The sequence below is a fragment of the Mixophyes fleayi genome, chromosome 2, assembly GCF_038048845.1.
Source record: "Mixophyes fleayi isolate aMixFle1 chromosome 2, aMixFle1.hap1, whole genome shotgun sequence".
Classification (NCBI taxonomy): Eukaryota; Metazoa; Chordata; class Amphibia; order Anura; family Limnodynastidae; genus Mixophyes; species Mixophyes fleayi.
Window position 1 is genome coordinate 216037078 of NC_134403.1, and position 144179 is coordinate 216181256.

At 41.0% G+C, this 144179-nt stretch overlaps 1 protein-coding gene across 3 annotated transcripts; it reads right to left on the reverse strand.

Annotated features, from left to right (window-relative positions):
* Positions 1 to 30945: 30945 nt before the first annotated feature.
* MAP7D1 (MAP7 domain containing 1) lies at positions 30946 to 103076 on the reverse strand. Of its 3 annotated transcripts, none has more exons than XM_075195454.1 (18): positions 102302 to 103076; positions 67258 to 67683; positions 64099 to 64167; positions 61465 to 61628; positions 56340 to 56454; positions 55973 to 56083; positions 54677 to 54799; positions 54456 to 54583; positions 54165 to 54298; positions 53786 to 54084; positions 52378 to 52597; positions 50847 to 51039; positions 46266 to 46370; positions 44689 to 44733; positions 44429 to 44492; positions 44180 to 44279; positions 42419 to 42633; positions 30946 to 32499 (listed from the first exon to the last, which is right to left on the reverse strand). In XM_075195454.1, the coding sequence occupies exons 1-18, from the start codon at positions 102345 to 102347 to the stop codon at positions 32360 to 32362; spliced, it is 2697 nt and encodes an 898-aa protein (XP_075051555.1). In that variant the 5' UTR covers positions 102348 to 103076; the 3' UTR covers positions 30946 to 32359. The 3 variants fall into 3 exon arrangements, with proteins under 3 accessions (XP_075051555.1, XP_075051553.1, XP_075051556.1); XM_075195452.1 differs by having other exon boundaries at positions 53786 to 54087; positions 102302 to 103074; XM_075195455.1 differs by lacking the exon at positions 30946 to 32499 and adding an exon at positions 37209 to 37764 and having other exon boundaries at positions 53786 to 54087; positions 102302 to 103067.
* Positions 103077 to 144179: the final 41103 nt, after the last annotated feature.

Below are 144179 nucleotides of genomic sequence, written 5' to 3' on the forward strand. Positions count from 1 at the left end.
AAAGATGACCGACTACCAGCAGCAACAGCAGCAGTGGCAGTAGTAGGCGTACCGCTGCAGGATTCCTCGGATGAATCCCGTATTGAAGAGGACTCAGTCTGGCTGGTGACATGGCCTGCAGGACTAAATCTGATGGAGATCGTGGAGGAAGTTGACGAGGAGGGTGTTGGTGGTGTGAATCCAACAGGACCAAGGGATTTAGGTGTCCCTGGACTGATGACGGTCCTAGCCCAAGTTCCTGAACTAACCACTGAACTATGAAGGTTATTCAGGTGACGTATAAGGGAGGATGTCCCTAGGTGGCCAAGATCCTTACCCCTGCTTATTTGAGCTTTACATAAGCTACATATGGGCATACATTTGTTGTCAGGATTTGGATAAAAATAACTCCAGACAGAAGAGGTGCATTTTTTGGTCTTCTGACCAGGCATGACGATGGGCTTTTTCATCCCATGGACAACAACTGTTTCCCCCCCTGGTGTCTCATTTACAATAACCACATCAGCATCCTCGTCATCAAGTTCCTCCACAGCGCCAGCTACATCAATAGCCTCCTCCCGGTGTACAACATTGACACCTTGATTATCCAAATCTGGATCTACACTGTGGGTGATCCTTCCAGCATATGCAGAGGGTGTGCTGCAAATGGTGGATGGAGTCACCTCTTTCCGTACAGTGATGGGAAGGTTAGGCTTATCAACCACCAACACCCTTGGACTCGCCTTGGGGATTTGTGATGTCATCTGTTTAGAAGACAGAGTTGTTTGCTGTTTTGTTGTTGTTGCTGACAGCATAACTCTCTTCAATTTTTTGAGAGGGGGAGGAGGAGGGCTTAGATCCTTGGGTGAAGCTGAACCACTAGTCCTGAACACGGGCCAGGGCCACTCCGTGTCGTAAATGGCATATTGGCAAGTTTTCGTTTCTCCTCAGATGTTTTTAATTTTCTTTTTTTGGAAATTTTAGTCAACTTTGGGTTTTTGGATTTTACATGCCCCGTACTAGGAGATTGGGCATCGGCCTTGGCAGACGATGTTGATGGTATTTCATCGTCTGTGTCATGACTGGTGGCAGCAGCTTCAGCATTAGGAGGAAGTGGTTCTTGATCTTTCCCTACTTTATCCTCCAAATTTTGGTACTCCATTATATGCAGCACAAGAGAGCGTACCCCTAAACTACACACACTGGGCAAAGCCTTTACAAATTATCTGCGGCACAGGAGAGTACCACTGGACTGTAGTTATACAGCAGTACCTATTTTTAGTGACAGCTGCAAGAGTGAACGTAATGTGAATTTGAATTGAAATAGTACTACCTAATTTTTGTGACAGCTGCAAGAGTGACTTTGAATTGAAATAGTACTACCTATTTTTTTCAACCTAATTTTTTTTTTTTTTCGTATAATTTTTTTATAATTTTTTTATTTTTTTTATATTTCTTTTTTTATAACTTTTGAATACATTTTTTATAACTTTGGAATAATTTAGAAATAACAATGCCCTTAGCAGAACAGAGCACAGGACACAGCACCACTGGAATCAGCAGGACACAGCACTGCACAAAGCACCACTGGACTCAGCAGGACAGAGCACAGGACACAGCACCACTGGACTGGACTGAGCAGAACACAGCACAGCACAGCACAACACGAGAAATTACAGGACAGAGGACCACCTAACACACCCTCCCTCTTCCCTGATCAATGCCCGAGTGAAGATGGCGGCGGCAAGCGGGGAATTTAAAGGATCCGGGTATCGCGAGATCCGACAGCGGGATTATGAGTCAGAGCCTCGTTTTAAGTTTCGGAATCGGCGGGAATACCCGAACATCGCTCGGATCTGACTCGGAATCACACTGTTCGGGTGGGCTAGGATTCCAGACATCCGAGCCCGCTCATCCTTACTTACCTCCGTGACACTGTCCCTGTCACATGCAGCCCTAGCCTGCTAACAGGACCACTGCCTTCTAAAAGATGAGCACTCTCATCTCTGAAATAATAAATTGATAATGATGATCAGGAGGAGCTTGTCAGTTACCATGGTGGAAGATAACAGACTGAAACATCATCATTTCCTTGACCTTTGTCCAGCAATATATTGTGGAGATGGCTTATCAGCTCCAGAAAAGGTACTTAAAATAGAGCTGTAAGATGTCATCAAAATATTTGGGCAGAGTGACATTTGGACACTGATTGAGACCTGAAAGATGAGCCAAAGAGGCTCAGTACAGTCCTCAGATGTCCGTGAAAAGAAGATGAGAGTAGTGGCATACGTCTCAGTACTTGGCTGTAATCCATGACGGTTTGTTACCAGTGGGAGCATGGAGACAGATACTAAAATAAGATGTACAGAAATGCTTTTTGAAGAGGGTGTCAGACAGGTGATGATGAAAGTATTACTTTGAGACTTAATGGAAATATCTCTCATCACCTTTTACTATACAAATATCAAATGATGTAGAATGTAAGCAGACTATTTGTAATTTGTCCCTATTTGTTCTACTATGGGCAACAATTTCTTATAAAACAAATGTGTAAAATTGTTGGGTATATTATACAGCTGTTGATAATAAAGGCTACTAGTAATAAGGATTTGTCTCTGTAATTATGTCTTAAAAATTATCAACTCACATTTTTTCTTACACTCTTTCAGGATAGCCTATTTACTTACTTGTATCCTCTTCCTTGTGCTATTTTCCTTTTCCTTGTGCTATTTTTACTAATTCTCACCCCAGTCCTTTTCACCACTTAATAACTTACAGCCCTCACAGTGGGTAAGGCACTTGCCAAGAGAGCCCCAGATCAATAATATACACAATCTGTGATATAGTTTACTCTTATACAAACATTATACATAGAGTAATATACACAAGTGTAAGATACGTGCAACCCAAAATACAGTTGCAAGCTGGACGCATAGACAGAGCGACACATTTTGCCCAGGTAGCATTTTTATGTGGTGCAAAGGGACATGCAACAACTCTATATGAAACCATATCTATCTGAGCAGTCAGTCTCGGGGGCAGACATATTGGCGTTCTCATTAAGGGGCTCATGTAGACCTGCATGCAAGTGTTTCTTTTATTTTGCACAAAAATTTTGTACATTTTCGTATTTGCTCATGTGCACCAAAATGTTTAAGCATAAGTGTCCATGCAAAATTAGGATCATCTTACACTTACAATTCTTAGAGAGGTGGGCAGAGTGAGGGAAGAGCAATGCAAGCATAGGCCAAACTTAGTCTGTCTGATGATCTTCTGCCTGATACTTTGTGTACCAGATCCGGGCCTGTTCACATTTTCGCTTCGACTACTGTGTTCCTATTTGCGCAGCACCTCCAAGGTACTTCTATCTTATTTTTTACCCTGTTGTTATATTCTAAGGCAGTCAAGGGGACCGCAACCTGCGAGTTCTCAGGGGCAAAGCCCATCCTGCCTTGCACCTTTCCTTGGTGAAAACCGGGGAATTCATTAGACTCCGCGCCCCTGGTCTGCTAGTGCCAATTGGGATTGACACGGGTTTCTTTAAAATTGTAGCACGCATAGACACAAAGATAACAACATTGGGCTTCTTGTTGGTACTGTTATTGGTGCATTATATTAGTGACAATGCAAACACTCAATATAAGAATTAGATAATTTGTTAAGGTTAGACCCACCATATAGCCACAAAGGGAACACGATTGGGCTTTTTGTGACTACTGACATCGGTGCATTTTATTACTCATATTGCAGTGACAATATACTATATTTTTATTATCAAACATATCTTTCCTAAACTTTTTTTGTCTAACTTTGTTACAAATTTATATGTGCAAAAAGGGAACATAGTTTTCCTGGACTGCAACAGGTACTATATTTATTAGCTGTGTCTTACAACATGTTTATTGCACGTGAACCATTCTTTGACAGTTCAGCTCGTTTACTTTTTAAATATTCTTTATCAATTTAACAGGCAGTGACTTAATTGTGCAAAAGCCTTAATCCAATCAGCCTTCTCAGCACTGATGTAATCCTAAACACACGAGAAACAGACAGTGGGATGTCATAATAACCAATATAAATAGTTTAAAAAGCCTGAGATGCATTGGAACATCTTAGTCTGACAATGTTCCTATTACAACCTCTGTTCCCAATCCTGACACATACAAATACCTTGCTGCCAATAATTTGCTTTTAAAATAATGTTCATTTATATTGCAAAGCACTTAAGCATTTATAATTATCATTTAATATTTTCCCTCTTCTTCACAACATGCTTAGATCCAGTAAAATGATTTCACTCCATGGTCTATTTTTCTTTGTATTAGAAAACAGCATATTTTGTGATGCTTTACAAACATGCATATTTAACAGACTGTCAATTTTAAGACTTGCATTGCTCTTTGTCTCAAAATGTGCTTATTCTAATTTCAAGAGACAGCACTTACCCTCTGCAACCTTTGAAGGTCCAGCCTTGTGACCGGCTAGGAATTCTGTCCTTCCTCCACATCTATGGAAATTAAACTTTATCAAAGTTACTGTTCACAACTGTGACCTTACTACATTTTGACAGATGTGTCAAAAGGAACTAAGATACTTTTTATTTAAATAAAAGAAATATAGGAAAGAACATGAATCCACAACCTATCCAAATAAAGAATAGCACATAAAAGAGAGAAATGAAACTTATAACAGAGGCAACAGAACGCAAAATCACTTTGGTGCAAAAATGGACTGTCACAGAAATCTGAGCTTAGGACCGCTGGGCCTGACTAGTTTGACACTACTTTACCCAGAGATGTAGAGTCTAATAAGGCAAAACAGTATGGAATTTGCAGTCTCTGCCCCCGCAGGTTGCGGCCTTCTGGGAGAGTGCTAGACAAAGCCTGTTTATGAGAATCTGAGTGAAGACACCACTGGAACAGCGGTGTAGGATGATGGGGGATGATAATATGCAGCCAAAAGATACCACTGTAACAGCGAACTGAGCACTAGGAGGTGATAGTCTGCGGAGTGATGCCCTCCAAATGTGGGGATCAGCTTTCCAACAGCTGCATACGTATCTTCCTGCCAAAAAGCTGGTTCAAACTGGTCTATTTGCATTGCACAAACAATACAATTCTGATCATTAATTCCCTATCATCCATAACTTGCATACGCAAGGTACGATCTCTTGGCCGATAGGAACGAATCTCTAAGGATAAATAGGGGATTAGAATGACACCAAATAATGAAATGTTCCCAGTTAACATTATTATATTTAACTATAAACTCTAATAAATTTGTTATAAACGAGTGTGTTGGAACTATTTTAAGGTGAACTATTTACAAGTGAATGTGTGAGTGTACATGTGTGTAGAAGTGTTCGCATGTGTTGAGGTTAAATACACCCTTCCACACCGTAGCACGCTATTGGCATATTTTCAGACAAAGACAACTAGATTGATGGATATTAATTTGAAAAGACTACATCCAATTATTTGACTTTGACAGCTGGCTTTAAATTTCCCCTGCAAAGTTACCGACTTGCAAAAAGCACAGGTTAATACATTTACCCCTTGCAATGAATACTATAAGGGAGAGAGTATTTTTAACCTGTGATGAGAGAATACTGACTTAACTGATTCATACAGTATGAGTTTCTCAAAGCACTTCTTGTGAACTGTTACCAGGGGCGCACGGAGGATTGTCGGAGGATTGTCGGGGGGGTGGGGGGGGGGTTTCCCCCGACCCAAAAAAAAAAAAAACAACCCGAGAGAGCTGCTGCGCTGTCGTCAGCTCTCTCCTATACAGCAGCCGCGGCGCTGTCTAAGAAGCGTCCGCGGCGGTGCTGTATACACTACAGCACCGCCGCGGACGCTTCTTTGACAGCGCCGCAGCTGCTGTATAGGACAGTGGCCACTTAGTTAGCGCAGGGGGGGGGTTTCTAGAGACTCAGAAACCCCCCCTGCGTGCACCACTGGTTACACATTTTTAATACATTTATTTAGTGACTTTTTTAATGGTACCCTAATGGAAGATCAGATTGAACTGTTGTGAAGTTTTTCCTTGTAAAGACTGTTAATTGTGACTTAAACAAACGAAGCGAACATTTGGGTAGGGTACAAATAATTGGGCATATCAAGAATACCGAATAATTGTCATGGTTTGATTGTCATGATAGGTATATATTGAGAGTGCTATATGTTTTGTGTAGAAATATTTAGACTTTGCAATATTTTACATCCTGTACTCCCCAAATGACCACTCACTTTATACTTTGAACTTTGTATTGTGCCTGACCTCTGACCGATTGAACTTAGACAGCATTTAGGGTGGCACACTTTCCTTATACTGAGGTTCATTGGCAGTAGTTCAAGGTACTTCATACTTAACCACTCCTCTTTCTACCGTCTCATGCCATATTCGTGAGTAAAGAATTGAAATACATTTATCATGATGTTCTTAATGCCTACTGTACATAAAATGCATTTTTACAGTTGCTCTTAATTGCAAATTTATGTTCTATGTTCTAGCATGCATACACGACCGTCATCACTATCAGTCGGCACTTAAAACCTGCCCTATAGCTGGTGCAAGTGATATGGTAACCACATCGCATACGTCAGTAATGCCCAGATGTTGAATCGGACAGATGTGCATGTGCTCAAGCTTGGCATGCCTTTACTGTACATTGCCTACGTGCATATGCCTCTTCCCTTCCCCATTCTATCCTTGTAATCACAGGCTCCTTTGCTTTCAAAGACGAATTGCATGAAATGCGTTCACTGGCATATAGTCTGTTTCTTTGTATGCACAGAGCAATTTCATGCAAAATTGGTCAAGTATCGGGATTTACTTTCCTTAATGAATCAGGCCGCTTGGGTGTAGACTTCCACATCTGCTGTACCTGAACATTAGTGACAATACTGCAAGAATGATCAGTTCTAGTGCTGCTCCACACTGCCACAATACTGGCAGAACACTGGAATTACAACTTGCACAGTAGTTTGTATTATTCCTGGGTATGGTGGATGCACATAAGCAATCAGGATAGAAAGTACACGAGCTGCTGAGTGAAAGGGAGTCAACCACACTCCTCTATGAAACAGTAAAAGAAATGGTGCACAAAGTGCTCAAGTGCAGGAGGAAAAAGAAATGCGAATGATAAGGGTCTAGTATGGCAGATAAGTGGATATGAGCAATTAGCATGTACAATGCAACGTGTTGTATCGGAAGATGAAAGGACAAATGATATAAACAGGGTATAGTGCTAATGTCCAATGGTTGTAGGCTCAATCGGTAATAAATTCGGGACTGACAGCAAATTGGATGTCTGTATATGTAATGTCAACCCATTCAGCACCCATCTTCTCCTTGAAAAAGTACCCTGCTGGGCAAAACGCGTCGTAGATAATTACAAGATTACCACAAACACTGCATTGTTGTGACACCGCTGTCATTCATTCTTCGGAATGTAAGTGCGATTCTGTTCATTATTTAGTTCTACTTTCCTCTGAGTTCACCAGCTGTGCATGCGCGGTCTTCACTACGGCGCTACACCAAGGAAGATTACATCCCCCTCAACAGAGTTTCACAGCCAGGAACACCTACTAAACAACGCTTCGGAGACGGTACTCAACGAGGTCATCCCAGCACAGTTTACATCGTCAAAGATTAAGCATCAGGCGCCATCCATACCGCCTTCAGGTACTTGCACACCCACGGCACGCAGCAAGATCATCTGGTTATTGCATAGGCAATCTCAGGAACATTACATATATAGACATCCAATTTGCTGTCAGTCCCGAATTCATTACCGATTGAGCCTACAACCATTTGACATTAGCACTATACTCTGTTTATATCATTTGTCCTTTCATCTTCCGATATAACACGTTGCATCGTATATGCTAATTGCTCATATCCACTTATCTGCCATACTAGACCCTAATCACCTGCGTTTCTTTTTCCTCCTGCACTTGAGGGCTTTGTGCACCATTTCTTTAACTACACAGTACTTTGTGGCTCACTGTACTACTCAGTAATCTCTATTGCCAAAAGTAGTACTGGTTGAACACAGGTACTGCATTCTTTCTGTTCCACCTTTCATCAGTATCCTATTGGCGCATCATCCATCCTAATTATTGTACTACCTAGAGTGGTAAGCACAGGTCAGTCTATTATCTTTGCTTGTACCCTATTGTGCCAACCTTTCTCTGTTAAGTTACCACTACTCGAGAGTACCGTGAACATTTCAGTTTCCATGGGAACAGGGGTTGCTATAGGTGGAGCTCTCGTCAACACTGGGTTCTGGTAACTTGACAAATAAGTTGATTTGTGACAAAGACTCAAAAGATTGAAGAAAGGAGTTTGTTAACAGGAATAAGAACACATTTCTAGGATACCTAGCTAAACATCTATTATCCAACAAGACATTGTTACTAAGCTTGGACTTAAAATTGTCCTCAATCCCAAAAGAATATCTGAGGCTAGTAGAGAGGACATTTCTACTGAGATCAAAAAGATGTTAGACATAATTGAAGAATCTCATAGCAACTGGACAAATTTCATATTCCTGTTTCCGAAACCAGACCGGAGTTTATGTTTCTTTAATGATTTCTGCACACTTACCTGGCACCTGACTTCTTTAGATTTGACAATAGGGTACTGGTAAGTGCTGCTAATAGACAGGGCAAAAGGAGATATGGTCTTCACTGCTGGTTGGTTTGCAGGTGACGGCCCTTTGCCTTTCCTGCACCTTGAGCTTGTCATGATATATGTAAGTGTATATAGCATGAAATGTACATTAGATTATGCTCTAAACATGAACACCTGATGTGTTTATGTGCAAAATTATTATGCTATTTAACAGGGGGCTAAAACAGGAATGTCAAATTGTCAGCTGTAACACTGATGTAAAATGATGAGACCATGAGGCAGCAGTTGAAGTGTATGAGTGATTAGTCTCAAGTGACTAGCATAGGATGACAGATTAATCAAACAGATTGTACTGTACATATGTAATATGGAATATCATCTAATGTTTTGCTCTCTGTGTGGTGCTAAACATGAATTTAGAAATTCTAGAATCAGTGTTTATGTTACTGAATGTATGTGTTATATATAGACTGAAGCAGCAGGTGTAAAATTATTATATTGTAAGATATAGATAAGTTAAATTACAATAGATAAAATAAAGGCACATCAACAGATTAAGACTAGAAAGCTTATCTAGTAAGCCAATTATATTTTAATGAAATTTCATTAAATAATTTTATAATTATTTCTTAACAAACTAATGTACTTATTAAAGGTATACAGAAACACTACTATCTCCACTTACAGTTTGCATTTATTGATTTATTATATATATATTTTTTTCATTCTGCAAAATAGCACTCTCATTAGCTTATAACGTTATCTTATCCTCCCCACAAGCTTAAAAAAGCAAATAAATTTGCTTTTAGATTTTAATTTACAGTATAACAAAGCGTGTTATATTTTAGTAATTCAAGTTTTATAGACTTTCTTCTCTACATAAGATTTTTTAGACCTTAATGGTCAATTTTGCTGCAAGATGCCCCTGCCTAACATGCTTCATTAATGTGCTTATATAATTAGATTGTCTAATTAGCATTTCATGTGCTGGGGATTTCAAAATTGCTGGCCTTGACAGATGGGGCAACATGGGGTTGGATACATACAGAGGGGTGCATATGATCCACTTTTAAATAGAGAGATAAGGATTTCCAGATACTGTTATATACACACTATACTAGAGAGAATATACAATATAATTAAACTAGGTAGGGATTTTTATTGGTTTTACCGATTGGTTCTATTAAATCTATCTTACAGAAAAGTCCACAGAGGAAATTTGCTTGAAAGAATGAATATATTTATACATTTGATCCGTTAATGAATGCATTTTCTATATTATTGCATTGGGTTATAAAAGCCCTATCCCCTGTCTTTCAATGTTAAACCCATATATATCCAAGTCTCAGAAAAACATCAATAAGCCAGGTCATTAATCAGAGTCAAGTAGTATTCACGATAACACTCAGGAGCTTAAAGCAGTGAAGTTGATACTCTGGCATGGAATGACAGGCAGAGCAGGTTCAAATACTGTTTTGGAATTTCCACCTCAGCGAACTTGCATCAGCTCTACTTGCCACACTGTGAATTGAAAGATAAATACTGAGCCCTGTATCTCAAGGCAGGATTCCTGACAAAAAGCAAGAGACCGACAAAAAATTCTAAGAGTTTACAGATGAACTTTCACTAAATTAGTCTTTGGTATGCATATATTTTTGGCACTTGGAAATACATATATTTTTTTTGTTTAATTAAAATATTACATTAGTAGGTGTTCTTTCCTCTCCATTTGTGCTACACATTGATTAGTTAAAAAAAAAAATCCAGAAGCTAGAGACATTATAGATGCAGAACGGATTAGGTAATATAGATAAAAAATAAAAAAAATATAAATATATAAATATAATTATATAAAATATAAATTAATATCTGATGGGCTTAGGCTGCTGTAATCAGGGATTGCCTACACATCCCAGCAAAAAAGCATAAACTCCAAACAGAAACAAAAACAGTGCTTTAAAAGCTCTTCATATAGCAATATATATAAAAAAACAGAATCTCAACTCTAGGTTGTAGACTTGACCTTTTTCGAAGCACTTTCGCTCTGGCGATCTTCTACCAAAGGTCTCATTTCCTTACTATACTGGGAACTCGAAGTCCCTAATTCGGACGACCGAGGTTCTCGTCAGAGGGCTTGGGAGAGAGACCTGGGGGAAACACTAGACAATGAAGACTGGGAGGAAATTAGAACTAACACAGCTTCCAGTTCAATTTGTGTTAAATTGAAAGAAAATGCTTATAAGCTTCTTTATCATTGGTATTTGGTTCCAACTAAACTACAAAAAATCTTCCCAAATTCATCTAGCACATGTTGGAGAGGTTGTGGTGCAGAAGGGTCCTTCCTCCATATCTGGTGGCAGTGTCCCAGACTTGCCCCATTTTGGACGAAACTTAGGGACTTTGCCTCATAGCTACTGCAACTTGACATCCTGTTTTCTCCCAGGTTTTTCCTTCTCTCTCTCTCTCGGGATTCCATCGGCCACCAAACATCAAATGAAAATGTTTCGCCACGCAATCTCTGCTGCCCTATGCCAAATTGCTACGAACTGGAAGCAGCCCAATGCTCCAACTCTACAGACAATTATTAGGGGTGTGCACCGGCCACTTTTGGGGTTTTGGGTTTTGGGTTCTGATTAGCTTGAGGTTTTGGGTTCTGATTTGTTTTGCCAAAACACCCCACGAAAGGTCTTGGTTCTGATTTTGGGTTCTGATTTTTTTTTAAAAAAGCATAAAAAGTGCTAAAATCCATTTTTTTTTCCCCACTCCTACACTATTATTAACCTCAATAATATTAATTTCCACTCATTTCCAGTCTATTCTGAACACCTCACACCTCACAATATTGTTTTTAGTCCATAAGGTTGCACCGAGGTAGCTGGATGTCTAAGCTAAGCGACACAAGTGGGCGGCACAAACACGTGGCCCATCTAGGAGTGGCACTGCAGTGGCAGACAGGATGGCAGTTTGCAAGAGTTTGCTAGAGGTGCAAGATGGAATTGTCCTTGGGATGATGTTGTTGAATTAGGACATTCGCACTTTAACAAACCAATCAGGAACAGTGAACGTAGTTTAATCTCTGGTACTAATATTTCTGGACCGCAGGAACAGTGAACATAGTTTAATCTCTGGTACTAATATTTCTGGACTGCAGGACTATCTCTGATCGAGATCGTGGAGGAAGTTGACGAGGAGGGTGTTGGTGGTGTGTATCCAACAGGACCAAGGGATTTAGGTGTCCCTGGACTGCTGACGGTCCTAGCCACAGGTCCTGAACTAAACACAGAATTATGAAGGTTCTTCAGGTGACGTATAAGGGAGGTTGTCCCTAGGTGGCCAAGATCCTTACCCCTGCTTATTTGAGCTTTACATAAGGTACATATGGCCATACATTTGTTGTCCGGATTGGGATAGAAATAACTCCAGACCGAAGAGGTGCATTTTTTGGTCTTCTGCCCAGGCATGACGATGGGCTTTTTCATCCCATGGACAACAACTGTTTCCCCCCCTGGTGCCTCATTTAAGATAACCACATCAGCATCCTCCTCGTCAAGTTTCTCCTCAGCGCCAGCTACATCAATATCCTCCTCCCGGTGTACAACATTGACACCTTCATTAGCCAAATCTGTAACTGGACTGTGGGTGATCCTTCCAGCATATGCAGAGGGCATGCTGCAAATGGTGGAAGGAGCCACCTCTTCCCGTACAGTGATGGGAAGGTCAGGCTTCACAACCACCAACACCCTTGGACTCGCCTTGGGGATTTGTGATGCCATCGCTTTAGAAGGCAGAGTTGTTTGCTGTGTTGTTGATGACAGCATAACTCATTTTAATTTTTTTGAGGGGGGGGAGGAGGACTTAGATCCTTGGGTGAAGCTGAACCACTAGTCATGAACACGGGCCAAGGCATAAGCCGTTCCTTGCCACTCCGTGTCGTAAATGGCATATTGGCAAGTTTACGTTTCTCCTCAGATGATTTCAGTTTTCTTTTTTTGCTAATTTTAGTGAACTTTGGCTTTTTGGATTTTACATGGCCTCTACTAGGAGATTGGGCATCGCCCTTAGCAGACGACGTTGATGGCATTTCATCGTCTATGTTATGACTAGTGGCAGCAGCTTCAGCATTAGGAGGAAGTGGTTCTTGATCTTTCCCTACTTTATCCTCCAAATTTTGGTACTCCATTATATGCAGCACAAGAGAGCATACCCCTAAACCACACACACTCGGCAAAGCCTTTACAAATTATCTGCGGCACAGGAGAGTACCACTGGACTGGAGTTATACAGTAGTACCTATTTTTTGGTACAGCAGCAACAGTGAACGTAGTTTGACTTTGAAATAGCAGTACCTATTTTTTGGTATAGGAGCAACAGTGAACATAGTTTGACTTTGAAATAGCAGTACCTATTTTTGGGTACAGCAGCAACAGTGAACGTAGTTTATATAAACTATATAACGTATTTTTATATATTGCAGTACAAATACTTCTTGACTGCAGGAACAGTGAACCTATTCATATATTGCAGTAGAAATTTTTAGAGACTTTTTTTATAATTTTTTTAAATAATTTTTGTATAAGTTTTTTAAAAATTTCTTATATTTTTTTTAAATTATTTTTGTATGTTTTTTATATTTTATTTTTTTATAACTTTTTAATAACTTTGAAATAACAATGCCCTTAGCAGAACAGAGCACAGGACACAGGCAGCACCACTGGACTCAGCACAGGATCTCCAAGGAAACCACTGAAAAGCTACAACCTCCCTCACGAGTGATCGCAGCCAGAATGAAGATGGCGGCCGCAAACGCCGAATTTATGACATCTTAGTCTCAAAAGATCCGACGCGAGACTTGGATGTCATAGCCTCGTTTCTGATTTTTTCCGCGGGCGGAAATACCCGAACAGTGCTCGGATCCCGTCGGATCCGCACTGTTCGGGTGGGCTCGGATTAGCGAAATCCGAGCCCGCTCATCACTAACGATTATCAGCAGGATTTGGTATGTTTATCAAATGGAATACATGACATGCATAATCCGTAATACCTCTAAGTCATTCACTAAGGTTTGGGCGTCGTGGACCTCATACTTCCAAATCCAAACCCCTTTTGTCATGTGATTCTACAGCATCACTCCATCTGGATCCTTTCTTCCTTTCCCTATTCCATCCTTTCCATCTCTTTTCTTTCTCTTTCTATATTCTACTACACTCTTTCCTCTCTCTTATTCTTAGGCGGTCCGCCATGCCGCCCCCCCTCCTCCCCTCCGTACTCTTCTCAGTCTTACTTCTCTTTCTAAAATTGTTGCCTTCCTGGAAAAATCGGGTCAACATCCTTACTAATACTCTTTTCTAACAAGACACTGTATGTTTTAATACATATGTATTCTTCAGATGTTTATAACACAGTGCTGTACAGAATGTTACTTTTGGTTGACCCTTGCAAAAATAAAATCTTTAAAAAAAAACCCAAAACAAAACAGAATCTCAGATTGCAGAATATTGAGCTGCAAGCATACACATAGTCAATTTAAATATATGATTTCAATAGAAGTATATTATCAAAAAAATATATCATACTAGTAGATAAAATCCAGTACATAAAATAATAAAATACACCAAAATAAAATACACATAAAATGTATAATAATATGCAAAAGATAACCATTCCAAATATAAAATTTAAATATAGCATAGGAGACCCACATCTGATGAATTATGAAGCCTGGGACCTGCACCAAAAGGGAATATCCATAAAAAATTGTATCAGTAATGCAGACTCTCAATAATGGCTTTCAGTGATCTCTCAGTCCACAAGTCTCTCAATCCAGCTCGTGAAAAGGATCCTCTTACCCAATATATTCGGAGGAGACAAAGTTACCAAATCAACAGGTATGAAGCACATAAAAAAAATACTTAGTCTCTGTACTTATGAAATATTTTAAGCCCTGCAGTACAAATAAAATGATCTTACCCAACTTCTGGGAGTTGCGATAGAATGGGACTAATCACATGATTCAGCAGAGTAGAGACGTAGGGAGACTAGTTGGGTGGCCACCCACAACGTAGTAAATCTTATTTCAATTTTCAGAGTCCACTTTAAGTAGGTCGCATTTTCCAAGATCTTAAATAAAAGCCTGTAGAGACATATATACCACAAAGCATATATGATAATGGGATATCCAAAGTAACATAAACCTGCCACTGCTGACGTGATTCGTTCAGACATGTACTTTTTCAAAGCTTTGTATGATAAAGTATGATATATATTTTTTTATAATATACTTCTATTAAAATCATATATGTAAACTATGTATGCTTGCAGCTCATTATTCTGCCATCTGAGATTCTGGTTTTTTTAATATATATTGTGATAGGAATAGCTTTTAGAGTGCTGTATTTGTTTATGTTTCAAGTTTATACATTGATTAGTTAGTCTTTAAAATATTACCATTCTAAAGCACCTCCATCAGGAAAACAGTTTTTAATTGGAGAAGATTTGGAACAATTATGTTTCTGCCCATGTATTGTTGTCCAGCTAACACTACTTCTAGAAAGCAGCATAATATGATCCAGTAAAAACTCCAGAACAACTTCCCGGAACCTGCAGGCCTCTCTCTCCTCAAGTAAAGTCAGTGTTTATCATGCCATCACTATACAAGTAATGATCCACAGGCTTTATGGGAGAGGAGCATGGTGGAAGACATAGTTTATGAAGAAGAAAATTTATACTCCTCTCAAATATGGAGATGTGCCCCTCTGTCGTGCCGTGGAAGAGGGTGAAAGCAGAAGAGAAGATGGAAGCAAGGAAGATAGAAGAGATGGGAGAAAGAAGAAGAGAGAAGAGAAGTTTCGGCTTACCTGCCCATGGATCAGAGGTGGGTGAGTTCATTATCTTCTTTTCTGCAGGTCACGGCAGCAGTTGGCAAGTGAGCCAATCAGGGCTCACTTTCCCCTGCTGGCCAATTGGCAGGTAAGTGTCCTAGTTCTGTAGGTCAGGCATTAGGCCCAGTGGTAAGTTAGGGGGGCACAAGGCCCCGGCCCAGTTAGGGTAGCTGGGCACTAGCCCATAGGTAGTATCATTGGGCACTAGGCCCGCTATAGTTAGGGAAGGGGCACTAGGTCCCTGTAGCTAGTTGGGGCACAAGGCCCACAGGATTGGGCACAAGGCCCATAGGTGGCTTGGGCACAAGGCCCATAGGTGGCTTGGGCACAAGGCCCTTTAGTCAGTGCTAAGGCCCTTTAGTAAAGGCACAAGGCCCATTAGATAGAAACGTGGGGCACAAGGTCCTTTATAGGTGGACACAAAGCCATTGGGTGTAGAAGAGCGCAAGGCCCTGATTTAGTAGAAGGGAATTAGGCCCTGTTGTTAGGAGGGACAGTAGGTCCCTGTTGGTTAGGGCAGTAGACCTATATACTTTATAGTAAGGCAATAAGATCTTGTGGTTAGAAGGGCATTAAGCCTTTGGAAGTGAAGAGGACATAAGTTCTGGGTAGTCTTTAGGAGGGCACTGTGCCCTTGATGTAGAGAGACACTTGGTACCTTTGGTAGTGTAGTGCAAGACTGAGAGTGGCATATAAGACCTCTCTATTCGATCTGGAAAGGCACCTAAAGTCCTGAGCCCCGAGACAAGGCGGGCTTAACAGCTGGGGTTCAGGCCGCAGACGGAGGTCTGTGGAGCGGCTGCGTACCAGTGGACTCAGGTGACCCAGGACGGGTGAGAAGCAGCGGGGTCGGTCAGCTCCCAGAGAAGAAGTGACTATTGGTGAGGTGGTCACTGGCAGCTAACACACCAAACTGTTTGTTGTTTGTGCACAAATCTGTCTCTCTCCTTAGTATCCGTCCCTGCAGGAACTAAAGGTCAGGCTCCAGCAATGGCGGATGCACTAGGGTGATCATTCATGAAGTGTGATTTCCAGATTGATTCGTAGAAGAGCCCATTGTGTTTCATAGTGGTCCCTCGGGGGTCAAGAAGGGGATTGTGTTTGAGTGACTTTGTCTCCCCTAGCACCCGTTATATCAAATTTGCTAAAACAGCATCTGGATGTAATCCAGATTTATGGATTATACCTATGTCACTAGTGGAACTTTATCCAGGCCATACCAGTGCCATTATGTAGATTAAGTAAACACTTCATAGCAAAATAAATCAGATAGCCTCATTAAAGATTAATGAAGGGGACCTGACACATTTCACAGTTTCAATTGTTCACAACTGCAAATCCCTCTATATGCTCTACCCCTTTAACACAAGAAGCAGAGCTTTTCCTGATGGTATATGCATCTACGGTCATGGCCAAAAGTTTTGAGAACAACACAAGTATTGGTTTTCACAAATTTTGCTGCTTTAGTGTTTTTAGAACTTTTAGACCTTTTTGTTAGATGTTGCTATGGTAAACTGAACTAAAATTACAAGCATTTCATAAGTGTCAAAGGCTTTTATTAACAATTACATTAAGTTTATGAGTCAATATTTGCAGTGTTGGTCCTTCTTTTTTAAAACCTCTGCAATTCGCCCGGCATGCTGTCAATCAATGTCTGGACCACATACTGACTGATGGCCAACCATTCTTGCCTAATCAATGCTTGGAGTTTGTCAGAATTTGTGGGTTTTGTTTGTCCACCTCTCTCTTGAGGATTGACTACAAGTTCTCAATGGGATTAAGGTCTGGGATGTTTCCTGGCCATGCACCCAAAATTTTGATGTTTTTATCTCCGAGCCACTTAGCTATCACCTTTGCCTTATAGCAAGGTGCTCCATCATGCTGGAAAAGGCATTGTTCATCACCAAACTGTTCTTGGGTGGTTGGGGAAGTTGCACTTGGAGGATACTTTGGTACCATTCTTTATTCATGCTGTGTTCTTAGGCAGAATTGTGAGTGATAAAGGATTTAAAACAAAAATGTAAAAATGCTGGGTTAGTAAATGTGTCACCAATCACAAGCTTCAACACACCCAGAAATACCACTAAGAAAGCTGTGTTGATCTTTAAACAGCGATATCACCACCACATGTGTAGGGAGAAATCTTTAAAGATGGTATTACATGCAAACCATCGAATGGACTTACACATATATTCGTAAGTGAATCTGCTTCCACAGTAAAACTTCTGTCCATATAGAGCTCTCACATTAGTTCATTACCCGATTGGATAGAAGATAAAAGCCAGCATAGAGATGTAAAGTCCCGGGCACACTTTGATAAAGACTCCAGAGGCGGAGTCGAAACACGTCAGTTGAACACGGCTTATCGTGTTACAGCAGCGTCTCAGCATACAGAGGAAATCTAATTGTCCAGCTGATTGTGCCCGGGACTTTACATCTCTATGCTGGCTTTTATCTTCTATCTGATCGGGTAATGAACTAATGTGAGAGCTCTATATGGACAGAAGATTTACCGTGGAAGCAGACTCACTTATGAATATATGTGTAAGTCCATTCGATGGTTTGCATGTAATACCATCTTTAAAGATTTCTCCCTACACATGTGGTGGTGATATTGCTGTTTCACGATCAACACAGCTTTCTTAGTGGTATTTCTGGGCATTTTGAAGCTTGTGATTGGTGACACATTCACTAACCCAGCATTTTTCCATTTTTGTTTTAAATCCTTTACCACCACTGCTGGGAGACATCGTAATAAATAAAAGGAATCATTTGATGAACATTTTTGATATACAAAAAAACAATATCCTCAGTAGCGATCGGAGTTAGCCCTGCATCCAACTTGGTAAGGCTCGGTGACTCCTGCACTATAATTGATTCCTCTGAAGAATTCTTGAGCGTTAGTCCCACTGCTGCTGCTGTTGCTGCTGCTGAGGGTGAATCTTCCTCCCATAAGCAACCCAAGAAGAAGAGCACTAGTACTTTACAACAATTAACTGTGAAACAATCTTTTGCTAGAGGAAGCAAGTATGACAGCAGTCACCCAGTCGCAAAGCGGATCACAAACACCATGGCGACCATGCTAGTGTTAGATCTGCATCCAATATCCACTATAAACGCAGCTGGTTTTTTACAGTTAATTGATGTTTTGTGTCCCCGTTACAAAATTCCATCGCGACACCATTTTTCAAGATAAACTATTCCTCAACTGTACTAAAACGTTCGTAAAAATGTACTAATTGGGCTCAAAAATGCCATTCTACCCACTGTACACTTAACCACAGATATGTGGACAAGTGGAAGTGGTCAAACCAAAGATTATATGACTGTAACAGCCCACTGGGTTGGTCATTCGCCTTCACAAGCAGGAATAGCAGCAGCATATACACCACAACGTAACATTTCTCACAGGCATACAGCTGATAATTTGTTACAAAAACTAAGGGATGTCATTGATACATGGCTTATACCACTTGGACTCTCCCCAGGATATGTTATTTCTGATAACGCCAACAATATTGTGCGAGCATTACAGCTGGGTGAATTCCATCACATTCCCTGTTTTGCTCACACAATTAACTTGGTGGTGCAGAGCTTCTTGAAAAATAACCGTGAGGTGAAGGAGATGCTTTCGGTGGCCCGTAAAATTTCGGGACATTTCCGGCATTCTGCCACAGCATGTAGGAGATTGCAGCAACTCCAAGAACAATTTAATTTGCCCTGCCACCAACTTAAGCAAGAGGTGTTTACAAGGTGGAATTTGACCCTGTACATGCTTCAGAGGATGGAGGAACAGCGCAAAGCCATACAAGCGTATTGCACAAGCCATGACATTGGGAAAGTAGGGCGAATGTATTTCAGTCTTGTAAGTAGAGAATCCTTTCTGTGCTGTGCAAGGTGCTGAAATGATTTAAAGCTGTGACATGTGTAGTGAGTTCAGACTCTGCTAGCTTAAGCCAAGTCATTCCCTTAATTCGACTTTTGGAAAAGCAGCTTGACAAACTGAAGGAAGAGGTTTGGAAGATTTTACCCAAAAATGTGTGACCTTGCCCATAACTCCAGCCAATCCTACTATTAACATGCAAAGGATGGTGGAGGATTATTTTCAAGAGTTAATTGATATGGAAATGTCAGACAGTCCCTTTCCATACTGGGAGGAAAAACAAGCCATTTGGAAACCCATGTACAAACTTGCTTTGCAATACCTAAACTGCCCACCCTCCAGATGTCATAAATTCTCAGCTTGCGGCCGCCATCTTCATTTCGCCTGACATCAGGGAAGAGGGAGGTTGTAGGATAGTGGTGCTCCTGCGTGATCAGTCCAGTGGTGCTTTATGCTTTTGTCCAGTGCTCTGTCCTTGCTGAGTCCAGTGGTGCTTTTGTCCTGTGCTCTGTCCTGCTGAGTCCAGTGGTGCTTTGGCCAGTGTCTGTCCTGCTGAGTCCAGTGGTGCTTAAGTCCTGTGCTTTGTTGTGCTAAGTCCATAGTAATTTTATAATTATTAAAAACTCCTAAAAAAATTAAAAAAAATAAAAAATTATACAAAAAAAATAAAAAAAAATATTAAAAAATAATTTAAAAAGTATAAAAAAATTATAGAGCAATATATTATTGCAGTCCTGAAATATTAGTTCTGCAATACCTACGTTCACTGTTCTTGCAGTCCAGAATTATTAGTACTGCTAAATTTACCTACGTTCACTGTTGTTGCAGTACTGCAATCTATATTACTACGTTCACTGTTTCTGCAGTCCAAAAAAATAGGAACTGCAATCTATATTACTACGTTCACTGTTTCTGCAGTCCCAAAAAATAGGAACTGAAATCTATATTACTACGTTCACTGTTTCTGCAGTCCCAAAGAATAGGAACTGCAATCTATATTACTACGTTCACTGTTTCTGCAGTCGCAAAGAATAGGAACTGCAATCTATATTACTACGTTCACTGTTTCTGCAGTCCCAAAAAATAGGAACTGAAATCTATATTACTACGTTGACTGTTTCTGCAGTCCCAAAGAATAGGAACTGAAATCTATATTACTACGTTCACTGTTTCTGCAGTCCCAAAGAATAGGAACTGCAATCTATATTACTACGTTCACTGTTTCTGCAGTCCCAAAGAATAGGAACTGCAATCTATATTACTACGTTCACTGTTTCTGCAGTCCCAAAGAATAGGAACTGCAATCTATATTACTACGTTCACTGTTTCTGCAGTCCCAAAGAATAGGAACTGCAATCTATATTACTACGTTCACTGTTTCTGCAGTCCCAAAGTGTGTGTGGTTTAGGGGTACCCTCTCTTGTGCTGCATATAATGGAGTACAAAAATTTGAAGGATAAAGTAGGGAAAGATCAAGACCCACTTCCTCCTAATGCTGAAGCTGCTGCCACTAGTCATGACATAGACGATGAAATGCCATCAACGTCGTCTGCCAAGGGCGATGCCCAATCTCCTAGTAGAGGGCATGTAAAATCCAAAAAGCCAAAGTTCACTACAATTAGTAAAAAAAGAAAATTCAAATCATCTGAGGAGAAACGTAAACTTGCCAATATGCCATTTACGACACAGAGTGGCAAGGAACGGCTTAGGCCCTGGCCCGTGTTCATGACTAGTGGTTCAGCTTCACCCAAGGATCTAAGCCCTACTCCTCCCCACCCCTCTAAAAAATTTAAGAGACTTAAGCTGTCATCAACAACACAGCAAACAACTCTGCCTTCTAGAGAGATGTCATCACAAATCCCCAAGGCGAGTCCAAGGGTTTTGGTGGTTGCGAAGCCTGACCTTCCCATCACTGTACGGGAAGAGGTGGCTCCTTCCACCATTTGCAGCACGCCCTCTGCATATGCTGGCAGGATCACCCACAGTCCAGTTACAGATTTGGCTAATGAAGGTGTCAATGTTGTACACCAGGAGGAGGATATTGATGTAGCTGGCGCTGAGGAGGAACTTGACGAGGAGGATGCTGATGTGGTTATCTTAAATGAGGCACCAGGGGGGGAAACAGTTGTTGTCCATGGGATGAAAAAGCCCATCGTCATGCCTGGTCAGAAGACCAAAAAATCCACCTCTTCTGTCTGGAGTTATTTTTATCCCAATCCGGACAACAAATGTATGGCCATATGTAGCTTATGTAAAGCTCAAATAAGCAGGGGTAAGGATCTTGGCCACCTAGGGACAGCCTCCTTTATACGTCACCTGAAGTACCTTCATAATTCTGTGTTTAGTTCAGGAACTGTGGCTAGGACCGTCAGCAGTCCAGGGACACCTAAATCCCTTAGTCCTGTTGGATACACACCACCAACACCCTCCTCGTCAACTTCCTCCACAATCTCCATCAGATTTAGTCCTGCAGGCCATGTCACCAGCCAGACTGAGTCCTCTTCAATCCGGGATTCATCCGAGGAATCCTGCAGCGGTACGCCTACTACTGCCGCTGCTGCTGTTGCTGCTGGTAGTCGGTCATCTTTCCAGAGGGGAAGTCGCAAGAACGCTAAGTCTTTCACCAAACAGTTGACCATCCAACAGTCGTTTGCCGTGAGCACCAAGTACGACAGTAGTCACCCTATTGCAAAGCGGATAACTGCGGCTGTAACAGCTATGTTGGTGTTAGACGTGAGTCCGGTGTCCGCCATCAGTGGAGTGGGATTTAGACGATTGATGGAGGTATTGTGTCCCCGGTACCAAATCCCGTTGAGATTCCACTTCACTAGGCAGGCGATACCCGGGATGTACAGAGAAGTACGAAAAAGTGTCCTCAGTGCTCTGAAAAATGCGGTTGTACCCACTGTCCACTTAACCACGGACATGTGGACAAGTGGTTCAGGGCAAACGAAGGACTACATGACTGTGACAGCCCACTGGGTAGATGCATCGCCTTCCGCAGCAACAGCAGCAGCTGCATCAGTAGCAGCATCTCCACAATGGCTGCTCGTTCCAAGGCAGGCAACGTTGTGTATCACTGGTTTTAATAAGAGGCACAACGCTGACAACCTCTTAGAGAAACTGAGGGAAATAATCTCGCAGTGGCTTACCCCACTTAGACTCTCCTGGGGATTTGTGGTGTCAGACAACGCCAGTAACATTGTGCGGGCATTACATATGGGCAATTTCCATCACGTCCCATGTTTTGCCACACCGTTAATTTGGTTGTGCAGGGGTGTGCAGGAGAAGCTTGCGGTGGCCCGCAAAATTGCTGGACACTTTTGGCATTCTGCCAGTGCCTACCGCAGACTCGAGCAACATCAAAAAAGGCTGAACCTGCCCTGCCATCACCTCAAACAAGAGGTTGTGACGCTCTGGAACTCCACCCTCTATATGCTGCAGAGGATGGAGGAGCAGCAAAAGGCCATTCAAGCCTACACAGCCACCTACGACATAGGAAAAGAAGTGGGGATGCGCCTTAGTCAAGCGCATTGGAGACTGATTTCCTTGTTGTGCAAGGTTCTCCAGCCGTTTGAACTTGCCACACGAGAAGTCAGTTCCGACACTGCCAGCTTGAGTCAGGTGATTTCCCTGATCAGGCTGTTGCAGAAGCAGATGGAGAAAGTGAGGGAGGAGCTGTTAAAGCATTGCGATTCCACCAAGCATGTAGCTCTTGTGGATGAAGCCCTTCGTACGCTTTGCCAGGATCCGAGGGTGGTCACTCTTTTAAAGTCAGAGGAATACATTCTGGCCACCGTGTTGGATCCTCGGTTTAAAGCATATGTTGTGTCTCTGTTTCCGGTGGACTCAAGTCTACAGAGGTGCAAAGACCTGCTGGTCGGGAGATTGTCCTCTGAAGAGGACCGTGACATGCCAACAGCTCCTCCATTTTCTTCCACACCTGTGGCTGCGAGGAAAAAGCTCAGTTTTCCTAAAAGACCCGCTGGCGGGGATGCTGAGAACATCTGGTCCGGACTGAAGGACCTGCCAACCATTGCAGACATGTCTACTGTCGCTGCATTGGATGCTGTCACAATTGAAAAAATGGTGGAGGATTACTTTGCTGACACCATCCAAATAGACATGTCAGAAAGTCCTTATTTTTACTGGCAGGAAAAAAAGGCAGTTTGGAAGCCCCTGTACAAACTGGCTATATTTTACCTGAGTTGTCCGCCCTCCAGTGTGTACTCGGAAAGAGTTTTTAGTGCAGCGGGGAACCTGGTCAGTGAGCGGCGAAGGAGGTTGCTTCCGCAAAACGTTGAAAAAATGATGTTCATAAAAATGAATTATCAATTCCTCAATCAAGAACAGCACTGGCCTCCAGAGACTACAGAGGGACCTGTGGTTGTGGAGTCCAGCGGGGACGAATTGATAATGTGTGAGGATGAGGAAGTACACACTGAAGGGGGCGAGGAATCAGAGGATGAGGATGAGGGCGACATCTTTCCTCAGTAGAGCCAGTTTAGTTTGTACAGGGAGAGATGAACAGCTTTTTTTGTGTGGGGGCCCAAACAAACCAATCATTTCAGCCACAGTAGTTTGGTAGGCCCTGTCGCTGAAATGATTGGTTTATTAAAGTGTGCATGTCCTATTTCAACAACATAAGGGTGGGTGTGAGGGCCCAAGGACAATTCCATCTTGCAACTCTTTTTTTGGCATTATGTGCTCTTTGGGGCCTAGTTTTTCAAACTGCCATCCTGTCTGCCACTGCAGTGCCACTCCTATATAGTCATCCTATGGCAAAGCGGATAACTGCGGCCGTAACAGCTATGTTGGTGTTACTGTGCAGTGTAATTTAGACGGTTGATGGAGGTATTGTGTCCCCGGTACCAAATCCCGTTGAGATTCCACTTCAATAGGCAGTCCAGAAATATTAGTATCAGATATTAAAGTACGTTCACTGTTCCTGCAGTGCAGAAATATTAGTATCAGATATTAAAGTACGTTCACTGTTCCTGCAGTGCAGAAATAATAGTTTCAGATATTAAACCACGTTCACTGTTCCTGCAGTGCAGAAATATTAGTATCAGATATTAAACTATGTTCACTGTTCCTGCTACATCAAAAAAGCATGAACCTGCCCTGCCATCAACTAAAACAAGAGGTAGTGACGTGCTTGAACTCCACCCTATATATGCTGCAGAGGCCATTCAAGCCTACACAGCCACCTACGATGGGCCACGTGTTTGTGCCGCCGACTTGTGTCGCTTTGCTTAGACATCCAGCTACCTCGGTGCAACCTTTTGGACTAAAAACAATATTGTGAGGTGTTCACAATAGACTGGAAATTAGTGGAAATGAATGTTATTGAGGTTAATAATAGTGTAGGAGTGAACAAAAACCCGAAATATGGATTTTGCACTTTTTATGCTTTTTTAAAAAAAAATCAGAACCCAAAACCCAAAATCAGAACCAAAACCTTTCGTGGGTTGTTTTGGCAAAACAAATCAGAACCCAAAACCTCAAGTTAATCAGAACCCAAAACACCAAAAGTGTCTGGTGCATACCCCTAATAATTAGGCTGTGTTAGCTAGTGAGGATTTTTTCTAAGTGAGGATTTTTTACAAGTGTATTAAAATTTAGATAGCATAGTAAGATTTACACAAGAGAGATGTTCTACATACGACAAGAGGATAGAAGAATCTACAAATCTCTTCCTCCTCTTTTTCATCTGCAGGTAAATATCTGAACCAGTCACTGCACCAGTTATCTGTAAAGGATCAAGGGGTAAATGTATCAAGCTGAGAGTTTTCCGGCAGGTTTGAAAAGCCAATCAGATTCTAGCTATCATTTCTTTACTACATTCTATAAAATGCTAGCTAGAATCTGATTGGTTGCTATAGGCAACATCTCCACTTTTCAAACCCGCCGGAAAACTCTCAGGTTGATACATTTACCCCCAAATGTGCAAAATTGTCTTTTAGCTATATGGTATGCTTATCCTATATTTGTTTGTTTTAGAATTTTATTGCTTTCTTTGTAGTAAGTGTGATTAGTGGGGGTTAATTTAAGAATGTGATCACATGGCTCTGTGACCCTATTTAACTAGCAGTAATAGGCTGTGTAAGCTTGTTAGAAACTGTGTTAGCTAGTGAGGATTTTTTGCAAGTGTATTAAAATTTAGATAGCATAGTAAGATTTACACAAGAGAGATGTTCTACATACGACAAGAGGATAGAAGAATCTACAAATCTCTTCCTCCTCTTTTTCATCTGCAGGTAAATATCTGAACCAGTCACTGCACCAGTTATCTGTAAAGGATCAAGGGATAAATGTATCAAACTGAGAGTTTTCCGGCAGGTTTGAAAAGCCAATCAGATTCTAGCTATCATTTCTTTACTACATTCTAAAAAATGCTAGCTAGAATCTGATTGGTTGCTATAGGCAACATCTCCACTTTTCAAACCCGCCGGAAAACTCTCAGGTTGATACATTTACCCCCAAATGTGCAAAATTGTCTTTTAGCTATATGGTATGCTTATCCTATATGTGTTTGTTTTAGAATTTTATTGCTTTCTTTGTAGTAAGTGTGATTAGTGGGGGTTAATTTAAGAATGTGATCACATGGCTCTGTGACCCTATTTAACTAGCAGTAATAGGCTGTGTAAGCTTGTTAGAAACTGTGTTAGCTAGTGAGGATTTTTTGCAAGTGTATTAAAATTTAGATAGCATAGTAAGAGTTACACAAGAGTTGAACAAGAGGAGAACAAAAGGAGAATATTCTATCTGGAGACACATGAGGAAAACATTCAACATTCATCTGTGAGCTCTGAAATCCACCACTACCTGCATTGTGCACTGCTTCCACACACCCTGTTGATCTGTTTCTCAACCTTAATTTTTGCATCTGCTGTTTGATTATGATTTGTTGGTTTAACTTATGCTGTTGCTTGTATTCCTACCTTCAAAACACACTTACCCAGATTCTCTAAACGGCGCCCCTGCTCCCCCTTGCACACTGTTCATACACAGCTACCTCAGTGCACCTTCCACTGTGGCTAATGTTTTACAATCTCTCTCCACTCCTGCCCTTTGTCACTGTCTAACTGTTTCTTACTCACTCATCCCTTATCTCTACTGTCCTAACTACTTCACTCTCCTACTACTTCTATCGTCCCTCACTTGTCCTGTTCTCTTTCAACACCTCGCTTGTAACCTGTCTCAGTCCTTACCTTCTGCCATACTTTCATTTGTCTTTTCGACGCAATATTTCTCTCCTATTTCATGATGCTGCAAGGTCTCAATTACCACATCTCCTGTACCTTACTCCATACTACAGACCCAAGCCTATTCCCTCTATCCTGTCGTCCCCCCCCTTCCTCCACCACATATCACCCTGTCTCCCCCGAACATCCAATTCCGCCAACCTTATTCCCATCACTCCTCTTACTCACCTTCCCCTGTCCTGTGCACTCTGGACTGCAAGATCTGTGTGCAACAAACTCACTCCCATTCATGACCTCTTCCTCTCCCATTCCTTTGGTCTCCTGGCCCTTACAGAAACGTGGATCTTCCCCTGTGGTACAGCTTCCCCCACTGCACTCTCCCACAAGGGACTCTCCTTCTCCAACAGTCCCCGGGACTGCCAAGAAAGTGGTGTAGGTGTCCTACTGTCTCCTGGCTACAAATTCAGTGTTATTCCTTCTAAATCCTCCCTCTCCTTCTCCTCCTTTGAAGTTCACTCCATCCGCCTCTTCTCCCCTCTCCACCTTAGTGTTGCAGTCATCTATCGTCCCCCTGGACCATACTCTCAATTTCTTCTTTTCCGCCTGGTTTTCCCATTTCCTCTCTTCTGATCTTCCCACTATTAATATTGGGGATTATAACATCCCTACCGACTCTCTTATTACTACTGCTGCCTCTAAATTCCTCACTCTCACTTCCTCCCATGGCCTTTCCCAATGGACAACTTCTGTCACCCAACGTGATGGTCACTCCCTGGACCTAGTGTTCTCCTATCTCTGTGACATCTCCAACTTCTCCAATTCTGTCTTCTCCCTCTCTAACCACAATCTCCTTTACTTTACCCTCTCTTTACCCTTTGCCCCACCTGTCACACCCAAAGTTGCTCGCATGCTGCATGCCATCAACAGCATTGACCCCATCATCTTTGCGTCATCTTTCGAACTCTTACTTGCTCCCATTTCTTCCCTATCATGTCCCAACAACTGCTGTCTCTCTTTACAACACCACACTCTCTGTTCCCCTTGATATTGCAGCCCACTTACTCATCTCCTCCAAAAGTGCTCCTGCTCCTCTGAACGCCAATGGAGGAAATCCCGCTCCATTGCTAACTTCACCCACTAGAAATTCATCCTTTCTTCCTACTACTCTGGCTTTTTTTTGCCAAACAAACCTATTTCATACCCCTCATCCCCTCCCTGTCCAATAAACCCCGACATCTCTTTGCTACCATTAATTCTCTACTGTATCCTCCCCCCTTGTCCATTATTATTATTATTATCGTTTATTTTTAGGGAGCCACAAGGTTTCTGCAGCGCCGCACACAGTACAAACAGTAGACTATACAGTAGACTATACAGGATAGAACAGTACAGAACATTAAACACAAAGTACCAATACTTCAGAAACTCCGGGTGGGCAGATACAGTAGACACGGAGCAAAAGAGCAGGTATGGAGACTGGAGGGAAGAGGGCCCTGCTCATTCGAGATTACATCCTAAGGGAGGATAAACAAAGTCAGGTAAAAAAGGGAGCCAGTGAAGCAAAGGGGAGAGAGAGAGGGGTCAGGGGAGGATGAGTGTGGAGGATGAGCAGAAGAGATGAGAGGTTAAGTGGATGGTTGGTAGGCCTTAAGGAACAGGTGGGTTTTAAGTGCCCGTTTAAAGGAGCGCAGATTGGGAGAGAGACGGATGGAGCGAGGGAGGTCGTTCCAGTGAAGGGGAGTAGCACGGGAGAAGTCTTGGATTCAAGAGTGGGAAGAGGTGGTCAGTGTGGAGGAGAGGCGGCGATCATTGGCCGAGCGGTCAGGAGTGTGAATGGAGAGGAGGTTAGAGATATAAGGGGCAGTAGACTGGGAGAGAGCCTTGTAAGTGGTGGTAAGGAGTTTAAAAAGGATTCTGTAGGGGAAGGGGAGCCAGTGTAAGGCGAGACAGAGAGGAGAGGCGGAGGAGGAGCGGCGCGAGAGGAAGATGAGTCTTGCAGCCGCATTGAGTATAGAGCAGAGGGGGGCAAGGTGGGAGTGGGGGAGGCCAGTAAAGAGAAGGTTGCAGTAATCGAGGTGGGAGATGATGAGAGCATGAATGATAGTTTTGGTGGCATCTTGAGAGAGGAAGGGACGGATGCGGGCAATGTTACGGTGTTGGAAGCAACAAGCTTGGGCAAGGGATTGAATGTGGGGGGCAAAAGAGAGAGAGGAGTCAAGAGTGACACCCAGGCAGCGGAGTTGGGTGACAGAGGAAATAGTGGAGTTATTAACAACGATAGAGAGGTCGTGGTGGGATGGGAGTCTGGGCGGGGGAAAAGCGATGAGTTCAGTTTTTGAGATGTTAATTTTAAGAAAGCGAAAGGACATCCAGGAGGAGATGGCTGAGAGGCAGTCAGTTACACGAGAGAGGAGGGAGGAGGAAAGATCAGGAGAAGAGATGTAGAGTTGAATATCATCAGCATACAGGTGATACTGAAGACCGAACGAGGAGATGAGAGCACCAAGGGAGGAAGTATAGAGCGAGAAGAGTAGAGGGCAGAGAACAGAGCCCTGAGGGACTCCTACTGGGAGAGGGGAGGGGGTAGAGGAAGAACCAGACGTGGATACTGAGAAGGAGCGGTTAGCAAGATATGAGAACCAGGCATGGACAGAACCACAGAGGCCAAGAGAGAGAAGAGTTTGCAGTAGGAGGGGGTGGTCCACGGTGTCAAAGGCCGCTGAGAGGTCAAGGAGAATAAGTATGGAGAAGTGACCTTTGGATTTAGCTCCCTCTCTTCCAATGCCTGTTGTCACCTTGCTCACCTCTTTAACCTTTCTCTCTCCACTGGTATCTTCCCCTCGGCCTTCAAGCATGCTCTCATCTCTCCTATTCTTCCCTTGACCCTTCCTCTCTCTCCATTTATCGCCCCATGTCTCTGCTTCCAAAATTTTTGAGCAACTTGTCTTCAATCGTCAAATCCACTTTCTTTCTTCCCACTGTCTTTTTGACCCTCCCCAGTCTGGCTTCTGTCCCCTTCACTCAACTGAAACTGCCCTCACTAAAGTAACAAATGACTTGATTTACCCCTCATATCCAGTTCCTCACCAAATCCTGCCACTTCTGCCTCCGTAACATTACGAAAATCCATCCCTTCCTCTCACAGGAAGCAACCAAAATCCTGGTCCATTCACTCATTTCTCATTGACTATTGCAACCTTCTTCTCACTGGTCTTCCTCACTATCGCACTTCTAACCTTCAATCCATACAGAATGCTGCAGCTAGGCTCATCTTCCTCTCCCACCGCACCTCTTCCAATTCTACTCTGCGTAAATCCCTTCATTGGCTCCCTATCCATTTCAGAATTCAATTCAAACTCCTTACCCTCACTTACAAAGCCCTTACCAACACTTCTCCCCCTTATATTCTGACCTTTTCTCGAGGTACATACCTACCCGTCCACTGCGCCTTCTCCTATGCTCGCCTCCAAGACTTCTGCCGTGCTGCCCCTAATCGCTGGAATTTCCTACCCCATCTGACTCAACTCTCCCCAACCTTCAGTCCTTCAAACGCTCACTCAAAATTCACCTTTTCAAGCTCGCCTATCCTACCACCTCTTCTCCTATCTAAATTTTTTCTCCCAGGTGGTCCTACTGTCTCTCACCACCGCTCCCTTTTGAATGTAAGCCCTTGCGGGCAGGGTCCTCTCTAACCATTGTACCATGTCTGTCTCTTGTCCCTCGTATGTCCTGTCACGTCATTTGTTGCACTCTGTGTGAGTCCCCATAGCATTACTCTCACTCATCTGTGCTGCGGACATATATAACCTAATCTATTTTTTACTTGCTTCTGTATCCGGCGCTACGGAATCTGTTGCGCCTTATAAATAAATAAATAATAATTTAAGTGAAATCGATCTGCGCATGCCCAGATCTGCAGCATTAAGCATGTGTGAATGTTTGAAATAGTCTCACTCACCCTTTCAAATGATTTACGTACATTTGCAACATAGTAATATCGCACATTAGCAATGCTATTGTCTTTTTTAAAATGTTATGTGTGTGTTGTCTAGTTCCTACACGGTTGCATATATTTGCATTGCAGTTGTGTTTTAAAAGCTTATGACTGTCTTGTGTCAGCAAATTCTGTAGCGCTTTACAATTGAAAACAAACACAGTAATAAAACAATAATGGATAATACAGACAGAGATGTAAGAAGGCCCTGCTAGCAACCATACAATCTATGGGCTAATGAGAATGCTACATATGGCAAAGGTAAAAAGTGTCTATGTCGTCTACTATTTATGCCTATGTAGAAGCATAATATTTGTAATGCCATTCTGTTTTTAAAGTTTGCTTTTTTTGTAAGAAAATGTCTAATTTCATGTCATGCTTTTTTTTGGTATTTTACAGAAACTTTGTGATTAATTATCATGAATAGATCCATGTTTGTTGTAAGTATGTCTATAATGTCCAAGGAGACCCAAATATCTGCAAGTCATTAGGTAATATGTATACTTTTTTTTATCCATCCATCTTTTTCAGATGTAGCCAGACATGGGCATGGGTCCAGCAGAAAATCTGGAGGAGGACGGGCATCATCCCTTCGAAACCAGCAACTGGTACATCATCAATACCCCAGGGAGCATGGCTTCAGCCTCTTTGGGATGTCAGATGCTCAGGTGGTCCATCACTATCAGCTTCCACCTTATATAATCATGGTGCATTGTGCAGAGTGACCTAGAGCATTTGCGCAACATCCCAATAAGCAATATGGCTACTTACCAAATTCTTGAAGGTGTTGCACTTCTGTGCATCTTGATCCTTCTAGATCACAGTGGGTGTTGCAACAGGAATGTCCCACGCCACCTTCAGTCGTGTAGTGAAGGTTGTGCAAAGGGCTTTCATTTTGTACATCCAGCACTTCATCTATCTGCCTCTTGATGAGGACTCCTTTGCGCGTATAAAGTGGCAGTCTGCCACCATAGACATGTTTCCGTATAGGGGCAGTAGCTGGTAGACATGCAGCCCTGGTCCTATCATGTGGGAATGCTGCTGTTTACTCAAATAGAAAGCATTTTCTCTCGATCAATATCAGGGTATATGTGATGCATCTCTTCAGATTCAATATCTGGTTGCTAGATGGACGGGGAGCACCCATGACACCTTTGCCTTCAGACAATCATGCATGTGGTGCAGATTACAACAGAGGCAAAGAGGTGCAAGGACACATGGCTATTAAGTACTATATTCTATCACATCATTATATACAATTAGGCCTTTGATGTTCTAAATACATTGGTGTACAATGTAGTAAAACATTAACACTCTTTAGGGCAGATTCAATTCCCCACATTGTTCTTTAGAACAATGCAGCCCGTGCACTATTTCGGTTACTATGTTAATAGCTGCTCACTATTACTGTTACTATGGTAATTTCTCCACAGATTTTTTGCTTGCAGCTCTGTGAGCAGTGAGCAAAAATCTGTGGGGAAATTACCGTAGTAATGGTAATAATGCGCAGTTATTACCATAGTAACGGTAATAGTGCACGGGTTGTATTGTTCTAAAGAACAATGTGGGGAATTGAATCTGCCCCTTTAAATTATGGGGTACTTCTACAATAAAAAGTGTCAAATATTTTACCATGGGACACATTTGGCATTGGAGAAAGAGGTGGAATATTGATACACCCTGCAAAATGGTTGGTTAAGCGTTCCAAGGTAGAATGAATAAGTTAAAAGGTAAAATCGATAAGTGACAGGGTTGGATTCATTTGCACCATACTTTGCGCTTAGGTGGGTATTGCTTTCATAGATTTTGACGTAAAGAAACATCCAGGCCTGAACACGGCCCCTGCTTCCTGTGGCTGCTCTTCTGCATCTGCACCCTCACGGGTGTCCTCCTCTTCCTGCTCACTCTCTGCATCGCCAGCTAACATAGTGGACAAAAAATGAACATCATAAGCATGTATGTTTGTGTCCATAGCATCCATATTTTTGCATCCTATCAGTAGAATTCACACATTAGTCTGTTCACATGTGAAATGTATATTTTTTGGGTGTAATGCGAGTATACTGTATTTGGGGCCATGTACACCAAATAATTAGACAATCTGCATAATGTGCTAACTGCATATCTTTGGCTTCATTGCAATTTTAGCTATGCATCCATTTAAACTCTCCAGGGAATATTCAAAGAAAGTACAGTAATCTTGCATATATGGCCAGATTATCAAATAGGCTGCTTAGGTTGCAGTCTAGGGCACTTGCTTTTGTGGTTTGTTTTGTTTCCAATTGGTAATTTTATTATTAAAAAGGCAATTGGAGCTTTTTAAAAGTTGGACCTATTTACATTATTGCTGGGGGTGTTTATATTTCTTTAGTCAAAACATTAGTTATTTGAATACTTTATGCACGTATTCGGATATGAAATTTGCCTGTGAGGAATAGTAATGTCAATACGGCTCACATCCTGCATTAACTGATCCAGGACAATGCCGTGGTCTCCAGGGTACTGAGGTTCAAGGATGCCATGGGCCCACCACCGGTGCCCCTAGCATGCCTGTGGTGTTCACATAGCTTATACTTAAAGTCTTGCCATCTGTGTCAAATGTTCAAAGTGAATAATGTTGCACTGATATTGTCAAAAACAAGTATATAATACTTGTGCAGACATGCATATAGATATAAATGTATTGACCCCAACGGTCACACAATGCTACACAGCCATAATCATTTTTTATGACTTAAAAAAAAGTTGTAATGTAAGCTTGCTAATATTAAAATCTCTGTATTTATGAAAGTTGTTGGTTTTGGTCTTGCCATGCCTTGAACAATTGTTTGTTTTTCTGTTTTTTTTTTGGGGGGGGGGGGGTATTAGAAAAAGTGTACAAGGTATGCAGAGCACTATATAATAATTTAGATGAAAAAGAAACAAAAAGAAACAAAAAAGAAACAAAAAGAAAGAAAAAAGGACATTAAATGTGTTTGCTTACCGTTTTTTGACCTGTCAGAGACCTCCTACATGGACCTGTCCTGTGATGTCATCCCAAATGCATTGCTTAACTGTGATGGATAGCTGCGGGTTAGTATTGTGCAGCCTATCCACCACCAGCTCAACTACCACTTCCACCTCACGTTGGCTAAAGTTAGCCTGCCTATGCTCTGTTGTGGAAGAGGATTGGCTTGTGCCAGCCATCTCCTCATCAGAAGGCATGATGGAAATGGAAGACAATGATAATAATAAAAATCAAAGACAATCCAACGATCCCAATAGCTTGAATCGCAAAATGGCAGTGCACAACGGTTGCCTCTCCAGCTTAATATAATATCTGCAGAGGCGTTCTCTCCTGCTACTGGTTGTGGGTGAACCCCTAAGCATTGTAACACCCCTAATTGCAAGGTTACAGCTCACTATTGCAATTGAATGACAGGAGACATTAAAGACAGGTGGCATATAATAGAATGGATCCATGACTGACGTGCCTATGCCCACACATGGTTTGAGAGTCAATCAGTGAGTAGAATGTTTAAAAGTCTCATTTATTTGCAAACATCAGGGCAGTATGCTTCTCTCAGGCCAAGCGGCGGTGCAGTACAATGGACTGTTGTTTGGGCCTCAGTATGTAAGAAATGAGAAGATTGCTACAGATAGAGCTACAAACGTGTATGTGCAATGATAGTTCGCCTGCTTAGTGCAGCTCCAGCACCACTGGAAGGACCTCAGGAGGAAGTCACCCCAGCTCCTCTCAAAATTAAGGGGAGAAATTGCAAGGCAAGTGTTCACAATTACAAAAATATTTATAATAAATTCATTAGTTTTATCTATCCAAATTGTAGAAGAGAAAGTAAATGTGGCTTGAAATTATCTTTAGTGGACAAGGCCTGCTATGTAAATGCAATGTTTCAGTATGTTAATGTGCTATTGAAAAAAAGAAAAAAGAAAAACAACATTCACTTTTGGATACTGAAGTTTACAAATAACTCGTAGTCCATATGCATAATGTCATAGAGGTGTATTTATCTAGCAAATGATGAATAATTAACATTTAAACCTTATATCAGACTATGTACTATTAGCACGGTGGCTAAGTGGTTAGCATGTCTGCCTCACAGCACTGGGGTCATGAGTTCGATTCCCGACCATGGCCTTATCTGTGTGGAGTTTATATGTTCTCCCCGTGTTTGCATGGGTTTCCTCCGGGTGCTCCGGTTTCCTCCCACACTCCAAAAACATACTGGTAGGTTAATTGGCTGCAATCAAAAATTTACCCTAGTCTCTCCCTCTCTGTCTGTCTGTGTGTGAGTGTTTGTCTATAGTAGGGAATTTAGACTGTAAGCTCCAATGGGGCAGGGACTGATGTGAGTGAGTTCTCTGTACAGCGCTGCGTAATTAGTGGCGCTATATAAATAAATGATGATGATGATGATTATGTACCAGGTATGTCTATTAAATAACGAGACTGTGACTCCACCTAGTAAACAAAGCAGTCAGAACTGGTTATAACTGCATACAAAGTAACCTTGAACCAGTCTGAACCTGTTGGACAAGCTGCAACACTCTGACATTCAGTTGATTGTGAGTCGCCATTTAGTTTTGTTGTGTTTTCTGTAGGGTGCCGAAAAATGCTAAGTTTAAAAGTTGAACAACGTGTCAATTTGAAATTTTTGGTAAAATTGCACAAAACACCAACAGAATGTTATCAAATGCTTACTATGGCCTATGGGAATGACAGCGTGTCTCGTGCGCGTGTGTTTGAGTGGCACAAAAGATTTAGCAAGGGACGTGAGAATGTGGAAGATGATGAACGCCCTGGATGACCTTGCACTTCAAGAACTGAAGAAAATGTAGAAAAAAAATAATCAGATTGTTTAGAAAGACTGCTGACTCACTGTTCTAATGATAGCTGAATCCGTGAACATTGACAAAGACAGTGTATGGAAAACTTTGCATGAGGATCTTAACGGAAGTTTGTGGAAAGATGGTCTCAAGGGTTCTCACACCAGAGCAAAAAACGCCGCAAGAAATGTTGTGTTGACATTCTGCAGCAACTTGACACAGATCCAAACCTGTTTCATAAAGTAATCACTTGTGATGAGACCTGGATCTTCCAGTACGATCCTGAAACCAAAAGACAGTCAATGCACCAAGAATGAAAAAAGCTTGTCAAACAAGCACTTGTTGCACATTGTTTTTATTCAATATCAAAAGGTGTAATTTTGGAAGAATGGGTTCCAGAAGGCACAACAGTTAATCAGCATTATTATAAGGAAGTTTTGCAAAAGCTGAGAGAAAGTCAGAAAGAAACAGCTGCAACTTTGGAAAAATAGGTTCTTTCTTCACCAGGACAATGCGCCTGCTCACACAGCACTTTCTGTGAAGCAGCTTTTGACCAACAAACTCATTACTACACTTGAACATCGTCCAAATTCGCCCGATTTAGCACCTTGCGATTTTTATCTTTTCCCAAAAGATAAATCAGTGCTTAAAGGGACACATTTTGAGTCAGTTGATGCTGTAAGGAAGTAAACAGCAGATATGTTGAAACAAGTGACAGAAATTGATTTGCTCCCTGCCTTCGACCAGTGGAAAACAAGACTACAGCGATGTATTCGTGCAAATGGGGAGTATATTAAAGGGAACAAACATTAAATTTGTAATACCAATAAATAAAGGTGATTTATTTAATCAGTCTCGTTATTTAATAGACATACCTCGTATGTATGTGTGAGAGAAAGAAAACAGTTATTATAAAGCCAAAGAGTCATATTTCTTCGTAACAGAACGCTGCCGCCTCCACTGACAGGAGGGCCAGGATGAGGTCTTTTTCCCACCCTAGCGGGCAGAATCAATGGCACCATCATGGGAGGGCCCACTGATAATAATGGTGGTGCAGGAGGAAACAGTGGATAAGATGGAGGAGGCAGGTACAACACAGGCCCCTGCAGAACAACGCAAGTATCTTTATTGAATAATCTAATATAACATTAATAATTTTGCTTTGCAGCATAAAAATGTATTAGAAGTCCTTTGTTTCAGGCCAAGCAAAGTTTGCTATTCTAGAGTTATCTGACTTCAGGGTCCTAATAAGTATTTGCCCTTAGGTACAGCAAAGTCCCAGTAATATATCTGCCTCTACATGTCGCTCCAAAATGCAGTCCTCCAACTACTGTGTTCAGAATAAGAGAATTGCAGAGAATTTCTGTTAAAGTAGCACCTCTGATCTCTGCTGAGCTAGAGCAATGTGGAATCAAACTACTGTGAGAAAACTAAGATATGTTCGCAGAATACACACGTTTGAGGTGGAAGAACCCCCAACACACGTGAACATGGTCATCTGCACGTCTTAAAACAATGTGCTCATGACCATAGACAAGATTTTATTGCCATCATTTACAACAAGAAAAAAACACATGTAAAAAATGAACAGCAGCAATGCATAAACATAAAACACACAAGTATGGGCGGAGATCTCAGGCAGCATAAGCCAGTAATGGCACATACATGGGAGACAGATGTACATGGGAGATCTGCTGCAAATCACCTCATCATTTATAGAACATTAATGAAGAAAATCAAGGTAATTATACACAGTTTGCTTAGTGCAGTCATCCATAAAAACAGTCAATTTGTCACAACTGTTGATGTAACACTGTGAGGTTTTATTTACAGAATTCACATACAGCATTGTACTCAACAGTCTCTTCTCATTAAATAGCTACATAATTAAGAATCAGGAAGCTCATTCACACATTTTCAGCCATGGCTGGGTTATTCCACTTTATGCTCTTTTTTTTGTTGTTTGTTTCTTCCCTCTTTTCATTGTGAACTAAACCTTGTCAGTTTCATTTTAATATAAGGTGCATGTTAAAAAGAAAAACACAAGAATTATAATAACACTAAGAAGCATCCAGTATTCATCAGTGGTGGATAGATTGTAGCACTGGTAAAGTTTGTCCCGGTTGCAACCACATGGTATTGTGAATAACGTTTTCATTTCAACTCTTATTGTCATTTGGTTCATGATGCCACCGCCAGTGGAAATCATGGTGGGTTCATGAAAACAGCAGAAAGGTTAAAAAAAATAGGGCATCTGCCCAAAGAGCTTCTGTTTTTTCCTCCTTAAATCAATGACATCTCCAAGCACTTTTAGCCAACAGAAGTTCAAAAACAATGCTGCAAATAGTTACAGGACTTCTGTGGGGAAAATAAAAGATACAACAGAGAATTAGTACAATTGTAAACACCACATAACTATGATGATAATATTCCTAGGCAACAAAATGGTTTCTGATATTAAAGAGTTGACAATTTGTGACAAGAGTTTTCAGTGATGTCCAATAAAAACGGTATGATAGGAGTCACTGCTGGGCAGGGTTACTCCGGTCCACACAACAGCAGAGGTGTGATGTTTGGAGAAAGCTGGCCCAGGAGAGAGCATAGTGTAGTCAACAGCTCAGGACATAGCTTGAAGGCTGCCTGAGTAGCATGCTAGCTCTCGGGTCAGCTTCTTCTACAAGTTACGCTCTATAATTGTGTGGGATGAAGGAAGACTCCCTGGAAGCTTGCGGACAACATGCTCTCTCCCTGATGAACATGGTTCCAGGGGAATCCAGATTTTTTTTTTGTTGCTTACTACATAGTGCACAAAGCAGTGTGTACCAAAGCAAAATAATAATGGTAGACATCAATGAGTAAGACTGCAAAGATTCAGGATATAAATGCTGGCAATGAGTAGCCCTGCTCTGAGGGTAATGGGCCACATCACACACTTGACACATGTATGTACATAGACACACAGAGCAGGACAAAGCCAACATTGTGAAAAGTGTAGTATGATGACCGTTTCACTCAATCTGGGAACTTGTATATCTGCCAAAGATCAGAAAACCGCACTTAAGAACAGCACTTAGAAATGTATATACGGTTTATTATGGTTCTGTGCACATATGATATTATTTGAAACTCATATATTCTAATCAGCATAATGCTATTAAAACTGCTTATTCTTTTGTTATCAAATCAGTAGCTAAGATGATGTAATTTATGATATCTTAAAGTAATGTTGTAAATAAAAAACAAGAAAATTAATCCACAAGTAAAACAGATTTTCTAATGACTAACCAGAACATCTTGTCATACAAAATCACAAATCACATCATGCCAACACCACATCAAAAAAGCACCACCAGTGCATAGTATGATGTGGCAAGCTCTGCAGAATGATAGGAAGCACCAAAAATTGCCGGACTTCTGTAATAATTAGAAGGTGCATAATAAGAGGATTTATATACTTACGTTAAATCCGTTTCTCTGATTTCGTCTGGGGGACACTGCTTACCATGGGGTTGTGGAGGGCAGCACGGGGAGTTGGCACCTAGCTAGTTAATCTTTAGCACTGCTGACAGACCCCTCCCCTCTAAAATCCCCCCGCCTCTTCCTCCTCAGTTTATTTGAAAAGCCCCAAGGAGATAGGACAATCAACCAAGAGCATACAGAGGAAAGGCAGAAGGGAGGAATCACAGTGTCCCCCAGACGGAATCAGAGAAACGGATTTAACGTAAGTATATAAATCCTCTTTTCTCTTTCATCCAGTCTGGGGGACACTGCTTACCATGGGGACATTCTAAAGCAGCCCCCTAAGGGTGAAACCGCTCCAAAAGCCCCGCTCGTAGAGCGCTACGAGCGAAATTTGCATCCGCGGATGCGAATACATTCAATTGATAGAATTTGGTAAATGTGTGGACAGAAGACCAGGTGGCTGCCCTGCAAAGCTGGTCAGCAGAAGCCCCATTTCTTGCTGCCCATGACGCCCCTACCGATCTGGTGGAATGGGCCGTAAGTCTCTCCGGCACAGGACGGTTAGCCTTTATGTAAGCTTGATTAATGGTTGCCGTAATCCACCTTGCAATGGACTGTTTTGAGGCTGGCCAGCCTCTTTTATTAGAATCATAAAGAACAAACAGAGAATTTGTTTGTCTAATCTGAGAAGTTCTTTTAACATAAATGCGGAGAGCCCTAACCACATCTAACTTTTCCATAGACTGCAGATCAGACTGAGAAGTAGATGGAAAAACCGGAACTACAGACGTCCCCCCACTGGCGCCCCCTCCTGCAGAATAGAGTGGTCATCAGGACGCAGGCTTCTCCTGGGTCTTGGAGGCCTGGCGCCTAGCTGCAAACGAGGATCTTCCCCTGACAGAGGAGCCTCGAGCATTTGGTTGTCTACCTCTAAAGGACTGTCCTCTAGGAAAGGAGGTCCTCCGAAAGGGCTGATGAAAGGAGCTGACCCGAGGGTTCCGGCCCCTACTAGAGAATACCGGCAAGGAAGTGCTTTTGCCCCCTGTTGCCTGTGAGATCATAGTATCCAATTCTGGGCCGAACAAACCTGCTGCTGAAAAAGGAATGGTCTCAACGGACTTTTTTGATTCCGCATCTCCTTCCCAGGATTTCAGCCATAACGTCCTTCTAGCTGAAATAGATGCAGCCTGAATAGAGGAGGACACAGCCGCTGTGTTCTGGGCCGCCTCATAAAGGTACCCCGATGCCTCTTTCAAATGCAAGGCCAGGGGAAGTAAATCAGAGTCCTGTAAGGCCTCTGCCAGTTGGTCAGCCCATGCTTCCATGGCTCTAGCAACCCAAGCTGAAGCAAATGTGGGTCTAAAGGAAGAACCCGCAGCCACAAATATAGATTTCAGCTGGGATTCCACTCTGCGATCATTGGCATCCTGCAGAGTTGCTGAACCTGGGGCTGGTAGTAAAGTGTGTTTGGCCAAACGGGCTACTGTAATATCCACTTTTGGAATACTCTCCCAGCGAGCCACATCTTCCTCCTGCAACGGATACAGGGAAGAGAACCTTCTGAGAACAGAGAACCGTCTATCAGGCTTTTTCCAGGCTCCCTCTGCAATATCTCTGAGTTCTACAGAAGGGGGAAAACGGATATCCTTCCTTTTGGCCTTCTTAAAGAGACTTCTGTCTCTAGGAGTAGGATCATCCGGTTCTGGGAGGTCCAACGCTTGTCTTACCGCTAAAACCAAATCATCAATAAATTGGCTTTTAGTGTTTTCTTCCTGTTCCGAAAGGTTGAACCTGGTCAGGATCAGAATTTATTTCCCCCTCCTCTTCTGAAAACCCCTCAGAGTCTGAAAGGACCATAAGGGTATTAGCGGATCTAGGCCGCTTCCTTTAAGCAGGCGGGATGTTTGGGGATTCAAGTAACTGGTTTAATTTATCCAAACCCTTAATAAATGCTGCGGACCATGCTGGTTCTGTGGGAACAGGGGCCTGGTCCGTAATCAATGAGGAAGGTCCTGGTATAGACGTTCCATTAGAACCTGAGGTAGCCGGGAGGCCCACAGGAGTACTAGCATTATTAACCACAGAGGCTGCCACACTAGATAGCAACTGATTGGATTGTAAAACCATCTGTGCTAAAGAGAAAACCGACTGTGTCAGGGAGGCCACCCAGGCCGGTTCCTCCGTCGGTGGGGCTGAAATATGCTGGGTTAGCGCAGGAGGGCCCCTGCTTCGCAGACAGAGCAGAGCGCCAACGGGTCTTTCTGCCCACAAGGTAATTTAACATTACATCTTGAACATGTGAAATATTTTGCTATAGGGCCCTTTCCTTTATCTGTCATTTTTATAAAGGAAGGCACACCAATCACACAGACTTAAATTGTTAGATTTAGCTGTAGAGAGAAAGGTTGTAGAGAGAATAGTAGGAAAAAACAAGTAATCAACTAATCTTGTCATAAAAGTTGTACTTGTAATTTTTTTAAACACAATATAATATTTAGGCAAGTAGGAGAACTACAATATAATCCCTACTAGCCCACTTTGTAGTACAGTAATATGTGTTTAAATAATTCAGATACTTCCCGGGCTTCTCCTTGGCGCTAGAAGACCGGGATAAACCATCTCTCTCTGGAAGGCGGGGGAGCTCTATGTCTTAGCTCCCCCCCTTCTGATAATGCTGTCTCTGCAGCTGTTTCGTTTGTCTTGTATAAAAAATAAAATTGGTAAGTGGCAGAGTAGTGGAGACCTCAGAAGTTGAGGTCTCCGCAGCGGTTAGCACCCGATGTCCCCTCCTATGTATGAGGGGGGATCTTGGTATGGCCCCCTTCTTCTGCTCGTCTCCTCCGCGGATCCAAGATGGCCGCCGGCGTTTTGTAATCTCCAATAACCGGCGCTCTATGCCTGCAGTGGCAGCGCCGGTTATCGGGGAGGCTCCAGGAGTGACAGCGGTCTGGTGAGACCGCTTGTCACTCACTATTCAGGCACCCCATTCTTCTCTCCCTGTCAGTGACAGCCTCTGGCTCTCATCTGACAGGGAAGTGCCTGCGCTGCTCTGTTGTGAGTGTGTTCTCTATAATAGAACACACTCCCAGTCTGCCACCTATAAAAAAGTTAAAATGAATAAAATAAAATTAAAGTGAAAAAAAAAATAAAAAAAATACATGCAGTAAGCTAGAACACTGCCCAACTCCATGGGCACCTAAAAAAAACTGAGGAGGAAGAGGCGGGGGGATTGTAGAGGGGAGGGGTCTGTCAGCAGTGCTAAAGATTAACTAGCTAGGTGCCAACTCCCCGTGCTCCCCTCCACAACCCCATGGTAAGCAGTGTTCCCCAGACTGGATGAAAGAGAAATTTAATTTGCTAAATGGAGAAAATGACAGGTTGTGCTTTCTCACGATCTTACTCAAAACCAAGTTCTCTCAGATTTTAAAGAAATCTATGTTTTTATAATTCTTCATACACAAACGGCATACACTCATACAATATTTTAATCATAACAACAATGCCCCATTTTCACTACACAAATATACATGACTGATTAATGCTGCATTACCTGTTACTTGAGAGGGCTGGACAGTGGCCTTCTTGATGAAAGCATCCTTGCCCCCAAAAGCAATAATGGGATCTCCAGGTGGAATAACCTTTTCTCCATTAGAACTGCTGATTTCAGACAGAGTTATCACCTCCTCAAATGCAGGGGATGAATCTTTAGAGAAGCCATTTTCCTGTTTTGAAGGTTGCACTCCGTTCACTATAGACTCAGGCATCCTAAATGAAATAACAGAAAATGTATTAACCGTTTATTAGAATATAGCTCTCCAAATTATTTTTTGCATTATAGTTTAGACCGGTGTTTCTTAAACCTGGTCTCAGGATCCCTAACCGTGCACGTTTTCCATATCTCCTTGTTTAGCACAGGTGTATTCATAATGACTGACACATTGCAACAAAATCATAGGTGGTATAATTTCTTCCCTTGTCAGCTGGAAAACCTGCACTGGTAGGGGGGGCCTGATGGCTGGGTTTGAGAAACACTGGTCTTAACATGACATACGTGTATGATATTTGTAACACCATAATTACTGGAAAGTATTTAATAAATAACTATATGTCTGTGTTTACATAAGCATGCAGCCTCATCCACCTTACTTTACCACCTTCTTCTGTGTTGAATAGGGTTAACACTTTGTGGGATTGGCTGATCTTAATAAATTGATATCTTGATAATATGTAAAAATTATGAAAAACCTACATTTAAGCTGTTTAATAAAGATTTCAAAGGAGGGGAAAAAATTACAACTTACAATATGATGGCCATTTGTTCCCCTGATACTATAGGCTGTTACGCTTAATACTATAGGAAACCACATCAGTGTCTATAAAGTGGGTCTCATGTACATACAGTCGCAATTTTATGATTTGATCCTATTCTAAACACATTAAATTACAACCAATTAATTCAATACTCATGAGTCACTGGTTACTAGTAGTCCATGCTTGTCGACTTTTAAATTTTTTTCCACCGGGATCTGGAGGGCAGAAGGGGGCAGGATGGGACCAGCACGTCATTTGGCCCCACCCAGAGACGAAATTGCCAGTTTACCGCGATGCCAAAATTATGCGATTCCGCACAAATTGCGTCACTAAGGCTTACATCCTGCTCGCTTCACTAGCAATTGGGCAGGATGCCGGAGAACTGCCTGCTCTCCCGGGAGTCTGGGAGACCTACCTGGAATTCGCAAGTCTACTGGACATTCCGGGAGGGTAGGCAAGTATATAGAAGTCTCAGTATGAGTTCTCATTAGTATTGCGACAGCCCACAAAATGGCTGTGTAAATGACAGATGCACTTTTGTCCAATTGCTTCTGTTCTAAAATAGAAATACATTTACACAGTGACCTTTTCATATTGGTTTCCAAAACTAAAGTGGTAGGGGAATCTCTGTTTTCCTTCCTACTAGATGCCACTAGTAGGGAAAATGTCTCTCGCCAAAAGTGGGGTACAGATAAAAATGTAAATACACTTTAAAAAATAGTTGACAAGATAAACTAGTGGTTTTACATGTGCAAAGTACTCATAACACATTATATGTTCATGCGGGAGTGCATGCTGATTGGCGTGATATTCCTTTAGTTGAAAAAAATTAATATCAAAGCATTGGATCAACAATATTTTTACCAATTTAAATCGACCCCATTGCAATTTTTAAAATTAACAAACAAGAGGATACATAGAGAGATGGTACAAGAGGAGTTGCTGGAGGCCACTTTCTTGTTAGAAACATTAACAGTGAAATGTCTGAGCTTGCACTTACCCTTGAGGTATGTCGGATGCTGCCATCTTGTCTTGTATCCTCACCACTTTCTTCTCCGGAAGCTCAATCTTCATGATTATTTCTGAAGGTACCGCTTCATCTGCAACCCACAGAATACAATTACTCATGAACATAGGTGTGGAATAGACCTTCTGAATGACATCAAAGGCAAATTGAGGAGAACTAGGAAAAAGAAGAATATGGGTTGTTTGTTTTAAACATCAACACTAATTTTAGTTTTTTAATTACCTTTGCTGGGAATAGACTCCTGTTTGGTCTCTTTTCCGTTCAGTGTTTGCTTATCCTCCTTTTTCTGCAAAGATAAAGCACACATTATACATTGTCTACCAAACTGACAACTAATAAACAACCAGCTGTTTGAAGAGGTGTTGAGAAAACTTTTCACTGATCACCCATATATTGTCCTCTCTGCTCTTTGCACTTTAAATATTCTATTCCTTTCTGCACTGTTTTAAATACTTATTGAACAGACAGGTTACTGTACTCACTGAAGCATCGGATTTTCTTGTCCTTTTCATTATTTCTTCCAGGCGCTGAAATATGTAAGTGTCAAGGGTCAATATTCTAATGTAAATGTTATATTATTACTAACACATGACAAACAAAAAAAATGGAGCAAGATGTTGTCATGAGCGATATTTATAATAATGCTACTATATTTAAAACCTGACAAATGACATCAATATTTACTGAACACAGGTTAAATTAGTCTTGTTACTACTTGGGAAAGTGGAATACATGTGTTGAGAGTAGCAGTCGGTGCAGGGCACAGAGGAGGTTTGAAGTTTGTATTTTATTCTGGTGCTGTTTAACGTGTTGTAGGGTAACATATTTGGTTTGCTAATGTTATTAAAATGTTGGGTCAATTAGTATGAAACTGACCATTTTGGCCAAACAGTTCTGTATTTTGCAACTCGTGCTCTTTGGGACAGAGACCTCTTTTGTGTACTCTATGAATTCTTGAACCTTTTGTCGTTCCATGTATGCGTGTCATATGTTGTAAGGTGCTTTATACACTGAGTGGTCCTGTAAAAGCTACTACATCCATACATAACTTGACACATGTATTAAACAAATTATAGGCTAACCTGTAAGCATGGTTACAAAGAACCATCATCAGTATATAAGATATACAGAAGAAGAATATTCTGATGATGGTTTTCCTTTTAGTTTAACTTTTTTATGCAAAGTAGCAGTAGTATGGTGTACACAATACACCAGTAGCACCCTCTAGTGGCCAGATCATTCTATTTTCACTAGATGAGAATTCTCTACCACAACGGTTTCATCAAATGATATTAACCATCATGATAATTTGGCTGGTTGGATATGTACTTTATATATATTTGTTTCACAAGAGAGATCATTGTAAACTCCCTCTAAAGTTATCATTAGAATGGGGTCAGAACGTATAATGTAAGGAAGTTGTTGTATAGTAAAAATATGTCCATTTTAAAGAAAAAAAATATTATCATTATTATACTGAACTGAAGTCTTGGATGTCTAATGTAAGCAGTACATTACATGAGCATTCATCAATTGAGATTGCCTATCAAGTTTAAAAACTAATACTACCAGTCATTTCATGGATTCATAATGCTGTCACAATGCTGTCATTTGAGAGGCCTGTGCGAGTCCCAGTAAATGGACCTGCAGTTGGGGAGCAGTGCATGAAGACTTTTGGAAAGTACTCGGAAAATGCGCATTATAAGCACACAGGCTGCAATGTTAAATGCAACAACCAACATTGGGTCGGTTTAGTTAGATGCAAAAACCACACTGCACTGCAAGCAGTGGCAAGTGCAGATAGTTATTTTTTGTATGCAAGTCAAATACTACATGATCTTGCATGCTGCAAACACATAGTGGCCAACTCTACTGTTATTCTGCATTTTAAAGTTGGGGTAGGCCACACCCTCCTCTCTCTAAATCATGTTGTGTATTTTACAATCCACCCCCCTGTATGACAATATGCCTTGTCCTAGTGCAGATTTTACATCCAGTAACTAAATTGTGCTATTGTGAAACAATAATACGAGCACAAAGCATCGGCCATGAAAGTTACCTTTTTCCGTTCCAGGCGCTCCTGCTCTTCTCTCTGGAAATGCTGTTCTCTCTCCAACCTCTGCTTTTCGGCTTCTTCCCGAGCCTTGGCTTCTGCTTCTTCTTTCTGTAAGAATAGTCATATTTGGTAAGGGACATACATTCCAAGAATGTTCTGTAAAGTACATAATGGATCAGAGATCCAAAACTTTAACACATCTTTTTTCCCTCACAGCCCAATATTCTATGGATACTAATCGTAAAAAATTTAACAACTGTAATATATGGTAAAAGATTTTTAATTGGTGCACCTAAGAGGACACCATCATCACAATAAAAAAAAAACATAACATTGAGTGTTTAACACACTAGTAACTATAGCTTTATTATATATGAAGACATGATTGAATAACACTGTGTTCATATACTCATTGTGTAAACCTTTAGATGCTACAGCTGCTTACCTCTGCCCACAGTTTCACTGTCTGGTTCTAGGGTAAACGCTCCCTTCAGTTTTGCTGTAAAACTATTAGAATAAGACCACCCAGTTTATGTAAGTTTTCCTAGACCTAAATTGACAGGGTAATCGAAACTATGCAAAATGAATAAAACTGAATTTCTCCTATGTCAAGCCATCTAAATCTCTGAACTGGCCAACCAAGCGGATACATGAGAAATGGTTTGAAGCACTCCCACATGTCTGATTGGTTGACTGGTTAAGGTATTTAAGCTGTGCTATTGTGTTATTTGTGGAGTTTTGCCTCCTTTTTTAAGTAAAGATTGATGAATGAAATTCTGGTGTCTCATGTAGAGGCCCTGAACTGAAAAGCAAGTAGGCACATAATTCCCCTGCAGGTGTCTGGGTAACTAATGAAAGTGACTCCATGGAAAAGTGTTCCAAGACCTCTGTCCATTATACGATAAAATGTTATAAATAAAGTTAAAGTGAACAAAACACACATCTTTCCCACACTTTATATTTTTTTTCTTCTAAAGTACAGCCATAATGTTTGCTGAAAGCATGAGTTTCCCATTCTTACATGGGTTCAATTATCTATCCCATGTGTCATATAGTAAGCACAAAATCTATATTAATTGTTTTAATATACCAGTTCAATACAATCTAGATAGTATTGTTGCTACTTGTAAGAACCCAGCTTTCAATCCAGATCATTACATTCCAGACCTCAGAAATGAGAAAGTAGTGGGATATCTTAAGAATAATACTCATGGGCAATATTGTTCAACAGCTGTGAAAGTTGCAATGCCAGAAGGATAGCTATAGTCAAGTGCATAAAATATAGCCGCAGCAGTCTATGAACCTTTCCCAGAGGAATACATGATTAAAGTATAAACTTTATATTGCTCCATAACAAATTTATCCAATCAATAATGAGAATAAAAGGACTATAAATAATTTAGACTAATGTGCCAGATGCCTACTCTCCGCTATTGGATACAGACTGTCGATGGAACAAACATTGTGGTGGGTGGCATTATGGTGGCCCACAGACACCCATATCTCTAGTATAGACCCTCGCCATATGTGCTGAGGAATTGAAAGCCAAATATAACCATAAAAAAGAAGCGAGTAAAGCAGTGAGGAAGACGAGATGCAGAAGTCAGGGAAGACTGTATACCAAGTCTAATAGTACGCAGTGAACAGTTTTGTCAATGAGGTAAACATGAGACTATGTACACTCTGCGGTAAAACAAATGTAACATTTTATTTCCATGGTAAACACAATCTCAATGTTCAGTTAAGAGAAAAATGCATATAAAATGTCGCATGTACTATTTTAGTTGCATACTCTAGGGAGTACAGAAGTTGCATGTACTATAGAGATTAACAATCTTTATTGTGACAGCCTTTTTTAATCACTCTGTGGTGAGTTTTCCCATATGCAGGATGGACCTTGAACACAGTTTGCACTACTTTTGAACCTGTGTTTGAAAAACCATCAGTGTGCAGTGTCAAGAGTTTCTCATAGAGATCAATGATATTTATCAAAGTTCCAGCCAGGCTGAATGTCATCAGATACTGTCAGATGAAAAATCTCTAGTTTATACACACCCTAGAAGACAAAACACAATCATGATTCATTAACCATGCTATGAAATGAGAGCAGTGCAATGTCTGGTGAGAACAAAATGTAAGCTGCTCTAATAGCAAACTGTTATACACGGAATCAAAACGAGAAACGCGATAAATGGCGCTATGTGGGGAAGCCAAGGCTGCCTCTCTCCTACACTTGCAAGTAATCTGGACTTCTAGTGGCATCCAAAAACCATACCTCTGGATCACTTATTCTATTATCACTACAGATAAACTATTCTAATATTACTTTTTGTACATGTGTTTAGTCTACTTTTGAGAATCATTTGTATTTAAAATACTACACTATTATTGCCCCATTTAGTACCTTTTAGTTCTGTCTGTCTGTATAATACAACTATAATACCGATGTACCATGCACCTCAGTCCATGGATAACCATCAGTCCTGATATTATCATCATTATTGATTTGTAAGACACTAGGCAGTGGGGAAAACTGGACATACATAAAACATGGACATACAAGGTAGACAAAATAAATGCATATATGAATAGGGAGACCCTGGCTCATGAGAGAGCTTAAATTCTAACTGGAAGAGGGCACAGCTAAAACAAGAGGAGCGAAAGTGGCTTACAGTGGAGATTAGGACACAGTGGTGATGGTAGTGTATGTGGGAGTAGCCTAAGCTCTAACAAAGAGATGGGTTTTCACTTACAGAGAATGCATAAAAGATTTGAAGGCTGTGGGAGTCTGATCAGATGTGGTAGGGAACTCCATATGTGTGTAAGGCACATGAGAAGTCTTGTAGGTGGGAGAGATAGTTACCAGAGAAGAAGCGAGGAACAGAACAGATGTAGTTCAAGGACAGCGAGGATAATTTGATATGACACTTGAGATGTATGAAGGAATGGGAGTTGTTGAGGGCTTTGTAGGAAAGTATGAGTAATTTGAATTGGATTCTGGAGGATACGGGAAGCCAGGGTACGGATTTCTAAAGTGGCAGATCAGTCTTGCTGCAGCATTTAAGATGGATTGAAGTGGGGTTAGATGGATGAGGGGAATGACAGATAAGAGGGGGTTGCAGTAGCCAAGATGGGAGATAATGAGAGAGAAGATAAGAGTTTTGGTAGCCTCTTGGATAAGAAAAGGGCATATTCTGGCAATATGTTAGGATAGGATAAGATATCCCTATATCACGCTTTCATTTTGGTATAAAACAGATCATTGAAACAGTTGGCCTACAATCTGTAACATGTGTCACCAAATGTATACTTTCACATTACACTTTCAGAAAAAATATTCATACAAATATTCAAAACCCACCTCTATGGATACTCATGTAACCAAACATGTTTCATATTATAAATAAATATACTTGAATAAGGCTGATCTTTATGTGGGAAAACTATTTTCTCATGAACATCAGACTTTCTATCAGCAAGTCTTCTGAAGAAAGCCTATGGGTATGTTCTCACCTGTAACTTTACATTTGCTAGTGACGTCTTTTATCTGGTGCATGTTCAATGGATCTTCTCTGTAGCTTAAACACTGCTTACAATATTATCAGATTTTTTATCAAATTTGAAGCAGCCCCCTCACCCATCTATCTATCCCTGCTTCAATCCATCTCATTTCAGATCTGACTTATTTCAAGGAGTATAATTCCTCACTAATTTAATACATGCCCAAGATACAGACACGACCAAAGCTCACCAGGGAATATTACAGCCAATATAAAATCTTAGGGGAGTTTAAACTCTAAGGTGGAAAAACAATAGCCGTCACTAGCCTAGTAAGATTAAGAACCTGTCAAATATATTATTTTCTGTCATGGTATAGCAACTTTTACATATGTAAATACAAAAGTGTTTCAAGATACTTTTAAAAATTGGATTGACCTGCATTTAAGTTTCAGTGGTCTTACTGTTATATTTTTCAATGGACAGATATAAATAACAACTGGATAAGGAAGCATCAATAACAACACCATATTCTTTGACTCAAGTGAACCAAAGTATGGTAATAAAGTACATCTTGAAGCCAGTTATAATAGATTCTGCTAATGAACCCAATAAAACAAATGCACAAGACATGTACTTTGAAATAAGTATACACTATAATGTAGTTTTTACTTTGCAGCCTTCTGTTAACATTCAGTAGTATGAAGGAAGAAAGATAATAATGGGAGTGCATCAGTTTTCTATGACGGGACAGAAAATCAAATCTAGTGAATATAAACTGAAATTTAGCAGAATTCCAATAGGGGGCAGAAGAGCAACATCCTTATATTTAAAGCAAAGTTGCATTTACAACTACAGTGTGTTGTGTGCTCTGTTTTTTAAGTCATATGATCGTGGAACAGGACATCCGCATCAATAACTCCTCTGCCCCTGCAGGACAATGCATAATGCAGATTCACATTTAACTGTGTGATTAAAAACATTTGTAATAAGACTGCCTGACGTTGTACAATTGTACGAATGTCTTCTGTATGAATCTTTCCTGTGCTTTATTGGCTACCCAGGGTTTCCTACTTTTTTCCTTACTTGTTTCTGCAGTCTCTCAATTTCCTCTTGCTCAGCTTTGGCTCTTTCTTCAGCATCTTTTCTCTGTTGCTCCTCCTCCCGCTGGCGTCTTTCCTCCTCTTCTAGCTTTCTCTGCTCATCCAGCCGCCGGGCCTCTGCCTCCCTCTGAAGCTTTTCCTCAGCCTCCCTGACAGCGCGCTCTTCTCTTTCTCGTCTGCATAAAGCAAGACTTTTCATTTAGTGACCATGAATGTCAAGGTAAAAAAAAACAAAAAAAACCCCAAAAAACACTAAACACGTAGTGGAGTTGCATATTGAATGGAAAGGAGGCACCCGTGGAAGCAAAGTCTACAGTGTGTATGTAGGTATCAAAAAATGTTAAGCCATGGTGATTGGGGCACTTTAAAAACAATAAATCTCTCACAAAAATGAAATACTCATTGAACAGACCAGTCCCAACCCAGCTCCAGTGAAAACGGTTTCACAGTCCCATTGGTTGTCAGGGTGTAGTACAAGTGATCTGTGCTGCAAACACCGACACTTTTTAATCCTCCACAATTATTCCTGAACAGAGCGACGAGGAAAAAATAACTACTTACTAGTAAAAAGACAACGCACGGAACTAGGTAAGTATTAGCTTTACATTCCCGGGTAGGGGTCTTAACCCTACAGTCCTAACCCCTACCCCTAACTGGTAATGTCAACCTAATACTTACCTGATTCAGTGGTTTGCTACTTTAAATTCGGAACTTTGCAAGTCGCAGCTGTAAGTGACGTCATTTACAACAGTTGCGATCTCCTGTCTTCGGTTTTACTCTCTGGGCTAGATTTACTAAGCTGCGGGTTTGAAAAAGTGGGGATGTTGCCCATAGCATCCAATCAGATTCTAGCTGTCATTTTGTAGAAAGCACTAAATAAACGAAAGCTAGAATCTGATTGGTTGCTATAGGCAACATCCCCACTTTTTCAAACCCGCAGCTTAGTAAATCTAGCCCTCTGTCTTTTTACTAGCAGGTAGTTATTTTTTCTTCATCGCTCTGTTCAGTATAGGAATAATTGTGGAGGATTAAAGAATGTTGGTGTTTACAGCACCGATCACTCGATTACCACTGGGTTGTCATAGGAAAGTGATAGACTGACTGACAGACTATGACATGCCAAGATATGTCTTGTAACAGAGCAGACATCAGTAGTCTAATTATAAAGACATCATTGGAGTATCTTGTTATATGGTTTAGTATGTATGTTTTAAAGTTAATGTATTGACTGTGAAATATGCTTATCTGCGCAAACATATTCAGTTCTATATAATGTATGTATAGTATTTTGTATCCTTTCCATTATAAAATATTTATGTGTTGTAATACATAAATCATGATCCAGGCATATCTGTAGCTGGGCAATGTCTAAGATTTAATTAGAGTACCATTATCCATTTACATAGGTGTGCCAACACTCCTCCACATGCCATTAATAAAAACCCCAACAGAATTACTTGTTTGTGTTTAAAAACCTACTTGGACCTAGTTATTATATCCAGTGAGACACTCACCGTTGTTGTTCCTCTTTCTCCCTCTTCTCCTGCTCCTCTCGCTCTCTCTGCTCTCTAGCCTGCCGCCTTTTCTCTGCAAGCAGGCGGGCAGCTTCCTCTTTATCTGTTGTGCCTGCCATTGGCTTAATTGGAGAGGAGGCTGGGGCAGGGGTGCTCACCGAAATAGAAACATGTGCAGAGGCTGGTGCAGGCGCAGTGTCATTAGAAGGAACTGAAGAATCTGAAAAGCAAACAGAAGGTTTAATTTGAAGGCAAAGTGTGCAGTGTCATCATGATCATATTCCTGAGAATATTAGTTGCAATAAAAAAGGTATGGCATTTGTTCAATTATAATGGCGCCACACTGTCAGCATTGATTACACATTAGACTAGCTTACATGAGCTTGGCGCAAGCAGATTTCAAATCTCCCGCTATGGAGTTTAGCCCTACTAAATCCAATAGCGCTGCTATCCTGGTTGTCGCCTAAACACCCAATGCCGCTGCTGGCCTGGCTGTCAATGGCAGATGATTTATATTGTTATGAGCTTCTCCATATGCGAGTTCATGGATGAACAGAATATACGAAAAGCAGAGAGTTGCACCCGCATAATTAAGTATCAAAAGTATTCAGCCTATTTGGAATTTATATTTTATTTTCCTTACATGGAATCAAAATTGATATATTTAATCTGAAATGAGAAATAATGAAAACAATGATAAAGCTTGTTCCTAATTACAAATTAAAAGAAACAGACAATAACTGGTTATGTAAGTATTCATATCCTATGGTCAAGATGCATCTAAATAAAGCCTGGTGCAATCAGTTGTCTTAAAAGGTCATATTTAATTGATTGAAGCCCACCCTTTTCCAATTAAAGAATAGGGAGAATCCTCCAAATTAGTTGCTATTAATGCTCACGCTTATTTTGCTTGAAAAGTGCAGGCATTCAATGCACCCATCTGACATTACCCTAAATAAAGTAATCGAGGTATCACCAAGCTGCTGTACAAGACTATTATAGAGACACAGGTGGTCCGTTACATCAATTACAAGGCACTACATTTATATAAAAACATAGGAATTTATTATAAGACAGTGTACCTTTAAATGTGGAATTGCTGCAAATAGACTTCCCAAGCTGAACACATATGGAGGCACAGTATTAGCATGTAGTACAGCTTTATGAATTGGAGTGACTTACTGTTGTATGCCACAAAAGACGCATACACAGTGTGTGTCGTATACAGGTTATGTATAGCCATGATACTCAGTATTGTGAGTGAAGGTTCTTGTTAACACTATGCTTTAGAGAAAAGGCCATAGAAACAAAATTGAAGCTAAATGAGGGAGGGGAGGGGGGGGGAGATTTTTTTCCACCATGACAGTGCTGTCAGGTGCGAATAAGGTCCTAGCTGCAGGATACAAACCTATAGTTGGCGTTGTGTTAGGGCCACCTTGTAATGCTTCCTGTGTATTTGTGGTTTCCTCAGGTTTTGGGGCAGGTGATGGTTGCCTCTCCTCAATCTTGTGCTCCACTTTCTTCTCTCTGATCCTGCTGGGGGTTTTCTCCTTTGGCTTCTCTACCTTGGCTTTTGACTTGGGTGTTCCCTGAGCACTCTTTGGGGAAGACGGCTTTGGGGTTAGGGGTGCTGAAGAACCTGGACAAGGAGATGCTGGACGACGAGTAGGGGTAGATGGTGAGGATGGCCGGTTTTTGGACTTCAAACTGCTGAAAATATTAGAAACTATTACACGTGTATTCCAAAGTGAAAACAGATTTTCATTATTTGGTAGCATTAAACTGACCTTATGTCAGGTGTTGGGGATGCACGGCTCTTTGTAGCAGGAAGTGACTGGCGTTTCTTCAGTATACGTTCCCTACTCAGGGCACTTCTTTCACGCTCATTTTCTCTATCTTTTTCCTTCTTTTCTTTCTTTTTCTAAGAATTATGTAGATATGGTGAACGCCACTTCTCTAACCACATACTTTTTAATTGATTAAAAAAAAAAACAACAACCTCAAAATAATGCTAAGGCATACAAACTAATTATGGACCACATATTTATTATTTTCCATGACTTGAAGGTACTACTCACTGGGGAGGAATCACTCCTCTTCCTGGGGGTTATGTCAGGACTGCTTGCTGTGGTCCTGCGGCGGTGCTTGTGACTGTTACATGGGGCCAGGGGGCTTGCAGAGGCAGAACGGGGACATACAAGAGAACCTGGCAAGGATGAAAGTTATTACAGAATGCCATACAAAAGAAAACTGTATTAATAGTCATTGTGAGACAGAAACATCCTACTCAGGCTCTTACTCAGATCTCTGCTGTTTCCTGGGAGAGTAGCTGCACTGCGGCTCCGTGCTAGAAAGGACAGGGTGGGAGTCATGAGACGGTCGACAATACTGCTTTCCCAAGGGCTAAGCTGCAAGCTTCTGTCTGCAGAAAAAGAAACAGGATGGAACAGATGAAGAGAAAGAGACTAACTAAATCAAATTACAATAAAAACACATTTTTTACAAAGTATCCAAATGTGATAAATTGGAACTTAGTTGAGCAATTGCCATTTCCATAATAACCCTATGCTGAAAATTATTGGGCTAAATTGAGAATAAATATGTGAACTATTATTTTGTCTGATAACAAACAAGAAAACTGACTTGGTTTATCTATAGCAGAGAAAATAAAAGATAAGGAGACAAATCTAGGATTAGAAATGTTAGCATGATAGTGAAAATATATACCTAGGATTTACTCCAAAAAGTTGGAGGACAGTTGTAAATTTTTAGGTGTGGGCTACTTGGCTCCTGGGTGGTTGTCCACCCGGCCTTACCATATATATCCCTCTATAGTCAGAGGGAAAAGCCGATGAAGTGAACTAAGCTTACGGTTCACAAAAGTATAAAATCAGTAATACTGTGCAGTGCATAACACAACAACAGCCTTCTGATTCAAAAGAAACACTGTCAGAACAGGAAAGATTCTGCATTGTCTCTACAAAGGAAAAGACAGGCCAGCAACTTCACTGTTACACAATGATGAAACTTCCACCTCCGCTATCCGCCTTGGAAATACTTAGGAAGCCAAAGCTGGTAACCAGCTACATTCTTAGGAAACTGAAAGTACTCCGGAGCCACTGAGGAGTAGCTGTATTAATCCTTCTAGAAAGGAAAACGGAGGTGTTGCCCATAGCAACCAATCAGATTCTAGCTTTTATCTAGTACATTCTAAAGAATGAAAGCTAGAACTTGATCAGTTGCTATGGGCAACACCTCCACTTTTTCTTTTTAGAAGATTTCTTAAATCTACTAGAGTCTTAGAGCAGTTGTTACATTTATATGCTGAATTTCTCATCTGTATACATTAACAGACCATTAAGATTGCAGTCACAGAACCTTGTACTCTCAAATACTCTCTACTACTCAGTCGATCTATAAGCAATCAGGGGCAAAGAAACACCTAATTGAAATCACATTGTAATTTTGACATGAATGGATTTACAAGAAACCAGAAATAAGCAAAACCTGATTTCTATCATGCAGATTAGACTGAACTGGCATTACCACCATAGATCTAGGGTGAACATTCTCCACAACAATCCACAGCTCTTACTTCTGTTGGGAGAGTTCCACAAGGTGGCAGAGGATTTGGATAATCGCTTGTTGATTATGGAGTCAACATGTCTGGGAAGGTTTACTGCAGACACGGAGCATCTGTTCCCAGCTGAAATAAAAAAAGAACACAAAAAAAGTGAAAAAAGAGCAGATAAGGTGACCAGTTACATATATAACAACTAAACTCTGTGCAGACGAGTTGTAATTTAGATCGCAGAATTGAAATTTAGATCCAAGAATTAAAATGAACAGAAAAATATGAAAAAATCCAGAAGAAAACGTACAGTTCTATTCTGGAAGAGTAATATTCTTCTAAAAAAGGAAAGCAGGTTATAAAGAGTACCCTTATATAGTGTATTACTCACCCCCTTTCTGTCCAGGAGAATTCTGATTCAGTGCCCCTGCCCAGGACCATCTCTGCTGGCGGATCTCTGCCCAGGTCTTCTTTGTTGTACGACTCACTGCAGCTTCATATCTCTCCTAAGAATTCACACTATGTTATCTATGCTATAATTACAGTTTATTTTAAAAAACAAAAAACAAACAAACATACAGAATCACGGGACTGTGCTAATTCTTTTTATAGAATGTAAAATTTAACAACCGGCTGCTGTTCCACATTTATACATAAAATCTACCTCATTTACCAAAGGAGCTACAGGTGCAGATTAAATGCACACCTACATGCATGTGTGATTGCCACTAGGTATAAAGTGCTTTTTTTTTTTGAGGCCTGTCATGAGAATATTTACAAAAAGTTGTTACTTTTGTACCATATGCCCAAAGTGCTCCATAACATCTGTTTTCTTCTTTGGACTTCTGGAGTCAGAGTCCTTCATTTGGGTACAAGGTCTCATGTCTTCTAGTAAAGTCCTTTAATATTGTCACATTAAGTTTTCAATATTCAATATAACCCCCCTTTTTATACCATGTCATTTATTAATTTACTTACTGGGTCCACAATTTAGTCTCAATAGCAAATACGATAATCAAATCTAAAACTTAGTTTATAAATTCCTCATGCCAAGTTTTGCAATGAACATTCGTTGTACGGAAAACATAGCTGCAAATACGTCAAACATGGTGGATCTGTTGTGCAAGGGCGCTATCCCTGCTGTATTTAAAGCTGGACTCCCAGTCATTTATTTCATCTATGTTCACTAGGGATGGAAAAAATACCAGGAAATTTAATGTGTAGCAATAGCAAATGCACACCATGAGCTGGTACTTGTTTAAACACAGGCGGAAGTAGTTATACCGAAACAAGATTAAGACTAGTGGTCAAAGTGGAAATTTAGAAGCGACTGTAGGAACAATGTAATGGGAATGTAAGTGAATGGAATGTGTTCATCTTACAATGAAGGCAGTGGGAGAAGTAGCAGTATGGCATAACACCGTATACAGCCTCACTTCCACCACCGATTAAAACAGATAAATCACCGGCCCCTAATTCAGGAATTAATAAAACAATATTTCTCATATTTATTGTCTCCCTTTTAACCCAGACAGTGCCACAAGATTGGTGGAAAACAATCTTTAAAATGGAAACAAAATCAAAACCAGGAACTTACAGTCCTGTGAGTCTCACTTCTGCCATGGGGGAAGTGATTTACAGCGATTCTGTGCAATGCGATTTTGAAAGTTGTATAAAATAATTTGGAAAAACAGTTTCAGCATGGTGTTATGAAGGGCCGACCATGACTAATATATTTAAGTTGGTATGAGAAGGAAGTTTCACGGCAGTGCAATTTGTGTGATCTATTTAGATTTTGAAAACTAATTTAATACTAATTCACACAACAGTCTGTTTTAACATCAAATGTGGTCTATGTTTATATGCATGAACATGTACTATATGAAAATTGCAACTAGTAAATTGTGGGGTAATGACGTTAAATCGATAGGCGATAGTAAGAAAACTACTGGAAAAAAGATTGACAAAATGTGAGACAACAACAAAAAGAAATTAGCATTAACAGAAGAGATTATTTCAAAAGATTGTTGAAATTATCTATGGGTTCCATATCCAATAACACCCACATTTTATTTTTTGCCAAAAATTCATAAGACCTTGGATAGACCACCAGGCCTTCCCATTGTTTCTGGAATGGGGTCTCTTAGCACTAATTTATCTCATTATGTAGATTATTATTTACAGGGATATGTCACTTCTCTTAAATCTTATATTAAAGTCACTATTCATCTACTTAGAATCTTGAAAACACTATCTTGGAAATCTTTATACTTCTTCGTTACACTAGATGTCACTGCTTTATATACCAACATTCCACATAACAAGGGTATAGAAGTTATAAGAGAAATACTCTGTGTTAATAATATGGAAGAGAGACAAAGAGTTTATGATTGACTCTATTACTTATATACTGACACATAATTATTTTGTATTTAACACTGATCATTTTTTACAGATCACTGGGACGGCCATGGGCACGAGGTTCGTGCCTAGCTACGCCAACCTATATATGGGTCACTTTGAAGATCAGTATATATGGTGTGGCCCCTATGTCACAAACCTCATGTACTATGGCCGATGCATTGATGACCTAATTTTTATTTGGGATGGAACCGTAGAATCTATTCAAGACTTTATTACATATCTTAATAATAATGTATATAATCTAACCTTCACAGGAAATTGGAGCCCTGTTAGTGTGAACTTCTTAGATTTAACCCTATTAATAAATAATATGTAAATTCATACTGAAAATGACCGCAAAAAGGTTGATACTAATAATTATATTAACTTTAAGAGCGGACACTACAAACCTTGGTTAACAAATATTCCCAAAAATCAATTAGGCCGTATAAGAAGAAATTACTCTGATATTACAACTTGTGATACACAAGCAAAAGAGCTATTAAGATCTTTCAAGAGCAAAGGATATCCAAAAAATATCTTGGATGAAGCATATACACATACTATTAATATGGACAGAACCTCCATTTTAGAATTCAAACCAGATAAGGAAAATCATAATAAAATGAATAAATCAAGAGATAATGGTTTAAAATTTATTTCTAAATACAATACAAAGTCGAATGATATCAAACAAATCATCAAGAAAAATTACCACATTTTGAAACAAGATTCTATCTTGAATACTGTGATTCCTGAACATCCGTTTATAGTTTTTAAAAAGAATAAAAATATGAAGAATCTATTAGCCCCTAGCCATTTCTCTCTTAAGGAGAACTATGAGGAAAATTTACATAAAGAAGAGTTCTTGTCTAATATAAAAGGAAACTTCAAATGTGGAAGGACACGTTGTACCACCTGTAAACATATAAGAAAAAAAGATAAAGAAATAACGTCTCATTCCACAGGGGAAGTTTTCAATATAGAAGGTTTCTATAATTGTAATACAATGTACTCTATATATGTGTTACAGTGCCCATGTGGCACACAATACGTGGGTAGAACTACTAGATCTATGAAGTTGCGTTTTATGGAACATAGAAGAAATATTATCAACAAATTGGAAAATCATAGTGTATCTAGACACTTCAGAGATATACATTCTGCTGATCCCACTAATTTAAAAGTGTCTATTAAAGAATCGATTAGGCCTACTTTGAGAGGAGGAGACAGGTTTAAGATTCTCTGCGAGAGAGAAACATTTTGGATTTTTAAATTACCTCATGCCTGAGGGCTTAAATGAACATATAGAATTCTCTCAACGATAAATGTATTATGCATTAAAATAGTCTTTAGATCCATTTTCCTTCTTTTCTGTACCTCTGTCCCCCTACCATTATATGTGTACATATAGATACCACACACAGGGTATTCCATGATGCAGTACATTAGATGCAGACTATCTACATCTTTTAATGTATCTTATTATATCTTTGTTACATAGACACTTCATTTAATCTGTATTTGTACATATAAGATATTGTTGGGAAGTTATATGCCATGCTATTCTATCTTTGTATAATTACATCCCTATTTTGTTCTTCCATTGAATTTAGGATATAGCTCACTAGATTAATGCTTAGCTACGAAACAATACACTTATGAGGTCACAAGTTCTAATCCCCGTGGGGATAGTTAAATTTTCTAAATAATAAAAATGTTCCTTTGAATGTGGATATTATCTCATTCTATTTAAATTCCATTTATGGAATATGTTTAGGCACATTTTTGTGCAGATAACGAGGTGTGTGTGTATATATAGAGAGATATTTATACTTCTCTTCTCTCCAGTCAGATTATATTATTGCATTTATATTATATAGATGGTTTTTGTATTTTATAATTTGCATAATGAGCAATATAAACGAATATGTTAATCTTATAATCCGGTGTTAAACTGTGAAAACATCTATCAATACACACGGATTTTTTCTATATATTTCCTACATGGAATACTAACAAGCAAAGGGTTAATACCAAGTGAAAAACATCACCAGATGAGGTCTCATTAAGTAGAATGAACAACCAATCATGAGGATATGAGCCTCTTAAAAGACCAGAGAGAATGGGGGAAAAAACATCTTTGAAAAAGTTAGCATACTGCTATTGAAACGTATTAGAGTCAGGACTCCCTCACATCCGGATCGCTATTTGAAGGAGAAGACATCTCCATTATCTCCAAGGAGACTATTTTGCATCATTTTGAAGATTCAGGACGAATATATTCACTCAGTGTGTATGCCGAAACTGCCCTCACTCCTGTGGCAGTTTTACAACGGGATATCACTCCTCGGCACAACGGAACTCCGGCACCTGAGTACACTCCTCCCGATACCTATTGATATACACCACCCATGTCCACCAGCGGTGGTTTGTCAGCTATCTTCTCGGGATTTCCAGTGGTGAGATAAATACCGCAGCATTTTCACCATCTATAAGAACTTTATTGATCATTGTGGGATTATATGAGAGCCACATTAAGGAAAATTGACACATCACGCATCAGACCACGCTGAATTCTATTATGGATCTGTGTTCATTCACCCTCACGTTGCAGCTGCACCTTACTATTGGGTGAGATCTCTCCTGCTACATTTTTGTTGATTATCAGGACTTGGTCTACAACACATGTTTTTATGATAGTGTGTACTGGCCAGACACTCATTTTATTGATTATTATCATCTCATTGGGAATGTGTTCATTGTAACATTGTATCGGGTATTACCCGCCATATCATTTGGATGATATACATGTGAGCTTGGTCACTTATTCTTTTTATATATAAATAAATATATTTTTACATCCTTTTTGGACGCACCCTGATCATTCTATTTTTTTGTTCTACACACTTTTGGGAGACTGGCAATCTCCTCAGGGTATGCGACAAGAAGATATGTGAAGCGATGTTTGATATAGAATATATTATATTGAGGTGATATTTACAGTTGTAGCATAGTGAGCATATTTGTCTGTTAACAACAAAAAGAATTCTGGAAGTCTGAATTGCAACCATTTCTGTTTACCAAAGTTTCCATTCATCTTGCACTCTTACCTTGTTTTTCTCATGCTTTAACCTTTGTCGTTCCTCCTGCAGAACCCTTTTTCTTTCTACTTTGATCCTCTGTTCTTCCAACTTCTTCCTCCTGTCTTGTAACTGTTTCTCCCGGAGCTGCTTTGCCTTTTCCTCTTTCTCAAGCCACACATTCTTCTTGGCAGCTGAGGAGTTTAAAGAGAGAACTGCATTAAAATCATAATCTTAACATTTGAATAGCAGTCTACAAATGAATGTCCAAAAGGTAGTATAGAAGTTCACTCTCCTTTAGTAATACAGCTCCATTATAACTAAGCGTTCAAATAGTTTCCAGTGAACTGAAGCTTATTGGTGTAGGAACCAAAATTGACAAACATTATGCTCATTTTACTAGTAATTGTTTATAAAGCTCTGCACACATGTATGAAATGAACTCAGAATATTTACAGTGGTGCTCTGAAGGGTAAACTGAAGGGCGAGATGTTAGGCCGTGCATCAAACAGCCAAAAACCATCAGTGGCTCTGCATTGCTTTCCTCTGCAACACAGCAGGAAAGTCTGTACAAAGAGCCTCTCTTCCATCGGCATGGTGACATTGAGGACTGCAGAGGTACCACCTGAAAGTTCTGCAGTAGGTTTAGATCAATTTTTATAGTTGAGATAAAACATTATAAAGAATCTGATCGATATCTGTAAACCAGCAGTTGGAGGTTTGCCAGAGAACGGGCTCATTTCTTGAACACCATCTTGTCTCCTTGTGCATGCTTTTAAAGTCAGAGGACAGTGGCTATATTGAATCCTGCTAATTGAGAAAATAACTTACTGTGCGGTGTACAAGATTGCATATTAGCAAAGCTGCAATAAGGGATATAACAGACAAAAAGACATTGGGTAATACAAATTAAAATGTGTGTCTTTGTAGTTAATTATAGAAAGACTAAGAGCAAGAACAGAAAAAGAATAAAAAAGGTGACCAAATGTCAAAAATAGGTGGGAACACATTAAGTCTGGATTCACACTTTTCCTTTACTTGTAGCATCTTTAAAGTGTTATGCGGTTGCAAGTCATTAAACAAGTTGCTATGACACACTGCCCTTGCAATCCAGCACATCTACTACTATCCACCATCCATCTTCTTGGATTATGCCCTCATTGAGAAAATTAGACTTTCCTGTGCTGACCCTATCAGAATTTAAAGTGGCCTTGCCTTTTCATGTAGAAATACATGCTGAGTAGATTCCTCATCCCTACATGACATTTTAAACAGGAGAGGTTTAGCTTTGGAGACATAAATAAAAGCAGGGTAATAATAAAACCAGCACTCTATGAGAAGCAATCATGGCACACAGAGCAAGGTCAAATATTGCAGATCGGATTTGAATTTGGCAATCAAGCCAAACAACTGTTTTGTAAGAGACCCAATACAGTCTAGGTTTTAATCAGGTAACCTGATAAATGTGTACTAATCAGATATCTAGTGGCAACAGATTTTTATCATGGAGAAAGTGGGAAACACAAAGCAATGTTAGTCATATTTGTTTTAAATTGTCTAAAGTGGCTGAAGTAAAAAAACAAAACAAAAAAAGATCAATTGTGGAAATAGAATCACTTAACTTATCTAAATATGGACCTGGCTTATGTTTACTGTGGACCCAAGAAACTCAGTTTATTTTATTTACTTTGATCTTGTATGTGCCAAGTACTAGTTATAATGACTTTATATTACATGGATGAGTGATTTTTACTTTTTCTAGGGACTTGAGTTTTAAGAACAGGTTATATACAGTATCTACTATTATAAAATGTCCACTAAAATGTGGCAAAATCTTTCTCATCATCTCATGGCTGTCTCACCAATGGTGACCTGTAAGGGGAAGAGTGAACACAGGTAAGTGGCATTACTAATAAGTTGAAACTAGTTTCTCCAGAGCATATTCCAACAGAGACAGTGGAAGGTCTGATTGCAGGCCTCCGCCAGGGGATGAGAACAGAAAATATTACATACAAGTCTCTTGTTGGCTTCCCCCAAGAATAACACTTATAGATAATAAAGGGAAACATGTCTTAACATTTGAAGGCATTGGGTTAAGTTGAGGGCAGATATTGATAAAGTAATGGGATTACAGTGGCTTCCCTGATGCTCAACTACACTGCATCGTCTAATTAGATGATGTGGTGGTGGGATCTTAGTTGTACAGGCACTAATATGTTAATATTGATACTTGATATTTGTTTGCTGTCACTTCAGCATTTCCTTCCCCCTCTACCTCACTATGAATCTGTTTTGTAACCATTAAATTTAAACAGAAGGCCTGCTATTACAGGAGAGAAAGTAGAACGAATATGAAAGTGACCAAAAAGTGACTTAAAACAAGCTAAAGAAAAATCTGCATAGAAGAGTTAATTTGCCCTGGCATGGATTTCCTCCTGACATCTCCGAAAGAAGTAAAATATTTATACTGTGCAGCCTTCATGGCCAATGAAATATTCATGTGTCTGAGCTTTCCCAGGAAGAATGCATTTCAGAAGGCGTGAGAGGCAGCGCACAACCCGTTCTGAAAGAGAGTGGACAATGCATTGCCAACAAATGTTTTGCTAGTTTCTCCAACAACCATGAGTTAACCCAATTTTTTGCCACGGTCTTAGAAAAACTCACCCAGATACTTGGCCCTTTCTTCTCTCCTCTCCTTTGCCTGCTTCTGTCGCTGTTCTGCTTTCTGGGTATCTAAGGAAATTTAAACACAGGCTCTAGTAAAGCCTCTTTCTGTGCATATTGGCATTGCACCAGTAAGGAGGATCATCAATACACTGACATACATTTGAAGACATGTAATAATCTAAAAAACATTAATAAAAACAAGAAAAGTGTAAAAGAGCGTTGGTTATATAGCGAAATCTTATTAATTTTCATATTTATTAAGAAACTAGTGTGTATATATATATATATATATATATATATATATATATATATATATATATATATATATATATGCCCAATGAGCACTGTGGCCTCCATCATCCGTAAATGGAAGTAGTTCGGAACCACCAGGACTCTTCCAAGAGCTGGCTGGCCGGCCGTCTAAACTGAGCAATCTGGGGAAAAGGGCCCTAGTCAGGGAGGTGACCAAGAACCCGATGGTCACTCTGTCAGAGCTACAGCATTCCTCTGTGGAGAGAGAAGAACCATCCAGAAGGACAACCATCTCTGCAACAATCCACCAATCAGGCCTGTATGGTAGAGTGGCCAGACGGAAGCCACTCCTTAGTTAAAAGCACATGGCAGGCTGCCTGAAGTTTGTCAAAATGCACCTGAAGTACGCTCAGACCATGAGAAACAAAATTCTCTGGTCTGATGAGATAGAGATTGAACTCTTTGGCGTGTTTGGAGGAAACCAGGCACCGCTCATCACCAGGCCAATACCATCCCTACAGTGAAGCATGGTGGTGGCAGCATCATGCTGTGGGGATGTTTTTCAGTGGCAGGAACAAGGAGACTAATCAGGATAGAGGGAAAGATGAATGCAGCAATATACAGAGACATCCTGGATGAAAACCTGCTCCAGAGCGCTCTTGACGTCAGACTAGGGCAACGGCTCAGCTTTCAGCAGGACAACGACCCTAAGCACACAGCCAAGATATCAAAGGATTGGCTTCAGGACAACTCTGTGAATGTCCTTGAGTGGCCCTGTCAGAGCCCAGACTTGAATCCGATTGAACATCGCTGGAGAGATCTGAAAATGGCTGTGCACTAATGCTTCTCGAACCTGATGGTGCTTGAGAGGTGCTGTATACGAGGAGCTGGGTATTTCAATCAGTTTGCTGCTGATATCACCTAACTCATTTCTCCGCCTCTAAAAGGGCTGACTTCATCAAAGGTAACCTCTGATGAAACCGATGAAATGTTTTTGAACAATGTATTCCAACCAATGTATTCTCCTTGTACGGCGCTGCGGATACTTTGTGGCGCCCTAAAAATAAAAATTAATAATAATAATAATAATAATAATAATAATAACCACACAATCTACTAGGGGACTTTGTTGTCCTGATTCTTTGAACAGCAATCGTTACATAATTTTTCGAAATTATGTATGGAACTTCTGTGGCCATTTGTATTTGCATATATAAAGGGTTATTAATCAATTATAACTGGTAAAGTATTGATGCTGAGTCGTCGGAATTTATAAACAACTGTCTTTCAATTTTGCCATAATCAGGGAATATACATTTGATTATATTATCTGTATATATTTAATTGTTTTATTCTTAATAAATATGAGAATACTATTTCACTATAACCAGCGCTCTTCTAAATTTTTGTTATTTTTTGTACATATCTGGCTGAAACAGTATTTGCTGTATGTTGTATTAACAGTTGGTGAATTATTTTATGATATTTTTACCTGTTAGCGCCTAATTATCTGTTTTTCAGAATAAAAATAGTTTTGTTTAAAAAAAACAAAAAAAACAAAAAAACACACAAGAAATATTTAGCCTAAAATTGGAACACAAATATGTGTTTTGTGATTTTTTTATTTTAGAAATGCCTCAGTAGCTATTCTACATTATCTTCTTACAGGCAAAACAAACAAAAACTTTAAGTTTATTTGCTGAAGTGAACGGCAGAATGGGGTATACAGTCCCACCAGTAAATACAGCTATTAAGACCCAGTGTAGCTTAATATTAAATGTGGAATGCATGTTTTACAACATAAATGTATGATTATTTAAACATGTATTAAAACCATTAAACAGATTTGTATACCATAAAAACAAAACAAAAAAAAACAACGTCTAATGTTTTCCATATGCCAAACATGTTACAAGGGATGGATTTGCAGATAACATAGGTTATATGCCCTCACAGTGTCACTGGAGCAGATGATTCGCAGATGCCACATTTCCTTGGGAAAGCATCCACATACATTATACATATGGGCAAGTACAGGAAAAACCTCACTGAGGCAATTTTAGAAGATTTTTTTCTCCATGAAATAAATGCTACGTAATCTATTCATACACTTCTTCCTTCTGACAGGTTTTGATTATTTGGTTATTCGTAATAGTATATGATTATTCAGAAACAAACATCATGAGCGTAAGGTTTGAAGGGCCCACCAAGATAAATATTTTAAAGGGTCCCACTACTAAGATTAAATAAGTAGAACAGATATTTTATGCTCCTAAAACTGGATACTTTCACACGTCAATATATAACAGACATTTTTCAGAAAGAGTAATAAGGCTTAGAAGGCCACCCAGTAAAGACACTGGTAACTTAAAGAGCTAAATTGTAAGAGAGTCTCAGAGTTCACTAAAATCAGGTACACTGACAAGCAAGCACAACACCTTAAATATAACGTGGCTTTTATTTGTGTGTGCAACACATTCCCCCTTTACCATATGTAATGGTGTCTTATTTTTGGTACTGTAATACTAAAAAAAAAATAATAATATTTTGACCACAGTACCTCTGCTTATAAATTGGCATGTCTAATATTTCAGGAGTTTTGCCTACGATGGAGTATGAAATGAGCACTAGACTCAATATGATATGTAGCCATAAGACAGGAAAGATAAAGTACATTCCACCTGCACCACTGATGCTTCCTACCTGATCAGACCAGAATGGCTCATATAAAATTGCTGAGTTATAATGACATCATAGCACCAACAAATAAAGATCTCCACCATGAAACATGGAATCAGAATCTCTTTGCTGTTGGTCTTATTTTTACAACACTGAGGATACAAACATAATTACTTCTATATAACAACCACTCATTTTAGAGTAAACAAGGTTTATGAGGCGCACCTAGTTTTTGTCTGGGACTAACAGCAGTGGTAGGAGACTGTGCAACAGGTGAAGAGGTTCCCTCACATTTTACAGTTTGTTGTTCTTTTGTAGAGCTAAGACTCTCATTTGTTTGTGAGGTGTGTGGATTTTCTGCAAGTGGCAAAGCACTGTGGTCTTCAAGGGGTAATCTGGGCTCTTGTGCTGTGGAAACGCAATGTCCCTCTGTTTGTGATATGGAAGTGGGCCCTTCAGCTGCTGGTGCAGAACTGGGTCCCTGAGTCTGTGGATGGGAGACGTGGCTCTTATCCAGTGATGGTGAACTGGCAGTTTTTGCCTCTGTCCATGTGCTAGGCTGACCAGCTTCTAGCCGGGTGTCTGGGCTGTGTGTAGAAGACTCTGCTGGAGTTTGCTGTACATCATTTTCTTCTGCGGTTACTCGGATACCTGGAAAAGGACAGATATTACTACAAGGAAACAACAACTAAAAAACAAAACAAAGTCATGTATATTTTTTCCTCAATTCTGCTGTTGTGCAGGAGAGGATAAAACAGTCATAAACAAAATATCATAATGAAGACCAATATTCTTCCCCTAGATACAGAGTTATTAACATTTATTTTACCATTCAAAGCACGAATTAAGGCACACTACACACACACACACACACACACACACACACACACACACACACACACACACTGTACATACATAGTGTAGTCAGCATTTGGGTGCTGGTTGAGGGTCTCCAGCCAGCAACCTTCAACATAAAAGTGCTTTAACTCACGGCAAACCACAAATTGAAAATAATAAATACCTAGTCCCATTCTGGGCACAGTCTCACTTTTGTAACCCTTTCTAACATGTGTGCAGCTAATTTACTCAGACCCTCTCAGGACTTCTGTCTCTCAACACCAGCAGGTATATTTACTAAGCAGCGGTTCCAACAAACCTGATTCTCGACACTTTGCCCTCATTTTTTTTAAACTGCAATTTTGCAAAGGACGAAGCCCATCAGAACTCGGCTGCCTCTCTTCATACATGCATAGGCCTCACTTGGCCCTCTCCTGAGCTCTACAAGCTCCCCTGCTAATTTCTGTACTCAGCTTCCAGAGCCCCACATGGGCTCTATCCAGGGTTTATTTTTTTTAAATAAATAATAGTGTTAGAAAATAAGGTACATGTACAAAATAAGAAGGGTGACTCAATAGTTAGTTTTTAATCATAGGAAAACTCATGCATCTCTCTATGGTTCAAGACCCACAGATTAAGACTGCATAATATGTAGGTGCAATATAAATAAAGGTTAATAAATAAGTAAAAATAAATATATGTGATATCCTATACTAAATCACTATTATACATTGCCTTGGAATGTGATGGGGTTATATAAATAATCAAAAATACATTTATTTCCATCCATGTTCAATCACTGGCATGTGTGATCTTACTAGAGATGCTCAAACCAGACGCGGTTTGTTGAATCTGTTCTACAATACGTCAAACAAAAAAATACTTTTTTTAAAAAATTGACAGCTTCTGAAAGTATTGGAGAACAAGGATGCTTTATAGTGAAACTCAAATACTGAGATGTGTATAGAAAATCAAGTGAAATTGCAATACCAGTGCTTACCAAAGCATTACAAATCAAGGTAGCAATACTATTAGGATTGGCAAAGTAAAAGTAACATTGGTCCTAAATTTAGGGATTAAAAACGAACATAGGACTGACACTAAAAATTGGACTGACACTGACCAATGGATTACAAACTAATATTATAGGTGTTTGGCAAGTACCAGAGTGGATACTGAAAAAGGGACTAGAAAGTAGTATAGTAATGCGCCACTGGCGGAGGAATTGCAGAGTCATATAATACTAGTACAAGAGCTAGGAAAGCTCATTATTAGAAGAGTTAGGATTCACATGTGTTCTGATGCTTTGCAAACAGTTTTTTTAAAAAAATGGATGATCAGTCATATATTTTGAAAAAAAAACAAAAAAAAAAAACACATCAATGTATATGATGAATTATTTATTTACTATAGGGATTGATGATCCGTAGCTTTACGATTGCTTAAGCAGAGAGCAAAGCACGAGAATACAGATGCATGACTAAAGGCCTCTGTATAGGGAGACAAAGTGGAACTAAAATGAAAGGAACAAAAACAAAAACTCCCAAACATTCTGACAAGCTATGGTAGATGGGAGACTGCCAGAACAGTGTTGTCAAACTGCAAAGCAGTCATAAATTGCATCTAAAAGTTGTTATACTTCTGTGAAATCCACATCCCTAATCATTGTCTTCAATCAATTGACCACACTACCAAAATAGTGTATGCCACAGCAATCATTTCTTTTCTTTTTAAATCTAGCTATATACATCACTGTATTTCCCATTACCTAGTTATCACTATCATATCTACGAACAGAAACCTCATTCATTGAGTCACCAGGTACAATCTAGTCCCATGCAGGGAGAATATGCAGTATGTACAATGGTTAGGACTTACTGTATAACCCACAAAGCTTTAGACCTGAGTGGGCACACTGAAGCTTAATTACAAACATTGGGCAAGTCTGCACAATTTCAATAGCAAGCAGACATTTGTTTTCATTGCATAACCTACAGTGGTTACAGTTGTTTTAGTGCAGATCTGCACCCTCTAAAATGTTAGTAAATGGTACAGATTGTCAGATTACATAGTTACATAGCAATACTGGAAATGGCTGAGGTAATACATTGTAACATAGCACTACTGGTACTAATCAGGGATTACATAATAACCTATCATTACCAGTTGTGCTATATTACAAGGTCACATAGCAATATTGGTACGGATTAAAGCAGTGGTTCTTCATCTTTTTCATGTTATGACACACCGAACTCTAATTTAATTTTTTGCCCCGACACACCTATGTTAAAATATTATAATTTAAAAAGTTTGTAATAACTTACACATTTGAGATGTTAGTGCAAATTGTCTCTTTCCTTTCATTTCCTATGAAAATGTATTACACACATTAGGGCCGATTCCTTACCCAAACGCAAAACAAACGCAATGGGCGGTTTTTAAAACAGGCACATGCATCAGATAGAAGCATGTCCACATTCAACAAGGAGCGGATGTGAAGATACGTCTGTGGAGGAATACAGGTCTAGGTCCACTCTGCTCCAATAGACAATACACTGCAGGATACGACCACTACATATGTGGAATATAAAGTCACAAAAGAACGCACAGAAAAAAAGCTTGAGGTGGGAGCCAGACCTCCAAGCAGGTCTCCTGGCAGTATTTTAGAAATCTTAGTGATGCCAGAGTGAAGAGCGGCTAAGCACCCCCTAACCCTGTGAGCAAGTGGACAACTGCCAATGAGGACAATGTTAAAAAGTCATGTGCAAGGCGAGTTAATCTGTCTGGATTGGTTACAAGGGCTGGATTACCACTTGCCAATGACACTTTAAGGGGGGGAATTGAATTCCCCCATTGTTCTACAGTAATTTTAATGCAGATTTTTGCTAACGGCTCACAGAGCAGTAAAGAAAAATCAGTGGCGAGATTACCGTAGTAACAGTAATAGTGCACTGCCCTAGTTGTTTCCCCCCTGAGAGCAATACACATAATTCTGCTTATAAGATCCAGCAGGATAGCATTTGTCTGCTACAAAACTGTGACCTAAAGATGAGAGCTGTCCCTGGCTGTCCTGTGTTGAACCCCGAGTCCTGAGTCATCATTCTATCACCCTGCAGTCCTGATCCAAAGTAAGCAGGCAGGAGAAACCAGCCATAGTCTACTGCAAAGAGGTACTGCAGCAGCTATAGCAAACACCCAGAGGTAAGTGGTTCCAGGTGCCGTGAAATAGCTTAGTGGTGGCAGAGACTACTCTCCTACAACTAGTAAGCAATTGTTACTTACGGATAGTCTGGTGGCTGAGTACCATCTGAGTACCATCAGTAGGATTTAGTGTTTAACATGTGTTTTTAACTCAAGTTTAGAGCATATTAAATATATGTGACAATAAAAATAATTGTGCCATACATCTTACCATTTTTATGTGTCACACGACATTATTTGCAGTTGAAAATTTAACTGCATTTCATTGCATTTGAGAAGAATGTAAGAATTATATGTGTTTGGCTTGAACAGGACAACAACTGAATTGAATGAACTTGTAAAACTGTATGTTAAATACATATTAACATATAAATAGATGGAAAACGCATTGTAAATGCCTGTGTGTACGTAGCCTACATGATAATAGCCAATTCACCAGGAGGGCAGCCTCTGACTGTAGAAATAATATAGTAACACGATAAGAGTATTATGCTGAAAAATTATATATTATGACAATACTCACACAATGAAAACAAGGCCTTACTCTCAGGGGGAATGAAAAAAAAAAAAAGTACACTACACCAGAGTTAGCAAAGCAAAATAAAGGCTACTTGCGCTATTTCATGGGTTAATTTCCTGTGAAAACAGCTGGGTAGATAGGAGCCCTTATTGTTCCCCATGACCCTTTCTTTAGAAAGCTGTCCATGTGACCCATCCCAACAGGAATGATCAAGCTGCAGAATATTTATAGTTCATGTGCAGCAGGAAAAGAACAAACATGTGTTATAAGTAAAACCCTTAATGCATTGCAAGAAATAATATTGGGCCAGGAGCCAGTTTCTAATCTCTAGTCACATGGGAAGCATTGGGAAGATGCTAGTGCTGAAATAATTTACAGGTTTATATTGACAAGTGAATGTACCGATTGTGCTTAGTGGACAGTAATCTAGCTCTTGATATAAATGGTTAACAGGAAAGCCATTTCTCACCACAGATTTCATACACTTGTCCTGCAACTGCTACTAGATATGTTCCATCTTAACTATTTCATTGTTGTGGTTCCTAAACTATTAAACCTTGTTATATTTTTACCAAACTATCGGCATTGTGTGCAAGCAGTAAATGTGTGCTACCATTTCGAAGCCTAATTTCAGGCAAATGCAGCTAAAAAACACAAGAAAGGGGGAATAGCAAAAGAACACACTTATAGTGACTTGATCTTTCCTGCAGTTGCTTAGCTTGAATAGAAGGCACCTTAAAAGTGACCCAAGTAATGTCTACAGATATATTTAAGGAAAAAGCAAAGATTTGTGTCACAAGCTTTTGCCAAGGACCCTACAGGTGACAAGGCAGCATCCACTGCACTACTGTAAGGCCATACGCACACTGGCATCAATTTTGTGTGTCATGCTAGCCATGTACAAAGTTACGGAACTTTGTAGCAGAGTTTTTTTTCTACAGCTTGTACCATTCATGTTCATTTAGCGCAAGTGTTTAGCGTAAGCATTGTTGAAGTCTAGGGTGAGCTCCAATGATCCAAACACCAGTAAAAATGCAAACAACTGCATTCCAAATGCATTTGCATTTGACACAGGGTCTTAAGGCATATGTACTGGCGTTTTACGATTCATCGCAAACATCATTGGATGTAACGACTGCTTAATGTTAAGGGAGGGAATCCTAGCAGAATCGCTGTATGCATGCCATTTTACAAGTAATGATTTCAATAGTTATAATCAATGAGGCAAGCATTTGGGGGAGTCCAAAATGAATTGTTACCCTTGTGAAGTTAATTTGGCAGATTCTTCAGATGGTTTTATTTTGCCTTCCTCTGGATATACATATTCATTAAAAAAAAAAAAAAAAAAAAAGGGTCAAAACTAAAACATCCTTTCCTCGGTCCTAAATTTGTGCACACATTGTAAGAATATGTCATCTGTCGAAAAAAAATGGATTTCTGATTTAAATTTGACAACACAAATTAGATGTAACACAAATTAGATGTAACCAGTAGTTTAGCATTTGTGCCCGACTATTGGAGCATCTGGGGTCAATTACTGGTCACTGACTACATCACTTGTATTTATGTGTTGGACCCATACATGGAGCAATTTGTTAGACATTCTCATACACACCATGTATGCCATCAATAATGTCTTGTGCATCCCTTCACTTTTCTGACTTTTCCCAAGGATAATAAAACAAACTGAATACCTATAAAAGGGGGAAGAAAAGAAAAAAAAAATACAATACATATTCCCCACAACGGACAAATGTTGGATGTTTCTCTTCTCAGATAGTGCATAATTACTTTTCAAGTTAGAATCTTCAATAAATTGCTTCTATTTCCACAATGCCTGAGCTAGTAAGTGAACAAGTTGTGGCCTAGCCTGTTAGTTGTTGTTTGGAGGGGGACGACAACGTTTGGGACAAAATTAAGGTAGTCCATCTTCACCACGCAGATTTTTAGTGTAAATACCTGTGTACTATTGGGGGTTAGTGATTTGATTTAGGAAACAGTGTAGGGGGGATATCTCTCTAGAGTTCAAAGGTTATTCCCCATTGAATGCACCCCTCCCCCATGGCTTGGAAGACAGCTTCATCCATTGAGGAAAGAGGCTGCAATCACCACAGCTGCCCTCTGTACATTCTCTTCCTCAGCTGCCCTCCCCAGGACCGTCAGTAATGCTGCACCTGTTAGCTGAAAGACTGTCTGGGGCTCAGCCCTATCCATTGAGCTGTTGCCAGCTGTCAGCCAACTTGGGCAGGGACTCACCCTACAACTATCCAAAGGTCCAGTTTCAGTTCTTAGACACTTTTTTTTCTAAAGCCTTTAAATGAAAAACATGGCTTTGGAGTCCAAATACTCATTTCTCCCTACGCAACCCTATTTGTTTCGAAAAATATTGAAAATCTGTATGAATATATATATATATATTATATATTTATATTATTGTTTTATCTATATGTTTTTGCTGTGTTCAATTCTGGAGGCCATATCTCTAGAAGGATATAAATTCATTAAAGCCTGTACAAAGAAGGGCAACTAAAATGGTGCATGGCCTACATCGCAAAACTTACCCAGAAAGACTAAAAGATCTTATAGCTTGGAGAAGAGAAGGGAAAGGGGGAACATGATAGAAACTTTCAAATATATCAAGGGTTTGAACAAGGTACAGGAGGGAAACATTCTTCAAACAAAAAAGTATTAGGACACGAGGACATGCACTGAAACTGGAGGGAAGTAGGTTCAGAGGAAATCTGAGAAAAAGTTACTTCACAGAAAAGGGAAGTGGATAAGTGGAATAGACTCCCATCAGAGGTAGTAGAGGCTAATACAGTAGAGCAGTCTAAGCATGCTTGGGATATACAGTAAGAATATCCTTATAAAGAATAAAAGGATCAAATAGGGTTTAAGGTTACCATATGTCAATAAAACAATGGGCAGACCAGATAGGCCAAGCTGTTATTATGTCCTGTCAAATTAATATACACATACATACACATATATATATATATATTCACAAATGGACTAGATGGTGTGATTTTATTTGTCTAATCAAATACTACCTGCAAAGCATGCTAAACATTTGTTTGTTTAAATGTTATTTTCATTATTAACTTTTATCGCCTTCTTCCCTTTGATGACAAAGTTTTAACTAAATGAAATGACAAAGGTAATTTCCTGCATTTACAACACAGTCAACTAAATGTTAGTAACAGCATTTAGTTTATTTTGCTGATGCATTAACAAGCAAAGCTTCCAGCTGCTAGCAGACATCAAAAGACAGGGAAGGATCCACACAGCCAGCCTTTTATACATACCACATATATGATTACCACGTGGCTGCCAGCTCAAAACGGAGAAGGGCCAGCAGTCAGTCAGCATGAAATAGTCCAAGGAAAGTATATGGGGACAGGACTACAAGTTAGGGGAATAAGTAGACAATAAATGGAAACAAAAAAGTGATTCTACTAAGGGAGTTTGGGGTGATTCATGCAAAAACCGTAACAAAGTACCTTTTAAGATACACAAAAGTAATTATAAATATTGAAAAATGGGTCTCAATACAGCTTGAGTGATTTCAGAAATAGGAACACTAGAATGAGCACAGTAGTGCATTTACTCATCTTTATCGGAATATCACAGTACATCTATGAAATATCTTCAAGATCACCAGACGTCAACAGATTCCCCAATTACGTCAAAAAGGACAGATTAGAAAAGCACAATGTACTGTTAAAAAAAGGCAAAGTGGAACATGTCACACAGACAAAAATAAGGACTAGGAATAAGCTACACACTGCCATAGCAATGTGTGAAACAATGATGAACTGACATGTTCTGCATCTTTGTTGGTTTCAGTCAGAGTGAGATTAACACTTGATACATGACCTCAGGATAGGCCTTTGGCCTGCTCACTGTCACACTGCTGAGTCAATAAGCAGTCATCGACCACAACATTAAAACCATCTGCCTAAAAATATTATGTAGGTCCCCCTCGTGTCGCCAAAAACAGCTCTGACCCGTTAAGGAACGGACCATTTTTGGTAGGTACTAATCACTGCATACTGGGAACACCCCACAAGACCCGCTGTTTTGGAGATGCTATGACCCAGTTGTGTAGCCTTCACAATTTGGCCATTGTCAAAGTTTCTTGGATCCTTACACTTTCCCATTTTTCCTGCTTCCATCAACTTGCTGTTAACTTGTTGCCTAATATATCTCATCCCCTAATAGGCGCCATTGTAACGAGATAATCAATGTTATTTACTTAACTTGACAGTGGTTTTAATGTTGTGGCTGATCGGTGTAGGTCTATTTTTTAATCACATCAAATTTTAATTTGTTTTAACACAATCTTCAAAACTTTTGTTTTGTGACAAGTTCAACCTGCTTACAATAATTAAATTAAGAAAGTGCATGTGAAAGATGAGGGGATGCAATACTACAAAAGGAAAAATAAAAAAAGTAAGAAATTGAAAGCAGAAAAATATAATTTCATTAGATAGGGATAAACACTGGCAATCAGATTGAGCGTGAACAAAATAAATGCAGGTTTGTGCTATTAGATTGAATGCCAGGCTATGCATATAAGTAAAATCTCAATGACAGCCCAAAAGAGATGTAGACAATAGAAAAGCTGGAAGCCTATTCTCCCAGCCACTGAAATACACCCTTGGAGTGGAAGGGAAGCAAAGCTGCGGGCAGTGAATTCTGTGCGAGAGGAGGACGAACAGCAACAAGAAGATTAATACACAGAGACCACCCCTGGAATTCTCATTCACGCAGAGCCCATCATGTGACTAACTAAGCATCAGAGGATAGTCATGTCTACCACACTCCCTATTTTATAGAATGGCCTTAGCTAATGCTGTAAGAATGCAGTCACTTAAAACTCCTTCAGTCAAATAACTCACCCAGCCTTTTTGCTGTGCATGTTATTATTCACTGCACAACTTGTGCAAAAACCTTCTTGCATCACGGTTCATAATTGCAGACACATCTTGGAAAACGTATTGGGAAACACTTCTTTGTTTTCATATTTAGAGATATGTTAATGATACAGTACTTGCCATATCTGACAACATTTAGGAAAATTGTTCCACAGGTAACTGCAGAAAATGTGATGTTGTTCATAGCAACCTAACATCTGCTTTCATTTCTAACATTTTTTAAAACTCTACTAGAGAAATATAATTGATAGTGATTAAAATAATGTTTATTCATATACCAATTACAACTATATTGTATGCATTTGTAGTTTGGTAAAAGTTTAAAGTTTAAGAAAAAGAGAAAAGAAAGGAAACTAGAAACTGACAATTGACTGTGATATGAGAATGCTATATAATATATATATATATATAAAAAAAAAAAAAGAAAGTCAACTTCAACAGCCTGGATAATGTACTCAAGTTTTGGGCCCTGAAAAAAAGTGAAAGCTTCAGGAAAAAGTGCCGTTAATAGCAACTCAACAAAAGTTCACAGAGGCCAATCTGATATTTAGAAGCACTTGTTATTGTCAAGTTTAAAGTTTAGATTCTGCAAATTAGGAAATGTAATTGAAATAACACAACTCTATTACAATTACCTTATAACGAAACATGTTGAGAGTGGTTTGTAGAAATCAGCAAATGTGAAAAAAAGACGAGAGTTTGCTTATAGGCAGAAGACTCTGCTCTGTTAAAGTCACTGACTTCACAGGAGATATTAAGGCATCCACATAATCATTGCAGCAAACTGTCTTAAGTGCCCAAAAATCTCCACCCTAGTGGCTGTGTCATCCACAGTCCCATGTGTGTAGTCATGAGGCCAGCTTGTCTACAAGGGACACACACACACCAGTGACCTTCACTATATTCTCTACCCCAGCCACAGTCATTTTATTTAGGGGCACATCATAAATCAGTCACTGCAAAAGAAAGGGTGACAAAACAGGTCTATAACTTTACTTTTATTCATGCAGTCATTTGTGTTTTTATGTCTGTGGTATTCATTAAAAATACAATGGCCTTTTCTGTATTATTTTGTTACATTACTTTTCTATCCACTTCATCTATTTAAAAAGTGCCTCAAACATTAAAAAAAAAGTTCAAGACCCCATTTTAAATAAAATGGCTAAAAAGGGCAGTGCTTTTAACCAAAGCATTTAACTAAACAGTGGGTGTTTTTTTTACAACTATGAATACTGCCCACACATGTAGAATGACAAGCTGCACAGATGTGGGCGCTCAGACACATGTCCAAATAACGAGATCACAATAATAAGCTAACCACACACATGCACACACTTCTGGATCAGGCTATAACTTCACGTGCATCATCCTTTATTACTCTATTGTTTTTTAATCGTTCAGAACTAGACTTAAATTTGGAAGTATAATTATATAGATCTCAAGGAAAAAAAAACGTATAGCCAGCTTATGGGTAATATTTAATTTAACTTTGTTTTTCAGGAGCAGTTAACATACATAGAGTACATAGAAACATATTTCATTTTATGCAATTATTACAATGGATATGAGTTGTCAACTGTTTTATCAGCTGTGAAAAATGAAATCTGACTATTAAACTGCAGTGCAACACCACCAATGGCAAAATTATTATGGAAAGAATGGAATACTTGCAAATAACTGACAACTTTTTATCCAACTTCTGATCAGCAGATGCATATGTTTAACATCATTCCTGACAAGCCTAAAGAAAAACAATCACAGCATGTCCTAATACTGTTAATGGGAGCTCACATATCAGTTCTAAGATAATTAACCTTATCCACATTTTTACTTTTTGGTTATGTGACATTACTTTGTACTACAATGACGTACATTTCTAGTGTGCAGCACCTATGACAACACTTCCTATTTTGCATACAGCCTGCAAGAGAGTGTGCAACCAATAAACCTAGAAATTAGTTTCTTGTCATTCAACTGCAACCAGAGGCTGGCTGGGCTGGGCACAGTCCCATAGTGGGCTATCTTGGGCTGGGTCACTGGGCCACCTGCAATTTTTCCCTTTAAAACATTCCTAATAGCCTGCTGAGCTGAGGCTTGCCCCCGGGCTAAAATTTGCTATTCCTCCCCTGACTACAACTTAAAAATACTGAAGTGGCTGAATACTCTTGGTTCCAACCAGTGTTTCCACTTACTGTTTTTTTATTACCTTGATAATTGGAGAGCTCCCAAAGTCACCTTGTGGTCTCTTATGAACTACAAGAACGTAGACAAAGTATGTAATGTCACTCTAGCTTAATTGCAGACTGAAAGAAGTAAGGAAATAACAAAGGAAAGTTAGTTATGTAGAGTTTTAGCTACATATTTTGATACTTATATATTTGTTAAACCAGATATTCTCTTCAAAATGATTTAAAGGCAAAAAAACAGGATACATCGGCGGTTCCCAAAGTGTCCGCCGCGGCTCCCAGGGGTGCCGTGGCGCTGTCACTGGGGTGCCGCGGACCAGCAAGCAAAAAAACAAAACAAAAAACCCCCGTACAAATCCGCGCGGCGCCGGGCGCCAGGACCCAGCATCCTCCTCTCTGACTGAGAGAGGAGGATGCTGGGTCCCAGCGCCCGGTGCCGCGCAGATTTCTAGTCTGACAAGCTGCGTGAGAGAGGAGGTCTCGAGGAGAAGTTACCGGTTGAGAGCGGGATCTACATCTGTTAAGTTGACCCTGGATTAGGAGCATCCGGACAGACAGCCTGGGGAGGAAGGTAAGTGAACTACCCACCCTTCCCAGACCTGTGCACGGACCTTTTCGTGATTTAACCCATGACATTCCAATCCATCTATGGACAGGCGGCTAATGCCCTTGTGCTAGAGACCTACAGAGTTCTCGGCATACATCTCCAGTTTTCCAACGTTATAACATTGACTAATTCAGTTTTTTGTTTTGGCATCATTAGGAGGTTCAGACCATCTCCTTTGTTTTTCCCCTTGGCTGCCCTATTTCTCTTCCACGTGGGAAGCGCAGATCCCCCATATTTTTATCTTATATTTTGTTTGTTTTTTATCTGGCTGGCCCGCGGCACCCCTGTGGCAGAGGGCAGAGGAGGGGGGACAACGTGGCAGAGGATGGGGACAGTGTGGCAGAGGAGGGGGACAGCGTGAGAGGCGCAGAGGGGGCAGAGTGTCTGGAGTGAGGGGCATTTTTGCATACAACTAAATAAGTATTTCTGTCCTGACCTAAATACGTATTAAATTTTTTTGACCCAACTACTTCTAAAAACAGGACTGCTCAGTAATTATTTTAAGAGGGGTGCCTTGAAAAAATTATGGAGACTCTAAGGGTGCCGCGAACTGCAAAAGTTTGGGAACCACTGGGATACATGAAAGCTCAACACAGGACAACCACCTTTAAGCAAAAATAAAATCCTGCTGTGCAGCTGGAATGGATGAAGATAAACATCACAGCTTAGACACTTTTTCTTTTTTGTGAACATAAGGCATGAGGTGCCAATGGTTCTTCTAGTAGGAGGCACTATGGGAGTATGTATATGGCAAACATTCATTGTTGCAGTTTGTTTATTCTTTAAAACTAAAATAGGCCAATTAAGTTAGACATTTTTGCTTTTTTTTAAAAAAAAAAAAAACAAATAATCTGTATAAAAAGTATCTGAATTTTCTTTTGTTTAAAAAATAAAATAAAAAATTAACGCGACTGTCTACACCTCCCTACAGATACATAATGAAATAAGTAAAACCACCACTTGACAAACATACTGTATTTATTAAAGGTTGTGCATTACTGAGCTGAATAATATACATGAAATTGCTAAAGTGCTTTTACTTAACTATGTTCACCATGCTCTATTATTCCTCTGCAGCAAGAAACCATGCTAGGTAGGAGAGGTTTCTCTAACAGAGCACACACAGAATGAATGACAGAATGTCAGACTTCCCTTGCAGAATTACACTGTGTGGATTGGATGGTTTGTACAAAAGGGGAAAGGCCACAATGTTATCACAGTAACGCAACATCATGCAGAATCAAATATTGACCTGTGCCCAGTCACATTATCTATTTTATCGTCATCATTCATATCTAAATATATAAGATTTGGGGTTTACAGAGCCATATCAATCTTCAGGTTCCTAAATAACACCAATCTGTTCAGAGGTGTTAAATTTGCACAATCCCAGTTTTCTAAAGGATGTCACATATTTACACAATTATGGGGTTCAGCTTTTTGACACGTTGTGGGGTGGGGAGAAAGCCAGGTAACAAACAAGAAAATAACTTCCTGTGGGTCATAAAACGGATATCTCACACAAAACTATGCTTAAATACAGCAAATTTGCTAGTCAATCATGATTAGGTATATTGACATTAAATAAAAGGGATTCTAAATACAGACATTGTACCAGCAAACTTGTAACACCAGTGGTTATGAGACCTTAGTCAAACAGTGACTACGCCGCCGTGTTTAAGGCTATCTGGTTTAGCTTAAGTTCTCATTTTTTAAACAGATTACTATCTTATTAAAAAATACATCACACTGAGGGCTTGATCGCACATATGTGCAAGAAACCGGATAAATCTAAAAGTGAATACACACTTTAGACTCGTTTCTATCGAATATTTTCAATGCATTTTCAGAGTGTTCGTTAAGCATTGCAGTTCTACCAATATAATAACTTATGACAAATATTCTACAATGGTATGACTGGCACCATTGACTGTTCTATCAATTCTATCATTAATGCACTTTTCACCTGCTTATCAGTGTATGAAAAGCACATTAAATGAGGATTGGTGAGAAGGAGACCTGAAAATATACTTACTATTGCCATTCCTGATGAGAAAAATGCAGATACTAGGCTAAAGTGTATCATGTGTCAATTTCATGCGAGCGTTCTAACATTTTCATTATTACCCAACTAATCATATTGAGATAGTAAGATTTTCAAGCAGCTATTGTCAGCTACACAATCTCAATGCTATGACACATAAGTGGTCATAACAGAATAGCAGGATCTCATTCAATTTTACCAAGACCTGTTAGAGCCAATAGATTTCATCTGTGGTTGTCGTCTTACCACACTTACAAATTGCCTGTCATCACTGCAGATACTGCTGTGTGCATGGCCATCATAAGGTATTTTCTTTTTATCTTTCTTGAATTGAAAGCTACCAAAAGTGCAAATCTTCCAGTGAACAATAGCAATGTTTAGCCAAATATTTATTGGAAAAAATGATTATAAGCAATGTGTATATTTCAATAAGGTATTTTTACACATAAGTTCATTTTGCATTAGGTACTTGCTAAACCACCAAGAGTCTGCAGTAGCTTACTTTCATTATGAACTACATTTAGCAATTAATGGGTTTAATATCAAGTTGGCAGATTTAGTTTTGCTATAACCACATTGTTGGAAAGAATTTATAGCATGAATTGGAAGTAACACAATATATTTAGGGGGTCTTAATCTACCTTGTAACCCACCTCCATTTCTCTTCTGTTATCCTCACCTAAATGTGAACTTGCAATCTCTATCTCAGTGAATCACAATCCGTCATTTCCTGCCTCTCCCCAAAATACCAAACGAATGCTCAGCTTTCTAAAGATCCCTCTGCAAGGTATAGTATATGGGAATGGAGACTGATTACATTTTAAAAAAAAACACAAAAAAACCCACACACCTTTAAGCTTAGTCACACAGGTCAGGTATGACACATCTGAACCTGCATTAAATGGAATATTGAGTAAACTTAGCTAGAAATGCAAAATACATCAGTATGGAATATCAGGGAAAGTGGCAGACAATAGGGGTCTCTTCTATATTACACATATAAGTGTTTTGTAATAATGTGAGAAATGATAATCGAATACCTCAGAATGCCTATTTCTATTGGTGGTAGAATAAAGGAGCTGGTACTGCTTATGGTGAACCTTCATGAAAATAAGACAGGTCCATTTAAACGTACAAATAAAAATATGAAGAAAAGCATGTTCTCTCAACATCTTGAATTATTAATGTCCATTCTGGAAGCAATAAAGGACAAGTAATTCTTACTTATAAACTGTATAATGAGACATTAGCAGACATTGGGGAAATTACAGAAAAAAACAAGCACAATGGTGAAAAGGAAAATTTGCAAACCTGAAAAATAAACAGTCCACCCATTTAAAATGCACATTTTGAAAAATACCTAAAATGCTGCAAGTCAAGTTATCTGGCATGTCTTTTTGCCACTAATTTTCTTAAAAGATTCAATGCAAAAATGTATATTTAAAAATTGATCAAAAAGTACAGTAATTGCTGTGTGGGCAGTTTAATTGATGCAACGTATAAAAATCTTTTACATGACCTGTGCTGCATTTTATGTCTTGTTTGGACAATATTTTTCATTTGTGACATCGAGCATCATCCATCTATCCATCAGTGGTGGTGATTTTTTTTTCATTTTTTTTTTTTTTTTAAAAGGAGATGTGAGGTTTGCGACTTTTCCAAATAACCAATAAGCACTGTGACTTAAATACTATATGAGGCGTTTGGTGTGAAAAATTTGAATTGTTATAAAATAACCCTTAAGTACATATAAAGTGCAATCTTCCTAAAAGCACATAAGCGGTCTCTTGAGACCGGCTATCTGCTCCAACATCCAGAATTTCTCATGGCTGAGCTCATACTCTCCTTTTTCCTCATTGTCTAAAGCAGCAAATATTCCCAAAGCTCTTACTCCTGCACACAGTTATATACTCTCTGAATGCACCAATTACACTAGACTGGGCATTGTGCTGGTCTTTCTTACTTATAAGAGTGAGCTTAGGGGAAACATCTCAATCATGTAAATGTCTAGCCTTTTCTCTAGATTTTAGAAGCAGATAAAAAGATAAGAGCATAACACCAATAGTTATAATAATGTAATAATTTATAAATTAATAATGGAGTTTTTTCTGAAACACTTGTAACTTTGGGGCATACTGTATAATTTCGGTCTAGTTCAGTCACCATTTAAACTAATTTATTCTTCATAAAATCAGATCAAACTAGAGCCTGTATGAGATAGTAGACACATCAAAACAGTCTGCACACTTACAATAACTCACAAACATTTGTCGAATTACATTCTTTCCTTTACAGCTGTTGAACAATATATTAATGCAGTTCCTGCACTGCAATGGCAGCAATAAGGCCTTAAAATATTATAGTGAAAACAAATCGAAGGTGGGGTAGGGTGAATAACTAAGGTATACGTTAAAAAAATTAATAATAATAATAAAGAATAAGTAAGGGGCATTATACAAGGTTTTAAAGTATTATCATCTTATTAATTTACTGCTGACACCCGCAGCTTCAAGGAAAGATGACCAGTCTAACGAGAGAAAAAAACAACAATCTTTAGTAGTAGCCAATAAACTGCTGTACTAACACAAGGTTCATATTTCCGACTAAATATTTGCTGGTTTTGCATGAGAGATTAAAAAAATAGAATCAAAAAGCTGGCATATGTTGCTCACTAAAGTATATGTAAGATTCATTATTTGAAAGGTATACAGTGTTTTAGACAGCTGTGGTGAAGCAAGCATTCTGAATTTCATTACAACTCTGAATCTATGACCCAGAGCACTTTCCTTCCAAGTTTCATCATTTAACCTGGCCAAACAAGCTGCCGATATTGGTGTATGGTCGGATAGCTCAGCTTGTATGGCCCCAGATCAGATCCCTATTGTTAGAAAAAGTGGTCAGAAGATAAGCATTATCTGTTTGGATGTGTCATCTTCACACTAACTGGACGCAGTGTAAGCTGGAAGTGATCCGATTGTTCAGCTAAAGTTCTGAACAATGGATCTCACTTTGAAAACAGTAAATTTATGGAAATCTGGTTTGTAATGGTCTTACTGATCTGTTCCCTTAATCTTCATTGCTGGTAAACCTTCTCTAAAACTGCCTATGCTCACAGGGATACGAATAGCCAAGGCTCTTTCAGAACAGATTCGCCATAAACACTTTGGGTATGTGGGCCCAATATTGCTCCCAAATAACATCTGAAGGGGACTGATCGGGGCAGCATGGTGGCTAAGTGGTTAGCACTTCTGCCTCACAGCGATGGGGTCATGAGTTCAATTCCCGACTATGGCCTTATCTGTGTGGAGTTTGTATGTTCTCCCCCCGTGTTTGCATGGGTTTCCTCCGGGTGCTCCGGTTTCCTCCCACACTCCAAAAACATACTAGTAGGTTAATTGGCTGCTTTCAAAATTGACCCTAGTCTGTCTGTCTGTCTGTGTGTGTGTGTTAGGGAATTTAGATTGTAAGCTCCAGTGGGGCAGTGATTGATGTGAGCGAGTTCTCTGTACAGCGCTGCGGAATCAGTGGCGCTATATAAATAAATGGTGATGACGATGATGGCTGATCAGATGCCAACCAGGACTGATGGAGTACGCAGTGAGGTAATGACTGCAATCTAGTAGTGTGTGCAGTTACCGTTCCTTTGCATTAAGTCCCATAGAAGCAGGCCAATGGCAAATTGGACACATGATTTGTTCATTACTCAATCTAAGGAGCAATTTCAAATAGGTCTAAAGATCGCGGTTATGCTCCAGAGTGGTCGGCGAGGTACTACACAGTACCTCAACAACACTGATTTACTTTCGCCTCCATAGGGTTGCGAAGGGAAATTGGCATTGTTGCGGTACTGTATTCACTTATGTAATGCACAGCCACCGCACAACCGTGATCTCGGGACCTAATTGAATATGCCCCTAAGCATGCAAATATTTCTATTTATGGGCACCTGAACCACTTCGTGAACAAGTCAATTTTTATACTGGTGGTGTTGTTGGGGGGGGAGGGGGGGGTTCCTTTTTATTTCTTTTATCAATATGAATTTTATATTGTTTTTCAAGAGTGTGATTTGGATTTCATCTGGAAGCATATTTCAATGCATATCTTAATTTGAGTGTGTTATATAGAGAAACATTGTCAGAATCAGGGAATATATTATGTAGAAGATTCTGTTTTTGTAGCTTTTACACAGTTGGTGAAAGTCCATTAGTTTACATAATCAGTTAGATCTTCTAATTATTGCAATACCAAATGTGTGTTGCTTATTTTAAATGTGAAAAAGTAATAGGGCAGAAAAAATATAATTTAATTTACTTCACTTTTTTCTTTTCTAATTATTACTTTTAACTTTGGAAGATCCTGGTTTGTTTGATAGGTATCCCTTTTCACAAACACTAAAATATTCAGTTAACATAGTGCTAGCTGGCATGCACTGCCCTGGGACTACTCTCTACTGGAGATAACATAGTGCTAGCTGGCATGCACTGCCCTGGGACTACTCTCTACTGGAGATAACATAGTGCTAGCTGGCATGCACTGCCCTGGGACTACTCTCTACTGGAGATAACATAGTGCTAGCTGGCATGCACTGCCCTGGGACTACTCTCTACTGGAGATAACATAGTGCTAGCTGGCATGCACTGCCCTGGGACTACTCTCTACTGGAGATAACATAGTGCTAGCTGGCATGCACTGCCCTGGGACTACTCTCTACTGGAGATAACATAGTGCTAGCTGGCATGCACTGCCCTGGGACTACTCTCTACTGGAGATAACATAGTGCTAGCTGGCATGCACTGCCCTGGGACTACTCTCTACTGGAGATAACATAGTGCTAGCTGGCATGCACTGCCCTGGGACTACTCTCTACTGGAGATAACATAGTGCTAGCTGGCATGCACTGCCCTGGGACTACTCTCTACTGGAGATAACATAGTGCTAGCTGGCATGCACTGCCCTGGGACTACTCTCTACTGGAGATAACATAGTGCTAGCTGGCATGCACTGCCCTGGGACTACTCTCTACTGGAGATAACATAGTGCTAGCTGGCATGCACTGCCCTGGGACTACTCTCTACTGGAGATAACATAGTGCTAGCTGGAATGCACTGCCCTGGGACTACTCTCTACTGGAGATAACATAGTGCTAGCTGGCATGCACTGCCCTGGGACTACTCTCTACTGGAGAAAACATAGTGAGCAATCATTTTGGTTCTTGGCACCCCAATCACAATGCAGTGTTTAAATTAAACGTTAAACGAGACCCTAAATACATATTTAAATGTATTATATGAATTTCTACCAAGCTTCAAATGACTACTTGATGTACAGGATGCAAAGGAACCATCAGACTGTAATGGCAGTGCTGTAGCAAATTTTCAGAAAGGTTGTGTAGGTGCTTCTGGCAATCAAAATGATTCAATAGTGTCTGATAATTGCTTATCGACCTTAAAATAATAACATCATTGTCTGTACCAGCACTGATGGCAGGGGGATTACAGGAGAGGCAGGATCTCAGGCATTGAGGCGGAAAAGTAGATACATTGCGGGGAAATTAACCAGGCAGCAGAGTAAACTGAAAGGAGACTGGGACATTACAGGACAAAGCAAAGCTTCCGGAAAGAACAAAACAAGAGCTGATAGACTTCCAAAAACATCCACTCTCATCTTTCCACACCGAGTCTTAGCTGAGTCTGCACTGGGACAAATTATTGAATAGTAACTTTATAATACCAGAATGATGCTTAACACATAAGGATATATCATAATAATATAAATCTAATAGAATAATAATCCCAGCAGCAGGAAATATATGGAGACATTGAACCTTTTCTTGAATACCTAGATTAGATACTCATAGATGGATATTACCCATCTGCCTCCTGTTTGACAAGCACTTGCACCATCTAAAATTTGACCACCAAGATTTGAGCACTTTTCAATTCTAAGAGTGCAAATGTTTGGACACCTGTCATGATTATGGCATCGTCAGAAGTTAATAAAATCTAAATGAATACTCCCACAGAGAGGAGTACCAATGAAGTCAATAGGTGTAAGGAAAGAGGGGATTAATTTAGCTATACCGGAATCTGCCTATGTCTACTGGCCAGGAGGTGTCCACAGGAGATCCCACAGTCTACCAGCTACAGATGAGATAAGCTTTATGACACCCTCTAGATGCTGGACCAAATAGTATGGGTATATCGTAGACCTTAACTAGTGCTCTGTTGTATACATTTCCTATATAAATCCTTTCACAATAAATATTTGAGATGACTGTTTTATACATTCATGTTCAGCGCAACGAACTACCTCATAGAAGTTGAATACATAAATATCAATCTGATAGAAAGATATGTTAATTCACTATGCTCTGTATCTGTGCATTAAATCATTTTCTGTTTGACTGTTTAACATATTTCTATGATGTTCTCAAGAAAATATATTTAATTTATAAGATTACCTGAACAGCAATGTTTGTTGAGTGAAGGTCAGAAACAGAGCTATAAAACAGATCAGCTAACCAGCATGTTTCTATTAGTGACCTCACAGGGCAGGGAGGCCGTGGGTACATGCAAGTGTTTGAACGGAAATATTGTATTTTACAAAAATGGCCAATACCAGGAGATCAAATCAGCCATTGAGGTGCTGCCTTGTTTAATTTAAGGCCTAACAAGCAAATTAAGTTTTAGGATGTTGAAAAAAAAAAAGAAAGTGGATTAATGAATCAAGTGGGTGCCAAGACTTGTGCATATTCCACATTCTACCAGCCAGGTAACACCATCACAATGTACCGCAATATACACATCTTGTCGCGACCAGTGTCTGGCACAACACAGAAAAATCTTGGACAAAATCTGCTCTGCGAAAAAGTTCAAACTAGGGAGGATCAACACTGCAATGGCTTAAATAAAGAAAATAGATGTCCTTAAGCGATAAGAGTTCTAATGTGTATCTCATAGAAGATCTGTGGCAAAACATCAATTAGGTATGGGGAAATATTGCTCTGTTTCAGTGTCAATAGAGACTAGGGTTAATCGAGTGATAAACAACCTTTTGGTCTGATATTGCATTAGTGTGTATACTTAACCAATGAACAATAGTTGTGCCAAAGTAGCAATTGTCGTTTCATTTGATTGCTCACTATAAATCTTGTGTAAGTGTGTATGCACTCACGATCAGGATCTCCCTAGAGTTTACAAAGTCATGATCTTTTCAGCAGACAGTCATGACAGAACATAGATGAGGGTGAATCTTTTAAAACATGTATAGTGTTAACGCATGAAACAGCATTCTGATCGTGACTTTTTTTTTCTTTTTCCCCCACAGTCGTTGGTACAATCGTTGTAGATAACACATTAGTCGGAAAATTCTGTAATTTGTACCCAGCCTTATCCAAAAGGAACAGCTGTCAGAGGTGGCACTATTAAACATTGACAAAGTGAATGATACATATTAAATTAATAATTTTTTTATTTGTATTACATTATTGTTAATAATTCTTTCATTTGTGAAGGGCTGAAGATGAATGTGTGGCTCATAGATAAACAATTAATTACTAAAACATAAAAATTCCAGGCTGTGAGATCCCCAAGTGTGAAAAAAGGAAGTGTGTGTGTGTGTGTGTGTGTGTGTGTGTGTGTGTGTGTTGGGGGGTACTTTTGTGTTGCACGCTATGGAAAGAGTACTTCACTGGTGATTTACAAGGAATATTTATTGCCCAAGGATTCTGACTTCACTTGGATTAGCAGATATTTGAGAACGGTTTGCTCTAATTATTTTACAACATTTATCCCTCAAAAAGTAAGTTTGGGTGGCTCTTGTAAAATGAAATCCATAGGGTGGCTTGGATTTCAGCTCACAAAAACAAGAAATCTTAAATTGTCATCTCATACTAATTTTATAGCATACTAGTGTTAAATTCAAGAGTTTAGCAATTTTAGAACACAAAATGTGATTACACACACAATAAAGGATTCACCACAGAATCTGTAGCCAGTGGTTACATTCTAAACAAAATGAGCTGAGATTTAGGAAGGGGGGTGGTGAGTTCCTGCTTCCTGCTATCTGATGTCACTGTGTATTCAGGGATAGTTTACAAAGCCAAAGTCCCATTCTCACCCAATCACTACTTCTTTAAGTTATTGCTTTTTGATAAGAACAAAACCTCCTTCAGTCACAGGACCCGAAGAAATGCAATTTGCATCAAAATGAGCAAGTCAATTATTTGCTTTTATCATGATTACATTCATTTAGATAGCTAATTACACAGTGTAATGTTTTACAATGTGGTATAATTTTGGGTTAACTATACAGAAGTATATAGTCAGATTCCTAAGCAGGGCAATGGAACTATCTTTCCTGCACTTTAATAAAAAAGCGCATGAACATATGTCTTATATTGAAAACTTCCATATAGGACTAAAATCAGGTATATGTAAAAGTTTCCCAAAATGAAGAATTTAAAATTTGGCTGTGTTCGGTGTGGGAATCTTTGAATTCCTGTGCCTCAGAACAGGAGTTAATAGATTAAATGAAAATTATATTCTTAAATAAGAAATTCTACAATTTCACACCCAAACAAGTTTAACTACAGGGGTCCCTATTATTTGCTCAATACAACCCTGGTATGCTCTGTGTAATCTCTCCTGAGCCCTGAAAATATTCAAAGAGTGCACAGCATTTTTAAAAATGATCAAAAACTGCAATGACTTTCAATAAATGCCCTCTGAATCGCAACTTGTGCTTTTCCTACAACAGCTATGAGGGGGGGAGAGGGTTCTCTATTTTTTTCTCCAACAACTCTGGCCAGTCAGTTTTTTGAATACCAATTGTTTCTTACCTTTAGTAAATCTCATGCAGTGGGTATCGCTAATAAGCTCCGCTCTATTCAGGAATTAAAATATCTTGCGCACTCAGTATTAAAAAATAACTGCGCTCTACTGAAGACTTATCTAAATGCCCCTTAATGTGTTGGCTGTGACAGGTTAGAGCTGTTGTACGACAAGCACAAGTTGCTATTTGGGGAACATTTATGATTGTACAAGCCACAGCCAGCTGAACTCGTACAGTTAATTCCTCTTGCTTTCAAAATTCTTCAAGGTTTGAGGCCTAAAGAGTACTCTGTAGAAATTGCTATTCCAATGTACCGGAAAATACCTTCTTTACCGCTGGGCAAATACTGCTGCTATATAGTCCCCTATATTGGGCTGCATACGACATCCTGACCACATGCACAGCTATGAAATACACGGCAGTTGCATATTGCAGTTACTTCAATGTTGCACATTTCATAGCTCTTCATGTGGACAACGAATGCGACCCAGGGATCAATAGATTCCTATGTACTCCAGCATAGGAGGTACATGGGAGATTCAAAATTGGATCCCTAACTAAATTAGGCCTTGTGTGTGCACATTTATGTGTCTATGGTAGGGGATTACATTGTAAGCACTACTGAGGAGGGGACTGATAAATTATTAAACATTCTCTGTGAAGTTATGTGTAATATGTTAATGGCAGCCTTATGTAAATAAAGGTTAATCACAATCATTTCTTGAAGGGGCTTCAATACAGATTAGAGGCCTGCATTTATTTTCTTACTTGTAAGAGTTAAGACACCAAGGGGCATATTCAATTAGGTTTCAGGTCCGCGGTAACGCGCTTTACTGTGGAACCTGCGCAGTATTGCTGGTAATACGGTACCGCAATAACGGGGATTTTCCTACGCAACCCTATGGGGTGCGCACGAAAATCCACGTTATAGCGATAACATGGATTGACATCGCGGCCCGTACCGGCGCATTCCTGCAAACTGGAAACCTAATTGAATATGCCCCCAAGAGAGAATACTGTTAAAGTCATCATCTTGTGTATGCAACAAGATTTTGCTGAATGATAAAAAGTTTTTGTCTTTTTAGTTAAAATCCAAAACGCCAAACTGAGCTCTTACCTCCAAAAAAATGGCTTCTTGCCAAATCTGCTCCACGGGAGGTTTCTGTCCTTCCTGAGCTCGCCTTAAGTTAGCCACTAAATTCCAGAGTTCCTGATGCAAGCAATGCTGAGCCCTCAAAACTCCATGTCAAATAGCCTAATTGCTTAAAATGCATTAGAAATTTACAAATATACCTGTACATATTTCAATCTGCCATAAATTAAAGGTCATGATACTTAGATATAAGTATTATAAACATCAGAAATTGCAGGGAAATAAATAGTAGGTAAAGAAGTGCAAAATAATAAAGTTAAATTGCTATGCCATCTCTGTAGTATTATTTAATGAGAGGTCATCTGCTTTGGCAAAGTAACTAAATCACTGAGAAAACTTCCCTTTTTCACATACTTACTTGGCACACAAAACAAACTTAAAAATATTATATTTCAACTTGAGGGGAAATAAGACTGCACTCACCAAGGCTAGACTCTCAGACATTATTTATCTCTTCCCTTACAAGGGCTTTCCAGGCTCAATGAAGGCTGGTAAGTGATCTACATCAAGTAGACAGTGCCAGCAGATCGTGTCTACAGCACATTGCATGTACTGGCACAGTACTGCTAGCCTTCCCATAATAAAACATTCAGCAGCAGCAGAGCATTCATCCCTAGCAAAGCTCTAGAGAGGAGGGGGATAAGGGAACAACAGCAGATAATGCACAGCACACCTCCACTGCAATATAATGCTCTAACTGAAGGCATAACACTGTTGGAATTGGAACAATGAGGGCCAGTACCATTATTATATGAGCCGTTCTTCACGTAAGCATGAAGAAATAAAGGCAAAAAAATTAAAAATACAAATAACACAGCGACACATATTCAATAAATTCGGCAGTATACACGCACTCCGTTTCCTTTGGAACACAGCCTGAGTATTACACTCATGTAAGCAGGAGGGATACTTCCCTTGGATTGGGAACCCCATGCACATCAAACTGTACATAAAACAGAACTAAACTACTGTTTATCACTTCCTCTCACTCTGGAATAGCCATAAGCCTCTTAGGAATTATCAGATTTATCAATGGAAAAATAGCAAAATAAGAATCTGGCACATTTATTTACTTACGTTTTGTTAACAAAAATGATGCACCATGTTACATATGAGGAGTATTAAAAAGGAATAAAATGATGATAAAAACAGAATGCAATAATAACACAAACAAAACCATGAAAATGCTGAATCAAGGGATGTAACATGAAGAGCAATACATTTTCAACAATCATTGTTGCTCCATAATAATCTTTACAATGTACTATTCTAAGAATAGTAAAAAAAAAAAGCCATGACAACGGAAATCATTTTGTAACATTATCTTTAAGAATGAATCCTAAACAAGTAAAGTCTAGTAAAGCTTGGTCAGACGATGAGTGCAGTCATTGTCAGCTTTAAGTGCTCATACATACTTTTGGCAAAGATGCAGCATGTAAGGGAACCAGAAGTTTCACTGTAACCACACTAGACTCTAAAGCCCATGCCTCTCGTTAAAGCAGATCAAGTCACATGGACCAAAGTACTGAGCAATAACATGAAATGTCTGACCAAAGGAGGCTTAGCTGGTTAGTCTCATCAATAGCAACACCCCAAGGTATAATATATTAAAATTTCATGGAAAAAGTGATGCCTAGGAACAGAGATATTAACAATGGGTTGATCCTATTGATGAGCATAGCCAGCTTAACCCTCTTTATCTTAAAAACAACAACAAGGGAACACTGGTCTTCAGAAAATAAATGTATTACCGATATATATATATATATATATATATATATATATATGAGACACACACACACACATACACACCGATCAGCGACAACATTAGAACCACCTGCCTAATATTGTGTAGGTCTCCCTCATGCTGCCAAGACAGTTCTGACCTATTGAGGCATGGACTCCTGTGATATCTGGCACCAAGGTATTACAAGCAGATCCATTAAGTCCTGTAAGTTGTGAGGTGGGGCTTCCATGGCTTGGACTTGTTTTTCCAGCACATCCCACAGATGCTCCACTAGCTTGAGATCTGGGGAACTTGGAGGCCAAGTCAACACCTTGAACTCTTTGTCATGTTCCTCAAATCATTCCTGAACAATTGTTGCAGTGTGGCAGGGTGCATTATACTACTGAAAGAGGCCACTGCCATCAGGAAATAAAGTTGCCATGAAGGGGTGTAATCGGTCTGCAACAATGTTTAGGTAGGTGGTACATGTCAAAGTAGCATCCACATGAATGCCAGGACTTAAGGTTTCCCAGCAAAACATTGCCATAGTGCATCCTGGTACCATGACTTTCCCATGGTCAAGTTCTGGCGCAGCAAACTGCAATGCACTGTGTGTTCGGACACCTTTCCAACCTAGCCAACACCAACTTTATCAGCAAACTGTGCTACAGTAGCTCTTCTGTGGTAATGGACCAGACGGACTAGCTTTTGGTCCCCACGCAAATCAATGAGCACTGGGTGCCCATGACCCCGTTGCCAGTTGACCTTCCTTGGACCACTATTGGTAGGTACTAGCCACTGCATAGCTATCACAATTTGGCCCTTGTCAAAGTCACTCAGATCATTACGCTTGCCCATTTTTCCTGCTTCCAATACATCAACTTACTGTTCACTTGCTGGCAAATATATCCCACACCTTGACAGTTGCCATTGTAACAAGATAAACAATATTATTCCCTTCACTTGTCAGTAGTTTTACTGTTGTGGATGATCAGTGTATATTTACGTTTAGGTTATGCTATTACAGTTAGGTCCTCACTACCCTGTCTGTGTTTCTGTTACATTTTGCCATGTTACTAGATGGATTCCCTTTTCACTCTTGGGGTTCAGGTCTTGACAAAATTAATTTAGAGAATGGAATATTGACTTTTTTGTACTGTGTTTTCACTATTAAAATACTATTGTTGCATCAAGTCTGCAGCGTGCACCCCCTTATTCAAGATCATCAAGAGACCTAACTCTCCCCCCTGCAAATATTGATTCTTTAGGATGGAGCCACACTGTATAATATTTGGTCAATCTTGTCATACATGTATGTATGTGCTATTGGATGATGACTGCATACAAAGCAAGATCAGCAGTTGTATAGTAAAACCTCTTGCTCATCAAAATCAGAGCTTCCTTAGTACTCATCATTTATGTATAGGGTGCCAAGATTCTGTAGCGACAAACATTCATTACACAAGTTACATACATGAATACAAAAAAGCATTAACAGAAGCATGAAGACAGTTAAGCATAAAATACAGATACGACCATGAATACTGTGCCTGCAAGTAAAAAACAACATGGCACTCCCATAACATACAGCAAAAGACATGACAAGGGACACACGAGGAGACGTTAGACAAAAGGTACAGAGGACCCTGCCCATAGGAGCTTACATTCTACAGCAGGGGTGGCCATACCGCGACTCTTTGGAAATGCAGCTCCGAGGCTGGCAGGGCAGAACAGCCTGCTGCCAGTGCAGCTCCGATGTTTCAGGCGCCAGCAAGGACAGTTTGTTCTCCAGCTAGCGTCAACTCCCGGTCTCCTCTGCACAATGCAGGGAGGTCACAGTGTGTAAGCACTTCAAATCCACGAAGGAGGAGCAGGAGGAGACAGTGCAGCGTGCTCTCCCTCCTTCCTTTTTGTGGGTCAAGTGGCTTTGTGAAAAGTAAGGGGCATATTGTTAAATTTAATAAAATGTGGTTGGGTTCATGGGCATGTGGGGAGATCTGATGGAGTAGGTGGGGTGGTCTGATGGCATCTGGTGAGGTCTGATGGCATATGTGGGGTGGTCTGATGGGCATCTGGTGAGGTTTGAATGCATATTAACGGTATGTGGAGTGTTCTTGTGGCATATAAGGGGCATCTGGTCAGGCTGAAGTATATGCAGCAAGGTTTTATGGCATATAAGGGGCATCTGGCTAGGTCTGATGGCATATAAGGGGCATGTGGTGTGATCTTGTGGCATATAAGGGGCATGTGGCAAGGTCTGATGCATTTGTGGGGTGGTCTGAAGGGCATCTGGTGAGGTCTGATGGTATATAAAGGGGATGTGAGGAGACCGATTGCCATGTATGGGGATGATTTCCATGTATGCGGCATGTGGGTAGATCTCATGGCATGTGGAGAGGCTGAAGTGCATGCAAGGTGCACATGGTGAGGTCTGGTGGGAATGTGAAGAGGTCTGAGGTGCATATTGCTATTTATGACTCTTTTTTTTATCCCCACTTCAACAGTTCCCTCCACAGCGATTGTGGATAGAGAAGCACTGTGATCTATTGTGGAGAGACTGCAAGCACCCTTTGAACTCTCCTCCGCTGGACACAGCAGCGAGGCAAGAGCCGAGTTGATTATTATTCTGAACATTTTGGCAATGATGAATATCTTCTTTTACACTTCAAGATATTCTAAATTATGTTATATTTTCAAAGTATGTGTGTGCGGAATGTATGTGCATGTATATACTGTGTATCTGTATATGCACACACTTATAAAAGGTAAAGTTGGCTCTTTGCCGCAGCTATGGATATTTTTGGGCTCTTGGGCTCCGGCTTGTTGGCCACCCCTGTTCTAGAGGATATCTTCTATGGACAAGAGCTGTGGTGTTATTACAGTCGTGTTATTACAGGTTTGGTCATACAAATAAATGTTCTCCAATAGAACTGTAACAGATTAGAAATACAATAAAAAGGTGCATATTATGCATTTATACTTCTAAAACTGTTTTAGGGCAAGGGGTTATGAGGGAATAATGCAGGGAGCCAGTCAGTCAGTCATATCTAGGAGTCAGCAGGGCCATTTATTAATCCAGGAAACGTGCATCTATTCACTTCAATTAGAAACTACACTGACAAGTTAGGTTTGCAAAGGTTTAGGTGCAAAGGTCCCCGATTCCTGGGCTTTGTACACCACTGTTTTAGGGTAGAACCCTTTCATGTCACAAATATAAACTGGCTTTGATTGTAAAAGTGAGCAGGAATAGTAGGCAAATATTGAAATGATGTACTTTTTGTTTCCAAAACAGTGCCTTGGAAGGCCATGCAGAAATTATCAGTAATAGAAGCAGAAAATGAATTACCCAAGTTTCCTTAATGATTAGAAACCGATCCAATCAGGATTCTCCTTACTCGTTGAACTATTTGTTATGAACGCGTGACATGAGTTACAAAAATTTCCTGCCTTGGATAATTGTTATTCAATGTTTAAATAGTGATTTTATTATTACATTTCCTAAACAATTTAAAAAGTGCATTGTAGTTTGGCATCTCTTAAACATAAGGTGCATAAATAAATGCTTTTCACTTGGCGTTTTAAAAGTAGTGTTTTCATTTCTTCGGTTTAGCTCAACTTTGGCAAACATGTTTTTATTACATATACTATACTAAAGAAAACAAGTTGGATTGTTTTTAAAAATCCAAAAATGTTTTCTCTTGAGTTAAGTGCCTCAATCGCCAAACTAACCCCAATACATTAATAGTTTTACCACAAAACAAGGTAGGTGACTCTTGTCAGCCAAGGTCCCTTTCTCTAACCCCTCACTAATTTCACATGAAAATCCCAATGACAACTGAATGTATATCACAAGGAATCACAATGCAAGTCACAAAAATACTTTTAACTAATGTGTGAAGACTGTCAGGGGGGTCCCTAAGGATACAAGATCAATGTTGTATAACTACACTAAACATTTAACACTGGGACCCCAAGTACCCAGTATGAATGTATTCAGAGTGCTACATGGAAAATTGTGCACTTATAGGTTCAAAGCCATCAATATATGAATGTATGCAAGTTAGATTGCTTTATACCATCATTAAAACTAAATACAGCAATATAGAATACCCTCATAAAAGCACGCAAAATATATAAAAACACATTTTATTATGGAATTATTTTATGTGGAATTTCAACTTATTGATCTTGCAAGGACGCACATAAACCTCAATGCTGGTCCTGCAGGACTTTCACTCCTCACTGCTGGGCAATTGAGATGGGAGATGTTTATACTAACTGGGATGCCAAAACACAAACATGAACTGCAAAGCATGGCAGATGAGACAAATGGAGGTAGAGCAGCAGACATAAGGTAAAATCATTCGGGATGTTCAGAAAACAGGTGGTCTGGGGGTGGCTTCCAGAGTGCCCAATTTCAAACTTTACAGTCCATGACCAAAACTTCTGGGACCCATCAACAAATACAGACTGAGTACAACACACTTATTTAACTAATCTTCATGGATACAAATGTCACATTAAATACTGGTGGGAGTGGGTGTGCTAAATTTGCAAAATTACTGCATGCAGTTTGATAATATCATGCTAATATCATACATGATGACAGTGTTCCCTCTGTCATCTGTAGGAACACTGCTACATAAAGTACTGAGGGAATGAATGTAGGATGCTGCATGAGGGAAGATAAGGGGCAATTTTAAGAGTGCTTGAATTTATACATGATGCTCCAAATTATGGAAATGCCTATTTCCCAAGTGCTATTGATAAAAGGTACAGTATCTATCAGTGCATCCAAATATGCTATGTGTTACCATGGTTTGTTTCTGTTATGACATTACAGAAACAATGCATTCTTGGCTACTGCCAAGATCATGGAACTCACAAGGAAGAGCAAAAACAAAACAAGGGGAAAATCCAAAAGAAAAGGACAACTGCCTAATTATAATATTGCTTTTTCTTAAGTATTGTAGACCACTTAGGCTGAAATGGGAAAGACATTTTAATTCTAAAGACACAAGGTGATGCTATGACATAGGGGCCATGTCAGTGTGACAAAAGCTGCCATGCCCCTATTAGTTCAGTATAACTTTTAGTTATCAGTTTCTCCTCATCGGAGCCCTAGACAGCGAGCGGTCTTCATGCACTGGAGGAGTTTATGGCCTTCTGAAAATATGGCTAAACTATATTAAGGAAGACCTATGTAACGCTCTACATAATTTCTACATGCTTCCTTCATGCTTTAAAATATTGTTTCACTTCTAGAATCTGATTAATGTTTTTGATCGGGTTCAATCAGCACACAACTAATACTGCTAATGGGCTGATCCGTAGATACAAAAGACTGGTAACAAGTATTCTCAAGCATTAAAATAAGGCTAAATGTCACATTTGTTGAGACCCTCCATGTACAGTTTATTGTTATTTTTTTAAAAAAATACAAATATTTTATCAGCTGAAAGATGATTTGTTTCCCCAATTACCTGGATCACAAAAATAACAGAAGTATATTAAGCACAGTTTCTGTTAAGTTTTGTGCAATGTAACTCTACTACTTGTTAAATTTATGTTCAAGATACCTAGGCAAACTACAGACGAAGCTGGTCACACAAGCTGCGACACTGACAGCAACATCCAGCAATTGGTCTGAAATCACTGTGTGTGGCCTAAACATTGCTACAATTCCTGATACTCTGACAAACAACGATCAGATTATTATTTGGTAAAAGAGGTTGAAGATGAACGCTATCAGCCTGTGTGAAGTCATCTTCTAGCCAAACTAAACAGACTCCAGTAAGAGCGAAGGAAAGCCAGCTGCTCAGTCTAAGCCCTCAGTCAGATATTGTCCAATTGTACACCTACATGCGTGACCAAGTTGGATAATGATCCAGGTACTCAGGCCAAGTGGTAGGCTCTGTCTCTGTGTGGCCAGCATTGCTCAAAGAACACACAGTCCTTGTTTTGTGTCTGATAACACAAATTTCAAACCTGTAGTTTGTTTTAGGTCTGTGAATGTCTATTACGAGAAGTTCTGGGTCACTTAATAATTAATTAATTTGAAATCTTGATTTAAATATTTTGTGCATACGTCGTAAGCTGCAAACCTGCAAGATCCCTCTGGACAATCACTCTAATATTTGTCCTAGTGCAGTATGTGTATGAAATTGTCAAATGTTTCAGTTATGTTTAGCAATAGGCAAAACACTGTATTTAGTGTGCAATGCGTTATAATACTTAAAGGAATTTTGTGAAAAAAAAAACATTATGTGCCAGACATCCTTGTCAGTCCTAATGACTCCAGTGTTACATTCCAGAAATTTTCTTCAGAAGGTGGGCTCAATTTGTTCTCTAACTCCATACAAAAGAAATACTGCTCTTTGATAAGGGACTTTAGAAGGGCAACTATATATTTGTATGAATGCATTTATCTCATCAAGCAGAGTGGCTCATTTTCTTTTCCACCTGGATAAGACACTGCTCTGCTCTCAGCATCTTATAAAGCAACTCTTGAGAAACTAAGACAAGAGACTTATTATAATAGTCATCTCTTGAACACCAAGCAAAGAAAAGGAAAATGTGAAACGTGGGCACTCACTGAATTGGTTAAAATTAATTAGAAATCTTATTGATATGCATTAAAAACCTAAAACAAAAACAAATGTTGAGTTTTTAATTCTCCATTACATTAAATTTTATTAGCAAAATAATTAAAGCCAAGATTGAGTTGATAAACCTGTGGAATATTTTTGTACTGTTAATAATAGCAGTACAAAAAAAAGAGGAAATTAAACCAGCAACTTAAAAAAAAAACCACTTGATTATTTATTACTTAATGAATAGGAGTGGTTGGCTCCATGCTGTGGGCAGATATATAGCTGCCATGTATTCTTGCCAGGACTGCACATGTGCCATCTACATATGTCATACCGAATTGCTAGCAGAAACGACCAATCTAGCAAAGGCCAAACAAGAGTAAACAAATGGACAAATGCAAAGTTATAAAATATTGATGTTGATGGTCCTGATTAAAAGTAAATTTTTTACTCCATAACTACTGGAAGTTAGTGCTAAAAATTTTGTTTAAAAAAAAGTACAAATGTATTCAGATTATCTACCTGTATATTATAGATATCAGAAGAGAAAATACTGTAAACTTCAACAAAATGTATATTTTAAAGTGTCCTATTGAATCTGAATAACCAGCAAAGCTCTTTATTCTACCAACATAACAGTCTATGTAGCACACCCCATCACACAAATACCTTCTGAATATAGAAGGGAAACATTGATATGAAACTGAAAGAGAATATACATTTTTAGTTTCAGATATCAAAGTGAAAATCTCTGGAATGTAACACTGAAATCATCGGGAATGACAAGGATGTCTGTACATAAAGGAATATTGTGAAAAAAAGTTAAACATTGGGAAGCATCACCACCCGATGCATACCTACAAGGTTTTCCTCAGCCATGTATTTATATGATCAGACAGAGTTGTACATTTCTTACCATTGGATAAGACATAAAAACTATGCAGTAAAAGCTGCAAGTGGGTATGTATAAACCAATAACTTAAAGTTTTCTGAAGGTGGAAAGGGGTAATTCTGTAAGCACGTATCAACCTGCATCAAAGTATGTCATGTCCTACTGTGTTCACCATTGCATAGAGTTGTTGCCTCTACAACATTGTACTAGACAAAATAATACTGGTGTAAACACGAACAACTGAAGATAAGATTTGTGAGCAATTTAATCAGAGTTTTCCTTACAGGACCAGGCATCATTAGAACATTTTATCTATGAGGATGATGTGAAACAGTAATCTGTACAATTTAGCATCAGAGAATTGATAAAGCATATTATGACCACCAACATTGCAATGTAACTATTTGGTATTACCATCAACTGGCTACTGCATGAACAAGTATGCAAATGGCCAAAATTCACAGAGGCATAGGGGAATACAGATGGATCATAATGTTTGCCTTCACTTTGACTTGAAAGATGACCCCCAAGTGAGGCTTATGGGATTAGACACTGCTCTGCCATACTTGTTCAAACCAAATCTGATTTTGGTTCTGTGTATTGCTGTGGAACCTACATATATGGGAAAGTCAATTTGATCCATCCAAAACTGAAGAATATGTGAGCAGCTTAAAAACAGAAACATAAAAACAACTCTCCTATACCCAAAAGGCTAGGATGTATGTGGGGGTTGAGCTGCAGAACTTTTCAAAAACTGCCTTTATTCTAGCCTGTTTAAACCTTTCCTTTCCCTCGGATGGGGGTGGGGGGTATTAAGAAAGAAACAGATTATATAAAAGAAATAGTGACATCTTGCTGATAACATGTATCCAGTCCTGTCAAGCATACAATTATAACTACAAAAGGCCTCAGCATGATTGCTAACTTATAGAAAGTATTTCCATCTGTGATCATGGCCTTTTTTTTATTATTTTATGTATTCTTGCAAGATCTAGTCCTAAAATTCTTCAAAGAAGAAAGTACAGACAAGCCAGATTTTAGAGTTAAAAATAATGTTTATTGCTGTTGTTACACTCAGCTGAAGGGTTAGACACCACAAAGTATATCTTCCTTCACAGAAACAGCCTGTTGGCTGAGGAGAGGAAAGAGGGGCTGTGCCCGCCCCCTCCTCCTGAATCAGGCTATTGTGTAGTTCTCCTTCATGACGACTATCTGGAGCATTGTGTGGTTAAATGCAGAAAAAAAAACATGTATTTTAGTGTCTAGTTCTGGAATCTGCAGCGTCATTAAGTGCACAGTCCTATAAGCAGCAGCCAGGCAGCCCAGAGCTGCACACTCTATTCTCTACAAGTGACCTCACCCAGACTGCGTGCGTGGGGAGTGGACTGGCATATGCCACAGCACAATTCCACCAAGATGCACAAGTGATGGGCACATGAATGATCACTCGCAAGCATTTCCCCCAAACCCTGCCACTCACACCACTAAACAGAGTACCAACCATCCTGTAATCCAAACGTCATCTCAAAATAAATAAAACCATCAGTATGCCCAGAATACCATCAGCCACCAACTAACTGTTATATCAGCATTTGTGCAGTGTGAGAGCAAAGCACTGATTTCTTACCAGGCGCCTGCCAGGAATAAATATATATATCAGCCCATGCGCTGCTGTACAAGGGACTAATTATACTTCACATGCTAGAAATACATTTTAGAATAACACAGAAAGCTACTGTACCTTGTGTGTTGTCCCCTGGCGTGGTCTCATCAGTCTGCTTGTCCATGTCCTCAATAGATATAAGAACTGGGGATTGTGATTCTCGTGTTGTGCAAGTTCCGGTATTTTTGGAGTTCTTTAAATATCAGGGTTTAGTTTTGCTTCTCTGGTGCAATCTCATTCCTAAGGGCAACAGGATCCGTTTAACAGTTGGGGGAAAAAGCCTTCATCACCAGGGAGGGAAAAGAATATTGTCCAGCCCCCTCCCTGCTCAAACAGAAAGCCAGGGTTTGGTGAGATTTATTTGTTTTGAATGGAGCTCACAGGCTGTCTGCTGGGTCACACAGAGACGATGGAGGGTCCTTGGTAACCTTTGGGTTTACTCCCCCCCCGGTGGATCAGAAAACTGGTACTAAGGAAAACTTGAGATGGAAAAACTAAAGATTCGCTAAGGAGAGATCTGAGTGGAGCAGCTGATGTTAATGCTATTGTAACAGACACTGTGCAACCTCTAACATAGGAGCGTACCAAGTGCGACAACAGGGGGATCCTCACTTCCTCTTCCTACTGAACACTGCTTTTAACACGAATAATACCAACCAATTAAATAGTTTGCCGCTAGGGTTTGCAACGTCTGTCCGTGTCTCTCTTATTGTCCCTTATTTTTCATTTCTATAAAATGACATAGTGCTGGGTTATAAATACCCCTTCTGTATAGTTTGGTTGCGCCCTTCAGCGTGTTGAGACTATCTAAGGAAAGTTGCATTCTTTCAGGATTGGGAAGCACAGATGGTGACTCATTCAGCCTGGCCCCAGACACCCAGCCCAATGCAGAGGATGCAGGCGATGGGATCGTGCTGAATAACTCTGCATCCGTCGGGGCCGATACATGCTGCAGGCTGATAGAGTGGGAAGGGGGTGACATCATGCGTCATGTTACGTCATTAAAGGCAGACGATGTTGATTGAGAAATCATTTAATTGAGATTTCTTGGGCCATTCTACTTTTGAATGTCACTGATTTCCTATTCTAAGTTGTCAGGAATTTTATGTGGCTAGTAATTGAGCTAGCATTGAGTGTTAATTAGATGTCTTGTCAGCTTCTATCTCAAAGTCTTTAGAGAGCAACACTATATTTAAAATTTAACTGTTAAATACTTTATTTTTTTAATAATGGGAAAGGTGGGTACTGCTGGAATGGAATACTGTTTAATTATTACTTCTGCAATACACAACATGCTCACCCTTACGAAAGAGTACCACAGTAAGGCTTCTGTCTAGATAGTGCAATATTGAAGTTTAAGCCCTGCCAACACTGTCTGGCAGTGGTAACAGGAGTCGTAAGGCTCACCAGGCCTATGTGCACACTGGAACTGGAAGCCTATACTCTGGCTTCCAGTTTCATATTCCTTTATTGAAGACTAATAAAGTTATAGAAAAAAAAATAATAATATTATTATAGCAAAAAATGGTTTATTTTAATAATAAAGCATTTTTTTTTCTTCTGTCTTCATCCTGTCCATGTTAAATAAGCTTACACTTGATTTTCGCGACAAAGCTACACATTGCTATAACGATTTCTGATGATAGCCGATGGAAGCTAAGAACAGCTCTCCAGAATAGATAAATAGACTCTTAATTGTCTAAACTACTATGTCATTTTGGCTGTTTCCCACAGCAATCCTGCACATTTGTTCATAATGACACAGCTCAGATAATCAATATTGTCCCATAAGCATATAAAAGTAATTTTAAAGCATTTTTCAGTAAACATGCTGCCATATCTATATTTAACACGATCACAACACTTTTATGTGCCTAGTCTGTGCAATAAAACTGTTCTTAACAGGCGTTTGTGTGGTTTGAGATATTTTGTGTGACATTTTACCTTTCTCTTCCAACAGCTTATTTGTGATGTCAGAGAACCGTGACAGCCTAAGACATATTTTTCAAGAGAGTTGCTATGTAACAAGAGAAAAAAGGGAATGCAAATCTCACAGTACCTTACAGTTGCCATAAGAGAGGACATTGTGACAACATTTGGGCTGGTGTCACAGAAACTGTTTTCACTTAGCAGGAAAACAGGTGAACAATGATTTTTAATATTTCAGAATGTTTTACCTGATGGCAGTAAAAAAAATACTGTGGCTAAAGAGCTCTACTCAATATCTGAGCAATTTCTGGGGGCTGTTTATACATACTTGCCTACCCTTCTAGTAGCTCTCCTGGACCACCCGGAGAGCAGGTCTTTCTCCAGGATGCTGCCCACTTCCTAGTGAAGAGGGCAGGATGCGGCCTCAATAATGCGATTTTCTGTGAATTGCATCATTTTAGCCTTGCGACAAAATACCGCAATCGTATGGGACAAAATGATGCAATTTGGTACCACTTGACTTCCCTTCTGGTATCTCCAGGAGGGGAGAATACAAAATCTCCATCCGCTCCATGTTAAATAGGTTTAAACTTGCTTTTCATGAGGAGGCTTCACCGGACAGACCCAGCTATAACAGTCTCTGGAGATCGACAGTGGAAGCTATTATACCTTCCCAGAATAGGTAAATAAATTCCTAATTGCCTAAACTACTATTTAAGTTTGGTTGTTTACCTCAGTAATCCTGCACATTAATTCATAAAGACACAGAGCTCAGATAATCAATATTCTAACCATAATTCCCATTTTCTTCACTTTGATTGGATATTGCAGATGAGAAACTGGTTCGATTGTGTTTATTATGCTATGCTAAATCACCCCCCCCCCCCCACCTAAAAAAAAGTCTAAGTCCACCCCTGACTTCAGGTGGGCATTTTATTCAAGATTTTAGTATATGTCAGTTTAGGGCTCATTCCAGTGAACACATTCCTATTTACAGTATATTTAGATATATGTAGCTACGCTTTCTACCTCACTGATTGTTCTTATAGTGTCATAAAAAATAAGTTGTAGTTTCTCATACAGTTTAGTTCCCCCCTTTGAGACACTCTAACTCAGTGGTGCTTTGTTGAAGCAGAAAATAAAGCAGAATAGGGGCAGCCAACTTCTGCGCAGAGAAGTGAGAGAGTGCAGTGCACTCTCTCTTCTTCCTCTGCGGAGATTCCCAGACCATCACACACAAGAGACATGAGGAAGAGTAGGAAGTGCAGCACGCTCTCTCTTCTTCCTCTGCAGGGATTACCAGACCAACACACATGTTACAGATTCGTAACTTTCAAAACATATTTACATTCTTTACATATAAAAAACTAGGGGAGGGCTCTTTATATTCTATAAATGAGTGTTCAATAGCTTCCGCTACTGACTGCTATTTCTATAACTCATCAGAAATTCCCTTGTGCAACAAACTAATTCCCCATTGAACATTAGTGACTCCATTAAAACACATAAGTAAATGACTGTTGCATGAGTATCATGTTCATAAATAATTGCGTATTCAAGGAGAAGTTTCAATTATTAAATTATATGTACCTGGCCTTCTAGTATATTGAAACGGTGTCTTAGGAATACCACCCCGGACATACAAATTTGCCCAGTTGAACGCAATTTTCTGCATCGAGTTGCAAGTAAACCCAGATTCACAGTGATTCCAGGTTGTGGCTTGATCCCACTGTTTCCTAGACAATGCTTCTGTGTGAATGAAGGGATACAACAATACGCTTTTCTTTGCATTTTTGCACACTCTCATAGCAACAAAAGTCACCCATCTGAACACATTAAAAAGAGAAGCTTTTTGCCAAATATTTGACCAATTATATTGGCTGTTAGCATTTTAAAAGCTTGTCTAAAATATTGTTCAACAGGTGTTTCATGCATTACCTTTTAAACATGTGCAATTATAATTTATGTGCCTTGTCACCTGTATTATTATGCTCTAATCACTAATTACATCCATCCTGTAACATTTTGCCAATGTGTGTCACCAAAATGAATGATGATCATATTGCTTGAATACCTGGTCGAGCAGCAGGATCAGTCCATCTGTGGTCTCCATTAGAATGGTTCATGAGAGCATGCAGTAGTAGATGGTTGTTTGTAAACAGTGAATGGATTCACAAAATGATTTATTGTGAAATCAACATAGACATGTAGATTAAGGGACTCTGTGAGAACTTTATTACATTGAAACTTTAGTGTATGTGGGTGAGTGGTAATCACAAGTGTTCAGGTCAAAAATATAACTTGATAAGTTGAAGGTTAAAAATGAAGTACCACTTGTAGCCAACAAGTGGCAACATACTGTAGAGCAAAACCATGTTTACAGTTCTTATTTATTAGCCAGAGGCGGAACTACTGGCGGTGCAACCAGTGCACGGCTTCGGGGGCCCATTAAGATAATGAGGCCTGCTGCCTCGCCGCATCACTTTTGAATTTTTTATTATTACTATTTTTTGGCATCAGGCAGGGGCGTGGGCGTAGCGATCAATAGAACCGCAAGATAAGGTAGGTGGCCTCAATGAGAACTCGGGGGGGATGGAGCGAAATGAGAGATATGGTGAGTGGCACTGGGAGAGAGATATGGGGCCTGAGTTATGAATGAGAGCAAAGGAGTAACTTTGAACCTCGGCAAAACCATGTTTCATTGGAGCGGGAGGTAAATTTAAAATGTGGGGGCAGTTTTATAGTTGGGATAGGGGATGTCCTAGATCAGCTTTAAATTTCAGTGTAAGTATAAAGCAATTAAGTTTATGTGTGCTACATAAAAAATAAGGCAGTATTTAACTTATGTGCAAAGTAATAAACTAATTTGTACCCCTTGCATTATAACATGGTTTGTCCAGGAGCTTTGCTCTTCTTAATGACTCAGGCCCATGGAGAGGGGCACAGTGAGAGACATGGAGAGGGGCACTGGGAGAGAGAAATGGAGAAGGGCACTGAGAGAGAGACATGTAGAGGGGTACGGTGAGAGACATGGAGAGGGGCATTTGGAGAGAGACATGGAGAGAGGCACTAGCAGAGAGACATGGAGAGGTGCACTAGGAGAGAGACATGGAGAGGGGCACTGGGAGAGAGACATGGAGAGGCGCACTGGGAGAAAGACATGGAGAGGGGCACTGGGAGAGGGGCATAGTGAGAGACATTGAGAGGGGCAGGGTGAGAGACATGCACACACAGAGTCAGACATGGTTGGAGAGGGGCACAGTGTGAGTCATGAACGGGTGCGCAGTGTGAGACATGGAGTGTGGCACAGTGTGAGTCATGAACGGGGGTGCAGTGTGAGACATGGAGGGGGGCACAGTGTGAGACATGGAGAGGGCCAGGGGCACAGTGTGATACAGAAGGGACACAAGATGTTATTGAAACTGAAGGAAGTTTTGTTATGGGGACGGGGGGGTTGTTCATAGTTTTTATGTTTTATATTTATATATCTTATACTTTGAAATTTTAAGTAAACAAAAAGATATTGTACATTTTGGTTTTTTTTTGTACCTGGGCCCACAAATCACTAGTTCTGCCTCTAACTCAGACATTTGTAATAAATTGTAAACTATTTTAGGGAGATATGAATAGACAGCACATGTACTATGTTTTGATGACTTATGTTTTCCAGTTTTTATTTTATATATATATGCTATAAATTTATATAGTAGTTTTTGCTTGAAAAAAGAAATTCCAAGTTGGCCATAGATCTGGTTGTTCATAGATAGGTTCAAACAATTGGATCACTGTGGTTGTGGCCATGTTTTTGCCAATAATTATCGCTTACCGTGTGTATCGGTACTTTACTTGAGTATTTAGAAGCTATGTGTTTGGGACTTTATATTTTGACAGGTTTCAAATGTATTCCTGAACATGCTAAAACTGATTTTCTCAGTTTAAATTACGTGAAACCAAGCTTGCTACTGATCAAAGTTATAGAAACAAATAATGCTGTGTAGGAGTGAGAAGTAATTTACTGATGCTTCAAGACATGGAGTTGCGGTTGGATCTTTCAGAAGAGTGGGGTCCCCGATACAGCTAATATGTATTTCACACAATTATATATGCTTCTGGTTACAGCTCTGATCCAACTAGATTTTCTAGCTGAGATAGGGATTGTTTGTCTCATTCAGCATTTTTTGGCCTTGGGCAAAGTTTGAGTCTCTTCCAGCTTCTCACAAGACTACACAATTATTTCACGTATCCATGAGACTGCAGACTCTATACAGACAAAAACAAACACACTGCAAAAAGGTGATGTCAGGGTGCAAAGTCCTCACTGTTTCAGTACACTGGTAATCTGTCTCCTGGACTAAAATCATTTAAAAATTACATGTCAAAGCTGTGATAAATGAAAAACTGCTTGACCAAAAAACTATGCATTTTACGGAAATCCAAATGTCCCTTATTTGTTTGTCTGCAAAATGTGTGTTCAGTCTATGCCCTGCTTTTAAGATTTTACATATTCTGAGCAGAGTTTACAATTTTCACATTCAGCAGAAATGATGTGACATTTTCATTGGTCAGTATGAAATGATACCCTGCTGACTAGGCCCAGGAGGTTTAGAACACATTTCCTTCCAGAACATTAGTTTGAAAAGACGCACAGAAGAAAAACTGTATTTGCATCGCCGTCGGACACAGCTTGAGATGCAGATAACTGGAGTACTAGCCTGTGTATGTACACCTGATGGAAGAATAGGAAACGCAAGTATTAGCATTCATTGCAGACGTGGCATTAGCCCATATGTATACAATGTAATAATGATAATAATGTAATGAAAATACATTTTAATTAATCTGCAGTCACTTTGTACTGTGTTATATAGCTAACACACAAACAGGACAGCTCCATTGCTCCATTGCTAATTGTCATTGCTTAAATAGAAATAGGGCTGGCAGCCTTATTCTAAATCTGCAGTTACATTGTACTGTGTTATATAGCTAACACACAAACAGGACAGCTCCATTGCTAATTGTCATTACTGAAATAGAAATAATAGTGCTAGAAGTGTTCTTCAAAATCTTCAGTTACATTGTACTGTGCCATACCTCACCCAGAAATAGGAGAAGTGGCATTGTTTAGTGCTGAAACACAAATTCAAATAAAAGGGCTGGCAGTGTTATTAAAAGTCTCCAGTGACATTCTACTGTGCCATAGCTCATACAGAAACAGGAGGAGTGGCAGTGTCCTTGTCACTCTCCAGTCTTCAGTCACATTGTTCTTGTCACTCTCCAGTCTCAGTCATGATGATACTAATCCCTCTACCTCATGTGCTAAAGCCTATGTTCAAGTGCATAGTGGTTTTAAGTCAAGGAAACAAAAATGTAAATGTAAATAATGTGTACCTTTTTAAAGAAAAAAACACCTCTAAAAAAAAGGTGAAAGTTTACTGTAGAAAAACATAAAATTGCCAACATGCCATTCTACCCAATATATTACCAAGCATACCAGCATCAGCTAGCTCCCTTCTCATAGCTAGATCTCAGCACCAGCAATGTACGCTGTCATCATATTCACCCTCATCAGTGTGTACATCATACTCAAACAATACTAATTCATCCCTGCTGGAATCCATCATCACAGAAGTCTTTGTACTTTGATGTAATTGCCAGTAATTGCGTAAGGAATTACTTTGACATTTGCACCTCCGACCACTAGCGGACTCTGTATTTGCAAACTTGCCCTTAGATTTTCCCTTATCCAAGATGGCCAGTTTTGAATCAAAGAGAAACCATCTTGGATCCTGTTTCCTGTTTGGGCCTATAAATGGCACTTCCTGGTTCAGACATATGCTTGAGTATTCTGCTTGCTCTGCTCCTGCTACCTGCTCCTCTACCTTGCATCTGTGATTACCTGCTTGTGTACCGACCCGGAAAATGTCTGACTACCCTCTTGTGTACCGACCCGGCAAACGTCTGACTACCCGTTTGTGTACCAACCCGGCAAACGTCTGACTACCCTCTTGTATACCGACCCGGCAAAACGTCTGACTACTTTCTGGATATCTACTCGGCTATTGGGTTTCAGGTAATACCACCAGTAACGTTACAGGATACTCAATCCTTGAAATGGATCCCGCTGAAGATATACCTGTTAAGCGGCGCGTGGCAAGTTAAACCACCGTGCTAATTGAATGCCAGGCAGAGCTGAAATTCCTGAAGGACAGTTTTTTGGCTCTTGAATCACAGGTTAAGCAAGAGTTTCAAGTTATCTCACAAAAAACTCGTGACGCACATAGTGGTTTCCAGGAATTTCTAATTAGACTGTCTCAACATGAGGAATGTATTTTAGAGTTGGAGAAGGGGTCACCACAAGTGCCTGTAACTTCACCATCCCCTGCTGTTCTCCCTTTCCCACCAGCCTGGTTTGGAGGGGACCCTCAAAAGTTCAGCGGATTTATCAATCAATGCCAGCTGCATTTCCAACTGTATGAGTCCCATTTCCAGTCTGAAAAGTCAAGGGTGCGGTGTATGCTTTAACTACTTAAGGACACTGCCCTTGCATGGGCTTCTCCTTATATTGAAACTTCTAGTCCAATATTAGAGAAATTTGATGAATTCCTCAAATAATGAAACAAACCTTTGATGATCCGAATCGGAAAGATACTGCTGAAAAAACATTATTAAAATTACGTCAGGGGAGACGCTCAGTTGTAGAATATACTGCAGACTTTCGAAGATGGGTCCTTGATACTACTTGGAATTCTGAGGCACAGCTGTCTGTCTACCGTAGGGGACTTTCTGAGACCATTAAAGATGAATTAGCCTGAGCAGAGGCACCAACTGAACTTGAGCCTTTCATTATCCATTGCATTCGAATTGATGCTCATCTGATTGAGAGACAACAAGAAAGGAAGGCCTTAACCTGGACATAGCCCAGTTATCGAGGACCCACAACTTCAAACTATTATGGGAATTCTGAGGTAAAATCCACTACAGAATTTGAGTGTGAACCCATGCAAGTAGACACACTTCACAAACGTAGTTCCAATGAGAGAAGGGAGCAACGACGTCAAGAGAACTTGTGCCTTTATTGTGGCAAACCAGGACATTATATCTCAAATTGTCCTAGAAGACCTCAGAAGACAGTGGCTAGCTTAGCAGATGCAGACTTTTCAGACCAGGAGCCTGTGATTTCTGACATTCCCCAGCAATTATTCCTTGTCTCTCCTCTTTAGCATCAACTGAAAAGAATAAGGGAAATAATAACTCACATTTCTCAATTCCAATCCGATTCCAGATCGGTGCACACTGCATTTCCAGTACAGCAATGGTGGACTCTGGTGCGAACAGCAATTTTATGGACATTATGTTGCTAAGAGAAATAAGATTGAATTTAGAGAGACAGATACCAGTATTAATGGAAACTGTGGATGATTCTCCTTTGAACTCTGATCCAGTTACTCATGAAACCGAACCCCTGGACCTCGTAATTGAGCCAAACCATCATGAGACTCTGACATTCTTACTGATCTCTTCTCCACAGTTTCCTATTATTCTGGTAATTCCTTGGTTGGCTGCAAATAATCCATCCATTAACTGGGAATCAAAGACTATTTCTTTTTCACAAGAAACATATGCTCCGGAGACTAAATCTGAATCCTCTGTTGAAGAGGTGAGCAAGTTATATAATTCCCCTCCTCATGTTTTGGACCAGCTACCTCCACAATATAAGGACTTTTCTGATGTCTGTAGTAAGAGGAATGCTGACAAATTTCCACCTCACAGACCCTATGATTGTCCTGTGGATTTGTTACCTGGGGCTGCTATACCCTTTGGATGTATTTATCCATTAGCCGAGCCAGAGTTAAAGGTCCTCAAGAATTATGTGGATGAAAGTTTGGAAAAAGGTTTTATTCGTCCTTCTACATCTCCAGCAGGTGCACCTATTTTGTTTGTGAAAAAGAAGGATGGTTCATTACGACCATGTATTGGCTATAGAGCGTTGAATAAAGTGACAATCAAGAACCGCTATCCACTCCCACTTATTTCAGAATTACTGGAGAGGCTTCGCTCAGCAAGAATTTTCACAAAATTAGATCTACGAGGGGCATACAATTTAGTTCGCATACGATCTGGCGATGAATGGAAGACTGCCTTTCGATGTAAATATGGACATTTTGAACATCTGGTGATGCCCTTTGGACTGTGCAATGCTCCTGCTACATTCCAACATTTCATGAATGATGTTTTTAAAGATCTAATTGACCAATTTGTTGTCATTTATCTCGATGACATACTAATTTTCTCAAATTCCCAAAAGGAGCATCAGCAATAGGTTCGAACCGTACTGGAATGTCTTCGCAGACACTGTTTGTACATTAAGTTGGAGAAGTGTGAATTCCACCAAACACTGATTCAGTTATTGGGCTATATCATCTCACCTCAAGGTTTGAGAATGGACCCTAGCAAGGTCCAGGCTATAGTAGATTTGCCAGCTCCAAGAAACGTAAAAGAGGTACAAAGGTTTATAGGGTTTGCCAACTTCTATAGACGTTTCATTAAAGACTTTTCGAAGATTGTGACGCCAATCACTCAACTAACCAAGAAAGGGTTTGTCTTTCCATTGGTCTCCAGAAGCTGAAGGGGCTTTTTCTCTGCTTAAGACAAAGTTTACTACAGATCCCATATTAATATATCCCAACCCAGAACTTCCTTTCATCCTTGAGGCAGATGCTTCAGATTCAGCAGTAGGGGCAATATTATCACAGAGAGTAGGAGAGAAGATGTTATTACATCCATGCGCTTTTTTCTCTCGTCAAATGACTGCTTCAGAAAGAAATTATGATGTGAGAAATAAGGAACTATTAGCCATTGTGGCTGCATTTACTGAATGGAGACATTTGCTTGAAGGTGCTGCACATCAAATTACCGTGCTTACTGACCACCGGAATCTAGAGTTTGTTCGGTCTGCCAAAAGACTTTCTCCGCGACAAGCCAGATGGAGTTTATTCCTAAATTGTTTTGATTTTGTTATCTCTTATAGACCTGGATCCCAAAATGGGAAAGCTGATGCTCTATCCAGAGCATACATGGAAGACTCACCACAGCTTGATCCTGAAAAGACAATCCTCTCTAAGTCAAATTTCCTGGGAGCTATTGGCACTGGTGAGCTGTTATCTGACATCAAGGAGGGTTATAGAACTGATCCGATCCTTTCAGAACCCCCTACAGATTTACACTTGACCTATCGAGATAACATTTTGAAGTATGGACAATGCTTGTATGTACAGAAAAAGGTTTTACTACCGCACCAACTCTAGAGCCATATCCCAGTGTCAATAATTGTATCTCTTAGGGTAATTTTTTATTTCCCTTTTATAATTAAGTACATATACATTTTGTATTATTCTGTGACTGGGGTGCAACCTACAACTAAAGTAACTTAGTGATTGAAGAGAGAAAGAGCAGTAGTTGGTTGAACTAGGTGCACTATGGATCTATATCTTCATAATTGTATTAAGACCATCCCCTTAAAACATAACTATGATTAAAAGCGAAATATAGGTTGATATCACTCTATTAATTAAAATTAGAAATTAAAACTGGAAGCACTGTGTATCTCTACCTATATGCTCTAATCCCAAGGAACAAATGGTAGGGAGACTATATAGATATGGATAACATGCAGATATGGTCCTACAAGATCAGTGGTCCGTAATCTGCCACTGATATAAGTATAGTCAAGGTCCCGTTAGGCGGAGAAGAGCAAGGATTATAATATTATGTAGTCAAGTCCTGCTCAAATCATTGCATAATCTCCATCCTGGAATCAATTAATATTAGATCATGACTGCTTGATTTGTATAATAACAAATCTAAGCTTGCACTTCGATCAAGATGAATATCTGGTTGATGCCGTTCGCTGGGTACCTAGTAGATATATACACTGAAGGCTGTCTTGTAAATTCCCCACTGATAGTATTAATAGGGGTCAATCTATAAGTATCTATATAAGACACCAGCTGATGAGCATGAATACATCTGAATCCAGTTCTAATAATTACTAAGGTATGTTACCTCTGTATTGACCAATGTTATGGGTAGTGTATTGCTGACTACCTAACAGTTTCCTCTCTAGCTCTGGAGTTATAGGGGTAAATCTGCATTATCAAACTTCTCCAAGTAAATAAACAAAGTGCTCCCAGCTATAACGCCGACGCGCGTTTCGCTGTATGTTGCTTATTCAAGGCCTTAATATTAATTGATTCCAGGATGGAGATTATGCAATGATTTGAGCAGGACTTGACTACATAATATTATAATCCTTGCTCTTCTCCGCCTAACGGGACCTTGACTATACTTATATCAGTGGCAGATTTGGACCACTGATCTTGTAGGACCATATCTGCATATTATCCATATCTATATAGTCTCCCTACCATATGTTCCTTGGGATTAGAGCATATAGGTAGAGATACACAGTGCTTCCAGTTTTAATTTCTAATTTTAATTAATAGAGTGATATCAACCTATATTTTGCTTTTAATCATATCTAATAAAAGTTATGTTTTAAGGGGATGGTCTTAATACAATTATGAAGATATAGATCCATAGTGCACCTAGTTCAACCAACTACTGCTCTTTCTCTCTTCAATCACATTGCTTGTATGTACCAGAAGCAGCACGATTAAGAGTACTGCAATTTGTCCATCACTCTAGACTGGCAGGCCATAAAGGTGTTTGGAATAAGCATGAATTATTATCCCGTTACTTCTGGTGGCCGAAATACAAGGAGGATGTCAAAAGATTTGTATCATCCTGCAGTACTTGTGCCCGGTTTAAGACTGCTCCACTTGGACTCTTACAGCCTTTGCCAGTTCCTTCTCGTCCATGGGGTTCAATCTCCATGGATTTTATTGTGGATTTACCATCATCCAAGGGTATGACTACAATTCTGGTGGTTGTAGATCGACTCACAAAAATGGCTCATTTTGTGCCCTGTCGTGGACTTCCTTCTACAAAAGAAACAGCAGAATTACTAATCAAGGAAGTGTTTCGTCTACATGGAGTCCCTGATGATGTAGTCTCTGACCGAGGAGTACAATTTACTTCACGTTTTTGGAAGCAGTTTTGTAGTGCTCTTAATATTAATTTAAAATTATCAACTGCTTTCCATCCTCAATCCAATGGACAGACAGAACGCACCAATCAGACTTTAGAACAATACCTACGGTGCTACATTTGCCATCTGCAAGATGACTGGACTAACGTTCTGCCAATAACAGAATTTTCGTGCAACAACTCACAACACTCATCCACAAGACAAAGTCCTTTTTATGCCAATTTGGGGTATCATCCAAACCTACTCCCCAATTTTCCACATGATTCTTCCATACCTGCTGTCACATCCAGACTACAGAGTAATCTCGAAGTATTAAGAGAGGCATTGCAACATGCACAGGACAGTTATAAGAGAACTGCAGACAGACATCGTAAAGCTGCACCAGTTTTAAATGTTGGTGACAATGTTTGGCTTTCTACACAAAACTTAAAAGTAAGCGTGCCTACTCCTAAATTAGGACCGAAATATATAGGTCCTTTTACAATTTTGGCCCAAGTCAGTTCATCTGCCTTTCAACTTGAACTCCCAGGATCTATGAAGGTTCATCCTGTCTTTCATGTTTCCTTACTGAAACCAGTAGTTTCAAATCCATTTCCTGGCCGTACCTTGTATAGAAAAAGTGTAGGGATAACAGCGCTGCTCTAAAGATATGTAAATCTGCCAGAGTGGGTCTGTGTGGGACGAATTCCAAACTCCCCAATATAGATCAATGTAAACATAATATTGACCCACGGCGCTATGAATCAAATGGTTAATAAACGGAAATACAGTAGGGCTATATGGGAAAGATAAATGCTAATAAATATAATAACAACAGGAGGCACTTTAAAAATAACCAGAAGGGTTTATTGAATATCCTATAACTCAACAGTAATGTTGGGATGAAGCTATAAAATAAAAATAAAAAATCTAAAATAAATAAAATAAAAAATAAATAAAATAAAAAATAATAAAAAATAAAAATAAAAAGTTAAAAAATGAAAAAATAAACAAAAATAAAAATATGTATGAGGTTAAAATGGATGAAAAAATGAAAATTCAAAATAAACATAAAAATAAAAATATAAACCATATAAGCAAATCCAAAGAGGAGGGAAAATAATGTTCTAACCTCTGGCAGAATGGTCAGAAAAAAACAGCAGTCATGTATACTACTGAAAAACACAGTTCCAGCGATAAATATAAAAGATGAAGATTACCTCTGTAAAGATCTTATAGGAGGTTCAATAACAGTGTGTCACGGGCACTAGGAGTCTTTACCCAGGGATCACCAGATGATAGGCTTACCAGAGCAGTATAGTTGGTAATATGGTACTCTGGTAGCGGGGTGATCACGGAACAGGAGACAGCAGGTGATAAGAGAATGCTCGAGGAAAGTCTATGACTAGCAGCACTGGTAATAGGTAGATAACTGTACACGAGGAACTGGATGGACAAGGAAACGTGAGGGTAGTCAGTGGTCTGCATATAGCAAGTTGTACCACTGCTATAGTGAGGAGGAATGTCCAGGAGTAACGAGGAGGTGATGAGAGTCAGCGGTCTGCGTATAGCAAGTTGTACCGCTGTCTGGGTGAAGGAATGGAATCCAGGTGAAGGTATCCGGGGAGTCAGTGGTCTGCGTTAGCAAGTTGTACCACTGCTATGTGAAAGGATACTGGAAACTGGTGACTCAGAAAACAGGGAACAGTGGTCTGCCTCTAGCAAGTTGTACCACTGAAATATATAAGTGAGGAGGAGCACGGGGAGATAAATGCAATGCAGAGTATACACAGGCAAACTGAACTTGATCCCACGATGATATGCACACAATAAAAATAACTAAGCAGCACTGCACAAATATACAAAGTCACTAGAACTATCCAGGCTAAAAGGTAACACAGTCAAATGATAGCAAAAGTCCCAGTGGATAGGAAACTCCGGAGGAGAACAACTCAGTCCAGCTAGATATGCAATACACCAGCACAGTCAATGAGAAGTATGCATACCGTGGTTCAGGAGAGCAGGCTGTCAGAGAGAGGTGCAGGGATACCTGAACGGCTGGAGGCCGGTAGGATGCGAAGTCCCAGGAGGGTGGTAGCGGTAACCAAGTAGGTGCAGCGCACGGTAGGTAGACCAGCAAGGATGTAAACAATACTCAGGAAGCAGTAGTATATAGAACTGGACACCTGGAGAACACGGGAGCGTTGAGGCGGTCTAGCTGAGATGAAAGCAGCGGAGCGTTGATCCGATGCAGACAGGCGAGTTGACACAAGCAGGAACACTGTAGAAGCACGGAGACAGCGGATCGGCTGGCTGCAGACACGATGAGTACTGGAGGGTTGCGATGAGCAGGACACTGCAGATACACGGAGGCAGCGGATAGGAATCAGCTGGTGCAGTCACGATGAAACACGGAAGAGTTGAGGTGAGCAGGATACTGTAGAAGCACGGAGGCAGCGGATAGGAATCAGCTGGTGCAGTCACGATGAAACACAGGAGAGTTGAAGTGGTTTGGAAACGAAGCACGGAGACAGCGGATAGGAATCAGCTGGTGCAGTCACGATGAAACACAGGAGAGTTGAAGTGGTTTGGAAACTGTAGAAGCACGGAGGCAGCGGATAGGAATCAGCTGGTGCAGTCACGATGAAACACAAGAAAGTTGAAGTGGTTTGGAAACTGTAGAAGCACGGAGGCAGCGGATAGGAATCAGCTGGTGCAGTCACGATGAAACACAGGAGAGTTGAAGTGGTATGGAAACCACAAACGAACAACAGGAATCAGCAGGAGCTGAATAGACGAGGAAACACAGGAACACCTTCAGAGGCTCATGGGGAATGAGACTCCAAGATCAGGCAACGAGGTATTGACCACAGGTGCTTTAAATAGGGAGTGTTGCCTGATCAGCCAATTAACTAAAAGGAACATGTACTGAAGGGTTGAAAGGGCTGCACATGCGCAGACCCTAAGGATGGTGGACGGCCACGGTTCCTAAACACACGAGAAGTAGCACTCACAGTCCGGTGAGTGACAGTACCCCCCCTTTTAAAGGTGGGCACAGAACACCTGGAACCGGGTTTGTCCGGAAACTTGAAATAAAACTTTTTAAGAAGAGCTGGAGCATTGAGATCTTCAGCCTTGATCCATGAACGCTCCTCAGGACCAAAGCCCTTCCAATGAACGAGGAAACGGAGAACTCCTCGCGAAATTTTTGCGTCCAATATATGAGTAATCTCAAAGTCTTCCTCTTGATGAATTTGAACTGGCCGAGGTGCTGAAGGAGGGACCGAGAAACGGTTGATGATGAGAGGTTTGAGTAAGGACACATGGAAGGCGTTGGAAATACGAAGATTCTTAGGAAGTAGGAGTTTGAAACAAACTGGATTTATCACTTGAATGATCCTATATGGACCAATAAAACGAGGAGCGAATTTTATAGATGGGACCTTCAAACGAATATTTTTGGTAGATAACCAGACACGATCTCCAATTTTCAGTGGTGGAATAGCCCGTCTCTTTTTATCTGCAAAAGACTTATATCTGGCAGATGTCTTCTTTAAACAGGTTTTGACCTGAGACCAAATATTTTTGAAAGTTTGACAAACAGTCTCTACAGCAGGAACTTGGGTGGGAGGGAGGGCAGGAAATTCCAGAAAAGACGGATGGTGACCGTAAACCACAAAGAATGGAGTTTTGGAAGATGACTCATGGTACATGTTGTTATGAGCGAATTCAGCCCAAGGAAGCAATTCTACCCAGTTGTCTTGATTGGCTGACGAGAACATCCTTATAAACGTCTCAAGATCTTGATTGACCCTTTCAGTTTGTCCGTTTGATTGAGGATGGTAGGAAGATGAGAGTGATAATCGTATGCCCAAGGTCTTACAAAGGGCCCGCCAGAATCTGGAAACAAATTGTACTCCTCTATCTGACACAATCTCGGACGGACATCCATGGATACGAAAGATTTCTTTGATGAAATATTCAGCCAGAGTAGAAGAAGAAGGCAAACCAGCCAAGGGAACGAAATGCGCCATCTTCGAAAATCTGTCCACCACTACCCAAATAGTATTGCAGTTTTTACTAGGCGGAAGATCAGTAACAAAATCCATACTAATATGGGTCCATGGCTTGGACGGAATGGGTAGTGGTTGAAGCAAACCCGCTGGAGTTCTGCGGGGAGTCTTGATCTGAGAACACAATTCACATGCGGCTACAAACTCTTTGACATCTCTCCTCATAGAAGGCCACCAGTAACTTCGAAAGAGGATCTCAAAGGTCTTGCGTTCACCAGAGTGTCCAGAAAAACGAGAAGAGTGAAACCACGAAAGGATTTTCTTCCTAAGAGCAGGAGGCACGAGGGTTTTCCCAAATGGTAGCACCTTAGTGGAAGAAGCAGCCAGAGAAACACATTTGGGATCTAATATAGAGTGGTTGGGGACCTCTTCAACGTCTGAGGACGTCACAAAGGCTCGAGATAGAGCGTCTGCTTTTTTATTCTTTGCAGCTGGTTTGAAGGTTATGATTAACTCAAAACGAGAAAAGAAAAGGGACCATCTTGCTTGACGAGGATTCAAACATTGAGCAGGCTGTAGATATGACAAATTCTTATGATCCGTGAAAATTGTCACAGGATGACGAACTCCCTCCAACAAGTATCTCCACTCCTCTAATGCTACTTTAATAGCCAGCAACTCCTTGTCCCCGATGGTGTAATTCTTCTCCGCAGGCAGAAGACCCCGAGAGTAAAAGGCACAAGGATGGAATTTTGTTGCTCCGATCTTTGGGAGAGAATGGCTCCTAAACCAACATTAGAGGCATCTACCTCTAGGAAGAAGGGAAGCGTCACATCAGGCTGTCGAAGAATGGGAGCAGAGGAGAAGGACTCTTTAAGAAACTGAAAATCTTGAAGAGCCTCAGATGACCATTGCTTAGTATTGGTCCCTTTACGAGTCAGGGCCACAATAGGAGATGCAATCGAAGAGAAATCTTGAATGAAGCGTCTATAGTAATTGGCAAAACCTAAAAAACGCTGAATGGCACGAAGAGTAGTTGGCTGAGGCCAATGTAACACAGCATTCACCTTTGCAGACCAACTCCGGAGACAATATAACCCAAAAATGGAATCTGGGGCAACTCGAATGAACATTTTTCTAGTTTGCAGAATAATGAATTTCTCCGGAGTCTGGAAAGAACTTCTGCCACATGTTGGTGATGAGAAGGCAGGTCCTGTGAGAAGATCAATATGTCGTCCAGATAAACGACGACACATACATATAACAAGTCCCGGAAGATCTCATTAATGAAGCCCTGGAAAACAGCGGGGGCATTACACAACCCGAAAGGCATTACTAAGTATTCATAATGCCCATCCCTGGTGTTGAAAGCTGTCTTCCATTCGTCACCGGACCTGATTCTAATTAAATTGTAGGCACCACGAAGATCCAACTTGGTAAAGATCCGATCTCCCTTAATCCGATCAAATAGCTCAGTAATCAGTGGAATGGGATACCGATTTATGATAGTAATGGCGTTAAGACCACGAAAGTCTATGCAGGGGCGTAGTGAAACATCCTTCTTTTTTACAAAGAAGAACCCGGCTCCAGCGGGAGAAGTAGAAGGTCGAATAAATCCTCGCTGGAGATTCTCTTGGATGTATTCAGATGTAGCTTGAGTTTCAGGTAACGAAAGTGGATACACACGACCCCTAGGAGGAGTCTTGCCAGGTAGAAGATCAATCGGACAATCCCATGAACGATGAGGAGGAAGACGTTCAGACTGAGTTTTATAAAATACATCGGCAAATGAAGCATACTGAGGAGGGAGTCCCGGTGAGGAAGGTGAAATGGAGGATTGCTGTATTTTAAGGGGAACGACTTGGGAGAGACAACGATGATGACATTCAGCTCCCCAAGACGTAACTTAAGGAGTGCGCCAGTCAATCTGGGGAGAATGACACTGAAGCCATGGAAGGCCTAAAACAATCGGACTTGTCGTAACAGGTAGAATTATAAACGAAATTTCTTCTTGGTGTAGCACACCAATCTGAAGAGTTACTGGAGACGTACTCTGGGTGATGAGACCATTGATAAGACGTGATCCATCAATAGCAGTCACAGTAATAGGTGTCTTCAGGGTAATCACTGGTAGGGACCATTGATTCACGAGGGATTTAGAAATAAAATTTCCCGCAGCTCCAGAATCAATAAGTGCTTGGGACTCAAAGGATTTGGTAGCGAAGGAAATTGTAACATCAAAAGCGCAGACTTTTAATTTCGTAGAACATGGAGAGGACTCCAGGGACCCTAACTTCACCTCTCCAGAACTAGTTAGGGCCTGGCATTTCCCGATTTTTTAGGGCATGAATTGAGCATATGTGTGGAATAAGCACAATAGATACAAAGTCTATTTTTTACTCTTCGGTTCCTCTCCTCAGTGGTTAATTTGGAGCGTCCTATCTCCATGGATATCACAGGAGATGAAGCTGGACGAAATTGAGAAGTTGAGCGAAGAGGTGCTTTAACTGAAGTTGTTTTTTCAGACTCCCTTTCACGAAATCTCATGTCTACACGATGGCAAAGAGAAATCAAATCTTCTAAAGAAGTAGGTAGTTCTTGAGTAGTCAGTGCATCTTTAATTTTATCGGAGAGCCCCTGCCAGAAGGCGGCAATTAACGCTTCAGTGTTCCACTGAAGTTCAGAGGCTAGAATCCTAAATTGAATGACGTACTGGCCTACTGTACGAGAACCCTGACGTAGACGGAGGATGCTGGATGCAGCGGAGATGACACGACCTGGTTCATCGAATACACTTCGGAACGTGGAAATAAATTTGGCACTATCCTGTAATAATGGATCGTTTCTTTCCCACAGAGGGGAAGCCCATGCGAGAGCTTGTCCAGAAAACAATGAAATAAGATAGGCCACTCTGGAACGATGAGTAGAGAAATTTTGAGGTTGGAGCTCAAAATGAACTGAGCATTGATTGAGAAAACCCCTACATGTTTTGGGGTCTCCATCATACTTTGACGGAGTAGGCAGGTGAAGCGTAGAAGCCGTAGACACCTGGGATGGCACTGGGGAAACGGAGGAAAGCACAGGAGCATCAACATTAGCTGCGATATTTGGCCCAGATGTTCCTTGGGAGGCTAACGCCTGGTAACATTGTAGTAACAGCTGTTGGCGAGCATCCTGTTGCTCCATACGGGTAACCAGATGCTGCAGCATCTCTTTAGCTGTAGGTTCCGAATCTGGGTCTGTCATGGCCTGATCTTACTGTCACGGGCACTAGGAGTCTTTACCCAGGGATCACCAGATGATAGGCTTACCAGAGCAGTATAGTTGGTAATATGGTACTCTGGTAGCGGGGTGATCACGGAACAGGAGACAGCAGGTGATAAGAGAATGCTCGAGGAAAGTCTATGACTAGCAGCACTGGTAATAGGTAGATAACTGTACACGAGGAACTGGATGGACAAGGAAACGTGAGGGTAGTCAGTGGTCTGCGTATAGCAAGTTGTACCACTGCTATAGTGAGGAGGAATGTCCAGGAGTAACGAGGAGGTGATGAGAGTCAGCGGTCTGCGTATAGCAAGTTGTACCGCTGTCTGGGTGAAGGAATGGAATCCAGGTGAAGGTATCCGGGGAGTCAGTGGTCTGCGTTAGCAAGTTGTACCACTGCTATGTGAAAGGATACTGGAAACTGGTGACTCAGAAAACAGGGAACAGTGGTCTGCCTCTAGCAAGTTGTACCACTGAAATATATAAGTGAGGAGGAGCACGGGGAGATAAATGCAATGCAGAGTATACACGGGCACACTGAACTTGATCCCACGATGATATGCACACAATAAAAATAACTGAGCAGCACTGCACAAATATACAAAGTCACTAGAACTATCCAGGCTAAAAGGTAACACAGTCAAATGATAGCAAAAGTCCCAGTGGATAGGAAACTCCGGAGGAGAACAACTCAGTCCAGCTAGATATGCAATACACCAGCACAGTCAATGAGAAGTATGCATACCGTGGTTCAGGAGAGCAGGCTGTCAGAGAGAGGGGCAGGGATACCTGAACGGCTGGAGGCCGGCAGGATGCGAAGTCCCAGGAGGGTGGTAGTGGTAACCAAGTAGGTGCAGCGCACGGTAGGTAGACCAGCAAGGATGTAAACAATACTCAGGAAGCAGTAGTATATAGAACTGGACACCTGGAGAACACGGGAGCGTTGAGGCGGTCTAGCTGAGATGAAAGCAGTGGAGCGTTGATCCGATGCAGACAGGCGAGTTGACACAAGCAGGAACACTGTAGAAGCACGGAGACAGCGGATCGGCTGGCTGCAGACACGATGAGTACTGGAGGGTTGCGATGAGCAGGACACTGCAGATACACGGTGGCAGCGGATAGGAATCAGCTGGTGCAGTCACGATGAAACACGGAAGAGTTGAGGTGAGCAGGATACTGTAGAAGCACGGAGGCAGCGGATAGGAATCAGCTGGTGCAGTCACGATGAAACACAGGAGAGTTGAAGTGGTTTGGGAAACTGTAGATGCACGGAGGCAGCGGATAGGAATCAGCTGGTGCAGTCACAATGAAACACAGGAGAGTTGAAGTGGTTTGGAAACTGTAGAAGCACGGAGGCAGCAGATAGGAATCAGCTGGTGCAGTCACGATGAAACACAGGAGAGTTGAAGTGGTATGGAAACCACAAACGAACAACAGGAATCAGCAGGAGCTGAATACACGAGGAAACACAGGAACACCTTCAGAGGCTCATGGGGAATGAGACTCCAAGATCAGGCAACGAGGTATTGACCACAGGTGCTTTAAATAGGGAGTGTTGCCTGATCAGCCAATTAACTAAAAGGAACATGTACTGAAGGGTTGAAAGGGCTGCACATGTGCAGACCCTCAGGATGGTGGACGGCCACGGTTCCTAAACACACGAGAAATAGCACTCACAGTCCGGTGAGTGACACAGTGTCAGAGTCCGTAAAGCACTCCAAAGCTATGAACGGGGGCTCTCTCCTTCCGGAGACGGTGAACCGCCGACTGTAGCTGGATTTCAGTGAGCTCACCTTCTCTTCCTGTATGTTGGAACGCAAGCCTGCGTTCCAAATGCCGCACTTCCGGTATCGGACAGCCTGGATATGCCTCAGCGCTGTATGATATGTAGATAAATAAAACAGGAGTAAAACCTATTCCGGTAGAGAATAATAAAACCTAGTAACCAACGCATTTCACCCCTCCATCGGGGGCTTCTTCAGGGAAAAAATAAAAATATAATGTGTGGCGTACCTTGCCTCCTCCAGATCCTGTTCAAATTGATAATTGATGAACATGAAGAGTTTCTGGTAGAGAAAATACTAGATTCTCAAATATTTAGAAATAAACTACAGTATTTGATACAATGGCAGGGATATGGACCAGAAGACAATTCATGGGAACCAGAAGAGAATGTCCATGCACCTCGATTACTGCGTGAATTTCATCAAAGATACCCGGAGAAGCCCTGCAAAGCACCGTCCAGAGGACGTTATTAAAAGGGGGGAATACTGTAAGGAATTACTTTGACATTTGCACCTCCGACCACTAGATGTCTCTGTATTTGCAAACTTGCCCTCAGATTTGCCCTTATCCAAGATGGCCAGTTTGGAATCAAAGAGAAACCATCTTGGATCCTGTTTCCTGTTTGGGCCTATAAATGGCACTTCCTGGTTCAGACATATGCTTGAGTATTCTGCTTGCTCAGCTCCTGCTACCTGCTCCTCTATCTTGCATCTGTGATTACCTGCTTGTGTACCGACCCGGCAAACGTCTGACTACCCTCTTGTGTACCAACCCGGCAAACGTCTGACTACCCTCTTGTGTACCGACCCGGCAAAACATCTGACTACTCTCTGGATATCTACTTGACTATTGGGCTTCAGGTAATACCACCAGTATCGTTACAAATTGCCTTCCAAATGGAATTTGTAGTTCATTTTATGGCAGAGCTGTCACAATTTTTGGGCAATTCTTTTAGAGAAGGCCAAATGTCAAAATGTTGTGCTGACTCATCTGCATCAGCACTGGGTGACTTGGGAAAGCTACAATTTTTCCTAGCAGCAATTTCCAGAGAAACTGTCATTGTGTCATGTACCACTTGAGCTGTCAGCTTGTTGACCAGGAGCTTATTGCATCTCTTCAGATCTGGGTCAGTTGAAAAGAAAGAGAAGACATTGCTCTTAAACCTAGGATCAAGCACAGTAGCCAAATTGTAATGATCCGATTTCAAAAGCGAAAAAAAGTACTTAATCTACAAGTCCAACACAATTAGCGGAATTGCTTTGTTTCATTTCCTTCTTGTATTTCTCTTGCTGCTTTTCAAAAAGTATAATTAGGGGAATCACTTGACTCAAGCTAACAGTGTCTGCACTCTCTTCACAGGTGACTACTTTGAGTGGTTTCAGCACCTTGTACAACATGGAAAGTATTCTCCACTGCGCTGGACTAAAGTACATTCCCCCTAAATTCTATTCTTCTTGCAGCTGCTGCATTCTCCTAAAAATATTTAGGGTCATTTTCGGGATTCTGCAACAGCATGTTGCAGAATCCCGAAAATGACCCTAAATATTTTGGGACACAAAACGCATCTCCTGCATGTCACTGTCATTTTTTAAAAAGTTCTCTACCACCAAGTTGATTGTGTGAGCAAAACAGGGAATGTGATGGAATTTCCCCGCTGTAATGCTCTAACAATATTGGTGATGTTATCAGAAATCACATATCCTCAGGAGAGTCCCAACAGGATAAGCCATGTTGCAATGACATCCCTGAGTTTTTCAAACAGGTTATTAGCGGTATTACCTCTGACCTGCGCCTTGTCTAGTTTCTGATAACCACCTCTCACTCCCGCCTACAAGACATCTCCCGTGCTGCTCCCCACTTATGGAATTCCCTACCACGCTCACTCAGACTTTCCCACAGCCTTCAAATCTTTAGATGAAAACCCATCTCTTTTTTTAGTGGAGACCTTATCCTCGATAACACTATTCACACTAATGCACCCTCACAACTATGCTAATCTCCACTCTTGGCCATACTCGCTCCTCTTTTTTCAGCTGTGCCCGCTTCCCTTTAGAATGTAAGCTTTCTAATGATCAGGGTCCTCCATAACCTTTGTTTTCATGTCTCCATTCATTTTGTCTGCCTTGTCTGTTCTTGTTTTACGTATATACTGTTTTATGTATGTCCTTGTCTTTCACTACTATACGGCACTGTGGAGCCTTACAAATCTACGATAATAATAATAATAACAATATGCCTCTTAGTGAAGCAGATGATGCACAGAGTAGCCTGCCTCTGAAAGATCTGGCGTTGTTTGTTAGATGCTTCTGCTGTTCCTGCTGCTGAAGGCGATTTACCAACCCAGTGAGCTGTCACAGCCATATAATCTTTAGTTTTCCCAGTTCCGCTTGTTCCCATATCTGTGGTTAAGTGTAGAGTGGGTAGAATGGCATTTTGTAGCCCAATAATTTTCTCTTTTATAACCTCCTAGTACATGTGAGGAATTGCTTGTCTAGTAAAATGGTGTTGAAATGGAATTTGGTAATGGGGACACAGGACCTCAATTAACTGTCTTATTCCTGCTGCAGTAATGGTGGATATTGGATGGTATAATTTGTGTGCATAAAACGAAATGGAGAAAGCCGCGCTTCCTTATATGTAAAAAGTACACAATGCTGCCTGGTGGGAACAAATGGTACTACATAGTAAATAGCATACAATTTTATTGGATATATTCCTGACCACTTACATGGTCATACCATTAGAAATAAAACAAAGTAATATAAATTATACCATGGTCCGGACCAAAATGCTGGACCAAAAGGGGTCAAAAAAGCACATAAATAGAAAGAGTAATGTTGAAAAACTGGTAGATAGAATCACAGTAAAATCCAAGGTTAAAAGTTCATCCCTTAGAACGGGAAATATAGCATCAGCATAGTGAACTCACCCCATTAGATGGTGGCTGTGAAGGGGAAAAACATCCAAAAAAGAAGAGAAAGGACACCAATAGCAGGGAATAGTCCCGTTCCCAAGTATCCACTTAAACTTTAATACACTCCTACTGGTCCCGAATAGAGCAGTGGCTGCTGTGTAAACGCAGCTCAGGACAAACTCCACATTGTAGATCACTGCAGCTTTCACTTTCAACAGCACTTGGGGCGGAGTGCGCACAAGGATGCAGACAAAAGTAGTGGCACTCTTTCTGGAGCTAGCGCTGATGGTATGGATATAATCCCAAAATACTTCTCCAAATGCAATCTATTCAAATCCAATGCATTTCTCCCATAAAGGGCTTCATCAGGGATTCTGTTGAATAATGAATGTACAAAAACAATACATTTCATATAATTTGTGTGCATACTGCACAAATAAATTACTGATATTGATGTTGGAATTGTGACCATCCCAAAAATTGGCAAAGTAGTGAGTAGGAGTAAGAAAAGCTAAAGTAAAGTAGTCATTACTTGATCTAGCATAACCACAATGCTGGAGGTCAATCCGCAAACAGCTAATCAGAAGAGACTAGATAGTGTTGTTAATCATCATCATTGAGTATATTCAGTATTTAGGGCCGGTGCAAAGTTTCTTTGTGCCCTAGGCAAAGCTTCAGTCTACTGCCCCTCCTCACCCTAATTCCCACTTCCTAGCCCCTCACACACTTGACATTTTTAAAATAAAAATAGTAACTCTTACCTCCTACTGGCTGGTAAGGCTGCAGTCCAAATGAACTGATGTCCAGATGTACTGTGAAGGGTGTACCTGCATCTGCTCCCTTCTTGGCGGTGAGTGGTTAAACGATTAATGCCGCAGCAAGCTAATCAGTGCTCTCCGCTTCACTACGCGGTGCCACGTCAATGCTGCATGATGTCAGCACGCCGCATGATGTCGGCAAGCGGGCACCGCCATTTTAGGTTCAGCAGTGGAGAGAGACAAAAGAGGATGTCAGAGAAGAGACGGTGCGAAGAACAGAAGAGGAAGATGCCGAACAGAAGAAAACAGTACGGACAAGAACAGATGAGGAAGATGCCAGACAGAAGAACACGGTGCGGACAAGAACAGAATAGAGAAGACGGTGCGGAAGAGTAAACGGATGCAGAGAGCACTTGTCAGGGCTAAGAGCTACTCTGTCAAGACCCGAAGACGGCGGCAGAGCATTGAGGCGGCAGACGGGGAAATCCGAAGAGAAGATCCCCGAAGAATTGGGAGACAGGTAGGGCCCTTCTGGGCACCATCTTCCTCCCGGACCGCCTGCCCCCACACCTTACATCAAAGTGCACTAGTCTCTGCTGCAAGTCGGGCATTAGGCCTGTGGGCCAGATAGGGGGGCACAAAGCCCTGTCTCAGAACGTTTGGGCATTAGCCCTTAGGTAGGTAGTTAGGGGCACCCGGCCCCTTGTAGTTAGAAGGGTACCAGACCCTTTAGTTAAATAGTTAGGGCACAAGGCCCTTTAGTTATAGTTAGGGCACAAGGCCCTTTAGTTGGAGAGAAAGGCACAAGGCTCTTTAGTTAAAGAGAAAGGCACAAGGCTCTATAGTTAGAGGGAAGGACACAAGGCCCTTAGTTGGGAAGTTGAGGCACAAGGTTTCCAATAGGGAGCGGGATATAATTCCCCAGGTAGGTGGGCACCAGGGCCATGGGGTAGAGAGGTGCTAGGCACACTTCAGAGTTGAGAGGGGCCTTACGCCTCAGTTGTTTAGGAGGGGCATTAGGTCCTGTTGGTTAGTAGGGCAGTAGGCCCTTATAATAAATAGCAGGGTGCTAGGCTCTGGGTAGAATAGCAGGGCGTTAGGTCCTGTGTAGTTAAAGCTTAAGAAGAGAAAACTAGCATATAAAGCCCCTTATTTGTCCGGAAGGACAACTAAAGTCCGGAGACCAAAGACAAGGCAGGCTTAATAGCCAGGGTTCAGGCCATGGGTGGAGGTCTGCGGAGTTTCAGTGGACCTGGGTGACCTAGGATGTGTGAGCAGGCTTGAAGGGTGGTTCCTGTTTGTGGCAGAGAAGGGTTGGTGTGTCGCATAGTGGTCCCTCCGAATCGGATGAGTACTAGGGGTGTTGGGAAGGGGAGTGCAGTTTGTTTGACTTTGTCTCCCTTAGCAGCCATTACATTTTGGCGTAGTCAGCAGGATACAGCGTATGATGATAAAGACCCAAATAGCAGTACTTCCCACTCCCTAAGCGTCCTATCTACGGTAATGGTTGTGGGAGCTGCGTTGACCCATCTACCCAAGTTTGATGGAAGAAGATTTTCTTTAGCCGACTGGCAGGAACGGTTATATGGCACTGCTTGTTTATACCAGATTACCGGCGCCATGAAAGTGGAGCTCGCGCTGAATGCCCTAGATGGTGATGTCAGGAGGACTGTTCTTTTCCGGCCAGAGGGAAAAATTGATACTCTGGAGGCAATCTTCAAGATCCTGGGTGAATTGTATGGTGATACCTCATTGGTAGCGGTGCTGAGGAAAAAATTCTTCACCCAAGTACAGAGAGAAGATGAAAGTTTGATGCAGTTTGGCAACACCCTCCTGGAATTGATGAGAGAATTATGGAAGAAAGATCCACAAGGATTACGTGCCCTGGGGACGCTGATCCCCTGCTCAGGGATCAGTTTACTATGGGACTCCTTCCCCTCCAACACATCCTACTGGATAAGGTGCAGGATAATGAAGACATGACATTTCATGAAGTACAGGTGGAGGCAGTGCCCCGGATCAGAACGATCATTATGGACCTTATGCTGTAGCCCCTCAGCAAGTCCTTCCAGTTGGTAACCTGTCTGGAGTGGAGGTGCACCCGCTGGAGAGTTGTATGAGAGACCTGAAAGAAGCCCTGCTGTCGATGAAAATTTCTCACAGTTACGGCAGGAAGTCTACTGGCCCCGGGACCGTCGGAGTGAAGGAGAACACAGTGGAGGCCGACGGGTTGCCCCCGGATTGTGAAGAGGGTCAAGGTCAAGTGTTCGCTGCTGGAGATGTCAACATTTGTGGCATTATGCACGCAATTGTCCCGAGCAAGCAGTTCCGCATCTGTTAAACTGGAATCCCTTGCGGTGATTGGGCCACCTATGGGGGAAGAAGGAGCAAATCCATTGATTACCAACTCTGCTGACTTGTTTGGTGAGTGCCCCATGGTGGTGGCTACGTTGGGGGCGGGGGGGTGCAAAAGCAGTGTCTGCTGGACACTGGGTCTCAGGTGACTACCATGTCAGAACGAAGTTTTGAAAACTATGCTCGCAGGAGGCTCGGGCATAATTGTGGATCAAACTGACTGCCGCTAATAACCTCCCTATACCTGTTGTTGAAGTGGTCTGGATGGACGTCAAAGACTGTAGCCAAGCATTGGGAAAGACAGGAATTCTGGTGGTGTGCGGAACAGAGCTCAGACACGGCCCAGTCATATTGGGAATGAATGCCGCCCAGAATCTGGACCATGCTCTTTTTCATGCTAAGGGCCTTCGATACTGGAGAGAATTGGACGTTCCCAAGCCAGTGCAGCAGGCCCTCCAGAGGATGGTGCGCCAGTGCGAACCAGAGGTGTGTGGGTAGAGGTGGAGCTCCTAGGTTACCTACGTACCAATTACCTACAGGATGAGGAGGTGCCTCCTCACCAGGAGGTATTGAAGTACATGGAGCTGCGGACCAAACAGAGGTTAGAAAGGAAAGTGGTGTTGGTGGAGCCAGTTGAACAACAGTCCCGAAGGAAAGACCCTTAGTGGCCCGTGCCTTGGTCGTGATGATTAAGGGAAGAGTACCAGTGAGACTGTGTAATGTACAAGACTGTATGCAGAAGATTGGCCCAGGCACCACCGTTGCCCTTTGTTATCCCCATTGAAGCAGACAACATCAGAGGGACTTGACAAATACTTCTTAAGCCAGACCCGGAACGGCCGGGGGTCATGGCGGTCTAGGTGGAGATGGATGATCGCCCTTCTTGGAAGTGGAGTGGGCACACCATTCTAAACAAATGGATTCCTCTGTGAAAGGAATTGAACTTAGTCAGTGGATATTGGCAAGTACCAGTGGCGGAAGAGGACCGACAGAAGACGGCCTTCATTACACTAATGGTCCTATTTGAGTTTTGCCGGATGCCTTTTGGTATTACCAATGATCCCACAACCTTCCAAAGGCTTACGGAGAGATGTCTAAGAAACTGAACTTTGACGGTCTCCTGATGTACTTGGACGACATCATCGTTTTCGCCCCCACTGTAGAAGAGCATCTGAATCGACTAAACATGGTACTGCAACGCCTTGAGAAGTTTGGATTGAAACTAAAGCCTCTCAAATGTCATCTCTTGAAACCCAGTCTAGAGTATCTGGGGCAAGTGGTGTCCCAGAATGGACTAAACCCCACTCAGGATAAAGTGTCCACTGTGTTGGAGTGGAAAATGCCTCGCACTGTGACAGAGTTGAGGGCATTCCTGGGTCTGGTCGGATAGTACAGAAGGTTCAGTAAGGATTTTGCGAAAGTGGCTGTACCGCTGCACGAGCTGCTACGAGGAGTTGCCACTACTGCTAAGAATCAAGCCGTGGCCTGGGGTGCCACTCGGCACGGCATTTGCTCAGCTCAAGGAGGATCTGACCATGGCTCCAGTGTTGGCTTATGCCAACTTTGAGAAGCTGTTCATTGTGTATACTGTTGGAAGCTTGAAGACACTAGGAACCGTACTAGCCCAAGTCCAAGAGGGCCGGGAAAGGGTCATCGGTTATGGCAGTCGAAGTCTACATGACTCCGAGAGGAACCCCGAGGATTATAGTTCCTTCAAGCTGGAGTTATTGGCTGTTGTCTGGGCAGTCACTGAGAAGTTTGTGGAGTACTTGACCGTTGCTGAATTTGAGAAAGTTACAGACAATAAACCATTGGCCTTCCTAGGCACAGTCAAGATAGGGGCGTTGGAACAGCGGTGGATGGTTCGGTTGGCCAAGTTCCACTTCAAGATTCAATATCAGCCGGGTAGGGCTAACGGTAACGCCGATGCCTTATCTGTTGGAAGTACCTGGAGGACCCAGTGACGAGGAGAGCGAGGAAGTGGAGATTCCAGATCTGTCCTGGGTTGTGTCTCCGGTGTGTACATTGACAGTGCCCATGTTGACTGAAGACTGGGCTGCGAGTTAAAATCGGGTTCCCCCGTTATGGCGTATCTGGCAATGGAGACAACGAGGACACTCTGCGTGGGAGCGGTGGCGTCTCCCAGGTGACAGCTCAAAAGTTGTTGCTCAGTTGGGATCAGATGATGGCGCAGGAAGGAGTTCTTTTCAGTGGGGCCTACCTGGATCAGGAGCTCTGACCCGTGTGGCAAGTCGTGGTGCCTAAGTTGATGAAGCGAGAGGTGGTGGTAGAAGCCCATGTCCAAGAAGCCCACCTGGGAGCTGTGAAGTCTCATCCATGGCGTCCATTACTTCATCCCAGGCATGAGGGTGTTGACGGAGGAAGTTTGCAGAGCCTGTCACCGGTGTGCGGTGTCTAAAGCCAGTGAGCAACATGCCACTGTCCAAACTATCCCACGCAGGGCCACTGGAGATCCTCATGATCGATTATATCCTAATTGGAGGGTCGGTTAGCGGCCACAACTATGCATTGGTAATGAAAGACCATTTTACCAAATTCACTGTGACTGTTCCCACCAGGGACCACACTGCTGAGGCGGCCACTACCACCACTGTGGAACATTTCAATCAGAGATTTGGGTGCCCGGAACGAATTCATTCAGACCGAGGGGCTTGTTTCCAGGGTCGACTCATGGAGGGTTTGTGCAATGCCTATGGGGTTCAGAAGTCCCGTACCACACCCCCAGGGTAATGGAGCATGTGAGAGGTTCAATAGAACTCTGCTGCAGATGCTGAGGGCTCTGGAAGAAGAACAGAAGAGGCAGTGGCTGGAGTTTGTGCAAGATGTGGTATGACTGCATAACAACTAGGTACACAGTACTGCTGATTACACCCCATATTTCTTGTTGTTTGGATGACCTGGAAGGTAGTGGAGTGATTTGAAGCTATCTGCTTCTGAAGACAAGGAGTGTTGGACCTCCAACAGCTAGGCGACAGAGCAAAGAAGACTGAGGGTTGCTGGAGACGTAGCCCAGAGGCAGATACAGTCCAAGGTACATCATGGGCCGACAAACAGTACTGCAATTTCCCTCACTTTAGGACAATCTTGCCCTATGTGGTACCTGAGGTTCCTGTGTATGAAATGGTTCCTGAGGAAGGAACTGGCCATACTTGCGTACTGCATTGCAACATGTTGCATCCCTGTGGTTTTCCGGATCAGTTCCTGGAAACTCCCATGAGGAACAAATCTAACCTGGTACAAGAGGCATTGGATGGGGATTGGTGGGATTGCTGTCCTAGATTATACCATACCTTCTGCCTCTGAGAACTTGGGTCGTATGGGAGGGCGCTATGCTGACCCCAACTTTGTGTGGACCCATTCTCTTTTGACAGGGACTGCAAAGATTAAATCAGGGGGAAATGTGCGGCTGCTCCATTCTTGGCTCGGGAGGTGAGTCAATCAGGGCTTACCATCCAGCCGTTTTTTCAGCCACCATTTTCATTTCAACTGCGGAGAGAGACGGAAGAGGACGTCGGAGAAGAGATGGCACGAAGAACAGAAGAGGAAGACGCCAGATAGCAGTAGACGGCGCAGACAAGAACAGAAGAGGAAGACACCAGACAGAAGAAGACGGCACGGACAAGAAGAGAGAAGACAGCACGCAGGAGGAAACAGAGGCAGAGAGCCCTTGTCAGGGCTAAGAGCTACTCTTCTCCGTGAAGATCCAGCGGGATCAAGCCCTGATGACGGCGGCAGAGCATTGAAGCGGTGGCAGATGGCGAAATCCCTGGAGAAGACCCCTGAAGACTTGGTTTACAGGTAGGGCCCTTCTGGGCACCATCTTCCTCCCGGGCCCCCCCGCCCGCAATCTTCACATCAAAGGGCACATGGCCCTGTTGCAATTCAGGCATTAGGCCCATGGGCCGGATAGGGGGTACAAGGCCCCGGCTCAATTAGGATGTTTGGGCATTAGCCCTTAGGTAGTTAGGGTCATCCGCCACCTTGTAGATAGAAGGGCACCAAGCTCTTTAGTTAGATAGTTAGAGCACAAGGCCCTTTAGTTAGATAGTTAGGGCACAAGACCCTTTAATTAGAGAGTTAGGGTACAAGGCGCTTTAGTTAGAGAGAAGAACACCAGGCTCTTTAGTTACAGAGAAGGGCACATGGCCCTTAGGAAGATGAGACACAAGGTCTCCAGTAGGGAGTGGGATATAAGTCCCCAGATAGGTGGGCACCAGGCACAAAGTGTAAAGAGGTGCTAGGCACACTTCAGAGTTGAGGGGCCTTACAGCTCAGTTGTTTAGGAGAAGCATTAGGTCCTGTTGGTTAGTAGGGCAGTAGGCCCTTATAGAAAATAGCAGGGTGCTAGGCTCTGGGTAGAATAGGAGGGCGTTAGGTCCTGTGTAGTTAAGGATTAATAAGAAAAGAGTGCCATATAAACCCTTCATTTGTCTGGAAAGGCAACTAAAGTCCTGAGCCCCAAGATAAGGCAGGCTTAATAGCCAGGGTTCAGGCTGTGGGTGGAAGCCTGCGGAGCGGCTGAGTTCCAGCGGACCTGGGTGACCTAGGACGTGTGAGCTAGCTTGAGGGGTGGTTCCTGTTAGTGGCAGAGAAGGGACGGTGTGTTGCATAATGGTCCCTCCGAATCGAGTGAGTACCTGTGGTGTTGGAAAGGGGAGTGCATTTTGTGTGGCTTTGTCTACCTTAGCGTTCGTTACAGTACTGATGCCTGAAGCAGAATGCTGTCCATGTTCCACTGCTGCCCAGGAGCAGGATATCCAGAGGGTAGGCTCCAAATGTTAGATTTTAATAAAATCCCTCACCTGTTACATCCTGACATGTTCCCCGCTGCCTACCAGCTTTTCTCTCACATACCACCTGTACCCATCAGCTTTTGTCACCCATGCCACCTCCATTCCACCAGCTTTTCTCACATGTCCCCTGGCCACTAGCTTTTCTTTAATGCACCCTTGCGCTAGGTGCCCTAACCAGCTTTTTTTCACACATCCCCCTGCTCACCAACTTTTCTCAATCATGTCTCTCAGCCTAACAGTTTTTATCTTACATGCCCTCTTGCCCACAAAATTTTAATAAATAAACAGCTTAATGCTGTATATATGTCATATAGATTACCTTTGTTTATGTGTTAATGTATTCTGCAGATTTACATTAATTATACTAATAGATAGCAACAGGGGAGAGCCAGATGTTGTGCAAATACTAATAAAGTAAATGGTTGGTCAAACCTTAAGTTCCTTTAAATTGATAATATGTAACTTGTGAATCCAGCCCCCCCATCCATTTTCTGGTTCCCTCTCTCTTCATATTTTCTGATGCCCCCTCTCCCTTCCATATTCTGGTCACAACGCTTTCAGGAGCCTGGTGCTGGAGGTAGTGCACCGCCTCTCCGCATCCCGCATCTCACACCCACCCTGCCCACACACACAGTTACATTTCCTGGCTGGGAATGAATCTTCAATGAGTCAGAAGCTAACCTCTGAAAAATCTTATGCCCACCCATACACTCAAAGGCAGTACCTTATTTGATATATTTGATTGTTTAATATTTCTGACATAGGCTGCCTCTGTAAGGTGCGCCAGAAAGCAATGTAATATACCAGCCATGTACCAAATACTGGCAGTTTGCCCCCAGAATAAACAACTGATATAGTTTAAAAAAAACACTGCTGCAATACTTGTTCTGTTATTGTCATCTCAGAAGAACAATAACCGATGAAAATGATTGAAGAAATCTTTTATTTTCTTGATAAATTATGGAGATAAGTGATTATTTTATCGCCGCGATATATAGGGGCCATAGTGTAAACATTGGTAAATTAGGGCAGAGTAATATTGCGGCAATAAAAAATCACTATCTCTACAGTTTATTAAGAAAATATTGCTGGATAGCTCAGCAATACTGACACAAGAATATTGACCTGCACTGGTAAGAGTTAACTTACCACTTCACTGGCAGGAGTAGTTTTGAACCAATGACAAAGATCAGGGAGTAAATGTATCAAGCTGAGAGTTTTCCGGCTGGTTTGAAAAACCAAATTCTAGTTCATCATTTATTTAGTACATTCTACAAAATGATAGCTAGAATCTGATTGGTTGCTATAGGCAACTTCTCCACTTTTCAAACCCGCCGGAAAACTCTCAGCTTGATACATTACCCCAGATTTTTGGGGATGTTGCCTGGTTTACATGCAGATGCAGAGCATGTTTTCTGGCATGAGAATGTCAAAGGACGGGGTTGGAGGGTGGTCTAGTGATAGACCCAATCCATAGCTTGGTCATTCATCCTCTGGTAGTGGCACACACTGGACCACTTGGTTGGAGTATCCTTTGGGGCTAAAAGTTGTCAGCCAGTCCCATGTACATTATGTATAGTTATATATTTATAACAGCATGTTTTCCACTTTCAAGAACACACAGCAGTTAAACATAATTACAATTATTGCAGATTCATCTACTGGAACATATAAACAGAGGCCACACTGCATGATAAGATTTCTGTTTGTTGCCAGCAATTAGTCATCACTGGCCACTCCTACTGGAGCCGCTTGGCCAATTAATGTGAGTGTGAACTGTACACCAATGAAGAGTTGTAGGGTGATCTCTGCCACCACCAGGCACCTTGAACAGCTCACACATCTCAGGCTGCTGCCGCTGATTTTGCTGGTTGCCTTGTCTGGATCTTTCCTGACTGTTTTCTGTGGGTCAGGACATGAGTAGCTAGCAGAACACTGACTCAGGATGCTGGGCTCAACACAGAATAGTCTGATGATAGATTTAAGTGTGAAATTTAATTTGTTGCTCACAGGACTAAAGCAGAGTCTCACAGGAAAAAACAGGATCTTAATAGCAATGGTGTATATCAGCTCAATTAGCCCTTAAATAAGCAGTTCCTTTAAGTGCACACACATACCACAAATATGTAGTGTTTAGAACATTTTACATACGCTACTAGAGATTATTCTATACAGTTTTACACAGTGCTGTGAGTGGGTAAACCAAAAAATTAATGCTACCCGCCCCCTTATTTATACTCAAGGGTCAGCCTGGACAGTTTCCATTTACTATAGTGGTGGCGGTGGCATGCCTGCCACCTTGTCCATGTGCAGCCAGCTGTCGGGCTGATTTATATCATTTAAAGTATTTGTGTATTTGGTGCTTTTTTTAAGTATATTCATTATTAACTTTTTACACATTTTTATTTTCTATGCTGGAGGACGTAAGTTAACAAATAGCAGCATATGCTTAGTTGATGTTAACTCAAAGCAGTGGTCGAAATGGTGGAAATTTAGAAGTGGTAGTTGTTAGGAACTCCAGCAGCCAATACCACAAAACCCGGAGTCTGCTCCGAAAGTCTGGTGTTCACTGTTGCCCCTAGTGGTGGGGACAGACTTGGCTGCAGACAAACGGAGGGTCGTGTGATGGGTACCGGCTGTGGAGAACCCAGGAATGAGGAGTAATGGCAGACAGTGAATCCAGTAAACTAGCCGAGGTCAGGGGTCACTTGCAAAGGAGAGTAGTCAGAACACGCCAAAAGGTCAGGGTCACGAACAGGTCAGCAGAATCCGAATAACAGGCCAAAAGATCAGGGACACAGGCAAGAAGGTGTAGGTGACGGCCGGGACGCTGGAGTAGCCTGGAAGCGAGTCGCGGTGGTTGTGAGCACCGCCGTGGCTCGTAACAGTACCCCCCCTGGTTTTCTGGGAAATTTGCTTGAAGAATTTTTTAATCCGCATGAAGACGGTTTCTTGGAATCCAGACACGTTCTTCCAAACCACGGCCCTTCCATTGGACTAGGAAGTGAATTTGCCCCTGGACTTTCTTGGAATCCAGTATTTTTTGTACCACAAATTCTCGATGTCCTTCCACATTCACCGAATGAGGCCTCTGAGGGTGGACCTGTCTGAATTTACTAGAAAACATTACTTGTTTGAGTAAGAAGCAGTGGAACGTATTTGGAATCTTCAAGGAACGTGGGAGCTTTAACCGAAATGCCACTGGATTCACTTGTTTGATAATGGAAAAAGGACCAATAAACCTGGGACCCAGTTTTCTACATGGTTGCCTGAGTCTGATATTCCGGGTAGAGAGCCACACCTTCTGCCCAACTTTGAAAGAACAGCTCCTACGGTGTTGGTCCGCAAAACTTTTAGATCGAAATGAGGCTTGTTCTAAGGCAGCATGGACTTTTTTCCAGATGCTCTTCAGTGCAGCAGCTGTGGAATGTATGCCAGGAAGCCCAGAAGAATTAAGAACAGCCAAGGAGTTAGATCTGGGATGAAAACCGAGATTACAATAAAATGGTGAAATACAAGTGGAGGAATGGCAGGAATTGTTGTATGCAAATACCGCCCAGGGTAATAATGCTGACCAGTTGTTGTGAAACTCAGAAGTATATAGACGGAAAAATTGTTCCAGGGACTGATTGACCCTCTCAGTTTGTCAATTGGATTGCGGATGATATGCTGAAGAGAGGCTGATATTTGTTCCAAGGATAGAACAAAAGGATTTCCAGAATTGAGCCACAAACCGAGAACCACGGTCAGAAACAATATCTACCGGTAAGCCATGGAGTCGGAAAATATGTTGAACAAAAAGTGAGGTCAAGGTCTGTGCACTAGGGAGTCTGGTTAGAGGTATGAAATGAGCCATTTTACTGAAGCGTCAACCACTACCCAAATAGTATTGTAGCCTGCTGAGACAGGAAGCTCCACAACGAAATCCATTGACAAGTGTGTCCACAGTCTAGAAGGGACAGACAAGGGCATAAGCTGACCGTAAGGACAATTTCTAGGAGTCTTGTTCCTGGCACAGATTTCACAGGACGTAACATAATCTTGGACATCAGAAGACATGGTCGGCCACCAAATGGAACGTAATAGGTTCTCAGTAGTTTTCAAGATACCTGGGTGTCCAGCAGTTTTATGATCATGAGCCTCAGTGAGGATGGCCTTTCGGAGATGAACCGGAACGAATAAGCGGTTTGCAGGTGTTCCAGTGGGGGCCAATTTTTGGAATCTTTGAAGAATTGAAGTCAAATCCTCGGCTAAACTGGCATGAATGATTGTAGGTGGTAGAATCGGTAGTGGTTTCCGAGCTGGTGCATGATGAGAGGAAAAACTTCTGGACAAGGCATCAGCCTCAGTGGTCTTAGAACCTGGTCTGTAACTGATAATAAAACAGAAGCGAGTAAAGAACAGAGACCAACGGGCTTGCCTTGGGTTCAGTCATTTTGCTGATTCGATACATTGAAGGTTCTTGTGTCAGTAATGACCGAGATAACATGGACCGCCCCTTCTAGCCAATGACGCCATTCTTCAAAAGCCCACTTGATGGCCAAGAGTTCTCGATTACCAACATCATAGTTGGCTTCTGCAGAAGAGAATTTCCGAGAGAATAATGCGCAAGGGTACAATCGCTGGTTAACAAGATCCTTTTGAGAGAGTACAGCACCTGTACCTACATCAGATGCATCGACTTCAAGAACAAAAGGCAAGTCAGGATTAGGATGCCTTAAAACAGGAGCGGAGATGAATGCCTGTTTCAAAGCCTCCGGAGACCAGTTGCTTGGATCTGCCCCTTTTCTAGTGAGGACAACAATGGGGGCTACCAAATCTGAGAAACTTCGAATAAATCTTCAATAATAATTAGCAAAGCCCAGGAACCTTTGCACGGCCTTCAGATTAACAGGTTGCACCCAGTCAATGATAGCTTGTACTTTCTTGGGGTCCATGGAAAAGCCAGACGAAGATATGATATAGCCAAGGAATGATACACTTTGGACTTCAAACTCGCATTTCCCCAGCTTGGCGAACAAGTGGTGATCCAGTAATTTACGGAGTACTTGTTGAACGTGGAGTCGATGTTGTGACAGGGACTGCGAGTATATCAGAATGTCATCTAAGTATGCCACTACAAACTGATCAAGGAACTCCCAGAGAACATCATTAATAAGATCCTGGAAGACTGCTGGTGCGTTACAGAGACCAAACGGCATAACTAGTTACTCATAGTGGCCAGACTGAGTATTAAAATCCGTTTTCCACTCATCTCCTTCCCGGATGCGGATGAGATTGTATGCCCCGCGGACGTCAATTTTGGTAAAGATGGTAGCACCTCTGAGTTGGTCAAACAGAACCGAGATGAGAGGAAGAGGGTACGTATTTTTGATAGTGATCTTGTTAGGGCCTCTAAAGTCTATGCAGGGACGGAGACCACCATGCTTTTTAGAAACAAAGAAGCAACCAGCTCCCACTGAGGATTTTGAAGGCCTAATGAAGCCTTTCTGAAGGTTTTCTTTGACATAATCACGCATGGCTTGGGTCTCCGGACTGGAGAGGGAATATAGCTTCCCTTTAGGTAATTTAGCGCCCGGAATTAATTTGATGGCACAATCGTATTCGCTATGAGGGGGTAAGGCGTCGGCTGCCTTCTTAGAGAAGACGTCCCAGAATTCTTGGTATTGCGGAGGTAGTAGCGGTGAAAAAGGTTGTAAAATCAGAAGAGGCAACTTTAAACACGTCTGTGAACAAGGAGACCTCCACTAGGTAATCTCCCCTTGTGTCCAATCAATTACTGGATTATGTAGTTGCAGCCAGGGATGTCCTAAGATCACTGGTACAGATGGACAGTTGATCACGTAGAAGGTCAGAAATTCTGAATGGAGGGTTCCCACCGTTAGATGTACTGGTTGAGTTTCATACAGGACCTTGCCACCTGGAAGAGATTCTCCTTCTAGACCACATACCGTGATAACTGGATTGATACTGCGGAGAGGAATTCCAGTAGACTTAGCGAAATCCATATCAAGAAAGTTTCCGGCGGCACCACTATCAATAAAAGCTGAAACGTTAAAGGATTGAGTCCCACAGGTGATGTGGGCGGGGATCAAAAAGGCATTTTTGGAGGAGATGATCTGAAGACCTAGGTGAACCCCCTCTTTAACTCCTAGGCCAAATCGTTTCCGAACTTGGCGGGGCAGGAACGAGAGAAATGTCCCTTGGCACCACAGTAGAGACACAAGCCATGGGTCCGCCTTCTGGCCTTTTCCTCTGCTGAGAGGCGATACGCTCCTAATTGCATTGGTTCTTCTGGATCCAATGGTGCTGAGGTTAATACTGTCAGTAAACCAGACGGCGTCTCTCTCTCCGCCTTCCTTTCCCTGATTCGCCACTCGATTTTAATGGCGAGGTGCATGAGATCTTCCAACGACGTTGGCGAAGGATACTGAACCAATGCATCCTTGATCTGCTCTGAGAGACCCAAACGGAGTTGGCTGCGCAACGCAGGATCATTCCACTCGCTGTTGGTGGACTGAATTCTTCAGCCGAACGTCGGCCCTGTTTTAAAGCCCGGAGATGAGCCTCGGCCGAAGCCACTCTATCAGGATCATCATATAGTAGGCCTAAAGCGTTAAAGAATGCATCGACAGAGAGTAGTGAGGGACTTGTAGAAGGAAGGCTAAACGCCCAGGACTGGGGGAGAGATAGAATAATCCCGACCCGTTGTTGTTCTGACCCAGAAGAGCGAGATCTTAGACGAAAGTAAAGCTTACAACTTTCCTTAAAATTGCGGAACAGTGACCTTTCCCCGTAGAAACGGTCTGGCAAATTCATCTTAGGTTCTGGAGCAGGTACCAACGAACTTTGTTGAGCTTGCGCAGTCCTGGAAGCTTCCTCTTGAGCTGACAACCGGTGCGACAGTCCCTGGACCATCTGAGACAGGGTTTGAATCTGTCCAGCTAGAACTTGGGCTGGAGAGGGATTCGTTCCGCTTCCGTCCATTAATAATCCTCTCCAGTGCTTCACTGGCCGGTTATAATGTTAGGAACTCCAGCAGCCAATACCACAAAACCCGGAGTCTGCTCCGAAAGTCTGGTGTTCACTGTTGCCCCTAGTGGTGGGGACAGACTTGGCTGCAGACAAACGGAGGGTCGTGTGATGGGTACCGGTTGCAGAGAACCCAGGAATGAGGAGTAATGGCAGACAGCGAATCCAGTAAACTAGCCGAGGTCAGGGGTCACTTGCAAAGAAGAGTAGTCTGAACACGCCAAAGGGTCAGGGTCACGAGCAGGTCAGCAGAATCCAAATAACAGGCCAAAAGCTCAGGGACGCAGGCAAGAAGGCGAAATCCAGTAAACAGGCAATGGTCACAACAGCCATCTAGCAGAAACAGAGAGCAGGTCAGCAAGTGCACTACACAGACGCTATAACCGGCAGGGAGGCTAAGGCCCTCCCTGCCTTAAATACAAGAGACAGCCAATTAGCGCCTGCTCTGGAGCACTCACCACCCCTGGTAATTACCCTACAGAATATACTTTAATTAGCCCACAGGCTAGCGTATGTGTTGCGTGCGCGCCCGGCTTCCTACCTTACCGGGACGCGGCGCTGAAGTGATTCCAGCATCCGACCGTCGGGTCTTACTCGGAAATGACGTCCGGGTCGTCAAGGTGACGTCCGGGATGCTGGAGGAGCCTGGAAGCGAGACGCGGTTGTGAATACCGCCGCGGCTCGTAACAGTAGTATGGAAAATGTAATAGGAATGTAAGTGAATGGAAATTGATAGTATTGCAAAACAGTAGGAGAAGTGGCAGCATGGCATACCACCGTATACATCCCCACTTCTATCATTGCATCAAAGTCTATGTTACATTATGTAAACACATGCTTTGCGGTAATCCTCAATGATCACATTAATGGGGTTTCATGCTATGCTAAATTTGGTGGTACATAGCTACAAATGGCGCATACGTATCAATTAGTGATTGCTGTATCTTTGTGCTGTAATGCATAGCAAACCATCAAAAATTTGTTTTATTTGACAACACTTGATTGCTAAAAACAAACATCTATTTTGGTGGTATAGGTTACTGTACATAATTGCTCCATTTATCGAAATAGGCCCTTTAACAGCTAGGATGTACATAGAAAGAAGTACTGAATTTCCTCATTTATTCTGTACTGTATACTCATGTTTATTTTTGTCCTTTCTGTAAACATTTTGTATAAACACTTTGAACTTTGATGAGATTAATTTACTCTATGGAATATGAATAAACTTGAAATATAAGTTGTAGTGTACCAGAGCTCGGCATGTTTGATTCATCTCCAGCATACTTATTCGGTACCACGGTTCCCTCAGCTATTATCTTGTCACAATAAGGGATGATCAGAGGGCTGCAACCTGCAGATCTTCCTGCAGTGCACCCCAAACCTCCCTGCGGAAGAAAACCTGCGGCCCGCTAGACTCTGCGCCTCTGCTCTGCCAGAGCTAACCATGGTTGGCAGCAAGGAATCTGCTATCTCTAGATCCTATTTTGTGACAACTTTATATATTTCTATATTAATAGGCAGTCATTTGCACTACTATAATACAGAAGCATTATATTCTGGGGGTCTATTTACATATGTATTGTTGTACTCTACATGGTACATCAAGACCTTTTAAAGACTAATTTGACCATGATTTGTCCCCAGTTTCAAATTGTAACACACCATTTTCTTCCATTTTCACAGTAAATGTAGAAACTGTTATACTAATCATTCTGATGCACTGGGTGAGAATATTCAAATGTTCCAAAGAGGCACAAGGCACTGTGTACAAAATGTTTCCTTTTTAATGGGGCATCTGCAGACTTCAATTGATTAGGAAGCAGTGACATCCACAAGGTGCTTTATGACTGTCACGGTAAAGGTAGCAGCACCTGCAAGTATTGGCACAACTACACAAGGAGGTGCGCCCGGTATTCACTAGGGACCCCCGCAAGGAAGTTTGGACTTCGCGGCGAACGACGTGCAGGTCGCGGCCCTCCCAGGTAGCTACTTGCGAGATGGCG

What these genes read in the sequence shown, in the direction of transcription:
- MAP7D1 (XM_075195452.1), bottom strand. Translation starts at nt 102,347, where the DNA reads ATGGACAAGCAGACTGATGAGACCACGCCAGGGGACAACACACAAG. An exon ending in AGAAAGGGCCAAGTATCTGG is followed by an intron (nt 61,629 to 64,098) that starts GTGAGTTTTTCT and finishes TAAACTCCTCAG; the next exon opens with CTGCCAAGAAGAATGTGTGG. An exon ending in GCATCCGACATACCTCAAGG is followed by an intron (nt 42,634 to 44,179) that starts GTAAGTGCAAGC and finishes TATTTCATTTAG; the next exon opens with GATGCCTGAGTCTATAGTGA.